At 37.1% G+C, this 144,179-nt stretch overlaps 8 protein-coding genes, 1 long non-coding RNA gene and 1 other non-coding gene across 12 annotated transcripts; 8 read left to right on the plus strand and 2 right to left on the minus strand.

Annotated features, from left to right (window-relative positions):
- The first annotated feature begins 18,301 nt into the window (after nucleotides 1–18,301).
- Nucleotides 18,302–27,113, plus strand: LOC114282942 (uncharacterized). Its single transcript, XM_028225741.2, has 2 exons — nucleotides 18,302–19,256; nucleotides 26,747–27,113. Exon 1 carries the CDS (start codon nucleotides 18,415–18,417, stop codon nucleotides 19,222–19,224), a length of 810 nt encoding a protein of 269 aa, XP_028081542.2. The 5' UTR covers nucleotides 18,302–18,414; the 3' UTR covers nucleotides 19,225–19,256; nucleotides 26,747–27,113.
- A 510-nt stretch (nucleotides 27,114–27,623) lies between these two features.
- Nucleotides 27,624–36,330, plus strand: THFS (10-formyltetrahydrofolate synthetase). Its single transcript, XM_082899818.1, has 6 exons — nucleotides 27,624–29,698; nucleotides 29,806–30,218; nucleotides 30,691–30,840; nucleotides 32,702–33,877; nucleotides 35,097–35,243; nucleotides 35,861–36,330. Exons 2-6 carry the CDS (start codon nucleotides 30,057–30,059, stop codon nucleotides 36,134–36,136), a joined length of 1,911 nt encoding a protein of 636 aa, XP_082755944.1. The 5' UTR covers nucleotides 27,624–29,698; nucleotides 29,806–30,056; the 3' UTR covers nucleotides 36,137–36,330.
- TRNAA-AGC (transfer RNA alanine (anticodon AGC)) lies at nucleotides 29,608–29,680 on the plus strand. Its single transcript has one exon. It is a non-coding gene; the product is annotated as a tRNA-Ala (tRNA).
- Nucleotides 36,331–48,980: 12,650 nt separating the features above from the next.
- LOC114282926 (protein trichome birefringence) lies at nucleotides 48,981–52,334 on the plus strand. Its single transcript, XM_028225721.2, has 6 exons — nucleotides 48,981–49,676; nucleotides 50,521–50,713; nucleotides 50,917–51,110; nucleotides 51,237–51,395; nucleotides 51,473–51,852; nucleotides 51,968–52,334. Exons 1-5 carry the CDS (start codon nucleotides 49,081–49,083, stop codon nucleotides 51,825–51,827), a joined length of 1,497 nt encoding a protein of 498 aa, XP_028081522.2. The 5' UTR covers nucleotides 48,981–49,080; the 3' UTR covers nucleotides 51,828–51,852; nucleotides 51,968–52,334.
- Nucleotides 52,335–54,127: 1,793 nt separating this feature from the next.
- Nucleotides 54,128–58,629, plus strand: LOC114282577 (uncharacterized). Its single transcript, XM_082897237.1, has 5 exons — nucleotides 54,128–54,464; nucleotides 54,603–54,942; nucleotides 57,949–58,036; nucleotides 58,142–58,372; nucleotides 58,477–58,629. Exons 1-5 carry the CDS (start codon nucleotides 54,128–54,130, stop codon nucleotides 58,627–58,629), a joined length of 1,149 nt encoding a protein of 382 aa, XP_082753363.1.
- Nucleotides 58,630–64,497: 5,868 nt separating this feature from the next.
- LOC114282351 (uncharacterized) lies at nucleotides 64,498–68,479 on the minus strand. The gene is made up of 4 exons (XM_082899819.1): nucleotides 66,364–68,479; nucleotides 65,425–66,273; nucleotides 64,907–65,332; nucleotides 64,498–64,821 (listed from the first exon to the last, which is right to left on the minus strand). Exons 1-2 carry the CDS (start codon nucleotides 66,670–66,672, stop codon nucleotides 66,088–66,090), a joined length of 495 nt encoding a protein of 164 aa, XP_082755945.1. The 5' UTR covers nucleotides 66,673–68,479; the 3' UTR covers nucleotides 64,498–64,821; nucleotides 64,907–65,332; nucleotides 65,425–66,087.
- A 5,956-nt stretch (nucleotides 68,480–74,435) lies between these two features.
- On the plus strand, nucleotides 74,436–81,226 carry LOC114299705 (uncharacterized). 3 transcript variants are annotated; one of them, XM_082899822.1, is made up of 11 exons: nucleotides 74,436–75,324; nucleotides 75,996–77,737; nucleotides 77,949–78,000; nucleotides 78,133–78,319; nucleotides 78,435–78,527; nucleotides 78,684–78,759; nucleotides 78,859–78,967; nucleotides 79,249–79,361; nucleotides 79,531–79,589; nucleotides 79,871–79,976; nucleotides 80,427–81,226. In XM_082899822.1, the coding sequence occupies exons 6-11, from the start codon at nucleotides 78,700–78,702 to the stop codon at nucleotides 80,430–80,432; spliced, it is 453 nt and encodes a 150-aa protein (XP_082755948.1). In that variant the 5' UTR covers nucleotides 74,436–75,324; nucleotides 75,996–77,737; nucleotides 77,949–78,000; nucleotides 78,133–78,319; nucleotides 78,435–78,527; nucleotides 78,684–78,699; the 3' UTR covers nucleotides 80,433–81,226. The 3 variants fall into 3 exon arrangements, with proteins under 3 accessions (XP_082755948.1, XP_082755949.1, XP_082755947.1); XM_082899823.1 differs by having other exon boundaries at nucleotides 75,996–78,000; nucleotides 78,863–78,967; XM_082899821.1 differs by lacking the exons at nucleotides 74,436–75,324; nucleotides 75,996–77,737; nucleotides 77,949–78,000; nucleotides 78,133–78,319; nucleotides 78,435–78,527 and having other exon boundaries at nucleotides 78,565–78,759.
- Nucleotides 81,227–92,792: 11,566 nt separating this feature from the next.
- Nucleotides 92,793–95,197, minus strand: LOC114282920 (uncharacterized). The gene has a single exon (XM_028225709.2). The coding sequence runs from the start codon at nucleotides 94,857–94,859 to the stop codon at nucleotides 93,372–93,374; it is 1,488 nt and encodes a 495-aa protein (XP_028081510.2). The 5' UTR covers nucleotides 94,860–95,197; the 3' UTR covers nucleotides 92,793–93,371.
- A 20,529-nt stretch (nucleotides 95,198–115,726) lies between these two features.
- LOC114286617 (zinc finger BED domain-containing protein RICESLEEPER 1-like) lies at nucleotides 115,727–118,080 on the plus strand. The gene is made up of 2 exons (XM_082897238.1): nucleotides 115,727–117,911; nucleotides 118,019–118,080. The coding sequence occupies exons 1-2, from the start codon at nucleotides 115,727–115,729 to the stop codon at nucleotides 118,078–118,080; spliced, it is 2,247 nt and encodes a 748-aa protein (XP_082753364.1).
- A 367-nt stretch (nucleotides 118,081–118,447) lies between these two features.
- On the plus strand, nucleotides 118,448–121,871 carry LOC145804765 (uncharacterized). The gene is made up of 2 exons (XR_014347144.1): nucleotides 118,448–119,769; nucleotides 121,613–121,871. It is a non-coding gene; the product is annotated as an uncharacterized LOC145804765 (long non-coding RNA).
- The last annotated feature ends 22,308 nt before the right edge of the window (nucleotides 121,872–144,179 follow it).

Below are 144,179 nucleotides of genomic sequence, written 5' to 3' on the forward strand. Positions count from 1 at the left end.
AGTTGCTGAAAATTAATAGAATAAAGCTCAGCAAAAAATAAATAGAATGAGTTTCAAACCTGAATGAAGATCGGATGCAAAGGTTCAAAAGATCGAAGATTCAAGATGAAATGAAGCTCTTGCTCCTACAGTGAAATGAATCTGCTGCAGTGAAAGCAAAATGGAAAAAGCTAAAAGAAAGATGAGAGGGTCAAAGATGTAATAAAGCTAGCCAATCCCATGGGATACATTATCCCATAGATTCTGTCCCAGGCCCCCCCAGGGATACAATAAACCAGTGAATTCCGGATTAATAGTCCGGAGGGATTATTAATCCAGACCAAAAAATCCATACCAAACAACGGACTATTAATCCCTTCGGATTAATAGTCCAATCCCATGAGTTATCTTTCAAAACAAACCAGCTGATATAGCACACCCTAAACAAGCTCTTAATTTAATAGGTACTTTGTTTGTATAATTTAAGTTGGTCAAATTATAATTTTTTTTTTCCCTTTGCATCAAAATAGTATTTAACAATTAATTGTACAATTATCTCTAATGGACCACAAGGATAGAAATCAAAAAAATTAAAAATAGCTTAGGGATGAGATTAAAAAAAAAAAGTAATAATTTTAAGAGATAAGAATGAAATAAACATTTTTTTTTTAAATGTACAAATTCCTCATATTAAGATTTATTGATTTCTTTTATTTAATGTTTGTAATTTGGGTATGAAAAGAGTTTATTGATTTTATTGAATTACGTTTGGTTATAATTAAATTTAGACAAAGGTTATTTCTTCTTTTTATTAGTTTTTTTTTTCTGTCTTTTTAAAATTTTAAAAAAAAATGATATATTTAATAATAATAATCATTATTTTTGTTTTACTTACTGTTACAGCCTATTTGGATTCAGATATTTGGAAAAAAAAAATAAAAGAATGCATTTATTTGAATCTATATCACTCGTCTGGATAAGTAAAGAGGAGTGAAATAGCAAGCAATTGTGAAAATCACTCAATCAACTATATTATGAAAGTGGAGAGATTGTGAGAGAAAAAAAAAAGAAAAAAAAAAAGAATGCTACTATTAACACTTCATTAATTATTTTGAATTCTTTATTTTTTAGCTTTTTTATTATAATAATTACCTCAAATGAAATTACCAAAAAAGACATTAAAAATTTTGAGACACTCTATCTCGTAATTAAGCCCACACACCTCCTATATCATGAGTTAGGGTTTATGAGACCATCTATCCCATCACCACCCATCTTATCTTTCCCAAATCCCACATTGAAAACATACCTACCCTCAAAACCTTAAAAACTCCTTTGGCGGCAATATTTCGACAGCAATAGTGGCAACCATGGTGGAGGTTTTTTTGGCAACCATAATTCCATGAGACGAAAGGAGTATAACAATAAAATCTCATAAAATATTCATAACTTTTATGGTGTTAGCTTAGAGGAGATTGCTCTTGTAAAGGTAAGTTTCTTGAAAAAAAATGACAAAAATAATAAAGATTATTCGTCATTTTTTCATAACTGAACTCCCAAAATTCTGGAACACAGGTTTGAACATTGTTTATATGTTCAGAAACAAGTAATCGAACATTTCTTATTTGTTCGGAAACAGATAATCGAAGCAGCAACAGAAGAAAACAAACAAAAAAGGTCGAACCACCCTTTGGTGGTCAACTAGCCGGTTAACCGAGGGGTCGACCGAAGGTGATATCCTGGCCAATTTTGCTTGCACAAAGAGCATACAAGTACAATGAAGCCATGGATGAATAACAGAAAACCAACTAGAAAAGCGTGAAAATGGATTTGTGTTGTGTGTGTGAAAAGAGGTAATTAAAAAAAAAAAAAAAAAAAAACAAACAAACAAACAGATTGATAAACCTCATACTAAAGCAGAGAAAAAACTTTTTAATCATCATAAATTTTTTTCACTGGTTTTGAGAGGTTCCATTGTAGTGGGTTTTGTTAGGGTTTTGGGAGAGAGGCTTTTTGAGATGTGAGGGTGTGCATTTGAATGGATAAAATATTTTTACAAGGATAATTTTAGTATTATTTGGCGGGAGAATTTTTTTTCAAGGATTTAGAATTTATAAGTAAGAGTCCAAAGAAATAAGAGGTCCAAAATAATTGATGGGGGTGCTAGTAGCAGCACTAAAAAAAAAAAAAAAAAAAACTAAATGTTCTTTTGCTATAATACTAAAATTACCCTTTAAAATATAGAAGATATAACAAGATTAACTATTAAAAAGGTTAATTTGATAATATAATATAATATGATATCATTTCATTTCATTTATCTCTCATTTATTATTTATTTAAACAAGAGTGAGATCAATCACAATTTTTTTCTCCTTAACTTACATAATCATTTCATTTGTAATCTAAGTTACCAAACATGGTCAGTACAACTTTTTAAAACTTTTTTTTTTTTGTTTATTTTTGAAATAAACAAAATAAAAAATAAAAACATTTTTGAAACTTGTGTGTTAAATATTTTATTTTGAAAGTAAATAGAAAGTGACTGAAAGTAGTAGCAAGCAAAGGTGGTTTCCGTTGTGAAGTGATGGTTAGAGGTAGTTTTTAATGAGTTCAGATCCCCTCCTTGCATATTCTCCTTGATTGCCTACTCAGGTGTTGCAGATCCAACGAATATTAAAAAAAAAAAATGAAATTGAAATTTCATTTTCCCGCCCAAAACAAAACACAGCTTATATAGATTTTGGTTTGGACTCATACTCACAAAAACACACACTCATTCCTTCTTCTCCATTGAACCCACCCTTACCGGCGATCCATTCTCGACGCCGTTGCAAATCCAACGACGGTGACCCACTCTCGACGCCGTTACAAATTCTGTCTACTTGGCAAACCAGAGTCGTCACGCTCTTCTCCTCCACCTCACCGAACCCGTCGCACCGGCAGACTCTCTCTGCAGCGACCCACTCCCCAAACTGAACCCATTGCTTTGCCCTCATTCTGTCTACCCTCACTTCACAAACCAGAGGTTAGTCTTCATTGTCTCTGTCTCTGTAATTGAATTGCATTTTGTGTGTTTGGAATTTTTTCAAACTAAAATTAGTCTTTAAGTTTATCTCTCTGGAATATTTTTTTGTCTCTCAATTTTTTTTTTTAATCTTTAAGCTTTAAGCTTTGTAAAGACATTGTTTTTTTACAATTTGTTATAATTGATGACTTTGTCGTGAGTCATGATTGTTAATTTAATTTGTTAGACATTGTTTTTTTACAATTTGTTAGAATTTGTTATAATTGTTACAATTTGGGTTTGACTAAAATTGAGGAAAATTCACCTTTTACAGCATCTCATGACTTTGTCTTGAGTCATGACTGTTGTGTTTTTTTTTTCCCCACTTCAAAAGTTATGCAATAAATTACTCGATAATTGAAGAATGCATGATGATGCTTGTTGATTTCACTCCCTTTACTTTTGAACTTTCAAGAATTCAAGTTTTCATGTGCTTTATGATTTTTCTAGTTTTTGTCTGTAGTGGGATGGGTCTTCTAAGACTTAATGTCTCTGTGTAGATGTCTTTATATAGATCTATCTGTAGTTGTGCATTAAGTTTGCAAATTTAGTGTATGGTACTTTTTTGTCTTGCTCTTGATTGTTAATATATGACAAGCACTTACTATTTGACGCCTTGTTCAAGTGTAGCTTGTTACTCTTGGAATCAGTCACATGGTTTGGTTAAAACATGCTTAATGTGACAGTTTTGTGTGTCGAAAGGTGAAATGTAAATTGACAGTGTTGTTTAGGGCAGTTAGATGCACCATTGCTTGATGTGAACATATAGAGAGATAAAAAAAAATTCATTTGTTAGAATTGACGATCAGGCTCTTAAAGTTCACAATTTGTATTTTTATCTTATTTCCTATCCGTTAAGCTAGAATACGCTTGCCAAACCCTGTGTAGTGACCTAACCCAAAACTAAATGACTCTTGTTGCCCATGAATCAGTGTTTCCAAAGGTACTTGGCTTGCATACCTTTTCTTAGACACTTTAAAGAGAACCAAGTAGTTGGAGTTTGGGATTACATAGTTTAATTGATTTATTATTTGATCTTAATTAGGTCTCACTCATTAGTTCTCATTTCTTGTTTCTTTATCCAAGTGTGACAGTGAGTTCTTTGATCATAGTGCAGATATTGTGTTTTTTTTTTTTGGTCTCTGAAATAAAGATTTTATTTATGTAGCTAAGATTTTATTTATATGGGTTTTTAGTTGCATTTTGATATGGATATGGAACTTGAGAATGATTGTGCTTGGAATCCAAAACAGGGAATGGCATTTGATTCTGAACAATGTGCATACGATTTTTATAATACATATGGAGGAATAATGAGGTTTAGCATAAGAAGGGATTATTGTAGGAAGAATAAGTTCACTAACCAACTTATTTGTAGACTTTTGATTTGCAACAAGGAGGGATTTCGGAAGGTTAACAAGCGAGACCCATTGGCAAAAAACCCTAGAGCTGAAACTAGAACTGGTTATGAGGCTTGACTTTATGTTAAATTAGATGAGGGTACTGGGAAATTTGTTATGACTGATTTCAAAGAAAAACACAACCATGATCTTGTATCACCCAAGTGTGCCCACATGTTGCCGTCACAAAAAAAGATATCGACTACCCAAGCAATTGAGTTAGATTTGGTGGCACAATCTGGTCTTCATTTAGGCCAGTCTTTTGAACTCATGGGTAGGGAAGCTGGTAGGAGGCAATGTCTTGGGTTTACAAAATTAGATTAAAAAAATTATTTGAGAACCAAAAGACAACAAAGTTTAGCATATGGGGAAGTAGGCAATGTTAATGTTAATGCCTTGTAGTTCCACGTTTTGTTAATGTTAATGGTTTGTATTTACACTTGGTGTTATCCTTTGTATGGTTTGTTTGTGTCACTGCTACACTTGATGTTATACTTCATTTTCTTCTGAGTGATTGTTTCAAAAAGAATAAATATACCAATGTGTGTTGAAATTTTTAGATTTTCTTTTGTGTGAAAGAACAAGGACACAGCATTTTCATTTGTTAGAAAAATTATGCCAAATTGGTGTCTTAATTTTTGAAGACCTACATGTGTATTCTCAAGTGCTCATTTCGATATTCTCACAATTTCTAAGTTCTTTAATCTTTCACAAGTGGTGGCTTTCTAAATTACTAAGTTCTTGAATTTTCCTTGAATCCATGTCAAAAATTAGTAAATATCAAAGATCAGTTGGTGTCTTTCTGTCATGTTGTTCAATTACACTAGTGGATTAGTGAATTTCAGCAACTTGTGAAAGGCACCAACTTGGATTAGTTCAATTACATAAGATCATCAACTTATTAAATTTTCACAAGTGGTGCCTTTCTGTCATGCTGTTCAATTACTAATATTAGTAAAAATTAGTGAATTTCAGTTGATGATCTTTTCTTTTCTTTTTTTAATTTCAGTTGATGCAATTTTGTTTAGATGCTTCTTTTTATACTTCTTTCTAAACTCCCCCATGAACACAGTAAAGGCAATAAATAGGTTTCCTTAACAATGGTGTCATTATTAGAATGGTTATGCTATTGCCATGTAAAAGGCAGTATTTTGAAGCACTTGAGTTATTTTTTTTCTTTTTTTTTTTAAATTCCTTCTTAGGAATTGTGTTTTATTGCTTATCTTACATATTCTCTTTCATAGGTGTTGCTTTCTCAAAACACATTGTTCAGATATATACTTATTAAGACAGCATTTGGAAGTAAGCTCTATTATATGTTCATTTTTTTTTCTAATAATGAGACCAATGTTCAAGTTCCTGATGACTTTTCCCTTGTTCTAGATTGATGCTCATGTTGGTGGAAACCAAAAATGGTAGAAATTTTTAATTTCATTCCATAAACATAAGTTACATCATGAAGTACAATACAACCCAAAATGGTCCGTTCAATTTCCCAAATCACAGTAAAGTACAAAAGTTACATTATAAAGTACAAAATGATAGAAAATACAATGAAATACACCATCGCTTTCAAATTATTTTTCATCCTTTCAAGCCTTCGACCATAGTCATTTTCCATGTCATCAAGCCTCGTCCTTACATCGTTAAAGTCTTCTACAGTTATAGCATCACAAGCTCTAGTGTTGGAACGGATTCTGGATGTAACGTCTTCATCATCTTCATCCACGAACTTGAAGTAATTGCAATGGGAAGTGAAAGTGTTACTCTACAATGTATGACAATCAGTTAGTTGAATAAGACAAATATTAATGTGACTACTAAACGATTAAACTTTCCAATACAGACTTACATATTTTGATGGGCAAACAAAAAACAAACGCCCTTGATTTCCATTCTCATTGGTTCTTACAATATATATGGCGACCGTTCTTCTACAATTGCACAGCCTCGGTTGTAATCTCATGTTACTGTTGTTAAAAGAATAAGCCATTTTTTAAATTTGCATACACGAGAAATTTGTAGTGCTGTGCTATGCTTGTGTTTGAAGCAGGATCAGCATTCATGAGAAAATAAATGATTTGTAAAGTCTCATAGACAAGGTCTAAATTAAATGATTTGTAATTACATACATATGGCAATTCCATAGAGTTATGCCCATAACAGAAGTAATGGCAGTTCTATAGAGGAGAGGGACAAAATGTCAGTCATTTTCTTCAGTTTCAAACATAGCATTTGTGATTAATTACACACATGTTACACACATAGTAGTTTCAAACTGAACAAACATGGCAGTTCTTCAATTTCTTCAGTTTTTCCAACATGTTAAGAAATTGAAAATCCCAAAACCATGTTTCTTTAGTTTCTTCAGTTTGGCCAAAATATTTGTTCAAACTGCCATGTTTGAGCTAAACTGAACAAACATAGCATTTGTACTACAAAACCAAGAAAGAAGGTACTGCTTGAATTAATCCCAAAACCAAGCATATGAACAGATATCCAGAAAAGAAAAAAGAAAAAAAGTAAATTTGCAAGCATATAAAAAGACATGCACCAACATTTTCAACTCACTGCAGCCACTGAAAGAAAGGCCACAATCCCATCCACCCAAGAATAAGCTTTTGGCAGAGTTGATCATCAATTATAACAAGTGAATTTTTTTTTATCTCTCTATATGTTCACATCAAGCAATGGTGCATCTAACTACCCTAAACAACACTGTCAATTTACATTTCATCTTTCGGCACACAAAACTGCCATATTAAACATGTTTTAACCAAGCAATGTGACTGATTCCAAGAGTAACAAGCTACACTTGAACAAAGTGCTTTTCATCTATTAACAATCAAGAGCAAGACAAAGAAAGTACCATACACTAAATTTGCAAGCTTAATGCACAACTATAGATAGATCTATATACAGACATCTACACAGAGACATTAAGTCTTAGAAAACCCATCCCACTGCAGACAAAAACCCAAATTGCCACAAAAACACACCCACTCTCAAAGCCCTAATTTTGAAATTTCAAAATGTATTTTCTTAATCTCAATCCCACAACCCTAACTTCTTAATTTCAACGTTTTGAAGACAAACCTAGTTCCTCTATGGCCTCAGAACCCACGTTCTCATCAAGAAATTTATTCGCTCAGCTGATGGTGGTGGTTGTAGCGATCTCGATTTTAACCCGTCTCTTGTGGTGTTCCGGGCTCGAGTTGGTATGGTTTTAAACGATGTTATGTATCTTAGTTTCCCTTGTATTCCCCTTATTTTTTGGTTATCAGGTTATAGTGGTGTGTTTGGAACAGGTAGTGTCTCCAAACCTTTAGATGCGAATCCAACCCGAATTGTGCCTTGCAGAGTTGTATCGGAAGTTAATTCTTTCATGTTTTGCCACTTCGCTGAGTATGTCGGGGGGCGAGCTGTCCGGTCAGCTCGCGGGGGTCGAGGGGGCAGCGCCTTGGCGGGGTTGAGGGGCAACGCCCCCGAAGCAAAAATGCAAAATGCATTTGAAGCTGCTTGAGCCGCACATGCGAGAAATAGGGGAGGGCTTGTTTGGCTACTACAATAAATGCAGGTGCATGAGTGCAAATGCGAGAGAAGCGCCGCACGTACGGTAGTAGGTGAGTCCGAAATTTTAGTCTTTTCTTTTCTTTAGGCTAAGTGTATCTCACACTTGTTAGGTCTCTCTTTCTCTAAAAACCTTTTTATCTCCCTTCTCTCTACATTTTCCTACGCCAAATTAGATCAAAACCTTGATTTCTCAAGATCCATTAGAGTTCTGCCATAGTTTTTTCATCAAAGTTGGTTAACTTCTCGAGGGCTTCGTTGTGAGCAATGAAGATCGAGTTTCGACACCGTTGATTTTAGGGGTTTCATCTCATTTCTTCTTCAAAACTTGAGGTAGAGATTTTCTTAGAGTTATATATATATATATATATATATTTTGCAAGATCTAAATAATTTTCGAAATCATCCTTCGATAGCTTTGAAAATTGATTGTTGATTCAAGAAGTTGAGCGATTTTGAAAGTAGGTTTGTCTCTTGTTCTTTTAAAATGATCTTATGGGTTTTGATCTTCGTTGATTGAAGAAAATATGATTTTGAAAAGTTTTCTTTCAAAAGATTTGAGTTGTACAGTTTTGGTGAGAAAACCTAGAAATTAAGGATTTTTAAAAGGGATTGAAATTCCATGAATGATATTGTTATATTTATTTTGTGTGTCAAAATAAATGGATGTTTGGAAAATTTCTTATTTATATTTATATAAATGAAGAATTTTCTAGAATATGAGAATTGTTGTTCATTTAGGAAATTATTGTTCAAAACATTGAAATAGTCTTGAAATGACTAATTGTTGAGGAAACTTGAGAAGAGGGAATTGTGTTATTCCTTGGATGATGAATTGGAATAAAAGTATTTATATTCATCTTGTGAAATTGGCATATCAATTCATTTGATTACATTAAACTTTGAAAGTTGATTTGAAAACTTGCATTGAGAAAAGAATGTTGAGAAACAAGTTTTCATGGAATGGTTTTGGGGTAAATACGGTGGTAAGTTTTGAAAGGTGGTGTAGATGATAGGTATTGAGCCTTCCAGTTAATACTGGTAAAAATGACAGATTGCAGGTGTCGAGCCTTCTAGTTAATACTGGTAAAAATGACAAATTGGTAGTACTTGTATAGTCTACTTGCAGACACTAGCTTAGGAATTACCAGAGTCGTATTTACCGCCTTTGAAATAAATTGTTAAGTTTTGAACAATTGAAATTGCACGACATCATTGAGTATGATGGTTTTCAAAAAATGAAAATGTGATTTACTTTCAAAAAAGAAACATAGCATGACATGTGCATTTCATCCTTTGAGACTTGTATAAAATATATATACTTTGTTAAGGATTTCCTACTAGGCTTTATACTCACCCTACAGGATTTTTGTACAGGAAAAGATGTGGTGATTCCGCCTAACTAAAGGCGGGAAAATATGTGTTAAGAGTACAAGGCTCTCATTTTGCTGTAACTCTGTTTGTAAGCCAACGACTGTATTTGTCTGGATTTGAATAACCATTTTGTGTAACCAGGTCTAAGCCTTGGAAACTTGTAAACCCTTGGGGGTATCTATTTGTTTATTTATTTGGCTTTGGATTAAATGTATAATCACATTGAGGAACTAATTGTATCATGCAATGCAAGTGTGGAGAATTATTTCTGTTTTCCTTTAAGGAGCCATGATGGTTGCGTTATCATTTGGGCATAGGAAATTGGGGCTTTACAACTTGATATCAGAGCTACCGGATTTGAATACTTAGAGCTCGTGGGAAGTGGTTGTTTAACCACAATGGGTTCATTTAGTATGCTTAGGAAGTGTTATGCATTTTGTGACTATGTGATAACATGCTTATGCGACTAAATGGGTATGGAATTGGACTTTTGGGATGTTGTTTGTGCCTGTTAAATTCATTGAGGTCTCATTAGAAGGTTACTTGATCAATACTCATTTTACTAAGAATTCTTGGTTTTTCGTTGGACCGATTTCATCGTAAAAGAATAGTCCGTATGTATTTACATGACTAAGTGCTTATGTGGAGTGAAATTGAATTGTGTATATGGTAGAGAAATATATGGAATTGTTGTAGTCGAACGCGTGAGTCAAGTTACGAGCACATATGAGTTAATGTGCTAAATTATTTCTCTTGTGTCCTTTATTAGGATGTCAGGAAGGGGTCAAGTCCGTGGTGGTAGAGACGGAAGACGTGGTAGGGCTCGCTGAGGTGTGCATGAGGTACCGGTTCATAGGGTTCTGGTGCAAGAAGAAAGGTTCGGCCAAGCTAATATGGCCGATAGGGGTGTGCATAATACCGCCAAAACCGCACCGAACCGCACCGCCAAGGCAAATTCATTATTATTTGTCAATCGAACCGCCGGTTTTTGGTAAGAAAAATGGCAAATTCTAGTGACATTTTTATCAATCCGCCGGTTTCTATTTTTCTTCCAAACCGCACCGACCCGCACCGCTATTAAATCATGTTTTATAGGATTCTAAAAATTCTTTTTTACTTAAGTTTGCTTGTTGTTCTATACCTTAGAATATAGTATTACAGGGAATTTTATGTATTGTATTTGATCATTGCAGCTTCTACAGATACTTGTAATGAACTGATGGCATAGTCGTTGATATTATCATGTTGTTGCTACACTTGCTGCATCAGAAGAAAGCTTCGCAAGATGCTTAACATCACGATGTCTCTCGTCTTTTTTTTACTCTTTGATTTAAGTTTTGTAATTTGAATTATATTTTTTATAAACCGCCAATCCGCCCGAACCGCCAAGGCAAATCCGCCATTATTTGCCAACCGAACCGCCGGTTTTTGATAAGGAAAATGGCAAATTCTAGTGACACTTTTATCAATCCGCCACCCGCCATACGGTTTCTATTTTTCTCTCAAACCGCACCGACCCGCACCGCGCACACCCCTAATGGCCGAGCAAACAGGACAAGCTAATGTGGCCGAGCAGGTGGGACAAGCGGGTCAAACCGCAATGGGAACCTTAGTTTGAGAATGGCGGGGGCTTTGAGGGAGTCTATGAACTTGTCGAGTTTTGATGTCATTTTAGGCATGGACTGGTTATTTTTGTACCGAGCGGTAATTGATTGTTACCATCAGAGAGTTACTGTATGTACCTCGGGTGGTGATTGTTTCTATTTTCTGGGGAACCGAGTTGATAGGACTTTGTCGTCAATTTTTGACCCTCGTAGTAGGAGCAAGCTTAGTGGCCTTCTTGCAACACTCTTGGATAGTGAGAGTGATGGGGCTCGTGTTGAGTTAGCAAGGGTAGTTTGTGAATACTCGGATGTCTTTCTCGAGGATCTTACTAGTTTGCCACCGCACTAGGAGATCGAGTTCTTCATTGAATTAGTACCTGGCACGGTACCGATTTTCATGTCACCGTATAGATTTGCACTCGCCGAATTGCATGAGTTGAAGATTCAACTCCAAGAGCTTTTAGATAAGGGCATCATTCGCCCTAGTACATCACCTTGGGGAGCACCAGCTCTCTTTGCGAAGAAGAAGGATGGATCGTTGCGATTGTGTATTGATTACCATAAGTTGAATCGAGTTACCATTAAGAACAAGTATCCTCTACTTAGAATAGATGATTCGTTTGACCAACTTAGAGGGTCTCGTTGCTTCTCAAAGATAGATTTGAGGTCGGGGTATCATCAGTTGAGAGTTCGGGAGGAGGACATTCAAAAAATGACCTTTCGTACACGTTATGGCCACTATGAATTCCTTGTAATGCCTTTTGGGTTGACTAATGCACCGGCTCCTTTATGGATTGATGAATTGAATCTTTCGAGAATACTTGGACCTTTTTGTGGTCGTCTTTGTGGACGACATCTTAATTCATTCAACCTCCGAGGAGGAACATGAGGCTCACTTACGGGTAGTGCTTGAATTGTTTAAAGAGCACCGTTTATATGCCAAATTTGATAAGTGTGAGTTTTGGCTCACCGAGGTGAAATTTTTGGGACACGTAGTGTCGAGTGAATGAGTGACTGTAGACTCCTCAAAGATAGACGTGGTACAGGATTGGGAACAACCCAAGAATGTTTTTGAGATTCGAAGTTTCTTGGGGTTAGTAGGGTACTATCGACACTTTGTAAGGGACTTCTCTAGACTAGCTGCATCTTTGACTAAGTTGACTAGGAAGGGTGTCAAGTTTGTGTGGAATGAGGCTTGTGAAAAGTCTTTCCAAGAACTTAAGACTAGATTGACTACAGCACCGGTCTTGATAATTCTGAAAAAAGGTTTGGATTACACCGTCTATTGTGATGCGTCCGGGGATGGACTTGGTTGTGTCTTAATGCAAGAGGGAAAAGTTGTGGCCTACGGATCACGACAATTGAAAACTCATGAGAAGAATTACCCCACCCATGATTTAGAATTAGCGGGGGTAATTTTTGCCTTGAAAATTTGGAGGCATTACTTGTATGGTGAGAAGTTTGAAGTCTTTTCTGATCATAAGAGTCTAAAATATTTGTTTTCTCAAAAAGACTTGAATTTACGCCAATGGAGGTGGATGGAATTTATGGAGGATTATGACTTTGAATTACACTATCATCTGGGGAAAACCAATGTGGTGGCCAATGCTTTGAGTCGGAAATCTGTGAGTAGTTTGGCAAGCGTGGCCATTTGAGAATGGGCTATGCTAGGTGAAATTGGCAAGTTTGATTTGCACTTGGGTAAGTCCAGCGAGAGTGCTACAGTGCTACCTTGTTTACTTTGACTGCTCAACCTACCTTGATTAGTAAGGTCATAGAGGCACAACAAGGTGACCGTGAAGTAGAGTCTATTCGGGTTAAAATTTCTAAATGGAAATGAAGAGAAAGGTTTGAACGTTCACTCAAATCTGAGTGTATGTTACCTAGATCGTTTGTGTTGTACCAGAATCTTGTAAAGAGGAAGTACTCTGGAAATTTCATCACTCACGCATTGCGGTACATCCGGGAGGTACCAAAATGTACCATGATATTAGTCGTCAGTTTTGGTGGAGGGGTATGAAGCGAGATGTCACTTTATTTGTATCGAAATGCCTTACTTGTCAACAAGTGAAGGCCGACCACCAAGAACCAGCGGGTTTATTACAACCCTTATCGATAGCCGAATGGAAATGGGAGCATGTTACCATGGATTTTGTAGTTGGGCTTCCTAGAACACAACGAGGCAATGACGCTGTTTAGGTGATTGTTGATAGGTTGACTAAGTCTACCCATTTCATTCTAATAAGCACCAGCGACTCAGTTGAACGTTTGGCAGAGTTGTACATTAGAGTGATAGTTCGACTTCATGGAGTCCCTGTGACTATTGTGTCGGATAGGGATTCTCGTTATATTGTCCGGTTATGGCAAAGCCTTCTAGAAGCGTTGGGAACTAAGTTGACTCTTAGCACCGCTTATCATCCTCAAATCGATGGATAGTCGGAAAGTACCATTCAGATTTTAGAGGACATGCTTAGAGCTTGTGTCCTTGATTTTAAGGGGCCTTGGAAAAGACACTTACCATTGATTAAGTTTGCTTACGACAATAGTTACCAAGCTAGTATTGGGATGACACCATTTGAGGCCATGTATGGCCGACCTTGTAGATCACCAGTTTGTTGGGCCGAAGTGGGTGATATACCGTTACTAGGTCTGGAAATTGTTAAAGAGACAATTGAGAAAGTTGTTCTCATTCGGAAGAGGTTAGCTACAGCCTAAAGCCGACAAAAGAGTTATGCCAATAAGTGGAGATGACCTTTATCTTTTGAAGTTGGTAACCATGTGTTTCTAAAAATCTCACCAAGGCGAGATTTGATGAGATTTAGTAAGAGTGGTAAATTATCTCCAAGGTTCATTGGGCTTTTTGAGATCTTAGAGCGAATTAGGGAAGTGGCATAACGGTTAGCTTTAGCGTCACAACTTTCGAGAGTTCACAACGTATTTCATGTATCTATACTTAGGAAGTATGAACCCAACCCTTCTCATGTGCTTGATTGGGTTGACCTGGAGGTAGATGGGGATGCCTCTTACGAAGAATGACCGGTTCAAATATTAGATACCTGGGAGCAAGTGCTACGGGGCAAAACTATACCGTTGGTAAAGGTGTTATGAAGACACCATGGGGTTAAAGAAGCGACGTGGGAACGGGAGACAGAAGTCCACTCTAAGTATCCAGATTTGTTTGAAAATGCTTAAGTTGTTTTTCCTTGTAATATTCCCTAGTGTTTGAGGGAAATGTGTTAAAATTGTTGACCACGTGTTGTTATGTTAAGCATGAAGTAGTTACAGATTGTCATTTCTTTGCTTTATGTTTAGGTTAATGTGAACGGTTGTTGTTGATGAGATAACCATGGTGAAAATGGCAAAAAAAATTGGTTGAGAGTTAATATTGTGATTTTAAAATGAAATAACGTGGTTTTGATCGCTAGAAACCCCATTTGTTTGGGTAGTTTGATTTGAAATTTCGGGGACAAAATTCTTTAAGGAAGGGAGGTTGTAGCGATCTCGGTTTTGACCCGTCTCTTGTGGTGTTCCGGGCACGGGTTGGTATGGTTTTGAACGGTGTTACGTATCTTAGTTTCCCTTGTATTCCCCTTATTTTTTGGTTATCAGGTTATAGTGGTGTGTTTGGACAGGTAATGTCTCCAAACCTTTAGATGCGAATCCAACCTGAATTGTGCCTTACAGAGTTGTATCGGAAGTTAATTTTTTCATGTTTTGCCACTTCACTGAGTATGTCGGGGGTCAAGCTGCCCGGTCAGCTCGTGGGGTTCTAGGGGGCAGCGCCTCTTGGCGGGTCCGAGGGCAACACCCTGATGGGGTCAAGGGGCAACGCCCCTGAAGCACAAATGCAAAATGCATTTGAAGTTGCTTGAGCCGCACATGCGGAAAATAGGGGAGGGCTTGTTTGGCTACTACAATAAATGCAGGTGCGGGAATGCAAGTGCTGGAGAAGCGCCGCATGTGCGATGGTAGGTGAGTCTGAAATTTTAGTCTTTTTTTCTCTTTAGGCTGAGTGTATCTCACTCTTGTTAGGTCTCTCTCTCTCTAAAAACCCATTCCTCTCTCTTCTCTCTACATTTCCCTATGCCAAATTGGATCAAAACCTTGATTTCTCAAGATCTATTAGAGTTCTGCCATAGTTTCTTCATCAAAGTTGGTTAACTTCTCGAGGGCTTCATTGTGTGCGGTGAAGATCGAGTTTTGACACCGTTGATTTTGGGGGTTTTATCTCATTTCTTCTTAAATACTTGAGGTAGGGATTTTCTTAGAGTTATATATATATATATATATATACAAGATCTAGATGATTTTCAAAATCATCTTTCGATAGCTTTGAAAATTGATTGTTGATTCAAGAAGTTGAACGATTTTGAAAGTGGGTTTGTCTCTTGTTCTTATAAAATGACCTTTTGGGTTTTGATCTTCGTTATTGAAGAAATGATGATTTTGGAAAGTTTTCTTTCAAAAGATTTGAGTTGTATAGTTTTGGTGAGAAAACCTAGAAATTAAGGATTTTTAAAAGGGATTGAAAATCCATGAATGATATTGTTATATTTATTTTGTGTGTCAAAATAAATGGATGTTTGGAAAATTTCTTATTTATATTTATATAAATGATGAATTTCCTAAAATATGAAAATTGTTGTTCATTTTGAAAATTATTGTTCAAAACATTGAAATAGTCTTGAAATGACTAATTGTTGAGGATATTTGAGAAGAGAGAATTGTGTTATTTCTTGGATAATGAATTAGAATAAAACTATTTATATTCATCTTGTGAAATTGGCATATCAATTCATTTGATTACATTAAACTTTGAAAGTTGATTTGAAAACTTGCATTGAGAAAAGAATGTTGAGAAACAAGTTTTCATGGAATGGTTTTGGGGTAAATACAGTGGTAAGTTTTGAAAGGTGGTGTAGATGATAGGTGTTGAGCCTTCCAGTTAATACTGGTAAAAATGACAGATTACAGGTGTTGAGCCTTCTAGTAAATACTGGTAAAAATGACAAATTGGTAGTACTTGTATAGTCTATTTGCAAACACTAGCCTAGGAATTACCAGAGTCGTATTTACCGCATTTGAAATAAATTGTTAAGTTTTGTACAATTGAAATTGCATGATATCATTGAGCATGATGGTTTTCAAAAAATGAAAATGTGATTTACTTTCAAAAAATGAACATAGCATGACATGTGCATTTCATCCTTTGAGACTTGTATAAATGTATATACTTTGTTAAAGATTTCCTACTAGGCTTTATGCTCACCCTACGGGATTTTTGTACAGGAAAATATGTGGTGATTCCGCCTAACTAAAGGCGAGGAAATATGTGTTGAGAGTATAAGGCTCTCATTTTGCTGTAACTCTGTTTGTAAGCCAACGGCTGCATTTGTGTGGATTTGAATAACCATTTTGTGTAACTAGGCCTAAGCCTTGGAAACTTGTAAACCCTTGGGGGTATCTATTTGTTTATTTATTTAGCTTTGGATTAAATGTATAATCACATTGAGGAAACTAATTGTATCATGCAATGCAAGTGTAGAGAATTATTTTTGTTTTCCTTTAAGGAGCCATGATGGTTGTGTTATCAGTTATCATTTGGGCATAGAAAATTGGGGCTTGTCAGTGATCGCGGTGGAGCTATGGTTCACGAAGCAGAGAATATCAGGCCTGGAGTGGGTCGCCGTCTGGGTCGTCGTCAGGACTGGTCGCTGGTGAAGGTGGGTTCGGTGGAGGAGGACGAGTGAGTGTGAGGCTGAGTGAAAGTGAGAGTGAGAGTGAAGTGAATGTATAACTATAGCAACGGGCGAGAATCTTTTGAAATTTCAATTTCATATTTATTTTTTATTTTTTTTATTAGCCGTTGGGTGTGCAATAGCTGATCTCAACCGTTGCAAGGAGGAGATGAAGTAAGATTGTCAGGGAAGGGATCTTGACTCGTTTTTAATGGGAGATAATAATCAGGGGTGGTCAAAATTAGTCGTCTTGTGAAAGGAAATTATTAGGCGATCAAATAATCATTAATCACAAAAAATAATGGTAAGAGTTAATTATCATTAGCAATAACTGAAGAAGGTAACTAATAACAATACTTATAGGCAGTGGAGGAGGAAAGTGAGGGAGGCCACGTGTCCCCCTTTGGATTTTTGATTTTTTTTTTTTCGGTGCAAAATAAAGAAAATATTTTAAATTAAAAAAATTTAAAAATATTATTAGAGTGAAATGTCAATGACATTTTTAAAAATTATGAGAACAATAATGATTATTTTGATTGAAAATAAAGAGACTATTATAAATCATATTATTTATGAAATTTTTTGAATGTAACAGTGATGTCATTATTATTAACATGCAAGTATAAGTAATCTCAGTATAAAGATATGAAATTTATTAGATTATTAGTTACATTTGACATGTGAGGTTCATTCTCTATGTGTTTATTTACTATTCGTTGGTGATATCATATATTAATGATGACGTGGTATTACCATTATATTAGATTTTTAATCAAATTTTATATAAAAAAATAATTTATCATTATATAATTTATTTTAAGACTTATATTTATATTTTTTTATATTATCCATGATACACTAGTTATAAATTATATTTTTTTTAATATTTCTTGAAATCAATCGAATTTTTTTTTCAATATTGTAATTAATAAATGTCTCTCTAATTTGATTTTCTAACTCCATCACTGCTTGTAGGTGGTAGTATTGTGCGATGGTGGTAGTAGATGGGAGGAGACAGGAGAGGAAAAATTTTAATAAATTCAGATATATATTTTTTGTAATTACCAAAAGGGTTGTTTGGGAAGTGGGTTTGGGTGGGTTTAAAGCTAAAATAGTCACAAAAAACAAAATAGGTTTTTTAATCCCAATAAGACAAAGTGTCACGTCCAACTCATAATCATTATATTATTTATCTTACAAAAAAATCAAAAAAGCCAAAAGTCCTTCCTAAACCAGATTTTTTAATCCTAGGCTAAAATAGTCAAAAAAAAAAATCAAAAAGCCAAAAAGTCAATCCGCTTCCTAAACCAAGCCAAAATCATATTAATTAATAATGATTCAAAGTATTTATAAATTTTATTAGTAATTAAAAAAAATTTAATATACACCCTTAAAAAAATAATTACATAATTATGATTAATTTTTTTATATAGTTATGATATTATTTTAATTATGATTTATAATTTTTTAAATTATATTTTATATTGTATTTAATTATGATATTTTATTTTAATTATGATTCAAAAAAATTAAAGTTATATTAAATTTTATTTTTTTTAATTATAAGGTGAATATTGAAGGGTGTACATTGTTTCCCAACTAACTACTAATCAAAAATACAATTGTGAAGTACAACTATGTAAAGCAAAACCCCGAAACCCTACCATCCCAGAAGAAGAAGAATGTCGTCGGATGCCACCATCGCCACCGCCGGCAACCCCAACGCCGCCACAAACCAATCGTTCCGGTGCCACAACTGCCGTATCGCCACCGCCGCTGCCGCCCGCTGTCCAGGCTGCCACCGCCTTTGCCCTAACCCTAATTACCCTTCCGTCTCCATCTACGGCCCTTTTACTCCTCCCCCGACCCAAACCCCACTTCACACCTCCGACTACATCGATTCCGACGACGAAGACCTCTTCAATTCCATCCTCGATCGCATCTCTACCCAAGCTCGACAGCCCAAGCATTTGTCCCATACCTCCAAATCCTTCATCAATTCACTTCCAATCTTGAAAATCACCGGGTCCCTATTATCCAAATCTTGCTCAATTTGCAAGGATGAGTTTGAGAAAAATGATCAAGTCAATCCATTGCCTTGTGATCATGTTTTTCATCACAATTGCATCCTTCCGTGGCTCAATCGCAGCAATTCGTGTCCCTTGTGTCGGTACAAGTTGCCCATGGAGAGGAGACCGAAGCCCTTGATGCTGTATGTGGTGAGGTTGGGGAATTTGTATGTGGAAGGATGGGGTGAAGATCATGAAAGTGGGTTTCGTGACGCCGTGCTGAGGAATGGACTGTTTGCTGTGTTGACTCAGCAGCAGTCTTCATCTTCCTCCACCGCAACGCGAATGGGGAGAGCAGAGAGGGGTTCAGCAGTGGGAACTGCTAGTAATGTGGATTGTGTTGTTGCTAGTGGATTGGCTACTGCTGGGGATGTAAATGTTATGCTTGACGAGGATGGTGATACTGTGATGCTTGATGCGTGATAAATATTCCGTGGGTTTTTTGTGTGTTCTTGGTATGTCTCTTGATCTCCAAGTACTCGATAATCATATTGATTCTTTACATGAATGCATATAGTGAAAAAATATGATATATGATTATATGAAACTTTGGAGATACTTACAGTATAAGTTGGCAATTGTAACTGAATTTGAATATAAGGAACTAAACGAGTATTGTTGCGACTTCTAAACTTCTAGGTGGTGGTTGGACATTGAAAGACAAGGATTAGTTGTCGAAAATATGGGAGAGGAGGGCATTGTAATTAGACAAATCCAAGGGGTTGGAGTGCGAAAGGAGAATAGGCAATGACAACTTTTAAAATTGGGAGGGGAAATAGCATTGGAAATTTGTCTTGCTTCCAATTCACAACACTGAAAAGAGAGTATGATAATTCATATGCAAGTTGTTAAAATAAAAATAATGGTAAGATATTGACAATTAGCCCATGGGTATTGTTATATATTAGCAATTAGGTCATTTTAGCATGTTCTGAGGATCTAAAGTAGTCAGTGTTTGCTATCAAAGAATGTCTCATCTTACATGTTATGTTTTTGGATAAATTTTATTACAATGTTGAGGATTGTGGTTGAGGAAAAGTGAGTAGCAATGTGATGTAATGTGGTAGCAGTAATGAGTACTTATGTTGCTTTCATTCGGAGAGAGGAATCAGTGTTGGCATTGGGGTTCTTTATCCATGAGTATGCACTTTTGTGTTAAATTCTCATAAATGGTATCCTCGACTTTCTACGGAAGGATTGTAGGCCAGTCTCGGGGAATTCTTATTGTGCTCGGCCATCCAATCAGTGTTGTCGACACGTCTAGGTGGTTTTGTTGGCAGTTGGATTGCCTTAGGAGAGGCCTAGCGTAGGTGACAAGGCTTGATTACTGTTGTTTCTGCATTCATTTTATACGTGTTTTAATGAAATCATCTCTTTTTTGCACTTTTTGGTATTGGTATATAAGAACCTTAGTTTTCCATGTTATGTCCATTCTTAAGCCAAGTCAATGTGCTTTCTGTTGCCAACATATTGCATTCCTGATTAGTGAATGGTCATTTTCCTTGATGACCTCTATACGGGGAGCAAATATTTGTCGTTGTCCGTATTTCTCGTGTCCAAGTTTCGCTTCGCTCCGAATAACCTGAGAATACAATGATGGTGAGCTGCCCAGCGGGTGTGCTGCCAGAAAACCCCTCCGACGGTCAAATTAGCACCCTCAGAGAGGAAGAAAAAAAGAGAGAGAGAGCTTTGGTAGCCAGAAATTTAGACCTGTTGTATGGAGGCGCTGCTCAGTCTATATAGTCTTTGCGTGTGCTACTCTGCTTGTCCTTTCCTGGACGCGTGGCTGTACTGTCCTCTCTATTCTTTACACGTGTACCCGTCAATACCACCAAACAACATTAGCCAAACTGCCAAACGGTATTGACGCACACCATTGGCGGGTTTCTCTTCTCGCACTCCAATTGGACCACCTGGCAATTTCCACCGAGCTAGGCATAGCCTGATCAGTTCTAGCCTCAATTCCGGCCGACCTTCGGGGTCAAGCTCAATAACTAGCTCAGTTTGCCCAACTACGTTCGTTGCCGTTGACCTTGCTCGGCCTTGGACCATTGTTTCACCTAGCTCGGCTTAGCCCGGTCCAACTTTTGGACCTTCAACTAACTCAGTCGCATGATCTAGAACCTTGGCCAAACTGCTCTCGGCTATGCCAACTCAGTCGTGTAATCCAGCGGCAAGGCCCAAGTCACAACTAGCTCGGCCCGTTTGCTTGGCGCAAACTCCTCTCTCAATTGCCCCTTAATTCCGTCCGCATTCCGCGTGGCCGAAATTACATTGCTAGGTCGGGCTAGACTCTTTGCTCAGTGATTCGCTTTAAATCCCTTATGTTGTAACATGAATGGGATTACTCAACTTCAACTCAGTTCGTCATCAAGCTTCGTGATAGCTCGATCAAGTTTTATCACTTGTTTTCGGGGCCCACGCTGCACTGCTGCACAAATCTTCATAGCTCCAATTTTTCAAAATGTTCTTCGGCTTTTGTGTTAACCATTTAACCAGCTCAGCTCGACGATTCACATCTCGGCGAGTAAAATCAGCGCAACTCCTTGGTAGCAAAATAAACTTAGCTCAACAATTTACTTCTCGGCGAGCAAAATTGGCTTGGTAACTTCCTTGGCGAGCAAAATCAGCTCGGCAAAGAACTCTAAAGTTTGCGAATAAGGTCAGCTCAGCAACTTGCATCTTGGCGAGCAAAAATTAGCTTGGCAATGAACTCCAAGATTGGCGAGTAAGGTCAACACAACGACTTACTTCTTGGCGAGCAAAATCAACTCAGCAAGGAACTCCAAAGTTGGCGAGCAAGGTCAGTTCCGCAACTTGCATCTTGGCGAGCAAAATCAGCTCGACAATGAACTCCAAGGCTGGCGAGCGAGGTCAGCTCGGCGACTTGCTTCTTGGCGAGCAAAATTCGTTCGGGCAAGGAACTTCAAAGTTGGCAAGCAGGGTCAGCTCGACAATTTGTTTCTTATCGAGCAAAATCAGCTCGGCAAGGAACTCTAAAGTTGGCAAGTAAGGTTAGCTAGGCAACTTGCTTCTTGGCGAGCAAAATCCACTTGGCAAGGAACTTCAAGGTTGGTAAGCAGCTCGACAACTTGCTTCTTGGCGAGCAAAATCTGCTCGGCAAGGAACTTCAAAGTTGTCGAGCAAGGTTAGCTCGGCGACTTGCTTCTTGGCGAGCAAAATCAGCTCGGTAAGGAATTTCAAGATTGGCGAGCAAAGTCAGTTCGACAACTTGTTTCCTGGTAAGCAAAATCTTCTCGACAAGGAACTTCAAAGATGCCAAGCAAGGGTTAGCTCGGCAACTTGCTTCTGGGCGAGCAAAACTAGCTCAGTAAATAACTTCAAAGTTGTCGAGCAATGTCAGCTTGGCGACTTGCTTCTTGGCGAGCAAAATCAGCTCGACAAGGAACTTCAAGGTTGGCGAGCAAGGTCAACTCAGTAACTTGTTTCTTGGCGAGCAAAATTCACTCGGCAAGGAACTTCAAAGTCAGCGAGCCAGGTCAGCTCGGTAACTTGCTTCATGGTGAGCAAAATCCGTTTTCCAAGGAACTTCAAAGTTGGCGAGTAAGGTCAGCTCGGCAACTCGCTTCTTGGCGAGCAAAATCAGCTCGGTAAGGAATTTCAAGGTTGGCGAGCAAGGTCAGCTCGGCGACTTGCTTCTTGGCAAGCAAAATCAGCTCAGCAAGAAACTTCAAAGTTGACGAGTAAGGTCAGCTCGGCAACTTGCTTCATGACGAGCAAAATTAGCTCGGCAAGGAACTCTAAAGTTGGCGAGCAAGGTCAGCTCGGTGACTTGCTTCTTGGCGAGCAAAATCAGCTCGGCAAGGAACTCCAAAGTTGGCAAGCAAGGTCAACTCGACGATTTGCTTCTTGGCAAGCAAAATCCGTTCGGCAAGGAACTCCAAAGTTGGCAAGCAAGGTCAGTTCGGCGACTTGTTTCTTGGTGAGCAAAATCAACACGGTAAGGAACTCTAAAGTTGGCGAGCAAAGTCAACTCGGCGACTTGCTTCTTGGCGAGCAAAATTAGCTCGGTAAGGAACTTCAAGATTGGGGAGCAAGGTCAGCTCGGCAACTTGCTTCTTGGCGAGCAAAATCAGCTCAGCAAAGAACTTTAAAGTTGCCAAGCAAGGGTCAGCTTGGCAACTTGTTTCTTGGCGATCAAAATCAGCTCGACAAGGAATACCAATGTTGGCGAGCAAGGATAGCTTGGTGACTTGCTTCTTGGAGAGCAAAATCAGCTCGGTGAGGAACTCTAAAGTTAATCAAAACCATCAACAAATCTCTTGCTGAGCAAAATCCGCCCGGCAAGAAATTTCAAAGTTGATTAAAACCATCAACAAACCTCTTGCTGAGCAAAATTCGCCTGGCAAGAAATTTTGATCTTTCCGTCAAAATGATCGTCAGTTGCCTCTTGGACCGCGCTAAATCTGCTTAGTGGGATAAAGATACAACACTTCTCAAAAAACGATCTACTTATTTCATTACGTCAATAGTAGAAAGGGTTACAAAAGTAAAACTAAGAATAAAACTTCATATTGGCAGTATTCGGCGTTCCGGAAATAGATCGGCCATTTATATTCTGCGAGTTTTATGCCCCTTTTCCTCGGCCTTTTTACTAACGTCTTCCAAAACCGAACTCTCCGTATCTCTTCCATGGTTGTTTGCACGACCATCCTCTTGTTCGACTACATTGACTTTTTCCACAATTCTTTTGTCCGCCACTACTGGATTTGTCTTCACAGTAGCCGCAACCATGTCATCTTCAACTTTGATGTGTTCGTTAATCTTTTGCATCACCAGCTCTATTGTTGTGGGTTGATTCATCGTGAGCGCATCCCTCTGCCCATGTCCGATTGGAAGACCGCGCTTATGCTGAGTAATTGCAAGGTTGGTTGGGCAATCGAGGATCTCGTTGAAAGTCTCCCAATACTTAGCGTCATACTCCTTCAAAGAGTCGCTGGGCTCCATCTTTACTCCCAAGAGATGGTCAATTTCCTTGAGTGTTTTGGCGTTTGTCTTAAATCTGGTGACAAATGCCTTTGCCAACTGTTGCCACCCATCGATGCTCTCCTCTGGTTGCCTCTCGAACCATTTTAGGCCTAACTTGCCAAAACTTGATGGAAAAACAAGGCACATGAGCGCATCGTTTCGCCTGTGCCCAGCTATAATCTGTCGGAAGTGGCTTGCGTGCATGTACAGATCAGTTTTTCCATCATAGGGCTTGAACTTTGGCTGATGGAACTAGGGGGAGAGCGGTGTGTTCTCTATCTCTACGAAAAAAGGAGTGGCGCACAGCCTTGCCAACTCTCTGTCTGGTGGCGCGCATGCTGCCAGGCGTGGTGGCGGCATGGCGACCTCTTCACTAGCTCGCTCTCTAAGGGCCAGCCGCTATAGTGCAGGCAGCCTCTTCGCATCTCGTCGGCAAGCGCACTCCTTCAATACATTCCTCAAGTCTTTCGAACGGTCGGAGCATGAATATCTCGCCTTCGTTGTCGGACGTGAGGGGTGGTAACTGTTGTCCTGCGTACGAGATGTCGCCGTCGACGCGACGTAGTCTCCAGCTTTAAAGCGTCTCGTGACGGAGAGTAAAGGGGTGCGACGCCTATTTTGACTGTCGGAACGGCGAGAATGGGTGTGCTCACTGTGGTTCCCCACTCCAGCGACACCCTTTCCCTTCATCTGGCGTTTCATGGCCTCCATCTCTGTCGCCATCTTCTTGATGATGGTATCTTGGTCTCTTAACTTGTCTTCTAGGTGCTGAGTGTGTGAGTCTTGTCGTCAGCGACGCTCTTCTAGATTGACAAAGTGCCCAGAACTCCTTGTGCGCTTGTCTCGCGCAGCTCTAGGAAGTCCTTGCGCAGAGGTCTCTAAACTAGCCATTGCCGGAATGGCGGGCGGGCCATCTCTGCGCCGAACAGACTCTAGCATGATGCCGTTGATGGCAGACAACGGAATGTCGTCGTTGTTCACCATAAAAGATGACCGGAAAAGCTTGGAGGACAAGGTTTTGTTTGTTGGATTCCCACAGACTGTGCCAATTGTATGGGGAGCAAATATTCGTCGTTGTTCGTACTCCTAGTGTCCAAGCTTCGCTTCGCTCCGAATAGCCTGAGAATACAATGACGGTGAGCTGCCCAGCGGGTGTTGCCGGAAAACCCCTCTGATGATCAAGTTAGCACCTTAGAGAGGAAGAAAAAAAGAAAGAGAGCACTTTGGTAGCTAGAAATTTAGACCTTGCTTAGTCTATATAGCCTCTGCGCGCTGCTCTGCTCGTCCTTTCCTAGATGCGTGGCTGTACTGTCCTCTTTATTCTTTACACGTGTACCCGTCAATACCGCCAAACAACATTGGCCAAACTGCCAAATGGTATTGACGCAAACCATTGGCGGGTTTCTCTTCTCGCATTCCAATTGGACCACCTGGCAATTTCCACTGAGCTAGGCATAGCCCGGTCAGTTCTAGCCTCAATTCCGACCGACCTTCAGGGTCAAGCTCAATAACTAGCTCGGTTTGCCCAACTCCGTTCGTTGCCGCTGACCTTGCTCGGTCTTGGACCATCGTTTCACCTAGCTCGGCTTAGCCCGGTCCAACTTCCGGACCTTCGGCTAACTCAGCCGCATGAGCTAGAACCTCGGCCAAACTGCCCTCGGCTATGCCAACTCGGTCGTGTAATTCAACGGCAAGGCCCAAGTTACAACTAGCTCGGCCTGTACGCTTGGTGCAAACTCCCCTCTCAACCTCTTTCAAATGTTTCCTTGCTCCCTTTGATGTAATCTCCGATTCAACTGTTTTTTTCTCTTATGATTAGGATTAGCATCTTTTTTGCCAAAGCTGATAATTCCAGAGCATTACTTTATTGAAGAGTACACGAGCAGGCCAATAGTGGGTAGATGTGTATTTGCTTCTCAAGTAAATTGGATCCTATTCTTGCATATATAACATTTTGAATATGTTTATAAGCTTTGGCTGACCCTTTTCTCTAATGCCACCATGCAAATTGTTTCCCTTCACTAAGTTGTGTATACATGCTTGTATTCTTTTCCCCAAATGAATAAATAGTGTTTAAATTCTCCGTGGTTCATGCATAACTAAGCTTTTGGAAATTTCACACCTTCCTTCATTGGTTGCCGTGGACAAAGGATAATTTTTGTTTTGAGTTGTAGTAGTGGTTGTTTCTGAAATTCTGATGTTTTTGGTTCAAATAACTAGAAAAAAATATTGGTTGATGACAATTCATCTGTCTCTCTCTCTGAGATTCTGTACCAGTGATACATCATATTAGGCTCACCCAGCGGGGGGACAAGAGCCTCACACTTAATGCCACCAGGTTTTCTTTTTCAAAGCATTAGGGCTTAGGCTTCTGGTGTAGGATCAAGAACGAAGAAGGACGAATAATCAGGAAGAAGAAGAATCGGGAATTTCTATCTCAAAGTACTCTCAAAATAAATTTAATATTCGGCTCTCAATATTCAAATACAATATTCAATCATCAAAGTCAGGATCAAAACATTACATAAACATATATATAAGCATCTTAGGAAACCCTAATTATCATTACCAAAAATAAAATCATACCATAATAGAACTCTATAATAAATTAAATAATAAAATCTTTAGTTGTTTTTCTTCATCCATTGCCTTTCTGATCACCATCAGCTTCATTTTTGAAATTGTGCATGTACCAATCATGTTGCCAAAATTTATCACATAATTTATTATGATTCTGTAATTTATACGTTTCATTAATTTTGCCATATTTCATCGAACATTTTCCTTGTGATCCTTCAAAAAAATTAACAAAAAGGTAAGCATATTGTTTTGGCTAGCATGTTGAACAGCTACTATCTTGTTATGTTCAACAATTTTGATATTTATTAGCATATGTGATTTATATAATTCATAATAGGTCTGACACTTATATTTCTCTGCAATATCTGGAATGCAGTTTATGTACATTTGTTCTTCAGCAAGTCTCTGGTTACACAACTTCTGCCCGCTTAAAAAGGTGCAAGTATGGACTCGAAAGATCACTCTTGACAGTTATGCAGATTGAAATGACCTGTAATGGTTACATTTTGGATGCCAAGTTATCCTTTTTGTTGTCTGTTTTTTTTTTTTTTTTAATTCTCTTTTTTCATGAAAAAAAAAAAAAATCCTGATTTCAGATATGATTAGGATGCTCAAAGTGACCTACTGTAAATAGTGCCTTCATATTAAATAGTTAATGTTGCTGGATTTGGCTGGTAGTTACGACCCTTTTGTATCCAAATATTGGTAGCATATGCATATTATGATGGTAAGCTTTGAATCAACTCTCGAGCACTTCCTTTATACTTTAATTTTTATTTTATTTTTGATCTCTATCTTGTTTTTTTCTTCATCGGTTAAATACCGCAGACTTGCATATGAGATTATTATCTCCACGGATACATACATGACCACCTGCAGAGGGTGGAGCTTCAACCGAAAGTGCCTTCACATGTTTTTTGCTGCCTAAAATACTGTTTTATGTGTATGGGGCAGTTTTTATTCTGTCAATTTTTGTAAAGTTCACAGGAGACTTGTTGGGATACCCACAGCCAGAGGTTTCAACTGATTTTGAATATGTGCCTAATTGGTTTGGTTGGCAATTTACCTAACCTTTTCCCAAAGATGAAAGCGTAGACGCCAGGCGGTATGCATGTTGTTTACGTTGCATCTTTTCAGGGGCAATGTGACTTTTGTCACCAAGGGGGATTTGGTTGGTAAGTGTTAGATATGTGCAACTTCACGCAACCCAGCCTAATCATATATGTTCTCCCTTGTCATTCACAAGCTAAGTGGTTTTTTTTTTTTTTTGTTTTAGAGGTTGTAGTTTGGGAGAATGAATTTTACTTGTATAAAACTTTAACTCTTGATTTTCTTCTAAGATGAAAGGGTTCTGACAATCTAAACTACTTTAAATTTGTTACAGGACAAAAAGGATTTTTATATGCAAGGGCGGAGTCACGTGAGGCTCAGAGGGGTCATGTGACGTCCTCAACTTTTGGAAAATTATTTTTTTGTCTCTAATAAAACTATATATTTCAATTTAATCCTTTTAAGTAATATCTTGAAATTTTTATATCACTATTTTCTTTACTTTTTTATATAAAAAAAAAAATGTTTAATTTATCACTTTAAATGTTTAATTATGCAAAAAAAAAAAAATCTTATAAATTTTATAGTAGAGAAATCTTATTTATCATTGATATTTTGTCACTGTTTTATATCACCTCTTATACGATAAATAATTATTACATAATTAATGACAACTAATAATATATTGTCATATAATTCGATTATTCAAAACGGTGAAAAAACAAGTAATATATAATAGGCTCTGTATATTATTTATTCATTTTTTTTTCATTTCTTTCTCTATCCTCACTATATCTCTTTGTGTGTGTGCATCTTAATATAATTTTATTATCATATTTTATGAGAGTATATGTAATTATTTTTTAAACCGTGATGATCATCATATATAAAATAAATTAATGACAATAAAGATAATAATTAGTTAACTTGACCTTATATTTAAATATAATTTTTGCATCGCACTAATTTGTAGTCCTACCATCAAATAAAAATTAAGTTAAATTATGATTTTTGTTAAAATTTCAATTCAAATGTGCCCCTTTTGAGTCAAAATCCTGACTCTGTCATTGTTTATACGTGTCAATGTATTTATTTTTTGTTTTTGAAAACAAGAATATTTAACAATCAACTTTCAACACGGGGATTAGATGTAGCTTTCTTTTTTTCTCACGGCCAACTTATTATTAGTGATGTGTGTTGGTAACTTTTTAAATACTTTTAATCAATAATAACTTTTATTTTAAACAAGATCTTCCAATTTGTAGGTCTCAAATTCATTATTGATTGTACAATTATGGCCAAGTTTGGCTAACTTAAAAAAGTGCACTTATTTTATCTTTTTATCTTTTTTGGGTCACATCAATCAACATCTCCTCTCTACTTTTTCTACACATAATATAAAAAAAAATCAAAAAGTACACTTATTTAATCTTTCCAAACTTGGCCTATGTTTCGAGATTATTGTATTTTAAAAGTTTCCTCATATAATGTAACGGAAAATACATTGAAATTGACTTTACAACTCTATAACCAACTTTTTGAAGGTACCTTCTCCATTACTCCCCTCCCTATATAAATGCCCATCCCTCTCTATACCATTTGCTTAAACTGCATTCATACATATATATTTTCCACTCCTTTTCTCTAGCATTTAACAGGTGATCCAACCATTGCAACATACAAACCACTCTTCTTTATAATTCAGTGATTTATTTTGTGTTCGTATATAAGCCGATTTGAGAAATGGCATTGGAGATATCATGGGAAAATACTTTGACGAAGGTGGCCATGTTTCTGCTTGTTCAAGCTCTGGTCTATCTCATTCTCTCCAATTCATCAAACATCTTCTCCAAGAGCAAGATGATGAGATCACTCAGCTTCAAATCGGCCAATTCCGGTAGCATTTACAATATATTGGCTCTGATCTCCGATATGCCACAAGGCGGCGAGGCATCACCTTTCCACAAATGTCTCACTAACGACGATGATTACGCAAAGCATAATTAATATTGAGATAATTGCCTCATTGCTATCTAGTGTTAATCAAGAGAGAGAGAGAGAGAGATAGTTTGAAGAACTGTAATTCTCTATAGTTACTATTGTTTATTTGTTTACTTTTTTTTTCATTATGTAAATGAGTTTTTTAAAATGAATAAGTTATAATTAACTTAAATCAGAGCCAAAGCAGGGGATGTAGCTCAGATGGTAGAGCGCTCGCTTAGCATGCGAGAGGTACGGGGATCGATACCCCGCATCTCCAATTCAAAAAATCTCAGTAGTATGTGTTTTTTTTGCCAAACACGGCCTTATGTCTCTCCGCCGTCTTTTGATTTTTTTTGAATTTGTTAGTAGGAAAATTAAATTATCCATGCAATTGTTGTACAGACACGTGTCATGCCACGATTGAGCGAACGAGTTTGCGCTGTTCATGAATCATCATAAACATCATCATCACATGCGAGTTCAGGTCCCACCTCACCAAGATAAACCTTCACAAACTCCGACGTACTATTCATTCAATCAAGTTTTGTTGCAAAACCAGATTTGTTCATGGAGTAGATGCATAGATTTGACTAGAATCGAAGAAAAAAGAGAGGAAAATCCAAGATTTTTTTCATCATAGAAAGCAAAAAAAGATGGGTTCATCAAACACAGTGAGAAAGCTACAAGTGGTTTCACCAGTACCAGCAGACATAGACATTGCGAACTCTGTTCAACCTCTCCACATCTCCGAGATTGCCCAAGAACTCAATCTCAGTCCCAACCACTACGACCTTTATGGCAAATACAAAGCCAAGGTAATAATAACATATTTTGGACATGTAATTTATGTATGTGCTTGTGTATCCCTCAATACGCATGTATGTTCATGTGTAAGTGATCTGTTGTTTCTTTGGGACTTTTGGAGATTTTGGTATCTGGGTTTTGTACATTTATGGTTTGGTATTGAGTATTTTTGTTTTGGGTATCGGGTATTGTACGTTAAGGTTTGGATTTGAGTATTTTTGTTTTGGATATGTGGGGTATTGTTTTGGAATTGAGTATTTTTGTTTTGGGCGTCTGGTTTTTGGATTGATTATTTTTGTTTTGGGTATCTGGGTATTGTTTTGGAATTGAGTATTTTTGTTGTTATTGTTTTGGAATTGAGTATTTGTCTTTTGGGTATCTGGGTATTGTTTTGGAATTGACTATTTTTGTTTTGGTTGTATGGGTATTGTACATTAAGGTTTGGAATTGAGTATTTTTGTGTTGCGTATGTGGGTATTGTAGGTGCTGTTATCAGTGCTTGATGAAGTCAAAGGAGGTGGAGATGGGTATTATGTGGTGGTTGGAGGAATTACTCCAACACCTCTCGGAGAAGGCAAGTCCACAACTACTGTTGGTCTCTGTCAGGCTTTGGGAGCTTTTCTTGATAAAAAGGTAGTTTTTGTACTGAATACATCTATCTCATTTTAATATCTTTCTATAATTCTGTAGATTTTACTACATTCATTGGTGAATTCTATTAATTTAGTTCTTGATGACCATTATTTACTTTCCCCGTTTTCATTTTTTATTATGAGGATGAAAAATTCTAATAGAACCCATTTCGGTTCCCAATTCAATTAAATTTTGAAAGTTTAGAATGGAATGCTAGTTATTTGGGTGACTATATTTAAATATTGCAGTCTCTTGATATTAACGGATATATGCTTTTACCAAGGATGTTAGTGCTATAGTTACCATGGAAGATAAAAGGGTATGATTCAAATTGCATGAGGTGAAAATAGAAAACAATTCCTGTTTGAGAGTGTGAAGTTATTGGAAATAAACATGTGTCCAACTTATTGGAAGGTGTTTTTTTGAGAAAATTGAAAGATTTTATTAGTCTCTTAAGCTTGTGATAGTTTATTTCTAAATATTTGGTGAACTTTCTTCGAGAAAAATGTTTCTTTATATAGTATTGCCCTGGCAAATACAACAGTCATTAGTTGGGTTTAATAATCATTCTCTGTCTCTCTCTCTCCGATTACAATGTATCACAGTACAATGAAAAGTACAATGAATTGGCAATTACAATGTAAATCATAATTGCATATAGACTCTCAAAGTGGCAGAGAGAGAACCCAAACAAATACAAGGAAATAAGTACACCCATGCACGTGGGGAGCCGAACTCTTGACCTCTTACTGAGGTGCAAGAGTTTTGGCTAACGATCATTAGTTTAGTGATGACCCACACGGAAGTTTGGAGTGAAGAGTATACAGCTGAAGATCAAATGATTCAAGGGTTGGTGAGGAAATACTCTTTCTGTTAGTGTATTATAGAGATATTGTATCACCACTGACATCTATATTGAGCTTGAGCATTGAAACGGTTGAGGTTAAGCCTTGGAAAAACCCATAGTAATAGTTGTAATTGAGGAAGAGGTTGTGGGTGATCCTTGAAACCCATTGTGAGTTGTTAATTGAGGAAGAGATTGTGGGCAATCATTGAAACCCCTTGTGAGTTTTTGGGTTGGTTATCCAAGTGGACAAAATCAACTAGTGGGTTCTAGTTGAACCTTTGGAGATAAAACCTATAACAAATCCTTGTGTTGTCGTTGAGGAGAAACATTATGTAGTTCAGTGGGTTGTAGGTGAGCCTAGTAGAAACCTTCATGATTCTTGGTAAAAAAATGTCATTTGCCAAGAGCCTTCATTAATATTATTTCACCTGCATATGTGATTAGGCTGGTTTCATTCTTGATTTGGTAAAGTGCATACTTTGATAATTGAACATCTTGCAAACTTGCTCAAACCTGGTTGACCAGCCAAGAGTTAGGTTTAAAATTGATTAAATTCAGTAGACAACATGGGCAGTCACAATTTTCTTTTTTTGTGCTAGCCTTTTCCAATGGATTGCAGAATTAACCTTTCAAATGCTTTTCACAGCTTTTTCTGCTACATGTAATTGTGTATTCATTCCAAATAATTTTTTTATAAAAATTTCTCTCTCTTGGTAAGGAAAGGATTTATTTGACAAAATGAGTTAAACTAGGAGCCCCACTGCAAACTTGGAGTTGGATGGATCATGCAAGTGGCATTCCACCCTACACCTGTACTCTGTATCAGGTTTAGATGATTTGGCAAACTCTTTAATAAGACAACAAAGACAACCATTATCTATTGATTTTAAGTTGTTGTATGAGCTGTCTGTCGATGTACAACTTACTTATGTAAATATCTACTTATTTATATTTCTTGGTTAAAATTTTTCCATGGATAACTCTCATTTGCTAATTTTTATCCGTTGATATTAGGTTGTCACTTGCCTTCGCCAACCTTCGCAAGGACCAACTTTTGGAATCAAAGGTGGTGCAGCTGGTGGTGGTTACAGCCAAGTGATCCCAATGGATGAGTTCAATCTTCATCTGACTGGTGATATCCATGCCATTACTGCTGCAAACAATCTTCTAGCTGCTGCAATAGATACACGAGTTTTCCATGAATCAACCCAAAGTGATAAGGCTCTTCTCAACCGGTTATGCCCTCCAAACAAAGAAGGCAAACGGAGCTTTAATGACATCATGTTTAGGCGCCTCAAAAAGCTTGGTATTTCTAAGACCAAGCCCGAGGATCTTACCCCACAAGAAGTCAAGAAGTTTGCTAGGCTTGATATAGATTCTGATTCCATCACGTGGAGGAGAGTTATGGATGTTAATGACCGGTTCTTGAGGAAGATAACCATCGGTCAAGGCCCTGAAGAAAAAGGGATGGTGAGAGAAACTGGATTTGATATCTCAGTTGCTAGTGAGATAATGGCAGTTTTGGCCCTTACAACTTCTCTAGCTGATATGAGAGAGAGACTAGGGAATATGGTGATTGGAAATAGCAAGGCTGGTGAGCCTATTACTGCAGATGATCTTGGAGTCGGGGGTGCTTTGACCGTGCTCATGAAAGACGCTATTAACCCCACTTTGATGCAGACTCTTGAGGGAACCCCAGTTCTTGTCCATGCAGGTCCTTTCGCCAATATTGCTCATGGTAATTCCTCTGTTGTGGCTGACAAGATTGCGCTAAAGCTGGTGGGACCGGGCGGTTTTGTTGTTACAGAAGCTGGCTTTGGTGCTGATATTGGGACTGAGAAGTTTATGAATATAAAGTGTAGATATAGCGGCTTGACGCCTCAGTGTGCTGTTATCGTGGCAACAATTAGGGCTCTGAAAATGCATGGTGGGGGGCCTGAAGTTGTAGCAGGGAAGCCTCTTGACCGTGCCTACTTAACTGAGAATGTGGCTCTGGTTGAAGCTGGTTGCGTGAATCTGGCTCGGCACATTTCTAACACAAAGGCTTATGGTGTCAGTGTTGTGGTTGCCATTAACATGTTCTCTACAGATTCGCAAGCAGAACTAAATGCTGTTAGAACAGCAGCAATTTCTGCTGGGGCCTTTGATGCTGTAATTTGTACTCATCATGCACACGGCGGAAAAGGAGCGGTTAGTAACTCATCCCAACTAATAGATTAGTTCTTTTAAAATATATGGAAAATGGCATTAATAAACTCTTGTTAAACAAGAAAGAAAGAAAATGCAAAAGTAAAATCAAATGATATAGCTGGATGGTGATAATTATCCACCCGGAAAATTCTGCATGGAGGTGGCATATATCAGCTAACATTCCTCTAGAAATTGATTTTTGTCTCTAGCTCTACTCAGTTTCTGATGGAGAGTTTCAATGAGAGAGGACAAGAGATAAGAAGTATTTTCCAAATCATGGAAAAATTGTCTTGGTAGCTTATATATATATTTACAAGAGTGTTAGAGCATACCCAGCAGTTTACTTAAATTTTACCCTAAAATATTATTAAAAAATTCATTCCCTATTTTAGGAATCACTTTTTCATCTACCTCCCCCAACAAACTCCCTATTCTTTCTCTATTTTATTAAAATAATATTTTTAATTATTATGAAAGCAAAGCAGTAGCACTTTCTCTGTTTTATTAAAATAATATTTTTAATTATTATGAAGGCAAAGCAAAGCAGCAGTAGCCCGGTCAGGCCAATTTTGTGTTTTCTTTTCTTCAACTACAGGGCAATCACAGGACATCTGGGCAGATGTCCGAAAAGATATCCCTTCATGCCTTTTATCAGATATAAGGGAGCTACAGTGACTTCTCACAAATAGGGAGTCACTGTAGCAACACTTATATTTGGGGGATTGTTTAGGGGAGCTGATGGAGGTGTATTTTGGGATTTCAATCCCTTAAACTAGGTAAGAGGTGGGTTTAGAGAGACTGCTAGGGATGCTCTTATAACAACTGCAGCAAAAAGATTTTTAAAAAATGGTAATTTAGTGGTGCATTATATGCCCAAGATCACTTATGCAAACTTTTAATGTGGGACAAGTCGTTACTTTTTACATTTGTTTTGAGCCCAAAATCACAGAAGTGCTAAGTCTTCCCACCCTTTTTCTCTTTCTGTTCACTTGGGTGTTTTTCTTGAACTTGAACTCCTTATCATGTATATATCAGACACTACATTATTTTGTTATCATTACTGTTTCATATTCGTGACCCAAGAGAAAGGGGAAAAAAATCAACCAAATTGGGCCTTATTGGATCTACTGGCAGAGGTCAAAATCCTTGTTTATGTGATGAATGATTTATACCTACTATTTTATCCTGAGATATGCTGAACTTGTCTTGCGAATTGTAGGTGGACCTTGGCATTGCAGTTCAAAAAGCATGTGAGAATGTCTCACAGCCCTTAAAATTTTTGTACCCTTTGGATATTAGCATCAAAGAGAAAATAGAGGCAATAGCAACGTCTTACGGTGCCAGTGGGGTTGAGTACTCAGAGCAGGTAACTGTTTACTTCTTTTTGTCAAACTAATCACATGTTTAACACTACTGAATCTGACGATGAAGGTTTTAATTTTTGTTTTAATGCCAAATTTAGTACTCGTTAAGTGAAAAAAGAAGTTGCCACATTTATATTTAAATCCTTCTTTTTTCTTTTCTTGACAAGTTAAAAAATTCAAGTTTAAGATGCAGTCTAGATTTTGTCAGGCATTTAAAACCGACCAAAAAAAAAAAAAAAAAATTTAAAAATTAGAAGAGATTTTCTTTCATTTGGAGGCTGGTATTTACATGTATGCTCATCTTGCATTGTATTATTAGAAAGCTATGCTTTTGAAGAATTCATTAAAGTTGTAGAGATTGGCATGCTAAATATAGTCTTTTTTCTTCTCCAAAACTAGATATGAAATCTTATCAACAATGTGTATCTGTTTTTTTGATGTTGAAAGCACAAAAGGATGAAAAGAATGATTCGGCTTACCAATGAATGAGGTAGAGGCCATGTATATATAATAAATTCATGATACAATTTAGGAAACGATACTATATGGATTTTCAAGCTCCATTTTCATATTTTCAAACCTTCCTATTGACACAAATTCTTTGTATCTTTTTTTTTAGGCTGAGAAACAGATAGAAATGTACAGCAAGCAAGGATTCTCTACTCTGCCGATCTGTATGGCAAAAACCCAATATTCATTCTCACACATTCCTTCCGAAAAAGGAGCCCCAAGCGGATTTGTCTTGCCAATCAGGGATGTAAGGGCAAGCATTGGAGCTGGCTTCATTTATCCTTTAGTTGGAACGATGAGCACAATGCCTGGGCTTCCTACAAGGCCTTGTTTCTATGATATTGATATTGATACCACCACTGGTAAGGTTATCGGTCTATCTTGAAGGTCATGTATGAGTCATTGAATTGAAGATGATAAATTTTACTGGCAATTCCTTAATGGGAATTTTATTGGATGGAGCTGGCTGATTTAGGTCCTCCTCACCACAGTTATTGCTTTTGGTGCTACACTTTGCCCATTGTGTGTTTTGTACAAGTGACATAACTTGAGAATAAAGATAAAATTCATGTTCTACCATTTCTGATATTGGTCTTTGTTTGATATTGTTTCTATAGATACCCAAGTTACCAAAAATTATTTAGTTCTTCAGGAACACTGCGTGCCTGTAATGCTCAAAATTTTCTAGTTTATACACCATCAATAGAGCCATGGAAGTTGTAGTCTTAGGCCGACTCTTCCTACATAAAGCAGTGGATAAGAGCCTTTTTTTTTTTTTTTTTTTTTGGGGGGGGGGGGGGGGTAGTAAGAGCCATTTGTTTAGACAGAGTAGACAGAGAATGTCATTTTTTTTTATTAGATTTATTTTTAATTTTTTTTTTATAATTATGTTTAGTTGTGATCTTGAAATTAATGTATTAGTGATTCCATTAGTGATAGTAGTGAAATGTGGCATTGGCTGGCGGCGTAGTGGTGGCATGGTAGAGGTGGTGGTGTAGTGGTGGCATGTATACTACACCAAAAAAAAAAAATGCTATTTTCACTACCATGTATGCTTTCTTTTCTATAATTACAAACACATTTCTTGATATTTATTTAAATTATAAATTATCTCTTGTGGTTTTAGGAATTATATTATGCTTCCCTAAAGTTTCTAATTTCATAACAAATAAATCTTTTTATTAATAAATTATCAAATTAATTAATAGTTTTTAATAATGTTAAAAATTTCTTTCAATTAATAATTTAGATAATTTTATTCTTGTATAGGTGAACAGTTAAAAATTTCATTTTTTCAATTAATTCTGTTAAATAAAAAATTATGATAGAGAGATATTGTAATTTTCCAAATTATAGGGGGCAATTAATAGTTTAAACAAATTTCAAGGAGTATTTGTAATTTATCCAAAATTAAATTTTCAAACACATTAATTTTTAAGATTCTATGGGAAAAAAAAAAAAAAAACTAACATTAAACAACTACTAATCGTTTTCTCAATAACTTATCCTATCTTCAATCTCATTTTGATGGATAATACACATATTTTGAATTTCATTGATTTAAAATAATAGAGCAAAATGATTCGATGAACAATATACATATTTGAATTTGATTGAAAATAATAGAACTGGATATGGGTAAGCCCATAAATATTATAGCCCACAATTTAGGGCCCAATACATAACTTAAATACTAAAGTCCAGCATTACTGAAGACTCATGTAACAATAAGAACCAATGGCAGCAAGACACATGGCAAGAGAAGGGCAAGCCACATAAGCAGACAAAGACCTGCAAAGTTATTGCCACTGCACATTGCCATTAATGAAACCCCTTATAACATTTATTGCGATAACCCTTCTCCGTCAAGATAGAACGCCTTCACCATAAACAAGGTAAACTAGAGCATAGACTTTCGGCCAAGGTGATAGGTCGGAAGGGATAACGAAATGATTACCGGAGGATATAAGCAGACGTCGAAGACAAGAAGAAGGTTAAGCTTTTCTATCTCTAATTCATCTCTACATTCCGTTTCTCTCTTTAACTTGCTCGTCGGAGGGTTCGCTGGAGGACTCCCCGTTCCCCGTTGAACTCTTGTGCAAGTCTTCTAGTGGGCTTGATCATTTGGACACCGGTTTGGGAAGCGTGGATCAGTCCGACCCATTCCATCTGGAACACGCCGTATCAACAGTTGGCGCCGCCTGTGGGAAAGGTTTTTGTTCCACACGCCAGTTGTGCTCATTGTCGCTGGAGACCCTCTCCCAATAACCTCCTCCTACCACTTGTGAAGGTGGATGGTCACAACTAAATCCATGGCTTCTCACCCCAATGTTCCCAATCATCAAGCCGACCTTCCCAATCCAAATAACCCACCACAGTATTTCACAGAGCTCACCAACAGCATTAACCGCTTGGCCGAGCAAAACCAAGCCCTGATTAATGCTCTACTCCAAAGAAACCTTCTTATGTCTCTTCCACCACCTCCAGATATTCCACCTAACCAAGAACGAGCCCCGAGCCATACTATCCTGCAACCTAACCCACCCAACTTGGAAGGCTTGCGAGCTCCCCTCCCGGATATAAACCTGCCACCTCGAGCCCCGTATCCATCGGCCCCGGTACCAACCCCCAAGGGAGAGGCCAGTAGCGTCCAGCCCCCCCTCCCCTCCGGTGGTGACAGCATTCCTCTCTGGGATGCAGAACTCCGAGCCATGAAGCTCCACCTCGAAGGAGTCATGCAAAACATACAGCATAAACCATCCACCACGGCCAACTCGCCGTTCGTTGTCTCCATCCGGGACAAACCTCTACCCCCTAAGTTCAAAATGCCCACCATCGACTCTTTCGACAGTACAACGAACCCAGTTGATCACTTGGAGACCTACAGAACCCTCATGATCCTCCATGCATTCCCCGACGAGATCATGTGTCGGGCTTTCCCCGTAACACTCAAGGGGTCGGCTCGACTCTGGTTTAGTCAACTACCAGCAGATTCTGTCTCCATTTTCCAGCACCTCAGTGACTCCTTCCTCAGCCATTTCATTAGAGCCCAACGCCAACAACGTCCAGCAACCCAACTCCTCAATATCCGTCAGACCAAAGGGGAGTCGCTGCGTAGTTTCGCTACCTGCTTCAACACCGAAGCCTTGCAAGTAGCGAAAAACAATGACAAGGTCATCCTTACGGCTTTCATGGCCGGTCTACGGTCATCTGATTTCCTTTTTTCCCTCTCAAAAAACCCCCCGACCTCTATGGCAACCCTACTCTCTAAAGCCCAAAAATACATGAATGCCAAAAATTCCCTAGCCGCCCGACAAGACCTAATAGCCAAAAACCCGACCTTCAGAGAGAAGAGAAATGACTCAGAAATCAGAAATACCCAGTACACTCACCAAACACCTCAGTATAATGACCGACCACCCCGAGCCGACCGGTTGGTACCAACCCGACCGCCCGGCCGGTTCGAGCGGTACACACCCCTCAATTCTCCCATGGAACAAGTCCTCAAACAGATCAAGCGGGACTACCCCGTAAAATGGCCCCAACCATCACGGACTCCTTCCAATCAGAGAGACTAGTCCAAATATTGCCGCTTTCACCAGGACCACGGCCATAATACCGAGGAGTGTGTTAACCTCAACGATCAGGTCGAGGGCTTGATTCGTCAAGGATGTCTCAGTCGATTCACAGATACTCGCCCTCAGCAGAGGCAACGGGCTGAACCCATCAGAAACACCCGCCGGCGCACCCCTCCCCGACAACCAGCACAACCTAACCAAGGTCATGATCGCCCTCCCCAACAACCTCGGGCACAAGGCAACCCCGCCCCACCTGTTGGAGAAATCAGAGTTATTTCCGGTGGGCTTGCTTGTGGAGGACTATCCCGCTCAGCTCAGCTGGCAGAACTCAGAAAAATAAGGCAGGGCTCAGACAAAGAAATTGCCACATTGGACCGAACCTCCAAACAACCCAGGGAATGGACCGAGCCTATCACCTTTACGGACGTCGACTGCACAGGCATCCATTACCCCTATGACGACTCTCTCGTCATTTCCGCCCTCCTCTCCAATTACAAGGTGAGACGAGTTCTCGTCAACAACAGTAGTTCTTCCGACATCATTTTCTTAAATTGATTCCGCCAGCTCAAGATCGGGGAAGAAAGTCTGTTCTCTCTCCAAACCCTATTGGTCGGCTTTACGGGTGATCGGGTGACCTCCATCGACTCCATCGATCTTCCCATCACAATCGGCGAATACCCGCGGCAGACCACAAAGTTACTCACCTTCCTTGTTGTCGACTGTCCCTCTGCCTACAATATCATCCTTGGCTGCACCGCCCTAAATGCCTTCCAAGCTATCACATCCACTTTCTATCTTGCCATCAAGTTCCCCACCGATCTTGGAGTCGGCACAGTGAGGGGAGAGCAGACCGTGGCCAGAGAGTGTTATGTTGCCTCACTTAAAGAAGTCAAGCTTAAGGAGGCCATGATCATTGAAGGACTCGACGTCAGAGACGAGGATGAGCTGGTCAGAAGGGAACCAGTGGAAGAGCTCGTCGAGGTCCTCATCGATCCCACCAACCCGGCAAAAACTGCCAAGACCGACCTCACCGCCCTCCTGATTGAACACAACGATGTATTTGCCTGGACCCACTCTGACATGCCAGGTATTGACCCCTCCTTCATCACCCACCGTCTCAGCATCAAGCCCCATTTCCGACCCATCCGCTAGAAATAGCGCATCTTTCACCCGGAGCGCAATAACCTTATTGCTTCTGAAGTAGATAAGCTTCTTGAGGCACAGTTTATCACAAATGTGGACTACCCCAGATGGCTGGCGACTCTGTGTCGACTACTCCGACCTCAACCGAGTTTGCCCTAAAGACAGCTACCCTTTTCCTCGCATAGATCTGCTGGTAGACGCCACGGCCGGCCATCAAATGCTCAGCTTCATGGATGCCTTCTCTGGGTACAACCAAATTTTGATGCACCCGTCTGACCAGGAACACACCTCCTTCATCACCGACCAGAGAACCTACCATTACCTTGTGATGCCATTTGGGTTGAAAAATGCTGGAGCCACTTACCAACGGTTGGTCAATGCCATCTTTCATCACCAGATAGGCCAGAACATGGAGGTATATATCGATGACATGCTAGTCAAAAGCAAGCTCTCCACTAATCATCTGGCCGACCTGCGGGAGACCTTCACTACCCTACGAAAGCATCAAATGAAGCTCAACCCGAAGAAATGCGCCTTCGGCGTAAGATCTGGAAAGTTCTTGGGTTTCATGGTCAGTCAATGGGGCATCGAAGCTAACCCCGAGAAGATCAAAGCCCTAATTGAAATGTAGTCACCCAGAACGGTTAAGGAGGTTCAGAGACTTACTAGCCGAGTTGCTGCCCTCAACCGCTTCATTTCCTGCGCAACGGACAAGTGCCTCCCCTTCGTCAAAGTTCTTTGGCAAGCTTTTGAGTGGACGGCAGAATCTGAAAAGGCCTTTCAGCAGTTGAAACAGTGCATGGCCAACCCTCCTTTACTTTCTCAAGCAATCACAGGCGAACCCCTCTTTCTCTATTTGGCCGTGTCAAACACCGCAGTTAGTGCAGCACTCATCAGGGAAGGCAGCTCTGTCCAACGACCGGTCTACTACATCAGTCGGGCTCTCAGGGAAGCAGAACAGAACTACCTAATGGTTGAAAAAATGGCCTTAGCCTTGGTCATAGCCTCAAGACGACTCCGACTTTACTTCCAGGCCCACTCCATTGTCATCCTCACCGACCAACCGTTGAAGAAAATCATGCAACAACCAGAGTTGTCTAGCCGACTTATGCAATGGTTAGTCGAACTTAGCCAGTTTGATATCTCCTACAGACCTCGAACGGCGATCAAAGGGCAGGCTATCGCCGATTTTATCCTAGAATTCACTAATCCCATTCCGACCACGGCCCCACCACCTCCTCAACCCTAGACTGAGGCAGAAGACCCCCATTCTTGGACCCTCAACGTCAACGGATCATCCCGCAAAGAAGGCAATGGGGCTAGTCTCATCCTCACCGCCCCCGAGGGCAGTTATTTCAAATGTGCTCTCCGGTTCTTGTTCGATGCAAGCAATAATAAGGCCGAATATGAGGCATTGATAGTAGGTCTCCGCCTAGCCAGAGACATCGGTGTCAGCCATATCCGGGTGTTCAGTGATTCCCAGCTTATTATCGGACAAATCACGGGGAAATTTGATGTCAAGGAAGACACAATGCGAGCTTACAGGGATATTGCACTCCCCCTTACTCGCCTCTTCAATACTTTCCATATCAAGCACATTCCCCGGGCAAAAAACTCCAAGGCAGATGAGATAGCTCAATTAGCTTCTGCAGACCAGTCAGACCTCAGCCATGGTGTCCGCCTCGAGTACCTGACCCACCCTACCATTTCCCCCAACTAACAAAAAGTCCACTTCCTCTAAAATGAACCTATCCCATGGGCGTCTGACATCTTTCTATTTTTGACAACAGGGGAATGCCAGATGACAAATAGCAGGCCGCCAAAGTTAGGGCCCGCTCGTCCAATTACATTCTTGTTAGAGGTCTCTTGTATAAACGTGGCTTTTCACGCCCATACCTGAGATGCCTCAACCCTACTTAAGCGACCTACGTGATGAGAAAAGTCCATGAGGGTGTATGTGGCAATCATTTGGGTGGCAGGTCCCTAGCCCACAAAATACTTCGCACTGATTACTTCTGGCCTACTCTCAATCAAGATGCGATAGACTTCGTGCTCAAATGTGATAAGTGCTAGCGTTTTGGAAACATCCCCCATGCTCCACCTACAGAATTGATCACACTTTGCAGTCCCTACCCATTCGCCAAATGGGGGATCGACCTAGTTGGCCCATTGCCCACTGGTCGAGGCCAAACCAAATTTGTCATTGTCGCCATTGATTACTTCACTAAATGGGTGGAGACAGAGCCCCTTGCCACAATTACCGAGCGAAACACAACCAGATTCATCTGGCAGTCGATCGTATGCAGATTTGGCATCCCTCAAGCCATCGTCTCCGATAACGGCAAACAATTCGAGAATGCCAAGTTCAGGAAATTCTGTGTAGAGCTTCAAATCCAGTCATGTTTCTTTTCCCCAGGTCATCCCCAAGCCAATGGCCAAGTTAAAGTCACCAACCGTTCTCTTCTGAAGATCATCAAAACCAAGTTGGAAGCTGCTAAGGGATTCTAGGCTGAAGAATTACCGAATGTACTCTGGGCCTACCGCACTACCGTACTACTGCTCGAACTCCCACTAGGGAGACCCCCTTTCGCTTAACAACGATGTTGAGGCGGTCATCCTAGTGGAAATCGGTTTTCCTACCCCAAGGGTTCTACATCCGAATCCAGAACTAACTGAAGAGCTGTGTCGGGCAGACCTAGACCTAATCGAAGAGCTCTGAGAAACCACAGCAGTCAGACGGGCCTTATACCAACAGAAAATGAGAATACACTATAACCACAAAGTCCGACCGAGGGAATTCGCAGTGAGGGACCTTGTTTTGCGAGAAGTAACTCTTGCCACCAAAAATCTAACTGAGGGTAAACAGGCAGCCAAGTGGGAATGACCTTACGTTGTGAAAGCCAGACCTCGTCCGACTATTTACCGACTTCAGGATATGGAAGGTCGAGACCTCCCCTATCCGTGGAACGCCAAACACTTGAAACGTTATTTTCAATAAATTCCTATGTCTGTTATTGATCAGTTCTTGTATTTTCTTTTTGGCAATCTACACACTTGAATGTTTTTCTTCTTCTCTCACATGATGTAAATTTCTGATCCAATGGGTTACACTTTACATGACAACAATCTTACATCTCAATTATCTGTGTGGTACCTCAATAACGTTCTGATTGCAGCACTCAACTACAAGCCTCAGCCAGACTGAGCATGACAAGCCTCAGCCAGTCCGAGCATGACAAGCCTCAGCTAGACTAAGCATGAAAAGCCTCAGCCAGACTGAGCATGACAAGCCTGAGCCAGTCTGAGCATGACAAGCCTGAGCCAGACTGAGCATGAAAAGACAAGCCTCAGCCAGACTGAGCATGACAAGCCTCAGCCAGACTGAGCATGAAAAGCCTCAGCCAGATTGAGCGTGAAGAGCTTAACCAGACTGAGTTACTTGAAGAGGCAGCCCGATCGATTTCATCATGGCTCAACCCGAACTGAGCAGGAATGAAGAGATCGGCCAAGGCCACTATTGCAACTTTATGATCGTGGCATAGTTTCCATACTTGGTCAAATTCCGTTCCAACGTTTTCCAAGTCAGACTGGCTCCTTGCTGGGTCATGATTCACAACTTCACTCTGCATTGAGGTTTTTTTACATTTTAAACTTCACTCTGTATTGAGGTTTTCTTATATTTTGAATTTCACTCTACATTGAGGTTTTCTTACATTTTAAACTTTGCAGTGACTTATACACAAGCCCTATGTAGACCACCACTTTCATTTTTTACAGATCCTCAAATAATAAAGACAATAGCATAAAAACACACACACAGCTCATAATTTTATTCATTCACAACTTATACATGAGTTTATTACAGCAACTCTAAAAAAAAAAAAAAACAAACAAACAACCAAAACTCTAAGTACAAATTTTGTTCACACCAACTATTCCTCTTCACTCGAAACGAGATCTTCTTCTTCAACACCCTCGTCTAAGGGGGTCTAGGCCACGTCGTCTTCATCAATCTTCACACTGCTGAAGTCTAAGCCTGGGAATAGCTCTTCTGCTTTACGCTTAAACATCTTCCAGCCGCTGTTCCAGAACTCAGCCATCTCGTGTTTGTAGAAGTCCGACCGCTGGAAGCTCTGGATTACTTCTTCTTCACTCCTACTCCCAGCGGTCGCTCCCGACAGGCCAGCCCCCCCAGACGCCTCCCTTGCCAAGTTACTGGCGATCGCGGCATTGATCGCCATCTGGAAGTCAGCAGACCCCTTGAACTGCTCTACTGCTGCAACACACAAGTCGGGGTATGCTGCCCTCTCAAAGGCTGACTTGGTCTTCTCTTCCTCCAACTCCTTCTCTAACCTCGTCTTCTCCTCCATCGACTTGGCCCGCTCGTCCGCCAACGTCCTTTCCAGCCCAGCAATCTTCAGATCCAACTCTTATTTTTCTTTGATTGACTAAACGCGAAGATCTTTGTTGCTGGACATGGCCTCCTCCCACCGTTCGTTGGCGACGGTGCAGGCTGCTTGGGCCTCTTCTAGCTTCTTCTGCTCGTTCCCCAATTGGAACTCGAGCGACACCACCTTGCGGCGTTCCGCCTCCAACTCTAACTTGGTCGCGAGCAGTTCAGCATTAGCTCGATCGGCTGAGTACCCCTACACCATCGCCAACACTTGCATCTTCTTGGCCTTTTGGGCCTCTTTCAACCCCCTAGCGCACACACTTCGCGCGGTCTTCCTCCATCCAGCAGTTTTTCTCCTCAAACTTTCAAGTTGGGCCTTTGCTTCTTCCAACTTTACCTTCAGTGGCCCCACTTCGCCTTTGGCAGCCGCCGCATTTCTCAATAGGGCTCCTGCTAAGGCAGTGGCCTCCATTTGGGAGAAACACAGACCCTTTAGCAGCTCAGCCTCAGTAAAATAGGCCACCGAGCTTACGGTCGCTTCTTCCACTACCCCCAAAAGGCGATCTACAGCTGTTCTGGCTGGGCCTCCTTCTCCCTCCAGTCGCCCAGACGCTACTGGCGCATGGTAGATGGCAATCTTCAGCCTGACCCCCTCTCCTTGGGGCGCAAGCACCCCCTTGGGCTACTGCTCCACCCCCTCCTCAAGGCCAGCTGACCGACTCTCTGCTTGCATCTTGGGGCCCATGGCACTCATGGGCTCTTCTCCTCCTTGGCCCCCTTGGCCAGTCGCCCCACTCTTCGTCCCCCTTGTTTCCCCCAACCCCACTTCGGGGGTCTCCTCCGTCGTCACCTCCTTCCTCCTCTTCAGGGCTAGCCCCTCCTCCCTCTCCCTTACCCTCCTCTTTTTCTTCGCCACAGCCTCCACCTCCTTCTTGGCCCTTTCCTTCAAAGGATCAATTAGGGGCAGTCGTGGCTCAAATTCACCCAAGTCCTTTTCCCCCAGCGGTTTGGGGCGCGGTCGGATCCTTTCCCTCATGATCGGCTTCGGTGGCCGGTCTGCCTATGACTCTTTGAATTTACTAGCCTTGGCGAGAATGGTTCTATCCTTCGCCTCTTGTATCTTCCTTCTTGCCTCTAATTCCACCGATTCCAGGTCTCCACCGGTCAGCTGAGGGCCCAACTTTGCGGCAAACAAGGCTGACGGCTGAACAAGCTCGTCCCATTTGGCGCCCTCTTTCTCCCTCCATACCTTCACCATCTTCACCCTCTTCTTAGCTGCTACCCCCAACTTTGGCTCCACAGACTTGGTGGGCACTCTCCATACTGTGGGCACTCTAACTCCTCCATTTGTGGACATGTAGAACCACCGCGGTCTCTACCCCTTTATTGATGACGGAAAACCTGCCACCAGGCCCCTCCCTGCCGCCGCCTGCAAAGTGACCCAAGTTTCTTGTTGCCTCAAGGCCTTGTAGCATGCAAAAAACTCGTCCACTATCATAGCCGCCCCCTCGTTCGCCCTGGGCCACGCGTTCGCATAGGCCAGTACAATCTTCCACGCGTTGGGCATTAGTTGACCTGGCGTCACTTCCAACCGGTTTAGGACATCCACTACCACCTGCGGAAACGGCAACCTCAACCCTCTATTCAACACCTCTTCGTAAAGGGCAAACTTCCCCGTCGGGCGTCAGATGGCCTCTCCTTCGTTGTCGGCAGCTTTAACTTTATTTCTGCGGGAATCTGGTATTTCTCGCGTATATCCACCAACTCCTCCGCGGTAATAGTCGACTTATCGGCTTTCGTATGCCAGTGATCTAGCTCAACCTGGCTGATTGGCTGCGTAGCCGTTATCATTGTGAATGAACGAGGTCGCCCCACCGACTCCCCCTCGCTTCCCACTCGCCTCTCCGTCCGGTATTGTTCTGCCAAATCCACCGCATCGTCGTCACCCAATGGATCGACCCTTGCGTTTGTTGCTTCCTCTTGGGCCATCTCTCTCGTATGTCTACGAATAGCTTCAGATGCTGGTGCGAGATAGTTCACGAAGTGTTGCAGGGGTGTATCACTAGCGACGAAGGAGTTTACACTTGGAATATTTTGGTTGTTTGCAAAAAGATACGTGAAACGGATAATACCAAAAGCCCAAGGTTTGTCTATATTCCAATGGTCACAATTAAATTTCGCCAGTTTGAAATTTTTAAAAAAAATTTGCCAAAACTGTCTTTTCGATACCCTGTAATGACCTATCATTTCACTTCTTGCCCAACGCCTAACCTTCCCCACTATAGGATCCTGCCACGTGTACGACCACCATTTACTGCCCCCCCCACCTACCCTGTCTTTTCCACTTCAAATCACCACGTGCCTCGCCGTCCCTCGAGCCCCGCGTACCACCACCCACCCTTTGCGGTCAGCCCTCTTTATGGTCGGTCCCTCCGCTCGGCCACCCTTCGCAGTCGGCCCTCCTCATGGTCAGTTCCTCCGCTCGGCCACCCTTCGCGGTCGGCCCTCCTCATGGCTGGTCCCTCCTCTCGGCCACCCTTCGCGGTCGGCCCTCCTCATGGTCGGTCCCTCCACTCGGCCACCCTTTGCAGTCGGCCCTCCTCATCGTCGGTCACTCCTTTCGGTCGGCCTTCACCTTGCTGGTCTGTCACAACCCTCATTTTCTTCATTATTCCCTTCGTTGGGTTAAAGTTGCACTTGGGAATGGGGGACTACTAACATGGGTAAGCCCATAAAGATTATAGCCCACCATTTAGGACCCAATACATAACTCAAATACTAAAGCCCAGCATTGCTGAAGCCCCACGTAGCAATAAGAACCAATGGCAGCAAGACACATGGCAAGAGAAGGGCAAGCCACATAAGCAGACAAAGATCTGCAAAGTTATTGCCACTACACATCGCCATTAATGAAGCCCCTTACAGCATTTATTGCGATATCCCCTCTCTGTCGAGACAGAACGCCTTCACCATGAACAAGGTAAACTAGAGCATAGACTTTCGGCTAAGGTGACAGGTCGGAAGGGATAACGAAATGATTACCGGAGGATATAAGCAGACGTCGAAGACAAGAAGAAGGTTAAGCTTTTCTATCTCTAATTTATCTCTACATTTCGTTTCTCTCTCTAACTTGCTCGTCGAAGGGTCCGCTGGGGGACTCCCCGTTTCCCGTTGAACTCGTGTGCAAGTTTTCTAGTGGGCTTGATCATTTGGACACCGGTTTGAAAAGCGTGGATCAACCCGATCCGTTCCATCTAGAACACGCTGTATCAACAGAACTTATCATTTTATGTGAGATCATTACAAGTGCACATATTAAGTTCATTTTCTTTCTGTGGATTCATCGTTACTATTTTATGTAGTATTTTTTTCATAATATATATAATTTATAAAGAAAATAGCACTTGATAGCTTTAAAATAATTATATTATATATGAGAATTTTCAAGTTTACGTACTCCGCACATTATAGGACTTGCTCCCATACAAGAGGACGGGTATCACATGAAAATGATATTATTTTACAATTGTCTAATTGATTTGTAATTTTCTTTTATATTATATATCACAAAAAAAAAGTTATTACATTACAATGAGGGCCAGTCTGAGATTGGACTAGAATGTGTTATTAGATTTGTGGAGATTTATCATAAATTTTGTTTTGATAACTTGAATCGTTTAATGTATAGAATTCGTTGAATAATTTATTTTTGTAAAAAATCATATTAATTGGATATCGATAGTTATTTAATCAGATCATATTTCTGTCAACGGTAAATATAATTTTTAAAATAAATTATTGATAAAAATCTAATTTAATAAAGTAACCATCGATATCCTATTAACGTAATTTTTTATAAAAATAAAATACTCAATGACTATCGATAATGTGATTTTTTATAAAAATAAAACACTCAATAAATTATATTTATTAAGTAATTTAAATTACCAAATTAAGAACTAGATTTTACAGCCTATTAACACTCTTTAATTCACAAAATAAATGGAAGACAGACCCCACTCTTACAATAATATGATGACTGGACCACATTAATCAAATATATTGATGAAAAAAAAAACTGATATAATTATTTGGTTAGTGGACAGTAGTATTAAATTAAATGCCCATTTATTCATTCCAACATCCCTTCCCTCAGTCTCGCTGTCAGTGCCACGGCCACGGTCACTACTCTCTCTCTCTCTGTCTCTCTCTGCCATGTCCATGGCTAAACCACCACCACCACCACCACCACCGACACCCACAACCGAAAAGCCAAGTCTGAAGAATGGTTCAACATCATCATCCTTGTCTTCCTTGATTCGAAGGTCCATAGCCTTCCCTTATGGCTTTGGCTTCGCTTTCGCCTTCCTCGCTTTCTCCATCTTCTCTCTCCTCAACAATTACTACGACTCTGCCATTTCCTTCAACAATCGATCTCACTTCTCCACCGTTTTCTCTCACTTCTTCTTCTTCCCTTCTTCTTCTCCCCAGCTTCCCATTACCAGATCCAACACCAATCCTCCCCGAGAAGATGATATAAAAGGGTTTCAGGAAGAGAAAACAGTGATGAATAATGATGGGCTTTTGTCGAATAAACAAGTGAAGCAACAAACTAAAGAGGAGTGGTTGGATTCGATCGATCATTGTAATCTGTACAATGGGTCATGGGTGAGGGATGATGATTCTTATCCTCTGTATGAAGCTGGGTCATGTCCTCATATCGACGAGCAATTCAATTGTTTTCTGAATGGAAGGCCAGATAACAAGTTTGAGAATTTCAGATGGCAACCCAATGGCTGCAACATTCCAAGGCAAGTTAACATATTACTACTACTTTGCCATTTTGGGTTTTCTATGTATATAGAATTTTGATGATTATTATGTTATGTATGTGTTTGTTAATATTTGGTTTTGTGGGTTGTTAGTTAGGAATCCCTAACACCTAACCCTCCTTGACAAACTACTACTTTGCAATTTTGGGTTTTGTTTTGTTTTGTTTATTTTATAAATGTGTATATATATATATATATAACTGATGAAGTTTTTGTTTTTTGTTAGTATTCTGTAATACCTAATCTGATTTGAGACATGAGAATAAATGCACATGTATTGTAAATTATACGCACGCACAAAGGATACAAGATTTGCATAGTTCACCTCAAAACTAGAGTTACTTTCACGGTCACTGTGATTCCACACTGAGAAAAAAAAAGGGTTACAGAAGAAATACAGAGATAGCTGCCCCCTTCAACGTATAAATATAGATATTAGGGCAACATGTCACAAGTAGAAAAATACCGAAAATTTACTCTTTACTCCAAATTGCACCAGTAAGGTTGGTTTTAGTTGCAAATGTTAAGCATGTTGAATGGCAAGTTTATGTTGGAATTATTGAGACAATCAGCGGCTGCAACATTCCAAGAAAAGTTACAAGAGTAGTAAATTTTTATTTTTATTTTGGGTTCTTCACTATTTTTTTCCTTCTTTATATAGCTGATTTCTATTTGTATGTGATTGTGAGTTCTGTTTTAGTTGGACTGGTTGTATTTGTATATGTTTTGCAGTTGCTCTTTGAATTGTTGATCTATGTTTTCTTAATATTAGTCTGTGGATTCTGCTTTTTGTGAGATTGGTTTAGTTGAACTTGTTTTGCAGATTGAATGGTAGAGAATTGTTGGAATTATTAAGAGGAAAGCGATTAGTGTATGTGGGTGATTCTCTGAATAGGAATATGTGGGAGTCGATGGTTTGTATTCTTAGAAATTCAGTAGAAGATAAGAGCAAAGTCTTTGAAGCTTCTGGTAAAAATGACTTTCGATCTGCGGGTTCATACTCTTTCATATTTGCAGTATGTGTTTCCTTTTCATCCTTAATCTTTCCCACAAATTAGTATTTTGAGCATTTGGAGACTTGTCTTGCTTTTATAAGAAAATATTACATTGAGTTTAGCTCTCAAGAGCAAAAATTACTAATGTCCTATTATTTTAATCGGTTTGCTTGCTTTTGTTAAACTAGAATTCTTGGCTAATTATGGGTTGCATAATTTAATAGGATTATAATTGCTCGGTGGAGTTCTTTCGGTCTTCATTTTTGGTTCAAGAATGGGAAATGGCTTACACGAACGGATTGAAAAGGGCAACACTTCGTCTTGATGTGATGGAAAGATCATCCGATAGATACAAAAGCGCAAATGTACTCATCTTTAACACTGGACACTGGTGGACTCGTGGGAGAACCGCGAGAGGGTATGCTTTGTCTCCTTTATAGCATTGATACAAGTGCATACCAATATTTAAAATTCCCTATACTAAGGAACTGATGCAAAAGAATAAAAGTAAAAACTAACAAAAAAGAAGAAAAAAACCTTGTAGGAAGGGTTACTTTCAAGAAGGTAGCCATATCTACAGTAAATTGAACCTTATAGAGGCATTTCGGAAAGCAATGATGACATGGGCAAGGTGGATTGATGCCAATATAGATCCAGTGAAGACGCTCGTGTTCTTTAGGGGCTACTCTGCTGCACATTTTAGGTACTTTAAACACAATTTTCTATACAGTTATCTACAGAGTTTAGTGTGAAAAAACTGAAAAAATATTTAATTGGCAGAGGTGGACAATGGAATTCTGGAGGGAAATGTGACAGTGAATCAGAGCCAATCAAGAATGCAACATATCTTTCTGAATATCCACAGAAAATGAGAGTGTTGGAGGGGTTGATGAAAGGGATGAAGACACCAGTCTTCTATCTGAACATCACAAGAATGACAGATTATCGCAAGGATGCACACCCATCAATTTACAGGAAGCTGAACTTCATGGAGGAGGAGAGACGATCACCATTGAGATTCCAAGATTGCAGCCATTGGTGCCTTCCTGGTGTACCTGACACGTGGAATGAACTCCTATATGTTCAACTCTGGACAAGATATATTAAGGAGCAACAACAACAACAACAGCACTGAGAACAGCAGCAGAAAAGACTGTCAAGTAAAACTAACAACACAGCTCATTAACACATTCATTGTTTAATTTCACACTAACGAGTATTTGTATCACTTTGGTTTTCCTTGATAAGCATGAAATATTTTATCTACTGAACCAGGTGATTCATGAATCGGGATCCTTATGCATATAGATACAAATGGTCCAATGGGAGCAAGAATTTATAGGAACATTAACAAATGGGGGGAAAATGAGACGTGACGAACTTGTCAGAGTAGATTTAATGGGAGAGAGAAGTGCTCATACAAACATGGATTTGGTGTAGTGTTTGCAGTTCTGATGAGGGCTTTCTCTCGCTTTAGAAAGATTATAACTTACTCATGAAGTTCATTAAAAAAAAACTGTCTGCCTTTGTTGACTGGATGGCCTTGTTCAGATTGATTCTTTCAATTGCAGTGTAATTTATGTAATTCAGCCAAGAATATGCAATTGTTTTATATTGGAGATGCTCTGTTTGATTGCTTTCATTGCTGCATATGACTGCTGATTGTTGGGTTCTATTTATGTATTTATCTTCTGCCTTTATGACTTACAGAACATTCATTTGATAACAAAACTATGATATTTTATTCCTTCAAAAAAAAAAAAAAAAAAAAAACTATGGTATTTATCCGTACAACTTTAACACTAGTAAGTAAACCCTTTCATTTATTTTCTTTATTTCTTTTATTTGCTTTAACATCAAGTACAAACTATGAATTAACCACCCCGCAGTTCTTCGGAATCTGTCCACTTGACCCTGTTAAAGGACTTATATTCCCCAGCTTGATCATGGAATTAGCAAAGTCATCAAGGAAAAGGTCGGGATTAGAGCAATAGGGCTTTACCAAACTTTAGTCTCGTTAGAGAAATAGGGTTTGGTCGCATTGAAGAAGACCCTCTCCGGTTCTGTATTGTTTCCATCTCCATCGACCGGGCATCTCTCTCTTAGTTCATACACAAAGGTGGGGTCCATTGTGCTGTCTGGGGCACCTGTGCCTGAGAAGTTGCACAACCTATTGCTACCCCAATGGCATGGGCACCTGCACATGAATTAACCCACATATGGGTTCACATAACACTTACCAAAATTCTTTGGATACTCTATTTTATAATTTTTTTTATTACAATTATACCATAAAGTAAAATTACATTAAAAGACATTATTAAATGGAACACCTACCTATCAATAAGAACTAATATTCTATAATATTGGACACCTACCCCCACTCCCACCTCTAATTCCAACTATACGTATTTCATGTTTGTAAACTCTAAACCTATTACTTTTTTTTCATAATCATCTTAAATCTTGAATGTGTCATCTTCATCACCATCATTAACGCTATTGAACTTGAAAGTTTTGCTTCAAGTGTAACGTATACTTCATCACTTATTTCACTGTGTAGAGTAATGGCGGACGAGGACAACAATTCTAGTGAGACCGATGTTCCATTAGTAAGTTTATCTGTCTTGTATTAACATTCTCGGTCCTTTTTGGTCGTTCTTGTTTCATTCGATCTGTTTGGTATTGGTTTGCTGACTGTTAGAATTATGTTCGGTAATACAGTACTGAACATAATCCTTTCGTCCAATACATAGATTCCGAACATTAATGCAGATAGTCAGTACTGTTGAACCGAATATCATCTTTATTTTCGTCACTGTTGAACTGAACAAAACCATTAGTTTCGAGACTGTTGAAATGAACATCATTTTTTCAATTTTGAAATTACATTCATACGTGTTTTCAGGGTGATGCTTCGACTAGAGGTAGTAAGGTTGATTCAGAACTTGTAATGGATTATAGTAATGAATTTGTTACTCATGAGGTGAGTCTTTGATTGTTTTACAAATAATGTACATTTTTTATGTGCAATAATTGGTTAGTTTAATTTACTTATTTTAGATATTCAAGAGTCGAGATGAGTTAATTCGATGGGCACGTCAAGTTGAAAGAAGAAATGGATTCGTTATTGTCGTGCAGAAATCAGATGGGGGTGATATTCGAGGTAGGAAGCCAAGACTTAGCTTAACTTGTGAGAGCAGTGGATCTTATAGGGACACTTGAAAAAACAGCAGGCCTAAGACAAAAAAAGCAAGATTGACTGGTATAAAAAAATGTGAATGTTCTTTTTTATTGAAGGGCAAAAAATTAGCCACAAATGATGATTGGATCTTGATAGTTGTTTGTGGTGTGCATAATTATCCTGCTGCATAATATCTTGAGGGTCATTCTTATGCTGGAAGGTTGTCACATGAGGAAACCTCTTTGGTAGACATGTCGAAGAGTATGGTACGACCGAGTGAGATATTGGTTACATTGAAACAACGTGATGATGCAAATGCTTCCACAATGAAGACAATTTACAACGCACGTCATAGGTATAAAGTTGCTGAGAACGCTGGAAGATCTCAAATGCAACAACTATTAGGTCAGTTAGCAATGAACAAGTACATTGAGTGGCATAGGAGCTGTGCAGATACTGAGACAGTGACTGATTTGTTCTTTGCACATCCTACTAGTTTGAAGTTATTACATGCATTTCTAAAAGTATTGTTGATGGATTGTACTTATAAGACTAATCGATATCGGTTTCCCCTTCTGCAGATTGTAGGTGTGACATCGATAAACACGACCTTTTTAGTTGCATTTGCATACCTCTAGTATAAGAAGGAGGATAACTATACATGGGCACTTGGTCTTTTGCGTAGTGTCATGGATGAAAATACTCTTCCTTCTGTTATTGTCACAGACAAAGAATTGGCCCTTATGAATGCCATATGTACGGTGTTTCCTGCAACTACAAATTTGTTGTATAGATGGCATATTAGAAAAAATGTGCTTGCTAATTGCAAAAAGATGTTTGAGACAAAGGATAAATGGGAAATGTTTATAATGAGTTGGAATATGTTGGTTATGTCATCGTCTGAAGAAGAATACATACAACGACTGTCTTTGTTATATAGTGAGTTCAGTACTTATCAAGATGCACTTCATTATGTTACCTTATCTTGGTTGGATCCATACAAGTCGAAATTTGTGGCTGCTTGGACTGACACATTTATGCACTTTGGAAATTCTACAACAAATAGGTAAATATGAACATTTAAATTTATAAGTTGTTTGATTTTTTATAACATTATTTTTATAACAGTTTATTTTCATATATAGGGTTGAGAGTTCACATGCAAAACTTAAAAGATATCTTAATCAAGTCAAGGAAATTTTGAGTCGAATTGGACAAGGATACACAATTTACTTAAGTTGCAACATAGTGAAATAAAATCATCATTTGAGAAAAGCAAGATAGTTGTGCAATATAATTTCAAACCTGCGCAGTTTAAGGAGCTTCGTTGTAATGTCTCAATTACTGCATTAGAGATCATATTGGCAGTGTGATAACCCTGTTCCGTACTATGCTAATTGGTCCTTATTATGAATATGATTATGTGTTTGATATGTTTATGTGTGCCATTTATGTGAAAATATGTGGTTTGAATTTCCATCTGTTCACCGTAGGAATATCTGTTTGATTATCTGCTTTGGAATTTAAATTGAAGGCTTTATCGGCCACAGAAACCAAAATTGATTGCGCCATTGTGATTGGCATAATTTTTAGAGCCTAAGGCGAAATTTAATTGAAAATTGATTCAGATCAGATTAATTAGATTAAATTAATGCTATAATGCCCAATTATTTAATATTGACAATTATAATTGAGGGAAATTATATAAGTGGGGCACTATACACCCAATTCTCTTTTTTAGCTTCATTTTGGCTGATTTTGAACTCAAGAAAAGAGAGAGGGCCGGCTAGAGAGAGAGAGAGGGAAACAATTGAAGATTTGCTCAAGAAGCTTGAATAAATTGAAGACTAACTCAAGATTTGACCATAAATTGAGAAGATTAAGCTTCTAGGTGAGCAATTGATTATGAAGTTATGAGTTTAATGTTGTAATTTGTGAATTCAAAGTTGAATGATGATAAAGAATATGAATTGAGTTAGTTTTGTTGAATTTGAAGTCAATAGACACATGCATGTAGGAAATTGCTATAAATTTCCATGTTTGAGCATAAAGTGTGTAATCCATGTTGAATGTGAATGAAGTTCATGTATTTGATCATCTCTTCACCAATTAAGTTGAGAATAATGAGTATCTCCTACATGCAAGTGCAAATCATGAAAGTGTGAGCTTTGAATGTTTGAATTTAGTGTGTTGGTGATGAGTTTGAGTCAATTTGGAACATGCATGTAAGTAATTCTTGGAATTGAGCTTCATAATGTTGTAATTTGGTGTTTGTACCATGTTAATACATGTATATGCAAAGTTTGAGCCAAAATCATGTGTTTAGAGCCTTTGAATGTCAGTTGAAGCTCAAGAACATGTTCTGGAAAATCCAAAAATTTTGATGTTCGCTCGAGCGGGGGATCCGCCGCTCGAGCGTAAAATACGAGCTCCTAGTATTTTCTACAGACATAATGTCCGCTTAAGCGGAGAGCTATGTAGACTGATCTTCAGCTCGAGCATCCGAGTTCGCGTTCGAGCGTGAAAATGTTGTATCTAGTACTTTTGCAAACCTCATGGGTCCGCTAGAGCGGGAAAGTTCACGCTCGAGCGGGGACCCCTATTTCTAGAATTTTGAGAATACGTTCTGTGTTTCGTTTTCCATTCCCTTTCACTTCTAAGTACTCTTAGGCATGCATTAAGTATTGAAAATGAGTTAAAAAGGATACGAATAAAGCCTAAAGAGGAATATGTGAATTAAGAACGGATTGAATCATTTGTGACCCATTTGTGTTATCTGATGTGTAGGGTCAAGCCCCAGGGCAAATCAACCAACCGATCACTGTGAGCAGTATCTTAATAAAGATATTTGAAATATGCTATTTATCCAATTGCTTAGCTTCTTACAAGTTTGTTAATTTGAATTATGGACAAACGTTTGCTATGCCCAAAGAGCAAATAGGCCAGAGGCCGTATGACATGAATGAATGGGCCAAAGGCCAATTTGACACGAATGAGAGAATGAATGGGCCAAAGACCAGTCTGACATGAATGAGAGAATGAATGGGCCAAAAGCCAGTCTGACATGAATGATAAAGTGAATAGGCCAAAGGCCAGTTTGACACGAATGAGAGAATGAATGGGGCAAAGGCCAATCTGACATGAATGAGAGAATGAATAGGCCAAAGATCAGTCTGACATGAATAAGAGAATGAATGGGCCAAAGGCCAGTCTGACATGAATGATAGTCTGACATGAATAATGATCTGACGTGAATGAATGGGCCAGAGGCCGTTGGATATGAATGAATGTGCCAGAGGCCAGTTTGACATGAAAGATAGAATGAATGGGCCAAGGGCCAATTTGACACTAATGAACACTAATGAAAGTATGAATGGGCCAAAGGCCAGTTTGACAAGAATGGATTGGGCCCGAGGCCGTCTGATATGTTTGGAACTGCAGTTACCTACCCTATGTATACATATATATATATTAGATAGAATATGAATTGGGCCCAAGGTCGTTTGTCGTATGTTGTTCTAATGTATCTTCTTTATTCGATATTGTTTACTGAGCTTTCGCTCACGCTCATTCATGTGTATGTAGGTGAGCCAAGAGCGATCCAAATCCAGCCTCAGTGAAGTCTGTGTAGAACAACCAAGGTTTTGAGGAGCCAGCCCTTGTGTCTCACGCACGAGACACGTCTTCGCCCTTTTGCTATCTTGTGTCATTTTGTCATGTTGGCGAGGACTTTGGATACGTTTGTATATAGTTTTGATTGGCTGACCTAGACTTGAATGATCCTGTCTGTACAGAACTTTATGCTACTGTATTGTCTGATGTGAGTTATTAATATCTTTATGTATGGTTTGTTATGACGTGCCATGTAAGCACAGCTCTATGGACAAAGTTTTAAATTCTGCTTCCGTTTGGCCCCTTTACTCTGATGAGTTATGTCTGATTTGGTTTGAGGCCGTAGGTAATTTTAGGATTACCGGCCGGTTATGTCCTTAACCCATGGGGGCGGGTTCGGGTCATGACAGGCAGAGTCTAAATGAGCATCTTCTGTTAGTGTTAATATTACTGCATGTAGATGTGTTGTTCGACGTACTCATGGTTTGCCATATGCACATGAGATAGCAAATTACATGAGGGAAAATCGGCCAATTCCCCTCACTTCGGTTTATTCATATTGGACTAAGCTTGATATGTTAAGTACCCCACACATTGTAAGTGAAGAGTAGACTTGTACACCTGAATTAGAATTGTTTGCCAAATGATTCGAGGAAGTGGATCCAGATATGAAGAGGTTTTTGTTACAAAAATTGAGGAAGTTAGCCAAACCTGATTGTACATTTTTGATTGAGCCAGAAGTGAAGTCTAATCCACGGGGTCGACCAAAATTGAAGATTGAGACCTCCACTCGTCGTGAGCCATCTGTGTTTGAAATAGTTGCTTCAGCACAAGATAGTTATTCACCTGGAGTCATTGCCAAGACGAGTGTAACAACAAAAAAGGTGAAAACAAAGAAGAAAGAAAAGGTACATGGTTTACTAGTGAGGTATGTAATTGTGTTATGTTGTCTACTTTATTGTCTAACATTGGCATTGGCCTGTGATAGGTTCACCGGCTTCAATCATTGAATCCAAATTGCTTTTTAAAGGCATTCCCTTCTGAATTGAGACGATATATTAAATACGTTGAGGATGTTGCAGCAGATGGCAATAGTGGGTTTCAAGCTATTGCTGGTTTGATGGGTTTTGGAGAAGAATGATGGTTACAAGTGAGAAAAGATTTACTTAAAGAGTTGCATACGCATAGTGACTACTACAGGAAATTATTTGGATCACAAGAGAGAATCGATGACCTTACCAACATCTTGGCATATTTCGAACCAAACCCTGGGTTGGACTAGTGGATGACGATGCCTGACATGGGTCATCTTATGTCGTCTTTCTACCAAGTCGTTTTGGTCCACTTGTCTATGCAACAATGTCTGACATTCCTCTCTCTTAGGTCAATACCGACGTCTGTTGCCTCTCGCAAGGAGATATGTATTGGCTTTGTCAACAACAACCATTTTGTTCAAGTATTGGTTTCTAATATTTTTGTACATTCTAGTACATTATAACGACAAATTTCTTAATAATGATAACATTTTTGTACATTCTAATATATATATATATATATATATATTTTGTAGCTCATTTTGGAGCTTGGTTATCCTATTCCACCCATAGTAACTAACTAGCGGAGGTACCATAACCCTTGTGCAGTAGGCTGGGAGGTTGCATACAGTTCCAGAGTGCAACATTTCAAATCACTCATTAGTCTAGACATAGCCACAATCGAAACAATAGACCTGGATGAGGACTAATGTCATACGAGTGAGCTAGGAAATAGAATTAGAATGGATTTCAGTTATGTAATTTTCTTTGTTAAACTAACTTGGAATGAAAAAGAGTGAATTAGAATGGATTTAAGTTATGTGTTTTGAATGGATTTGATTCATGTTATTTTCTTTGTTCTAATGAATTGGAATGGTAAACAGTGAATTGAAATGAATGTTATTTTCTGTGTTATACTGAATTGAAGTTAATGAAAAAAGTGAATTGGAATGAATTCAAGTTACATAGTGATGAACAAATTTTGTTCGGACATACAGTGCTGACAAGATCATTATTGTTTGACAAAACAGTTCTGAACAAAATACATTTTTTCAGCAATACAGTGGTGAAGAAAATGTTTTTATTCGGTTCAATAGTGCTGAAATGAGTAGACCAGCAACTGTGAAAGGGCTAGCAAGCATTTATGTTCGGCACTACAGTACTAAAAAAACCATATATGTTCGGCATTACAGTGCTAAACGAAGACTACCTGTTCGGCATTACAATGTTGAGTGAGTCAGTTTGATTCGATTTTATAGTGCTAAACGAGGTGGATTTGTTCAGTTAGTTAGTGATGAATAGAAAATTCATGTTTGTTCATTAATCCAGATTTGTTTATTCAATGATGACCATAAAACAATAAACAAACCAATATTTCAAACAAAAAAACTATCAAACCAATTCAAACCATCAAACTAATTCCAAACCATCAAACCAATTCTAAACCATCAAAATAATTTATTGAGTACCCAAAAAGGTATGGTAAAGTCATATACAAGCCTAGCTCATACTTGTGTCATTTACAAACCACCTGTAGACGTCCTCCGAACGCCCCGGGAGGGTGAGCTCCCGTTCTGTTCATTTGGGGTCACCACAGCTCAGGACTCTCAAATTTGTCACGGTTCTAAGTCTGAACCAAAGAGTCCAAATCCGGCAAATCGTTTTGAGAAAACAGATTTTGAAAGAAGTGCCAAACATGGACTGCTTTGCTAGATACAGAGTCGCCACCTAAATGTTTTTTTAATAGGAAATTTAGGAAACCCTGACTCGGTGCCAAAGGCCACGTGTCCGTCATCACCAAAGTTGCCTCGGCTCGGGAACTTGGGTATGATTGGGGAAGGTCACTTCGTGAGCACCCCCGCTTGCCCGATCAAAGATCGGCCTCTACTAACCATGATATCTATTTTTGAAAACTTTGTGTGTCCTTATTCCGGTTATTAGCCTAGGTTACTATGTGATGCACACAGCATATAAGTATAGACTGGGTCGCCCGAATTGGAACAAAACATTTCATGCTTGTTTATTTGAAAGATGGTTTGCTACTCGCAAGTAGGCTTAAAATGTAGATTTTGCCACCCGCAGGTGGGCTTAGAAAAGATGGTTTTGCCACTATCTAGTGGGCTTAAAACAAACAGTTGATGATTTATTCCAATCCAAGTAACCCAACCTTCACCCACAGGCATTCAGGCAGTTATATCACATAAGCATATAGCCTCATGGTAAGTATGTTATTCATGGCAGTCACTCACACGCATGCAAGGATGCTAAAGCATAAAACTCACCGAGTACTCCAAGCCAAAACAAAAACTCATTAGAAATCATGCATGAATCCTAAGTATACAGAAATGCCTAATGCAACACATGCAAGAATGCAAACTATAGCAGGCTCGGCTATTCTAAACATGGCATATGGAATGCTACAGCTAACATGTATTCAACTTGAAATTGAAATACAAATGCAGTTAGTATGATGCACCGAGCCCAGTGCATGCAAAACAGATGAATGATGCAAACATGCTGTCACACTGTATGCGAATTGAAATATGCCCTAATCTAACCATCATAAGCAGGTAAATAAAATGGAAGAAAGACGTGGGGTTGGAAGACATACATCACACTCACGCACACTTATTACAATTATGCCCTCGCACAGAGGGTCTGAATAAATATACAGTCCCGAATAAAAGAATATTACAGTCCAAATAATGTACAAATTCCTAATTAATTAACAAATTAACTAAGAAAATAAATAAACTGGCATGCAAGCCAGGGACTGCCTTGATTCCATTCCGGATGATGAATGATGTATGCCCGGGTTGCCTTTGCGCGGAAATCCATGACGATGCCCCAATTAGCCTCTGTTTACACCTTTTCTTGAAATGTGCGCCAAGCTCCAAAAAGTTGTTGATTCTTCATTTTGCTGCAACAGAGAGCAGGAAAGGGGCATGGCAATGTATTTTCACAGATATATGCATGCCTCGATCCTCGTGCCACCAATCACGCATATCGATGCATGATGACCGAGGAGTCGAAATGTGCAACTCAATATAGAATGAATGCACGTGTAAACACAACTAAAACCTAACTCCATCATGGATAATCTGGAATGTCGGTGACTTGGAATTGAGACACGTTCCGTCACTCGGAGTACGAAACGTACCTCGTTTCCCGTGCCCAGGCTAACTCCTATCCCGAACACGATGCAATATGCATGACATGCATGAAATGCAACTAAGATACAATCCTAACATACACAATATTATGGAATGGCATACACGCTGCACGAGGTAATACACAACCGAGCGTACACAATGCTACGGATGAAATGGCATACGCAATGCAATAATGGGCTTACACCAACATAAGAGAGCCTCAGCCACACTCACATAGGAGGCCATCAGATGAAAATAAGACAACTCAAAATGCGTGCACGCGTTCACGCAAACCGAGGACCGACCCTCAGGCACCGAAATGCCACTCTAATGAGACATGGCAAAGACATGGAATATGATATGCAAACATGCAAAAATCAGTAGCAAAACGAGGGGGAAAACAGCCCCGAAACAAAGCAAAATGATACCCGATGCATGGAACAAGTCCCGAAACATGGATTTTGGCGCATGAAATGGCCTATAGCTATGCAATGCATGCACAATTTGAACATGAGATGAAAAGACAGAAGCAAGGCAGCCCCTAGATAAGCATTTTCACAGTTCAAATCATGGCCAAACAGCAAACACGAATAGGGCAAAAATAGCATGCAAAAATGGCCCTAAATGTGAGATAATGAAACAACTCACAGCTGCTGACCCCAAACAGATTAAGGCCCTTCAACAAAGTTGAAGAGGGGCCCAAAATATGATCTTTTACAGTTTATGGAAAACCACAAAAACCAGCACAGGTATGGATAAACTCTCATGCAAGAAATGGGCCAAAAGATGGCCAAAGAAGCAAGTAGTGGTTGCTGGCCTTAAACACAAAGGAGACCTTCAACAATGTTGAAGAGGGGCCAAAAATAAATCATTTTACAGTTGATGGCCGGACCCAAAACAGTATGCAAACATGTCCAAAATGCTATACAAAATGAGGCCCAAAAGAGAGATATAACATGAAGTGTATAAAAGATGCCTCAAACCATGAAAGGCCCTTAATGAAACATGAATAATGGGCCAAAATAAGACTATTTTCAGTTCTGAAAAGAACCCAAAAATAGAAGCACAATGGGCTGCCAAATCATGCAAAAATGGGGACCAAAGAGGGGTATAATGGCAAGTGGCACATGGGGGTCCCAAACAGTGATGAACCCTTCTTCAATGTTGAAGAGGGACTCAAAATAAGCTCACTTACAGTTTACATCATGCTCCAAAACAGATCACACACAGGCCAAAAATACATTGCAAGATTACGGTATATAAGAGGGATAATGAAGCAAGTGCAAGATGGGAACCTCAAATGACAAAAGTCCCTTAATGAAACATGAAATATAGCTCAAATAAAGGGTACTTTCAGTTTTGGCTGGAGCTCAAAACAGCAAGCAAACTAGCTAGAAAAATGTTGCAAAATTAAGCTCAAAAAGAGGGAATTGATGTTTACCCTTGAAGACCAACCCTTGATTGCTTCTTGGCTTGAGAAGTGATACTTCCTAGCTGCTAGAAAGCTCCCCAAGTTGCTGGAAATGGAGTAGTGGTGGTGATGCTAGATAGTGGTGTGAAAATGGGGTAGGGTTTGGGTGTTTTTTGAAGGAAATGGATGAGATGGAGGGAGATATGCATGCAAGAGCCTAAGGCAATTTTTTCCAACCTCAAAACCAGAGCTGGAGGCTCTGTTATATAGGCAAAAGGAGGGGAAAAGGGGGGGGGGGGAAAATTAGGGGGGAAAATGGATCAAGTTTCCCCCCAAAAATTTGGCCCTCCGAATACAGAATCTGGGGGGTCAAAGAGGTCAGTTCTGAACTAAGCAGGGGGCAAGGATCAAGGCCGGCCAGTTATCTCAGTTTCAGGTGGCCGGCCGGCCACCCCCCATGGCCGGCTGGCCAAGGGTCAAAAGGGCCAAGTTAAATTAGTGGCCGGCCACTTCACATTGGTGTCCTCCTAGGTGCCGTTAACACAACCCTATGGTTCAAAATTGCAAACTGTAAAACAGGAGAGAGAATAGGCTATTTTTAGGAGGGGTTCAAAAGGGTCAAGCAACATTAGTGGCCGGCCACCAACTTTTAGGGTCTTCCCATGTGTGTACAACACAAATATGTGGTTAGAAGTTCAAGAAGATAGTCCAAGGGTGGTCAACATTGGCTCGGAATTGAGAAAAACGGGCGTCGGAGGGCGCCGGAGGATATATAACTGGTTGCTGAAATAATTGCTGGCCTCCCACCCTTCTACGACCTTCCTGGTGATGAAACAGAGGTACCTGCCAAAAATGAACGAAAACCGATGCAAAACGAATGTTCGGGAGCCAAAACGAGCAGTTCGGGGCCCCGAAAACTGCCTGTTAAGCACCGAAAGTGGTACTCGACCACGAAGTGGGTCTCTCAGACCTCAGTGTCCCTCAAAAGGGAGTAAACAAGAAGTATGCCAAAAACCGGGGCAATAGGAGATGGTTAAGCGGTCCCGAACCGAGGCACACGGCTTGACGGCTCCGAAAACCGGGAACCGGGCTCTGAAATGGGCAAAATGGCCTACAGCCACAAAATGTAGCCCACGGCCACTGAGAGATGGTCTACGGGACCTCTCCCTCCCCTCAGGAAAAGAAACAGAGAAAATCGAGTCTGGTTCGCAAACCGAGACAAGGCACAGAAGAGGGTTCGGAAATCCGGAGGCAGGGCTCACGGCCGCAACTCTGAGACTTCTAAACGAGCATAAAATGCAGTATCACCGAGCGCTCAACTGGTGATGTCTGAGTCTTAAGGTCGGTCAAAAATGGGGTGTCTACACCACCATCAAAATGTATGCCAAAAATTTTTCTCAGACAAACTAACATGTACTAAAGTGTTATCTGACCTTTGTTATACTTGTGTCTAACACCATCAAAAAGTCTAACATACGTTTGAGACTAAGATTTCAAAATACATATTTAAAACATTTGAACCCAACAAATACTAAAGTCTAAGACGTTGCTCCATGCTTTCTGCGACGAGTGTACACCAAGTTCTCTGATGGTGTATGTTCTTCAGTGAACTGTTGGCCCTCCAAGACTTGTGTTATCTTCTTCATAGCATTGCGTAACATATCTCAGGTGGGAGCTGCTTCATTGTATCCGATTTTGAACATTGAACGTGAAATGCATAAGGCACTGTGAATGCGCTGCAAACAATAAAATAAAACTTAACAATTGTCTTAAACAAAATATATATGAAAATGAAAATGAAAATGGTAAAAATTAACATACGAATTGAAGTTGACGATAATTAGCTGATGTCTTAGTGCGTGGGTTATGCTTAGAACGATGTGTCGGATTTTGAACTTGCACATGTGAAATGGAAGTAAACCAGTCCAAGTAACCCGGCACACAATCCCATGGATGCAAGACTAGAACACTACGAGCTATTTCAGACAAGAAGTGATTTTCCCAACTCTCTCAAATCGTATCCAAGTATTTATAGGCAATGATGTACTGTTTTGCAGTGGATCCTCTAGAGGCTCGAACTGGAGCAAGCGGAGGTGAGGGAATAATTTGCACTCTACCAAACTGTCTCAGTACCCTATCTGGATGGTATAGTTCAACAATGTGCATACATTTTAAGCATTCACTATAGTAAGCAACATCAGAAAAATGATGCTCAATACGCTTATCATGGTATGGATCCCAAATAACCTACAATAGTAAAAATTTTATATGTAAGTTATGAATTAGATTAAATAATAGCAAGTAATATGTACATACATTGACATAAAATTGACACTTACGTCATGGGCCTCTAATCTGTCGAGGTCCTCTTGCAACCTTTGTAAAATAGACGTTGACGAACCAGATTAGGTGCGAGAAATCCAACAAAAGACACAAGGCTGATCTTCTTTATAGTCCAAATTGGGGTGGGGTCTAGCACCAACAAAATGCTCGTAAATCCAAGCTTCCAGCAATGTCATGTATCCCGCCATCTGTTTTACGGCATACCTTATGGTAGTACCCAATTGCCGGTATAAAAAAGCCAATACGGCTGCACCCCAAGCATAAAAAGCAACCGATCGCAAATCCGTAAGAAAAGACAAATACACTACCGGAACACGTGTGCCTGTCTTGTTTGCAAATAAGGTACAACCTAACAAATATAACAAATATGCTCTAGCTGTACACTCAATGGTATTATCATTGTCCGCATCAGACATTGACCCAAACCATTGTCTCAACCATTCTACCTTGATAGACTAGCCTCGTGCTACCTTCAATGCTACATTTGCCTCATTTATTGTTACTCCCAAAGCCTCAACTAGCAGATTTGCAGCGTCAACATTTGATAACTTCTTGCAAGAGACTGATTTACCAATCACTAGAATCCCTAGGATTACACTAACATCATCTAAGGTTGGTGACATCTCACCAAATGATAGATGAAACGTGTTTGTCTCTGGCTACCATCTTTCCACAAAGGCCGAAATTACAACTTTGTTTACAAATTTATGGGAGCAACTCACTAAAGAAATCAACCCCAAATCCATAATTAAACCATGAAATTTGGACTGTTCATTATCTTCCAAGTTGAATGACCATTCTCCAACTTTAAGACCATCATTTAAGCATTTAAGTATTCCACGTTCCTGCAGCATAGAAAAAAAAAAAAAAAAAAAAGAATTAGTAAACTTGAAACAAAATTTAAAACATTAAATTAATGTAAGACAATGACTTACATCATTATGCCAAATTTTGGCTGCTACGTGACAATGAAAACTCTTCAAAATTGAAGGATCATATGGCCCTCCAGGAAAAGGTCCAGTAAGATTTTCATTAACTTTTTCAGTTGTATCTGCTGGTTGGTCTTCATAGTCACCCATGTCTATTGGTTCATCATCCAGATCATCACCTATGTGTGTTGGTTCGTCACCCATATCTATTGGTTCATCACCCAAATCATCACTCATGTCACTCATATTCAATTGATTGCCCCCATCATTTTCAACCTCAATCGTTTTTGCTAGAGCAGCACCTATGTCATTCATGTTATGTTCATTAACTCCACTACCTTGATCCTTAGTCTTACGAGTGCGTCGAAGTCTCTTAGCCACTTTTTGAGAAAGTACAGCATTACGTCTCCTAAACGTTGTTGGGCGATCTCAAGCAGTTTCCACCATAGCTATCCACCAAGTAGAATTAGATGTGTCATTGAAACCTATCTTAAATAGGTGTGTCATGACCAATTCAAATAGGAAACAACAAACTAAGATAGTTTCTTACCAAACACAAAGTAAATAAACGATAAAAAGAAACTACTAAAAATAAGATATTTGTGTTGGATCAAAATTTGAGAATTGTGATGCATTAGAAGCATGCCAAGAGCACGGCCATCAAAAACAAAAAATCCTATCTCTTGTTAAGTACTTAAAGAAAAGTGAATTTTCTGAAAAGCTGTTGAATTATCCTACCTCTTGTGAAGATATCCTACCTTTTGAATTATCCTACCTCTTATGAAAATACACAAGAGGTAGGATAAGTTGTTGAATTCAAGAGGTATGATATAATATAATATAATATAATTCAAGAGGTAGGATAAGCTGTTGAATTATCCTACCTCTTGTTAAGTATTACATGCTGTGTATTTTCACAAGAGGTAGCAAAAGCTGTGAATTTTCTCTAAGTGCTAATAAGTTGCAATATAATAAGTTGCAACACTGGCCCAAAGCCTATAGTTGCAATATAATCACATGCACCTGCAAGTTGATATAATGTGCTAAAATTAGCACTGTTTTCAAACACCCCACCTACCTCTTGTTAGTTTTATGATGTGTATTGTGCTAATTAGAGTTAGTTTATGTGGAAGACAATAATCTGGCTAGTTGCTATCCTGAATTAAAATTCATATGTAATAGAAGTCTAAATTTTCATTTTCTTACTTCTTACTCACCAAACAAATATAAACTTGGAATTTATAAGGTACAATATTACATAAAAAAGAACATAACTTTTTTAGCTCAAATATGATACAATATTACAGAGTCAAGTGCCCTTTTCTTTATTGACAATTTCTGATTTGTCATTTACAACAAACAATGTATAACAAAAACTAGCCTAACCTCACTACTAGTTAATGTTTAAGTAATAAAAGTAACACAAAAGAAAAAAAAAAAAAAACAAAACAAAACAAAATTTAAAAAAAAATAATTATGAAATGAAAGTACTTCAAAACAGAGGCAAAACCAATAATGGCAATGCCTTACAACAACAGAAAATGGACAATTTTATTGTATATGTACAATACAGACATAAAAATCTCACACTTAAAAAAGCAACTGGTCCCAATACTCCAAGACAAAGGATCAGCCAAACAAATTTTGTTTTCTTTATGCACAAAAAAAACACAACCAAAATACCCAACAATTCAAGACAAAGGACCAGCCAGACATATTTTCTAAAAGACAAAAAGTTCTAATATTTTTTTTTTTAATTTTATTTCTAGTTGGTATGTAAAATTCTATTACATTATACTATTCAAGTCATCCATTAGATTATAATATTCAGACCTTTATTCCCCAAAAAAAAAAATTGAATTTCAGGCCATCCATTACATTATAATATTCTCCCACAATTAGGATTTTGTGTGGTTGTGATTTTGGTTCGTAAAGGATTTTTTGTTTGTGTGGTTATGATTGATTGAAGAGAAAAGATAAATAAATTATACCTTTGATGGTAGATGAAAAAGTCTACATGTGTTGAATTTCTGAAAGTGTTGAATTTTCGAAAAATTACAGCATCACTTGATTCGAAAGTGTTGAAGCACTTGTAAGAAAAAAAGAAAAAAAAGAAAAAAAAGTAATGTCCCAAGCACTTCAGCAACAAAATGGATTCAATCGGTGTGGAGAAGATGAATACAGTAGAGCGACGGTCAAGGAAGGAGAGGTATGAAAAATTAGGTGGGTGTGCATTTGATTGTGAAAATATTATGAATATGGGTAGATTTGGTAACAAGTAAGGTGTCCAAAAAAATATTATTAAAATTTAGGGTTTAGGGTTGAGGTCCAAAGAAATGGGGGGTCCAAAGAATTTTGGTAGGTGCTAAGAGCAACACTCTTCACATAATTGGCAAAAAATGAATTTCATTGTTTCAATTACACTTTCACCCCTAAAGAATGAGTCATTTTTCATTTTGGTCCTTAATGAAAAGGTTCACCTAATTTGTTCCAATTACTTTCTGTCACGGTTTATAATTTCAAAAATTAACTTTCTTGTTTTGATCCTTTAAAAAATTAAGTCCTCTTTGGTCCGAAAATAAATCATCCCAAACCCATTCAATCTCAAAACAACTTCCCCCCTATTGGTTGAAAATGAAATTACAGCGGGTATGTGCTGTTGAAGATGCTTCAAATCAATGTCTGGGGCTGGTGGAGATCAAGTGTAAAACAAGGATGGAAGATTGTGGCCCTTTAAAAAAACAGATTTGTTATTGTTCAGTCAAATAAAAACATGCTGTTGATTTCATGAATTTTGGTTAGGTAAAATAATAAAAATACCCTAGCATGTAAATCAGCTTGCAAGGAGAGAATGCTCAAGAGACTTTATATTTACATGATCACTCTCATTTGAGAATCTTGAAATGCAAAAATCTCAAAAATGATGTAATTGTTAGGATCAAGGCACACCAGAAATCAATCACACAGAAAAGAGAAAAGAAATTTACGTGGTTCGGCAATTGCCTACATCCACAGGAGAGATATTCACTATAGAATTTTTTCCCGGAAGGAGTTTACAACACGCACACTTCACTCTCTCTATAGCACTCTCACTCTCTTACACAGATTATACACTATGTGTTTGTTGTCTCTGTTTGTATTGTTTCATCTCTTCTTCATCACCTCAATTTATATACAAATGAGAGAATACAAAGTCAAAAAACAAAGTTATTAGGTTGCCAACTACCAACTACCATCTTCCTTCTTGACTTGGAGAGCCAACCAGAACCTCCAACTACTCTTCCATGTGGGCTGGAGTTAACAATTCTCTCCCTCCACGCCCATATGGATAACTGGCTTCTTACTTAAAGTCCATCCCGGTCAGATTCTTGCAAACTTCCAGTTTGTCTCTGGTGACAACCTTGGTCATCATGTCAGAAGGATTCTTGTCCGTGTGAATCTTCATTAGCTTCATCATGTGCTTTTCCATCACTTCTCGTATCCAATGATACCGGACATTAATGTTCTTTGTACGTGAATAGTACATGGAATTCTTGTTCAGATCAATCGCACTCTGACTATCACAATGTACCTTGTACTATTCCTGTTGTAGACCCAATTCTTGGAGAAATCGCTTTAACCACAACATTTCCTTTCCAGCATCTACGACAACAATGTATTCTGCCTCTGTTGTAGATAAAGCAACACACTTTTGTAGTTTGGACTGCCATGAAACAGCTTCCTCTGCAAAGGTGAATAAAAATCCTGATGTAGACTTTCTACCATCAAGATCACCTGCCATATCAGCATCTATAAAACCCTCCAAAATTGGTTTAGCTCCCCCAAAACATAGACACATCTTTGAAATTCGCTTCAAGTACCGAAGAATCCATTTGACAACCTCCCAATGCTCCTTTTCTGGATTAGCGAGGAATCTGCTCATAATGCCAATTGCGTGAGCTATATCTGGCCAAGTATACACCATTGCATACATTAAACTTCCTATTGCAAAGGAATAGGGGATTGCCTCCACTTCTTTCCTTTCAGAGCTGGTCGTGGGACACGAACACTTTGTCACCTTGAACTTTGTCACCTTGAAATGGTTAGCCAGTGGTGTGCTGACTGGCTTGGCATCTTTGATGTTGAACCTTTCAATCACCTGTTCAACATATTTCTCCTGTGACAGCCATATCTTCTTGACTTTCCTGTCATAAACAATCTTCATACCCAAAATCTGCTATGCTAGGCTAAAATCTTCGTGTCAAAATACTGCGACAAGTCCTTTTTCAACTTGTTGATCATAGCAATATCTTGTCCGATGATCAACATATCATTGACACACAACAATAGGATGATGAAGTTTCTATCCAAAAACATTTGGAAGTATACACACTGGTTTGTTATTGTTTTTTTGTACTCGTGATTCACCATGAATGAATCAAACTTCTTGTATCATTGTCTCGGCTCCTGCTTCAGGCCATAGAGACTCCTCTTCAGTTTACAAACTAGATTTTGTTTCCCTTTAACTTCAAATCCTTCTGGTTGCTCCATATAGATCTCTTTCTCCAAATCACCATGGAGAAAGGCAGTCTTGACATCCATCTGTTCTACCTCCAGATTCAAGCAAGCTGCTAATCCCAGAGCAATTCGAATGGAAGTCATCTTCACAATTGGGAAGAAGATCTCATCAAAATCAATTCATTTTTTCTGCCCAAAACCTTTGACCACTAAGCGAGCTTTATGCTGTATTATTTTACCGTTGCCATCTTTCTTTAATTTGTACACCCATTTGTTTTTCAATGCCTTCCTGTCCTTTGGAAGTGAAACAAGCTCATAAGCGTGGTTCTTCTGCAAAGGACTCATCCCCTGCTTCATGGCTTGTATCCATCAATCTTTCTCTGCATGACTCTTTGCTTCCGAAAAACTCTCGAGTTCTCCCTCATCAGTAATCAAAATATACTAAGAAACAAGATACACTACAAGAATTTACACATTTGCCGACCAAAAAATTTTTGGTCGCAAAAAAATGACATTTGGCGACCAAATATTAATTAGTCGCAAATGATCAAATGTCATTTGGCAAAAGTGGTCGGCAAAAGTGGTCGGCAAATTTGTACTTTTAGCGACTAATATTTTAGTCGCCGTTGATTGAGATTTAGCGACTAAAAAAATTTGTTGCCGAAGGTACCTGTTTTGCGACTAATATGGTGTTTTAGTCGCCAAAAGTGTTTGGGAGGGAAATTTCAAACAGGGAGGGGGGAAATGAAATATTTTGGCGACAAAAAAAATTTGGTCGCCAAAGTAAAAACGACGTCGTTTTGTACCTGGCAAACAAAAAAAAAATTAAAAAAAGGCCCTGATCTCCTCTTTCTCTCCAACTCTCCCTCTCTCTGTGTTCTCTCTCTCAATCGGCTTGCAACTGCTCAAGAATGGCAGCCAATTCCAGTCCAGAATCCAACATTTCTTCCTCAATCTTCTCTCTCGTCTCCTGATCCTCAGCCCTGGCTAGACGAGCACACCACACAATCTTCAATCGGTTCTGCAGCAAACACTTAACAAGGCTGAAATTATCGAATTGGAGATGACCCAAAAGCTTGGTCTCAACTTTAAGATCATCATCATCAAAACCATTCTGTTCTTCTTCCTCGTCAAACACAACAGTAAAACCCACATTATCATCAATCATAACATTGTCTTCTTCTTCTTGGAAATCAGTGATTAGGTTCCCAAAGGAAACCATCTGATCGAAAACATGATTCGACATAGGGTTCAACAATTTCTCAATCTCCTCCCTCTTATTGGGGTTATTGTTCTTCAAAACACCCAAAACCTCATCAGTGGCGGCGGCGACTGTTCCGGGAGGCTGACCACCGCCCAATTGCTGCTGTACGAGGCTAAGCATGGCCTCATAGGGAACCCTAGTTTTCTTCGTCTTGGGCTCGTAAAAAAAGGCCCAAATTTGATTCTACTGATTATGGCTCTGCAATAATACCATGGGTTTCCTAGTCTTTTCCTTCTAAATTCTACCATGCGTGTATGCTATCATGGTTCTCGGACCCTTGGTTCTCTTGTTTCTTTCTACGATGATGTTACTGGTAAGGCCTTAGCCTGGAACTTTTCTGGTCATTGTTTAAAGGAAACTCACTTGAAGATCTTACAGGGTTCACTACTTTGGGCATAATTAGGCGTGTGGATGCGAAGAATGTCACTATTCTTGATCAGTCGCCGCATCAGCTTACGAAAGCAAAGCAGAAAGAGGCATTAAAGGAATGCAAAATTGTCGAAGGAGACGCGGAGGATCTCCCATTCGGTACTGATTATGCCGATAGATATGTATCTGCTGGGAGGTATGTAGTGCCCTGTTCAAACCTTTTTATTTGATTTTTTTTGTGTCTTTTATTTTATTCATTTCACGTGCAGTATGATTTTGTGGTTTCAGTTACTGTTCTTGAGCTTGGTTTGATTCATGTTGGTTTATTTGAGTTAGTTTATAGGAGATTTCATTGAATCCATTTGGAATTGAATTAGTCTAAACATTCTACTATTTTTGTGGTGTATATATTGTGAAATGGAAATATTAGACATCATGCAATGTGTGTTGTGCAAATATATTGGGTTTTTATACATGGCCAAAATATAAGGGCATTTAAGAGTTTATAAAGGAGCAAATCTTTTATTCCAATGTATAATTGGATAAACTTAGAAGTGTAAACAGAAATAACATTGTATGCCAACTTTAGTCCCCATTAGATGGGAATGTGAGAGGGGTAGATTGGATACTAATAACAAGGTAGATTTGCAAAATGAAATTGATTAGTCCTTTATGTCCAATTTGAAAATGAATTAGAGAGAGGAAGAGGGATTTTACTTCGTTAGTGGTCTCTCTTACAAGAATTTCATGTTTGCATTTTCTCAGTATAGAATATTGGCCAGACCCACAACGTGGCATCAAGGAAGCCTACAGGGTGTTGAAACTTGGAGGGAAGGCATGCCTAATTGGTCCTGTGTACCCAACATTTTCGCTGTCTCGATTTTTTGCAGATGTGTGGATGCTCTTCCCAAAAGAGGAAGAGTACATTGAGTGGTTTGAGAAGGCTGGATTTAAGGATGTTCAACTGAAGAGGATTGGCCCAAAATGGTACCGTGGTGTTCGTCGTCATGGACTGATCATGGGATGTTCTGTTACAGGTGTCGAATCTGCTTCTGGGGATTCTCCTTTGCAGGTGAGATTAAGGGAACATGGGTTAAACTCTATGCATACCCAAATGGGAATTATCAATTTTCTTTAACATCTTTTCGTTCAATGTTATAGTTTCATGTGCTCGAAATCCATTTTATCACTATGATTCTTCTGCTTGTCTATCTTGATTTGTTTTGGGTTTAGATGAGCAGTTTATATATTTTTTGACTGTTGATTTTGGATGTCATTTTATTAGCCTGCGAACTTCTAACCTCTTGCTTCAAGCTTGAATGTAAGGTTACATCTCAGTTTCATAATAAAGAGGATTGGTGTTGTAAAATTACATCAACCACTGTACATCAAGAATAGTGACATTCTTTACATCCACTCACCCTGTTCCTTTGATTGTGAGTAATGAGCATAGTTGGAGATAGAATAAATTTGTTTTTTGGACTAGAATATATATTTTTTGTTAAATATTAGGCAATTAAAACTTTATCTACGACGACCTCATCCTACAAGAAGATCATCGATATCTACGACGACCTCATCCTTCAGGTACATACACTACCCCTCCTTCTATTCCATGATTGATCTCTCTTCTTATCAAACCCTAATCCTACGACGGTTCTCCTGCCTCTTATCTCTCTCTCTCTGTGCCTAATCTCTACGCCGTCTCAAAGCTTCAAGTAGTTCGATTTCGTCTAAAGGTTCGATCAATTTCAATTTCTCTTTTCTCTATTTCAATCTGTGTGTTGTTTGTATTGGTTTAGCTTTAATAAAACTGATCTGATTTGGCGTATGAAAGCAAGTCCTTCCATTTTATAATCTAGCTAAAAACTCTAGTTCCCAAACAAGGTCTAAATCTAGTTTCCATGGTTCTCAAAAAGCACATCAAAATGAAATTACATTAGTTTATTTATATGTAAGTGGCATAATAGTTTTGGGATTTGTTGCTATGCTAGTTGCAACAGTATGGTTCTTGAACTATCGTTTGTTGGCCCTTTCTTCCCTGTATCACATGCTTGCTTTTTAAGCTGGAAAAATTATGTGTTGAATTTCCTTTCCTATTTCTCCTTAGCACATGGTTTCTCATTTTTAAGTAGGTTGGTTTCTTTTTCAGGGATCCATACTCGAAGGGAATTGATCCTGATGCATTGAAAACTTCTCTAGCTGCTGCATGTGGTATCTAAATTCTAAAATAATTCCTAAAAGCATAACAATTGCCATTCTATCTTTTAGTGTTTCTTTGAAAATGTTATATGCGTTTTGATGAGCTTTACACTTAGTTATTTGATTTGGTTGGTTGGTCTTAGTCGCGGAAGGCCCAAGTCATATTCCTGGATTTAATAGTTGTCTTGTTGGCTGAGAATGCACGTGATCACTTGATGTTGCACAGGTCTTTCAAAATTGTTATTTATTTTTTGCCTTTTTATATAATCTCAAGTGGTATGGTTAAAAAAATAATGGTTGCCAATGAAGAAGTGGCAGTTGCTTCTTATCCTTGCTCCTATATGCCCCTGTATTTATTTCTTAATTCTTGTCAATACATCTGTGCACCTAGTAGACTAGTGTGATAGATAGATTGGGTGCTCTAGCATTCTCCAATAGCATGCCATCTGAAACAGAACCAGACCAACTTGCTGAGGATGTTAAGTCGGCTCCTTCTCCAGATGGGGAAGTGGGAACTGGAGGACAAACAAATGGAAAAAAGACTTTAATAGATGCAGTGAAGCCCAAGCATAAGAGAAAAAAGAAGTCATCCTCCAACGTTGATGCAAGTTAGCTGAATGAAAAAATATATCTAGGTATGATACTGACTTTTTTATTTGTGCTAAAAATAATTTTCTTGCCATGCATCTCATAAGTGGATGAATCAACTGGTGAATCTCTGGAAACTGCTATTGATTGGTTGAACTAGTTCTTAATATAGGCTAATAGCCAATATAATTCTGATAACTATGGTGTTAAAAAGGAAGGGTATTTTCAAATTCTAAGACTAAACAAACATGGGACTTATTTTATGTGCAATCTGTTTATGTTTTATTGAGGTATTTTTGTCTTCGTCCGTATATTTTCTCAAGTCATCTTTAAGTGAGTCACGTGACAAACTGCTATGTTTTCGATGTACGTGAAGCTACCGAGAAATAGTTTGACTTGTGTACTATAAGTGACAAACTAATAGGAGATTAGTCATTGCTTGGTTAGAAACATTCATGGGCTTGCAAGTTAATTCAGTTGTTATTGTGGAGTATGCATGATTGACGTGGTTGAATTTGGATTGTAAACGAAACGGGTAGTGGGCTACTCAAGCATGACTTGTTTTTAGTATAATCATTGTATAACCATTGACTTTGCAGACCTCTTTGGCCTAAGAAGACCTCTTTGGCCTGGGGACCTTAGATGTGGATATAAAAACCACCTTCTATTTAAATCTTATGTGGAATGCTGTGCTGAGTGCTGGACTATTCTGATGCAGATGGTGGCAACAATGACATCCAGTGGGAAATCTCTTTGCTACAATCTGCCAGTACTAGAAGTATTGTCCCAGAATTTGTTAGCGTGTGCTCTGTACCTCTTTCCGACAAAGGTTCACAGGAATAGATCTCATGCGTTAATTTTATTGTATTATTCTTGGTGATGTGCCTTGGTTCTACTAAATAAAATTGAATTACAAAATGCCTTGGTTCTACACCTTTGCCTTTGTATCTATGAATGTAATGGTAGAAGGTCGTATCCAGTGCACAAAGCTCCTGTTTACATTTGGGTCTGAGGGATGGTAAATAGATTTCCCTCCACTTTATTACTATTTTTTTCCTAATGGAGAGGCTGATTCCCACGACTTAAATATCTTCAATCAATCAATTATTGGGCTTTTATATGTATGGATAGATTTTAGTCACGGTTTCCGAATGTTTCCATCTATTTCCAAGTTCCTTTTTTCGTTTCTTTCTATAGTCTTTTTGAAACATTAATGTTTCCATGCATACTGACATGACACTGGGTTGGAATTTTGATCCTTGCTGATTAGTTAGAAGGGAAGTTTCCCTTGGAACTTGCTTTATAGATTAATGATGTAAACTTTGTAGGTTAACACTTTCAGAGGATCCTGCTTTGGCGATGGCATTTTCAGTTGCACGGAGAGCTGTAGCTGTTCCCCTATTGCTTGTTAATGGAACATATATGAAAACTGTTCGTACTGCTCAAATTGTTTATTTTATTTATTTTTTCCATTTCCCTACATATCACAGGTATGTTTTTTTCGTACTGTTTTTGTGTTATTTCTTTTTCTAAGGGGTAAGGGTAGGGTTTCGTAAATTAGTGGTTACATTTAATGGTTGCTGGGTTGCTCGCATAACAAATTTAGTCTTAAATGTGACCTTCTAAGTTAGTGGACCTCTGACTTAGTGAAGTCATTTTGCTTCTTATCTCTCCCCTATTGCCCTGACGTTTCTCAACACCTGAGTACACTACTAGCAATAGATCAGGTGGTATGCTGTTCTCACATCCCTTGAATGTATAGTTTTCTTTTTAACTTATTAAAAAAAAAAAAAAAAGAAGCATTTTAGGATGTGGGCAAGTAATTTTGGTCCACAATTTTGTCCGAAGTTGCACCTGGTTCTAGGTCTCTACAAAACCTAACCAGGGATCAGTATAAAGTAATGAAATGAGAAGGAAGAAAAAAACTTGGATTTCACCCAACTTACCAGAAGCCTTTTGGTTTATACTAGTCTCCAAAAAAAAAAAAAAAAGTATTCCATTAATCAAAATTTCATTTGGAACATCTACTTCAGAGCAGAATTCTGCAGACAAAATATTTTATAAATTAAGTAATAAATTGTCAATGCTTACAAGTTGAAGTCATGATCAATATATAGGTTTTCCCCAACTCTTTGAGCTTCCCTTCTGTTATTTTTAACTTAGTTTGTATCTTGAAAAAGAAATAGTGCGTGGAGGTTTTGATTGCAACAACTTATTGAGTTCTGGCTTAACCTAGCACAATATCAAAGTCAATCTGTTGATTTGAATTTTCACAATTCTAGACACAGTGGTAATTCCATTAGTAAACAATTGCAAATTATTCGTTAATTTTTAAATCCATCCCAGCTAAAATCTTGAGTATCCTTTCTTTTAGATTGAAGATGATCACGAGCATTCTTTGAGGCAGAATCCCGCTACTTATACACAAGTAGTCAACTCTGCAGCAAGAGGGTGGTACTGGTTTGTTCTCAACTTGACTATGTTGAATCGCTCAGGTGTGATTTAAAATATGGCCAAGAATGTGTCTGGCCCAAAGGCCAGTATTTCCTTATTAAAATACACGTAGCCCCAACTTGGACTACTTCCTAAGAGCATGACAAGTTATTGCTGTGCGGAAAACTTGCTGTCAATTTTACTTCTCTTGATATTTGCTTTCACTTCTACTTTCCAGTCAAAGTATTGGATTTTGCAACCCAGGCATGTATAAGACTGCGCCTTCTAATGTAATTTTTTTTTCCTTTCTATGATTTCATCTCGACTTAAAAGAGCCCCATTTCGCTTAAGTAAATAATTGTCTCCTTGCAAAAAATATGTACTTCCAAATTGAACTCCATTTTTTGGTTACTTGGTTTCAGGATGGGAACTATATTCAGTCATCTTGCAATGCCTCTGTCAATGGTCCTAAAGCAGATGATCCCATCTATGCACTGCTGGGGGTTTTTTGGCCAATGCTTGAAAATCTTTTTAGGGCAGAACACATGATAAATGGAAGTTTATCAATGGCAGCTTGTAGGGCTCTTTCGCAAGCAATTCATTCCTTGGGTATTGGTGCTTCTATTTTCTAATTTCTTTTTAATATTAAGGGTTGATTTCTTGCTAAACCTGTAACGTGTTGAGCACTTCCTTTTCATGCAATTTGAATTTGTCTTATTTGCAGGCCAACACTTTGTAACACTATTGCCCAAAGTATTAGAATGCCTCTCCACAAATTTTGTGTCATTCCAAAGTCATGATTGCTACATTAGAACAGGTGAGCTGTTTTCATCAAACAGAGGACCATGTGATGGGAATCGGTGGTAGTGGTATCTTTAGTTTTAATCAATGTTTTTAGATGTTATCATCATACTTGTTTATCATTTATGTTTTTGGAATATGAATCATTCTTAGGACCTAGTTTTCTTTATAGGCATGGCACAAGTTATATGGATAAATTGGGATTTGCAAGCTTAACTGTCTGGAACATGAAAACATGGAAGGCTATGGTATGCCCTTGTTTGTCCCACAAATTGTACATTACTGTAGGAAGTCAATTTGTCTGACTGACAGCTATTATGTCTTAATATTTCTCAACTTTATTGAAGACAGTCCTTCCCCTTGGTGAAGATCCTCCGGCAATTACTTCCTTATGCTTCAACCATAACGGGAAGATTTTAGCAACTGCTGCAACTGATGGAATGATTCATATGTTCGGTATCCTTATAGTATTTTATGTTTATGTATGAATGGTTATTATATTTCTAAAATTAAGTGTTACACATTTTGCTTTTGAGGCTCAAACGTGTTGCTTTTACTTCTTTGGTACACCAAGTAAAAAAACATGAAAATGGAATCATTTTCTTTCTTTTTGGGGCTTCAGAGCTGGGGGGAGGGAGGGGGGATTAAACATTTCTACTTTGAAAGGAAACTTGTCCCCAATCTCATGCTGCACACAAGACATGCGCAACAAATGTATACATCTTAATTTGGCAAAGATATGTCTGCCGGACTACAAATTACTGGGTGGCCGGCTCATGATTCTGCTATTAGCTCTGTTCTTTTTGGGCCTGATGAGACGAGTATTTTTAGCTTGGGGATAGATGGAAAGGCAAGTGCCTCTGTTTCCTCTGATTTTTAGCTTGAGTTAGGGTCATGCATAAAAAGCACTTTCTACCTTATTCTTTTAAATTTTGTTATTTGTTTTAGCTAGCTTGTTGGATTATATTCTTATGCTTAGCCATATATGTGTAATCTCACCAAATTAGCTTCTACTTCAGATATTTGAATGGAGCTTGCAAAACCAAGGTAAAATTCTTTGGTCAAGAAATTGCAGCAGGTACTTGAATTGCTTAACCCTTCAATGTTATGGTAACCTTATCGTTTATTTGGGCTTACTATTAGTTGAAATTTTAATAGAGTCAAGATTGATGGAAGGTGTGGTTTTAATTCTTAAGTGAAGCCCATTGTCAAATCTGTACCTTTTGTTTTTTGGGACAGTCATATTGTGAAAGTACAGAAACAACCCTGCCACTTATATCTTGCTGCATGTGACTCTTTCAATACATATATGAGTATGAATAGGGAGCTATGGTAACCTGAGTCTATTCCATTATGTAGGTTCTGTAATCGTGATAACTCTGAACATAGACATGAAATGGCTTTAGATGCTAATGGGAAGAGACTGCTAGCAACATCTGGTTCAGTGAGAGCACCCATCTATCAGGTAAATCTTGATTTCCCATTACATCTCTCTCTCCTATCTCTAAAATCAATGGTTGTTAGAATCTTGCGATTCACAATTCGATTTATACAATTCGATACGAGTTTTATCCAAAACAATCCGATTTGAGTTGTTGAATCTCAAATTAAGTAAATCATACGATTTCATTGGTGCGGTTACACAACGGCCACATTAGTCAATCGTGACAGAATATCTACGAAGGTAAAGACATTTTTTAGTTCCTAATGCATTGTCCCGCAGTCTTCATGGCTGTGCCACTGCCATCCTTCTCACATGGGTTGATACTGCAACGAGAGAGGGGTTGCTGGACGCGGTCAAAATTGTTGTGAATTTAGCAATTTGCTTCCTGAATTATTTTATTATTTGAACTACTTCTATCTAAAGCAAGTAATGGAAGGCTAACTTTGCACAAATCCTGATTTTGTGGAACAGGGGTAGTCTATACCGCCTCATCCATAGGGCAGATGCTGGTGAAGTTTACCTTGTTGACGCGTACGACAAAGAGAGATTTACAGAGACCAGAAAGGAGTTGGATGCCGTACATAAAAAAGAACAACAATACTCAACCTTGTTAACACCAGATGTTCTTTTTTTTTTAAATTGATGCTGATTATGTTAAATTTTTGTTGGAATGAATTGTTTTTTGGTTTTTGGGGTTTAGAATAGGGTTTTGTGAATCGTTCCTTGTTTTTGGAATCAATGTTGCTGCTACTGAGTTATGTGTTGAAACTTGGATATAAAAATTTTTATAATAAAACCTGTTTTGATTATGAATTTGTCCTATTTTGATTATGAATTCGCTAAATATACAGGTGTATTATTTTCTTGCTTTGGCGACCAATTTATTAGTCGCGGCATCCAAAATAAATTTTTTTCACAAAAAATGATAATTGCCAACCAAGAGTTTTGGTCGCAAAAAATACATCTATTGCCGACCAAAACAGCTCTTGGTCGTGGAAACTCACTTTTGCCGACCAAAAGTTTTGGTCGCGAAAAGTAACAAATGGCGACCAAATTTTTTGGTCGCGAAATGTGATAATTGGCGACCAAAAAATTTGGTCGTGAAATGTGATAATTGGCGACCAAACTTTTTGGTCGCGAAATGTGACAATTGGCGACTAAGAAATTTGGTCGGGAAAATATCACTTTCCGCGACCAAAGTGTTTTAGCGACAAAATAAATTAGTCGCGGTAATTAAATATTTAGCGACCAAAAATTTAGTCGGCAAATCCAACTTTTGCCGACCAACGAAAATTTTGGTTGCGAATTACTTTTGCCGACCCTCAATTGGCGACCAAACTAGCGACCAAAAATTTTGGTCGCGAATAACTTTTGCCGACCAAAAATAGACTTTTAGCGACCAATTTTTTTGTTGCTAAAAGTGTTAATTCTTGTAGTGATATTTGGTTGATGGCACGACAGCTTTTCCAGATCTCCGCAACTAAGGCCTAGTTGCCTCTGATTGAGGGGATTGCTCCCCCTACTCAACACCCTCTTTATCTGGGTTTCATCTCTTTCCTCATGATCCTCAATTTCTGGCATAGGATCCTGCAACTCTGGCACTTTTTGTTGCACATCTCACATCTAGTATTTTGTCATGGCTCAAGAGATGGGAACAAGTCTGAAGTGATGACAGCTCTAGACTTTGCAGACTTCTCAAAATCTGCTACTATCTGGTCTTCTTGGAACACAACATCTCTGCTCCTGAACATCTTTTTATTCATTGGGTCCCACAACTTGTACGCAAATGTTGCATCTGAATAGCCCACAAATATGCATGGAGTGGACTTGTCATCAAGCTTCTGTTTGTTTTCCTTGGAGATGTGTGCGAACGCCTTACACCCGAAGACTCTTAAGTGAGAACATGATACCTTTCTTCTAGACCAGACTTCCTCAGGTATCGCAAAGTTCAACGGGACTAAAGGCAACCTATTGATGAGATAACAGGCTGTACGGGCGGCTTCAGCCCAGAATGACTTTGGCAACTTTGTCATTCTGAGCATACATCTAACTCTTTCAATAATAGTGCGGTTCATCCTCTCTGCCACACCATTATGTTGTGGGGTACCGAGAAATGTTGTCTCATGCCAGATACCTCTGCTGGCAAAATATGCTTCAAAAGCATTGGAAGTGTACTTGCCATCATTGTCGGTGCGAAGAGACTTCAACTTTTTTTCGGCATCTCTTTCTACCATTGCATGAAACTCCTGAAAGTGCTGGAATACCTTATCCTTCGTCTTCAGGAAATACACCCACAACATCCTTAATGCATCATCAATGAAGGTCAGAAAAAACTTGCAATCGCCAAGTGACTCCACTTCGATTGGGCCACAAACATCCGAGTATACGATACTGAGCACTTCTGTTTTCCTCTTGCTCGTTGAATTGAATGATACTCGATGCTGCTTGCCATAAAGGCAATGATCACACAGCTTTAAGGCACTCCCTTTGGATAAGGGTATCTTGGATTGCTTTGCCAACAGATGTAATCCCTTCTCACTCATGTGAGTCAGTCTTCTGTGCCATAAGTCTAGTGATTCCTTGTCTTCTGCTGCATTAAGACTTCCCAAACAAATCTTCGTTTGAGTCTTGTACAGTGTTGAAGACATCTTTCCTTTAGTGATTGTCAAAGCTTCTCCTGTCAGCTTCCAACGGCCATTTCTGAATGTACTTGTATAGCTCTGTCGATCTAGGGCACTTCCAGAGATAACATTGAGGCGCAAATCTAGAACATGCCTCACATCTTTGAGAACCAACTTGTGTCCGACATTAGTCTGAATACTAATGTCTCCAATACTCACAATCTTCGAATAACTAGAATTCCCCATTCGAACAGTGCCAAAATCTCCAGCGTTGTATACGAGCTAAAGAGTTCTCTATGGGAAGCGGTGTGATAGGATGCAGCTGTGTCTATCACCCACGTTGTACAGCTGTGGTCAGCCACGTGAAAGCAATCCTCATCTTCACCAACTGCAAGAAGTATTTCATCAGTTGTTGTGGCTGTCGTGTTCTCATCTCCCTTTGAGTTACTACTTTGGCCTTTATCTTTCCGGCTTGGACAGTTCTTCTTTATGTGACCTTCCTGGCCATAGTGAAAGCAAGTGAAGCTAGAGTTACCTTAACTTTTACTGTCTCTGGATTTACTCTTCTTGTTCCACCTGCCTCTACTCTTGCTTCTTCCTCTGCCTCTGCCTCTACCTCTGTCACTGCCTCTATCTTCTATAACAAGAGCATGGGACTGATTACCTCCCATGTCTTTCCTCCTTGTCTCTTCATTATACATGGCGTCTATAACCATGTTCATGGTCAGCTTCCCATCTAGTGCAGAGTTACTGAGAGAAACCACTGTCTTCCAATTGTCCGGTAAAGAACTGAGCAGTAGAACGGCTTGCATTTCATCATCCAAGGGCATCTTGATGGTTGCAAGTTGATTCACCAAATTCTTGAATTCACTGGTGTGCTCGGTGACAAAACACATCATTCTTCAACTTCAAATTTACAAGCCTTCTCATCACCAAGGCTTTGTTTCGTGCAATCTTTGACTGGTACATTCCTTTTAACATTGTCCAAAGGACATATGCATCTTTCTCCTAGGCGGCATAGTGGAACACACTGTGGTCTATTCATTGTCTGATACAACCGACAATCTTTCGGTTCATCTTTATCCAGTCTTCATCCTTCACTTCTTCCGATTTAACCCCTTTTAGAGCAATAGGGTCAAACAGATCTTTATAATATAGGATTTCTTCCATATGCGACTTCTAGATTGCATAATTAGAAGGATTCAATTTGATCATAGATCATGAAGTTGACGTGGATTCCTCCATCGTCTTCTTACTTTTCACAAAAACTCTAATTCAAAAATCTGACCATACAAATCTCTCCGAAATACTCCAAATAGTTGGAAACCACTATTGGATCACTAAAATTGGACTTCAAATGGCTCAGATCTCGCCAAAATAAGTTCGACGGTTCAGATCTGCAGATGTACTGTAGCCACGTAGCATCGAATAACTCCTCCGTCTCTGGGTCGGGTCGGGTCAACCCGACTAGTTGACTGGTCAACAACGGCTGACATGGACGACACATGGCAGACACATGTCAGACAAGTAGCGAACACAAGCACTGACGTGGCACCAACATGGATCTGACGTGTCGCTGACGTGGTAGTGACGTGGCGCTAACTTTGCGCTAACGTCGCTATCACGCGTAAAAGACTCCTTTTTCCTTCCGCCGCGCGTCTGGCACGTGTCTAATACTCAGATGACGTGGTGGTGCACTAAACGGCACGTATGGCGCGTGTTTGAGACTAGTCATCACGCGGCTTTTTCAGGTGGCGCATGAGAGCCCGTGGAACCTCGTCTGGAGCTTTGCTTTGTAGTTCTGGACTCCTCTCGTCGAGAGCTTCCTCACAGTATGCTCAAACGTGAATTTCGAGCAACTTGATTTCTGGCAGTTTCAAAACACACCCTGTTTTTTCAAAAATCGACCAACGCGGCTCTGATACCACTTGTTAAGATCAAGGCACACCAGAAATCAATCACACACAGAAAATAGACAAGAAATTTACGTAGTTCAGCAATTGCCTACATCCACGAAAAAGATATCCACGATAGAATTTTTTTTCCGGAGGAAGTTTACAACACTCACCTCACTCTCTCTCTCTCTCTATAGCACTCTCACTCTCTTACACAGATTATACACTCTGTGTTTGTTGCCTCTGTCTGTGTTGTTTCATCTCTTCCTCATCACCTTAATTTATACACAAATGAGGGAATACAAAGTCAAAAAAACAAAGTTATTGGGCTGCCAACTATCAACTGCCATCTTCCCTCTTCTTTCTTGACTTGGAGAGCCAATCATCCAACCTCTAACTACTCCTCCATGTGGGTTGGAGTTAATAGTAATAATTGTAGATATTTTAGAATAGAAAACAAAAAGATTTCGAGACAGAAAATTATTGACATTACTTGCTAAGACGACAACATCTCGGGCAACTATGGCTAGAATGTCAGCACAGGACACAACTCCATTGTATTCACTCCCGATGGCAATTTTGATAGTGTTAACTAATTCGAATCCTCTCGCTGAGTTCAGGTTTGAGATTTTGCATACTTCTCGCTCTCGCGTCCATCCAGCAGGATTGATCCATCACAACCCTAACAAGATTATATACATACACATATGCAACGGTGTAGCAATGTTAAAATAGCACATTACAGTAAAAAATACACACCAACAATATATTGTTTTATTTTATGCCAGTATAATTGAGCAAAGGTTTCTCTACTATATTTCTTGGGTAAATTACACTAGACGAAAATATGACAAGTTTTAATAGTTTTGGCATAATTACACTAATTTTTGTTTTTAGTGAGGTTAAAAAGACCAAAACTAAAGCAAATTGTGTGAAATATACATACATTTCAATATAAAAATCTGAGTTTCAATTTTCATAAAATTTTCTTTATGAAGAAGAGACTCACTCACACTGACAATGCGATCAAGGAAGTGAAGCCTAAGCAAAGAAGCAGCGACTCCAATTCCAACCTTCACAAAATGTTTATCCATATATATCTTCCAACTTGTATATGGACGGAGGCAATCTCTCCACTCGAAGGCAACCCATACCCTGTAACCTCTGAAAGTGGTGTTAACATCAATGAACTTGAACTACTACTATAATAAGCACATAATAATAATAAGCAAAGCATAACCACTAAACTTGCTTGGCCTCTTCATGCTCTTATTGAACAAAGCTAGACACAAACACACACACACACACACACACACACACACACACACAAAGGGAGGCATGATAGATACGCTTTTAGGATTATGCAGCTGAACTAGGCAAGCTTTTAATTTATATAACCAGACATTGTGTTGTGGGCTAATAATAACAAATAATTAATATAAATAGCAGAGTATAAAAATTTCCATCACTATAAATAAATGCATCTTCATACTTCCAAGCTAGTGTAACCACCTAACTGAGACTCACTCATCTTGCAGTATTTTTTGACTTAAAACACAAATTAATACAAAGAGTAATGCTAGTGTACTATATTTGGATATCATTTACTTTACAAGTTTTTTAAGATAAATTATTTTATAGTTCATTAATAATATAGCAACAAAATTATTAAGTAAACTTTCATAATTTCCTAAAACCCTAAACTAGACCTAGTATAAGCACCAAACTTTTTTAGAAGCCCTTTCAACAAAACCCTACGCAATTATTTTATAGTTCATTAATAATATAGCAACAAAATTATTAAGTAAACTTTCATAATTTCCTAAACCCTAAATTAGACCTAGTATAAGCACCAAACTTTTTTAGAAGCCCTTTCAACAAAACCCTACGCAGCGGGCGGTGACCTTGCCCGCCCACCTATGCCTATGAACGGCCAGTCTGCCCTAGGACTTACAAGGCTTGGTCTTATGAGCATGCATCAACTGTTCAATCTCATCTCATCCCTGAAACATTCAATTGACAACCAATACCTCGAAATATAAAAATAAAAATTTTGATAGTAATGAAATTCTTAATCCACAATGCATATCAACAAATTCATAAGAACTATCAATCAAATCCAAAAGAAATATATGTATTACAGAATTCTTATACGGAGTTTCACAAATCTCAACTCTTCTCATAATTCAGTAAATACAAATAAACTAAGTTCAATCTACATAGTAGTCCAAGTCTCAGACAACTAAAACACAAATGTTTTAATGATCCGAACCGTTTATTTTGTAAGGTTCTCTATATATGATCAATGAAAAAAATTACATCAATCCGATAATAATACCATTTTCATTTTATCATATTAGTTAACGAAAAATGAACAAAATTATGTAAACAAAAAGGACAAAATGAAATGACTATGATTATCAGATTAACCTAATTTTTTTTTCATGAACGATCTTACAAAATAAATAGCTCGGATCATCGAAACAGAATCCGTAGTAGGCCCACCCAAATAAGCCCGACCCTTCACAAAAGGGTAGCTCTTCATGGAACATTGTGGATCTGACTTTTTAAATGTCATGGGTGCTATATATACACAAGATATTTATTACATTTAAATAAATCCGAAAATAAATCATATTTCTCTTTATATTATCAACATTCTATCCCAAGACAACCGGCATAGTTACTCCTTTAAATCTGTAATACAAGAGAAAAATCAGCCAAACAGTTCAGTAAGTAATCTACCACAGCAATTTCGCTCTCTAGTATATGAAAAATAAATTATTCCAATCAGTAAAAGTTTAACCGCGGAGATTTTAATAAATCTTTTGATAGAGAAATACACTTGATTCAAGAATACAGAGAAGATCATGCACATCAATTGTCATTTAAAGTATAACCATTCCAATGAATTAAGTTCAATATAACCATACCAATTTTAAAACTCAAAAGGATTCATTGTTCAATGTTTCAACAAATTCAATATTTCGCTCAATTCAAAACAAATAATCCCATAATCAATGGGGTTCAATACACAGATTCAGTTATTGCGACTACAACCACACTCTATTGGACAATCCTTTACCCAAGATCTCAATCTTAGTCACACTAGAACCATCATGCTCTTGATGAAATAAATGAATCCAAAATGAGTTTTCAAAATAATTTGATATTAGTAAAACAAACATTCACAAATGAATTTTGATCCTTAGCATAAGCATAAGAGAGTATTAAAACATTTTTCAAAGTGGGTATATTTCATAACTCAATATTTAAAACATTCTGCAAACGGAATATGCAGTTTATAAACACTACCAGCTAGATGTGGTTGAAGGTCGTTTACCTCTCACACAATATCCAGATTTGAACTCCATAGTATCAAACTTGACCACAATCTGCACACCAAATAATCCAAAACAAGACAAAAAAAAAACACCCAAACAAGAAATCAAATAAAAATATTATAAAAACGGCTCTCAAACCAAAATTAAAAAAACTAGCCTATATTGATGGTTGACTTTAACAGTATTGTCCTCTTCAATTCCCGTATTCACCAGCTCACACCTCACAATAAGTTTTGAAGTTGTGCTCTGGATAAATTCAATTATAAGTACTTGGAAATATAGATATACTCGTACACATCTTATAAGTGCTCTGGACTTGGTTAATTTCAAAATAGACTATTGCTTAAAATAAGGTCCTGTCCATAATCAATGACCCATCTTATAAAATATTAAGGTTATAAATCTCTAATTGTTGGCCATAATATTTCAAGTGTACACACGCTCTACAGATGTTTCTGCTCTCGAGGTACTTTTACAAAGGAGGTTGATATAGGACGAGTATGGATTACTTTCCTACAAGTAGTGAGCCCGGTTTAGGAATACTGGCAGCAGCAACAATAGACTTATAGGGCTGGATTTGGTTGGATTTTGTGGCTGTATTTAAAAAATAGGAGTATAAGGGTTTGTAAAAAAGTAGGGCTTTGGGAACGAAAATACAAGTGTTTAGGGGCTGTCGAGTGGCTGTTCTAAGCACTGTGAACAATGACATGAACAGTAATCTTACCCTCACAAGGCATAGGCCAATCACACACATACAATCTCAAATTTTCATAATAATAACTCTTCTATTGAATCATTGAGATTACACATATATTTATAGGCTAAAGACTCTCCTAATTCTATAAGGACTAGGAAAATGAGTGAAAGCACTAATTAGTGCCATCACTAATAATGTGACAGTGGATCTCACCCACTGCCACAGTGTGTGTTGTGTCTGTGTTTTTTTTTTTTTCCCTTTTCCACCTCATTAGTAGTGGTTAAAGCCACCAAATTAGAGGTCTCTAACATGACTGTAAGGACTACTACTCAAATTTAGAAACTAAAAATATTTAGCAACTACTAATATTCTAGATCAACTATGACTTCTAATTCTACTTTAATCATAATAGAAAACTTTAATGACTTCTAATTCTACTTCAATATCAAAATAAGAAATTTAGACTTTTTGCCACTAAGATTATTTTAGACATAATAAAACCCATATATAATAACTTATTTAATAACTTGACCCAAAATAAAACACACGAATGACCCCTACAACCCATGTCCAACAATTATTGGATTTACCATTGTACCCTTAATTACTAAAACCTACTATAATGACATGAAGACTCAAAATTATTCCTAAATCTTTAATTCTTGATGCCTTAAATGTGCTTTACGTGAAATTCCAGATTTGCTCTTTTTCCTCTTTCCATGATCTTCATCAGAGGCTCTCACTCGTGTTCACTCTCTGCAAATTGGTTGGTTATTGTATAAATGTCGTATACAGTGCATAAGGCTCCCACTTATAGCAAGGTCGGGAAATGTAGTAAGTGGGCTATCTTACTGCCACTTTTTTATGTAATGTATATTTGTGATAGTTTGATAACTAGTTATCAAACATGATTTGGTACCATATAAAAAAGAAAAGGGTAAATTACACAGACCTCCCTTCACAATTACAAGGACCTCTCTTAAGTCATGGCAAACCATTTCACAACCATGAATCTTTGCAGCGAATCCAACAATTTGAGGCCAAGCCATATTTACATCTAAATGCTCCAAGTACTTTGAAGCCACTTGGTCTGCATTACTCTCTTCCTAAAGATATTTACTTGATCGAATTATTTGATTGAAATTTTGATTCCCCTGAAACCAAAGTAAATTCATAAGCATTGTTTGTACCGCTTTTGTGAGGCCACAAGAAAAAAAAGTTAGGAATGAAAGAAAGTGAGGCCAAGTAAAACAAAACAGTCACATTGACCTTATTCTCTGGAATTACGTAGAAAGCATAGGGGCATTTTTTTCTTTTTGGTTCACTGGGTGTTGGAACAGCTACAGTAGAGGGCTAGATGCTTCCCTGGAACTTTGCCCTCTTCTTCAAAGTATATTGAATCTCCCAAACTTGGGAGTTCTACTCAATTCCTAAAGAGGCCAGGAAAAATTAACCATCACATTGATAGAACACCAAGAAAAAGGAATAATCAGCCACAAGTACACTTTAGCAATTGTGTAAAGGTAGAAGAACAGCAAGCTCATTTAAAGTTTCAAGACCACAATTAAAGAAAGAAAATCTTGTTACACATGTAAAAGGTGAGCAGTCTAATCAAATGTTCTCAATCAAAACTTCACAGTAATAAGATAACAAATCATCCGTTATACGATGCATAAAAGGGCTACTGAATTCTACATGTCAAGAAAATGAAAATTCTAAACTGGAACAGCCAATTTTAAAAATGCCTAAGTTTCATTAAGAAGAGATTTCTGTAGAGAAGTTAAAAATGATAAAAATTTGGTTTTCTTATAAATAAAATTAAAATTAAAAAAACAGAAGAAAAAGAAAAGATGTTTACAAAGAAGTATTGAGGTTTCAAGCTCACCTGTCCCATAGCAGCATCAAGAAGAATTGAACTTTGTTCCCTGTCCATGGCAGCCTTGGCCCTTAGAAATCTCCATGGCATTTGGCTCCAGACTACCATTTGTGATGGTTCTCTCATTATAGTCCATGTATGCTATTTCTTTGGTCAAACTAAACAAACCTACAATAAAGCACGTCAATGCATGCTTGATTACACAGGGACACAGAATTAGAAAATAATATGGAAATTTTAGGGTCACTTCCAGATAGAAAGTATCCAACCAACCACTACAGGTTAGCTTCAAGAATAATAAAAATCTAATGAAGTGTTGCAGTAATATAGACATGCATTTATTTTTCTACTACTAGATTATGCACGGAAGTGTTAGATAGCTTAATATACATTGTTGGGCCCATTTCTTAACAGTTTAGGCTTTAGGGAAAATTGGTGACTAAATAGAAACACACAATTACTTGGAACTCTTCCAGTTCACCAACTTGTGCCAGTGTAGCATGTATTCTCCTGAAACCCTAGATTAACACGGCCCTTACATTTCCCATAATTTCTTCGAATATGTACATTGAAAGATCATCAAAATTATTTCCACATCATCTCCTTTCAGTTCTTCAGCAAATAAATCTTGTGTTTATACTAACCCCTCAAAAAAATCTTGTGTTTATGATGTCCTCACTTTATTACCTTCTTATGTCATATTTTACTTTCCCGTAATTCAAATTGCTTTTGACATCATAATTCTCTCAAATGCAATATTAATATATATATATATATATATATATAAGGATATTAATAGAACTTGGGAACCAAGCTTAGCTCATCTGGTTATGGATAACTCATCAATCAGAGATATTTCTGTACAAGCAAGATAATTGGGAACTGGAAGAAGCATGCATATATCACATGATATTGAGAAATTAAATTCACAAGGGGAATGAAAGAATCTAAAAAGGTATATGCCAATGAAATTCAGTAAATGAGTAATCAATCAAAATTAGACAACTGTACTGGACTTCACAAATACATCATTGTTACCTCTACATATATGTGAATTATAATTCAACTTTTTCCCAGGTTCTCTGAGAAATATCTTCAAACACCTCACGTGCAACATTTTGTTATTTGCGGTCACAAATAAGAAAAGGAGGAACAATGAGTTCGAGGGGAAATGTTTATCAGCTGTATCAGTGGAAGTTAAAAGTGAAATGACTGAATCTAAAAACTAAGATAAGTATGGTTTTGCACAGAGGGGTAAAAAATAAAAAATACTACCAATGAAATTAGAATAATGACAAGAAACAATAAATAAATAAATAAAATAAACAGGGGAAGGATAGGTGTACGGACCTAAGGATGTTTCAAGCAAAACAAGCCAAGTGCCCCTTTTCCTTCGTAGTTGGGCGAATAAGTCTTCTCTCTCGCTCATATCATCATCCTTATATCGATATTTCATCGATTGGTGATCACAAACCAGTAGAACTATCGAAACACCTTTTTTTTCCCTGTTGATTTAAAATGAATGGTAGATTGTGCTTGGATTAGAAGGGTTTGGAATAAACTGAAGTTTCCAGTCTAGAGAGAATACAATACCTCTCACAGCGGCCAGTTGTTTTTGGGAAGCAACCAAGGAAGACTCTAATTACTACAGAGCTGGATGCTGGGATGTGTGGAAATTTTTTCACATCCACAGTTGTCTCTCTGTATTTGATCTTCAATTGATAAGGAGAGCATACAAGTCTCTCATGTTGCACAGAATGAATGCCACCAACTGCATTTGGCAAGACCATGTGGCTCCAGGAATGCATTAAAACAACTGGAAAAGGTTGTGTGGTGGACTAGGTAATTTGTGTCAAAATTCAATTTCAAAATAATAAAAATAAAAATATTTAGTTGCTAAAATCACGGCATCATCTCTACTATTGACTCCATATTGTGACAACATTTTGAGAGGCAGTTTCCCCTTATTGCAAACAAAACAGTGAGGAAGGAAAGCACATAGTGACTCGATCACACTGCTTCAATCCCAACCCATCCAACATTTATTGACTCATAGTGATAAATGATTTACTTGTGAATCACATCAAACAGCTAAACCCTTAGAGCCGAGGAAATTGGAAAACCAAACATCCTTGATCTAATTAAAACATTCAGACTTGAGATAAATTCCAGAAAGGACCCAACAGCCAAACATACTGACATTGAAAATGGCATAAAGATCCTGGTACCCAGATAGACAGCCAGTTATACAACCAATATGACTAAATAAAAACAACAATATAGTTAACAACCAGGAAACCAATGGCAGAGAAAAAAAAGCAATTGCCTTCCCTCTGACATAAATCAAGATATTTCGAGCATTATGGAAGATTTACATAAGCTGATCATTCACGAAATTACCAAATATCACAATCGGAAAATATTTCATAAATTTATTTGAAGGAAGGGCTTGTACATAAAAGCAATTAAGCATAAATTTCAAATTCAGAGGTTCATTCAACATTGTGCTAAAGATTACAACTATATCTCGAAAATGAACCCTCCAACCAGCACCTACAAATCCACCTACTCACCCACCCCACCTAAAAATATCAAAAGAAAAGAAGGAAAAAGATGAAAGAAACGAAAAGAAAACATGAGGACCCATCTCACTACATAAAAGATGACGAACAAAACCAGTCCTCTTCTTTCCCCATTAGATCAACAAAACAAGAAAACAAAAAGGTAAACAACAATGATTTAGACCACTAAAAAATACATCACTAATAGCACTAATGCATTGGGAATGGTAAAAAAAAAGAAACAAGGCATAGAAAGTGGGCAGGGCCCACTGCCACATCATTAATGTTCTCCCTTTTTAGTGCTCTCAAGCATTTTTCAAAGGTAAATCTACTTAATGAGCACATATAGAAATTCTGCACAAAAGGATGGCATGGCACTAAGGGAATCTATCATGAGTAATCTATCTGTTCAGAGAAGAGATTTACATTAATGCGGGACGATTAGATAAGTCACCGTCACCAATGCTCTTCTCCGAGCATCCACTTCCCACTCCATCCTTAGTCTGATCCTCTGCAGTTACTTCACACTGCGCATGTGCAAATTCTTCCCCCATATGAACATCATCACTGCCACCAATGTTCTTCTCTGAGCAACCATTTCCCACTCCTCCAAACTCCGACTGCTTCTCGGGTATCATCACTTCATGCTTTGCATATACAAATTTCTCCATGCAAACATCCCTTGCACACTCACTCTCCGATATTGCCCCATTATCCTCCGCCTTCCCATCAATCTCCCCACCTTCTTCGTTGTTCTCTTCCACCACCTCCTCATTATTCCCCCCTGTTGAGAAGAGAAACTCTCTCTCTTCACTTTCATTTTCAGAAACATTCTCTACCACCTCCTCATTAATTTCTCCCACTGCTTGGTTCTTCCTCTCAAGATATTGCATCCTTCTCCTCAACTCACCCAACTCCCTCTCCATCAAGAAAAGCCGCTCCTTTAATATCAGGTTCTCTTCTTCCAATTGAGCTATATGTGTATCTTGATCTTCCACCCGATTCTCCAAAACATTGTTATAATCCACACCATAGTTGGGATAAATCATCTCGAAACGGCTCAAATCATGATCCAATCTCCTCTCCACCTCTACATGCTCTTCGACATCACTCTCGCTTGATCCCCCCTCATCTTCTTCCTCATCCTCGTGTGCATCAGCATCATTCCCAGGTGATCTAAGCCTAATTAGCCCCTTCATGGATCCATACCCATCAACCCCCCACTCCTCCTTCGCCATGTCCCCCAAAACCTCTCTGGACGGCGAAAACATGGGAGTGGGAAGTACCGCCGGCGTTACAGGGCAAGGCGAAACCAGTGACGCAATCCCACCCGATTTCTTTGCACGAATAATAAACGAAGTGGTGTTTCTAGGAGCATATGGGGCAAATCTGTTATTAAACTTCTTCTTTGGGAAAAACCTCCGAGCCTTCAACCGATTCTGATGCTGCAACTCATTAAGCATTGGAGGCTTGTAACCCCCACCACCACCGCCGATTCCGACTCCTCCACCCACACCAACCCCACCACCACCACTGTTGCCGCTACCGGCAATCGCGGGCTTTTCCTTCCTCCTTCCATCTTTCCTCATATCGTTCCCCTTCTTCCCCCCCTTCCAATTGCGTGGATTCTTGAAACCTTGCTGCTGCTGCTGCTTCTGCTTCATAGGGTTTGGATACTTGTTCATCATGTCCATGGAAGACTGAGGCGGTGGTGGTGGAGGCCACATTCCGTAACTCCAATTCATCATCTGCGACTGGGCGCCCATCCCACCCTGAGTCGATTGGTTCATCATCAATTGAGACTGACTCATCTTCTGGTTCATCAACTGAGGAGGCAGAGGAGGCTGACTCAAAATCTGTACCTGTGGAGGCTGATTCAAGATTTGTGGCTGTTTCATCTGATCGTTCATTGGTATATCCCAAATCAAAACAATATAAAAACCAAAAACAAAACCCTAATTAATAACCCAACAACTTACTCAGTTACCGATTGAAACCCTTTATTCGATTCAAATTTTCAAAGAAAATTTATAGATTGATTAGTTTGGCAAACAAACAGATTGATCATCGATCGATCGATTCAATCTAATAAACGCCCACGAACCAAGGCGATTGTCGATTCTCTCTCTAAAACTCTCTCTCTCTCTCTAGAAATCTCGATTTCTCCAGAAAAATCGAATCTGTACGCTTGCGTATTCTGCTGTGGGGGCGGTTGATGTGCCCCCAATGCCTCCTTTTATAGTCGGCGAGAATGCAATGGACGGTGGGATCTTAAAGTTTGATATAGACGGCTGGGATTTAGGATAATGTCTTTTACACACGTCGCTCAGATCGGCATAGGATTGGGAATGGCGTGAAGGGTAACTGCCCAACATTCCCAGTTTAATTACATACCTGACCCCAGTAAAGAAATAACTTTAGCTCATAAAGTGAATTGGATCATATTATTGATCCGTGAAATCTATCATTGATTTCATTTTTGATAATTAGGAGTTGTTTGAGTTGTTTAAGTAAGTATATTTTTTGATTCTTTATAAAATACAAATTAGATTTAGGAATAGTTTGGGAAGTTGGTTTTGGTGGGTTAGGAGTTAAAATAGTCACAAAAAAAATAAAATAGACTATTTTAGTCACAAAAATAAAACGTTAAATTTAACCCATAATCATTACACTCCTCTCTCACAAAAAAAGTCAGAAAATCTAAAAAGTCAAAAAGCCCTTCTTAAACTAGGCTTTTTAACCCCAAGCTAAAATAACTAAAAAGTCAAAAAGTCAACCCACTTCCCAAATGGAGGCTTAAAGTGATGTAGCCGAAAAGTCAATCCACTTCTCAAATGGAGGCTGGAAGTGATGTGATAGAGAAGTGATGTGACTTAAATAAGATGATGTAACTTAAATAGGATAATGACTTTTTAACTTTTTGTCTTTTTTAATATATGTCAAACAAAGCCTTACAATAATTTAATATATAAAATTCGTCGAGTATTTTATTTTATAAAAAATTATGTTAATCAGATATTAATAGTTTCTTGATCGAATATATTTTTATCAATGATAAATATGATTTTAAAAATAAATTATTAATAAAAATATATTTTAATCAAATAGTTATCAATATTCGATTAATATAATTTTTTTTACAAAAATAAATTACTCGATTAATTTTATACAGTAAACAATTTCAATTATCAATACAAAATACGTGATGGGTTTCACAAACATAACAGTACGACCCAATTTAAAGAAAAGTCTATCTCTAAAAAAAATCTCTATAATAAAATGTGATAAAATCTTAATAGATATTAGTTAATGAATGATGACTCAAAAACCTCATTTATGTGCAAGTTGCAAATTATTGCTATGTAAGAGTTGCTTAAGGATAATTTTTAGAATTTTGACTATTTAAGATCTAGCCTCAAAGTCTCCATTAGGTTCCCTTTATTTTTATTTTTATTTTTATTATGGCTCAAAAATCTATCTTATCGAATTTTTTTGCCCGAACGATCAAAATATTTGACGATCTTGTTAATTTGGTATTGAAAAAAATAAAATAAAATAAAAATGTCCAAGACATTTATATTTACAAGATTAAGAGTTATTTTGGGAACTAATTTTTTTATAATACATATATATATATATATGCAAAAAAAAAAAAAAGAATAGTACTTTTTTGCATTGGCTTTTGATTTTTTTTACTAAAACTTTAAATTTTCAAAATAGGGCTAAGTCTTTTACATTACATTGTCATTGACCTTTAATTACAAGTATTTGCCTCCTGCTTACTTCATTCAACACATCTGCTTTGTTTGGCACATAGAGTTTGAGCTAAAATAATTACAAAAAGACAAAATAGACTTTTTAGTCTAATAAGACAAAATATTACATCCAAACTATAATCATTTCATTTTTTCTCTCACAAAAGTAAAAAAAGTCAAAAAGTCTATCTCAAATGAGGCTTTCTAATCACAGGTTAAAATAGTCAAAAAGTTAAAAAACCAACTCACATTCCAAACGAAGGCCTTGGTAAGTTTTTTGTTTGGAGGTTTGAGGGCTTTGTTATTTATTTATTTTTCTTTCTTTCTTTTTATAAGCTATGTACTTTTATTTTAAATTGAAGTGGTAGCCCACACAATGCGTGCACATATGATATTTTGTTTTAAAACATAAGATTGTAAATTGTATGAATTCAAAATCTAAAGAGTAAAATGAATTTGAAATAATCAAAAGTTGAGATACTTGGGGAAAAAAATTAGGTATTTTAGGAAAACAAAAAATATGAAATATAAAGTCCATGAGAAGCCTTCTCTTTATAATATATATATATATATATATATATATATAGAAGATATATAAAAAAAATACTTGAAACATCTAATTTATCATTCTTAAAAATCACCCTCAATGATATGTCTTACCAATATCAAATTTTGATTTGTCAAATATTTTATCATGTAGGATCTAACATTAGCGAAAGTCTATAGTACATTTTGTTTAAAAAATGTATGATACATCGAAAATCAATGGCTCAGATTGAGCCACATCATTGAAAGTGACCTAGTAAGCAAGTCACTTTTTATAGTTATGAACCAAAATCATATTTGTTCATAACTAGAATCAAATTAATCATAACTTAATTATGAGCTCTCATCACTTATCTCATAACCATATCTCATAACCAACTCCATTTTGTTGATAACCAAATCACATATTTCATAACTACAATCACATATCTCATAACTATATCTCATAACCAATATCTTTTAGCTCATAATCACACCACTCTGATCATAACCACTATCACATATCTCATAACTATTAATCACATATCTCATAACTACTATTCATATAGCTCATAACCACATCTTATAACCAATCCCCATAGCTCATAACCACATCTTATAACCAATCCCCCTTTGACTCATAACCAACATTACATATCTCATAATCAACACCCTTTTGCTCATAACCACATCACTTTGATCATAACCAATATCACATGTCTTATAACTAATAACCACATATCTCATAACCAAACACCCTTTTGACTCATAACTATATCACTTTGCTCATAACCAAAATCACATATCTCATAATCAACAATCAGATATCTCATAACCATTACCCACATATCTCATAACCAACACTCTTTGGCTCATAACTAACATCACATATATCATAACTACTAATCACATATCTCATAACACCATTTGGCTCATAGTCACACCACTTTGATCATAATTAACATCACATGTCTCATAACCATTAGTCATATATCTCATAATCAATACTCTTTGGCTCATAACCATACCACTTTACTTATAACCACTAATCACATATCTCATAACCAACATTCTTTGGCTCATAACCACACCACTTTACTCATAACCGCTAATCACATATCTCGTAACCACATCTCATAACCAATACCTTTTGGCTCGTAACCATACCATTTTGATCATAACCACCATCACATATCTCATAACCACATCTTATAACTAACATCATTTTCACCCATGACCCCTAACTTTGATCATAACCAACTCAAAACCACTAACCACATATCTCTATTTTAGATTTATTTACTAAATACAATAAAAAGGGTAATATACAAACAATATACATTTTAAAATATTTATATACACATAGAGATACATATAAATAAGTTGACTAAATTTTAATAAAAAATGTGTTGAAAAATTTTATCTACGATTCACTACAAGAAAAGTGGGCTTATGAGACAAAACTTTTTGCGACGGCACAACTTGCCGTCTCAAAAAATGTGACTTTTTGAGACGGCATAACTTGCTGTCGCAAAAAAATGTAACTTTTTGAGATGGCACAACTTGTCGTCGCAAAAAATAGAGTATTTGTGACGGCAAAAATTGTTGTCGTAAAAAAAAATAGAGTATTTGCGATGGCAGAGATTGTTGTCGCAAAAAAAAATAAAGTTTTTGCGACGGTACCAGCTGCAGTCGCAAAAAAAAAGAAGAGTTTTTTGCGATTGTAATACATACCGTTGCAAAAAAAAATTAAAAAATTAAAAAAATATATATATATATATTGTGGCTTTGAGACGACTTCATATATATATAGTCATAAAATGGTTTAAATAAATGCAACGGTATTTTTCTGTTACAAAAATAAATAAAAACGACGTCGTCTTACTCTTTTGAACATTTCTCTTTTCACCCATTTTTTCATCTTTCTATCTCTCTTCTCTCTATCTCTCTCACTCATCACTCTTCTCTGTCTGTCTATGTCTCTGTCTCTCTTCTCTTTCTCTCTCTCACTCATCACTCTTCTCTTTCTCTCTCTCACTCATCACTCTTCTCTATCTGTCTGTCTCTCTTTCTCTCTGTGTCTCTCGTCCATCTTTCTTCTCTTTATCTCTCTCATCTCTCTTCTCTCTCTGTCTCTTCTCTTTATCTCTCTCACTCATCTCTCTCTGTCTCTCTCTCGTTTATCTCTCTCTCTCTCTCTCTCTCTTTGTCTATATCTTTTCATCCATTTTTTCATCTCCATCTCTCTCTTCTCTTTCTCTCTCTCTCTTACTCATTACTCTTCTCTCTCTATTTGTCTGTCTATTTGTCTCTCTCTCTCTGTGTCTCTCACACATCTATCTCTTCTCTCATCTCTTTTCTCTCTCTGTCTCTTTCGTTCATCTCTCTTCTCTTTATCTCTCTCGCCCATCTTTCTTCTCTCTCTCTCTCTCTCACTTCTCATCTCTCATCTCTCATCTTTCTCTATCTCTCTTGCTCATCTCTCTATCTTTCTCTCTGTCTCTCTATCTTTCTCAGTGTCTCCCTCGTTCATCTCTCTTCTCTCTATCTCTCTCGTCCATCTCTCTTCTCTCTCTGTCTCTTTTCTGTCTCTCACTCTCTATCTCTATCTCTATCTCTTTCTCTTTTTCTCTCTCTTTCTTTCCCACTATGTTTGTGTTGCTCACTCTCTCCCTCCCGTCTTCTCTATTTACTAAGCTCCCTCTCGATTTATCGATCCACTACAAGAAAATACACTTTTAACGACCACTTTGTCTCTCTCTCGCTCATCACTCTGTCTCTCTTTCTCTCTCTCTCTCATTTATCTGTCTCTCACTCATCTCTCTCTCACCACCTATCTCCTCTACCACCTTCACCACTACTGCAAACGCCATTCCACCACCACCACTACTTCCACTGTCGCCACTTCACCTCTATGACTACCATGACTACTACCATTGCCACCACTCCACTACCACCACTACTACTACTACTATTACCTCTCATCCACCGCTGTCACTTCATCTCCTATACCACCACCACAACTTCATCACTAATCTCCTTCACCATCAGCACCACCACCATCATCTCTTATCCATCACTTTCACTACTACTGTCGCTTCATTTCCTCTACTACAAAAAATTTGTTTGGTTGTGATTTTTTAATAGAGTGTTGAATTGAGTTTTGAATTGTATGTGAAATTGAGTTTTGAAAGTTTGATGTGACATGTGAAATAAAAAAATTTGTTTAGTGATGAGTTTTCAAAATAGTTTTCAAAACTTAATTCAACATATAATTGATAATCAAACACATAACTCATAACTCGATATCCGTATTTTTGATCAACAGTCGTAACCAAACTATTTTTAAAACACTCAAATAAAAAAATGTTTTTTTTTTCAATTAATTGTTTTTAAGTAATTTTTTTGAATGTTTTTTTTTTCAAATCATTTTTTTTTTCAAACAACTTCTATGTCAATTATTTTCTGTCAATTAATTTTTTTGTGAATTAATTTTTTAAGCCTGTATAAACATTAAAAATATTTAGAAAATTAAAATATTAAAAATATTTAAAAAATTAAATATTAAGAATATTAAAAATATTCCGAAAATTTAAACCTAACAAAACCTCAATTTCCCCCCTGTTTTTTCCCAGTCTTTCCCCCCTTTTTTTTTCATTTCCTTTCAGGTTTGTAGAGCCCATGTTTCGGAGCCCAAACTTTCGAAACAACACACTCTCTCTCTCTCTCTCTCTCTCTCTCTCTCTCTCTCTCTCTCTCACACACACAGAGGCGACGACGAGCGGCGATAGTGGTAGTTAACGACGATCGGTGATTGGCGACAATGGCGGCGAGCAACGATCGAATCATTGATTCGAAGGTATTCTTCTCTTCTCTTCTATTCTCTTCTTCTCTGCTCTTCTCTTCTTCTCTGCTCTTCTCTTCTCTTCTCTTCATTACTCTATGAGATTTGGACCTCTCTCTCTCTGTTTTTGATCTGGACCTCTCTTCTCTTCTCTTCATTGCTCTATGACATTGGGAAGTGAAGGTGAAGAAGATGTGAGATGGCTTGACAGTGGTCTGCAGGAGGCTATGGATAATTTATTAAAAGGGCGTTCTGCTGGGCAATTTGATACATTTTATTTTCCAGATGATGATAATGTGTACATTTCAGAAATTAGAGAACTTTTAAGCAGGTTTGGATCTGATTATTGAAGGCATTAGGCATTTTGGTACTTTGTAACGATGACTTTTATAAGAGGTTTTGTTCACGTTGTAGGAGAAGGGTCTCTAATCTTCTTCGAAGTGATTTTCGTGAGAGCCTAGACCAATTGATACAATCATATGTGGAAAGTCAAGTTTATGCTTCGGTTGACTGGGAATTGGATGAAACTTCACCACCCTCTCCAAACTCTCCAGCATTGGTGGTGGAAGATGTGCAGCAGAGTGGAGATCAGAACCAGGGTCAGTTGGATGATGTGGGAGGTCTACTTGTTCTTCCTTCAATGCCCTTTCAGGACCAGGAGTTGCAAGATGATAACTGGCCTCGAAACAACTTGCATCAATGCTCGGGCATTGTGAGTTTATCCCAAATCAAGTATTACTATTTTTTTTTTCACGGATTTTCTCAATAACTTCAATTAGCCTTAAAAAATGAAAACTTATCTTGGCGCATAAAGGGTGAAATTTTGTATGTGAAAAGCTCTAGCTTTCTTCATGGTTAAATTCTGATTTTAGCCATCCAATTGATGAATTTTTGAATTGGACCTACCTATCTAAAAGTTGAGTATTATTTGGTTGAAGTTTTTCATTTGAACAAGTCTCGTTTGTTGTTTGTTTGTTTAGTTTCTTTTGCATCTCCCCACTTAACTAATTTTTAGTTTGACTAGTTTACATCTCTATTCTCTGTGTATTCATTTCTACACTTCCTAAGTTTGAAATGAGTGTTGTTGTTAATTGGAGCAGGATTGGGAGATCATTAATGATTTGAGGATCGACATGGCTAGGCTTCAGCAGTGGATGAGTGACATGCAGAGGATGCTGGAAACCTGCATGTATATGCAGCTTGAATTGCAGCGTTCAATACAACAAGAGGTTTCTGCTGCTCTGAATAGGTCAGCTGGTCCAACAAGTTTGTCTACAATTTTAAAACAGCTGCTTGTGTGCATTTATTCTTTTTGCTTGATTCTTACTTTTCTTGTTTTTTTTTTTTTTTTTTTTGGTTTCCCCTTCATTTGATTAAATTCGCATATGCAACTCTAGTTGGTCTGTTGGGTGTTCTTGTTTATATTTTGAACGGCTTTTTCTTGCAAATTCAAGAATTGATTGCTGACACATTATTAATATGCTGTAGAGGACGATCACAATCTGCCAACGGCTGAATCCAATTGGGATTTTGTGAGGAAAGGAATTTGTTGTTTATGTTGCGATAACAGTATAGATTCTTTACTGTACAGGTATAAAATTAGCAAAGCTATACGACTTCTTGATATAGATTAGAGGCATACTGGATAAAATTCTACGTAACTCTCTCTTCTGTGTACCATATTGTCACAGATGTGGGCACATGTGCACGTGTTCAAAATGCACAGACAATCTGGTCCAAGGAAGAGGAAAGTGTCCAATGTGCCTAGCACCTGTAATTGAGACGATACGTGCCTATTCTATCCAATAATAATAACCAAGAAAATAATATGATATGTGTCTATCCTTATTAGTTGCTCCCCAACTCTATCCAGGCAATATAAATAAATTTTACCTTTTTTTTTTTATTTGTTTTACAATAAGTACATGTGATTTGCTTAATTTATGACTGGAATACCAGATGGCATACCGGAATACCAGATGACTGGAATACCAGATGACAATAAGTACTTGACAGCATTTGCAATGTACTATAATTGTGTTTTGGGGAATGTGGATCATCTAAAATAGGTGACTTTTATTCTTTTTCTTTTCAACCTACATCTCACTAAGTCACAACTTTTGGGTTTTGTCTTTTGTAGGAAATTCCAATTCAGAATCCTATATATCTCATGTTAGGTGGATCTTTTGGTTCAGCAGCAAAAAGAACTGGGCTCAAGGCTCTTGAGTTTGCTCTCTCCATTTGTGACACTGTTAACATGTATGATTTCGTAGTGGCTAGTTGTGCGATTATTTTGTATCTGTTTTTGGTCAGGTTCAATGAAAATATTATCACTGACCCAGGTTATGTGGATGTATTTCCGGCATCACATATCCCAAAACAGTTGCACCATCTTGTTAAGCCAATTTATCGTTCCACACCCAGTGCATCTAGGGAATCATTAAATTCAAAGGCGCTAACATGAAGGAAAAAGGATTCCGGATACTAACGGAGCCAAGTAATTTGTCCTCTGTTCTACAGTGGGCATCAGATTCTGAGGTAGCTTTATTAGCTCTCTTTTTGATTATTTTTATTTTTATTTTTTAATGAAACTACTCATCACTACATTAGCAAAGCCTGGACTCTGCAATTCCATGAATTGAGCGACTGAGAGTTAAGTGGAGCTGTTGGTGGATAATATATTGTGGATTCTTTGAAGAACCACTGAAAAATTCAATTGGCATTTAACTGCTATATCGTATGGATGAAGTTCCCTTCTTATTCCAAATTTCATTAAATTTTCATTAAAATGTATATAGAAGTTCCCTTCTTATTCCCAATTTCACTTTTCATCAAATTTGATGAAAAAAAAATCACTTCCAATGTTTCATCTTTTTAATTTTTTTATCAAATTCAAATTTGATGAAGGATTTTATGAATTCTCAATTTGATGAAAAAATGAGTCTCTATTGATTTGATGAGAGGAATGGATGTTATTTTTCAGCAATTTTTCATCAAATGAAAGAAATGGTGAATGATTGGATATGCTCTAATTTTACAATTTTTTTCTGATAACCATAAGAAAAGCATTTGCTTTTGTAGAAGTTAATCTGCCAGAAGATGCAACTCATGCACCTTTTGATTCTGTCACTTTGCCAAAACGTTCAAATTTGATGCCTTGAATTTGGATGATGACTTCTCTTATGACGGGTAATTTTCTGGCTACGTATTGCACTTCCGCCTTTCTTTGAATCTATAGATAACACTCGATTTTTAATTCTCAGGACTCAAGATAATCATCTCCGGAGCGAGGAGGAGATAACACTTACATGTGGTAGTATTTCATGTGCTTCCTTGAATTCATATTTTGTAAACTATTGCACTCTAGTTTATGATTTTTTTAGTTCAATAACACTTACTGGTGGTAGCATTACATGTGCTTATATGCATTCATATTTTGATTTGATAGTTCAAATGGTAATTGATTGAACTGGAATTATCATAGTGTAGATCAAATTTTGATTTGAAGAGACCTGTACATTGCCGTTACTTTTGATCAGGTAACCTGATTACCTCAGTCATATTTAATTTTTGAAGTGGGAGGTATCTCAGTTACAATATCACATAACAAAGATGTCTGTTGTTGTAGGACATTTTGAGGGATTCAATCGGTTTGAAAGATGCTTTTGTATCGGGAGTCAGTCCAATGAATGAAGAGTATGTTTCTGATAAAAAATAAATAAAAGCCTCGTTCTTTTTCCTGTCCCTTGAGGAATTAATGAGTTTCTTTCTTTTGTTAATTATAGTCCCCGTCCTGCACTTCCAGTGGACCCAACTGTAGGTTTTCAAGATCCTGGTCCAAAAGAGACTGAAATGACAAAAGATTATAATAACCAATATGTCAAAATTCAATTTGTTATGATTTGAATCATAGATTTCAAGTGAACAAACCTTAACGACAATATAATTTGTTTTTGCAGGTGTTGCTGTGGGTAATAGTTGACATGATCGAGCGGGTGATATTGGGAGCTAAACTAAGATTTTTTTTTTAAAAAAAATTGAGGACTTAAATCTGTTAGTATTTTGTATAAATACTCTTAAATGATGGTTGATGGATATTTGTTTTGCTGTATGGAAGTTTATATTTTGTATGCGCACTTCTTTTTTTTCTTGAAGAAATAATTTTGTTAAGGGAAGAGATGGAAAATAATGCATGACTGATTTTGTAAGGAATTATCATTCACCAAACGAGGTTGTAAGAAATCCTACACTACCTTGCAGTAGTAACTCGCTTTTCAATATTGTTGATCTTCCGTCCAGGTTCATCAAAAGACACTTCAAGATGTATATATGTGTGGTTTTAATATCATTGATGGATCAATTCTTTAAGATGTATATATGTGTGAGGTTTTAATATAAATTTTAGACCACAGTTGCACTAGCAATGGCTATGAAGCCATTTTGTTTAGTGTTTTTGCTCATTTTCGAAGCAAATGCGCAACAAGTGCATATAGAAAATTGAATGCCATTATTCGATCGTTTTTTCCCATAAAATACTCTTGAAAATGGCCAAATTGTCATTTTAGCCACCGCAACCATTATGGTAATGCCACAAAGTGGCTACTGAATAATTTTTGCCTTCTATCCTACATTGATGATATGTAAAGTGAAGTGAAGAATTACTAAATGTTTAGAAAGTGGCCTTATTTTATAGCAATGAAAAGGATAAAGAAATGTGACAGGCCCTCTTTCTTTTCTTTATTTCTTTCATCTTTTTTTGGGCTTTGGATGGGCAGACAGAAGCCCTTTTTTAGGCCAAGATTGTGACCAATGCCATCACGTGATGCCTTGCAGTTTTTCTCAGTGGGGTGGTGGTGGAGGCTTGGACAGTATTTTGGTGCAATGACCAACTTTATTCACCCACGCAAACAACCCTCTCCCACCTAAGTTGAATAAATTTATATTTTTATTATAAAAACATGACACATGTATTCATTTTCTATCAAAACAAATTAAAAATTATAATCAATTGGATCAAATTAAAATAAAATTATAAATTTATGGTCAAAATCTATCCAATTGAAATTATGGTTAAAATCAGCCATTTATCTGCTATGGCCATATGCAGGCGATAGTCAAAACCAATGCCACCATCTTGAACAGGAATACCAAACGTTGGCATTCCACTAACCTGTAAAGCAATAAACATGTCTTAATGAAGAAAATGGTCAATACAAGCACAGCTCTTTTATCCCATAAATAGTGGTTGCCACTATCTTAATAAAATGACCAACAAAGTCAGTATGAAGTTGGTAATGATGTATTGATAATGCCTCTGTCCATTCCAAACATCAATAAGATCTGAAAAACTCATGCTAGTTTAAGTATTTCAAAACAGACATACCATCATAGGTCTTACTAACAAAATCTAATTTCCAGCCCATGTTAGCCAGTATATATGCTATTCAGTAAAGTTAACGTGCTATTCATAGAGAGGGTGATGGGAGTTGAAAGGATGAAAAAAGGAATCTGTTTCATTCGAATGAGCTCCTATTTCAATGGTAGCAACTCATCTTTGTTCGCTCCCACAACCTTATCCACTATCTTTCCTTCTTTCAGGATCACAAAAGTCGTATAGCCTCTACTTCTGTTTCAATTCACCCTTAACTCTGAGTTCTACACAAGATAGCACACTTGAGAATATAATTTTATAACAAAGGTTGAGTTATAAACTCAAAGTTCACGAGTTTAAGAAATGCGATAAAGTCATTGATTGTACGAACTTATGAAAAATAAAAAAGAATAGAGCATCACCAGCTTTATATTGCGTGATATCAGCAACAATAGCAGTTGAATTATGCTTGTATATCACAAGATCAAGTAACAAGCGAGCTGTATGCAAATAGTCAAACTACATGCCAAAAGTAGTGAGTTTGAACACTAGAGAATGGCAAGTTATAGTGAAGGATCGACTTCAACATGGTCAATTTGAACACTGGAGAATCGACTTCAACATGGTCAATTTGAACACTAGAGAATGGCAAGTTATAGTGAAGGATCCTCTACCATAGATCTCTGCAATAGTGTTTCTGTGATAATATAACAGTCTTTAAGTTTAAAGTTGAGACTAAACGACATAGTTTAAGAATATGTAGTTTATATTATTTTGCTTTAACTTTCAACTTTGACCATTGGATTATGTCCATTAATCATGTGTCATGCTATTGTAAAAACCACAGCAAGATTATTGCAAAGAAACAATGGCATAGAATCCAAATCCAAGATATCCATGCCGTAGATGGTAAATAGAAGCCTCAAACAAGCCAAACCATTATTTTCGAATTATTTTCGCAAGTAGATCCATGGATTCAAAGGAAAAAAAAGGTTGGCCAGTTCTATAATACTCCCTCTGTTCCACATTGTTAGTCTCTCCATTTTTTCCCCCTCTAAATTTGGGATTTCCCAGATATATACGTTCTATCTAAAAGGTGAAAACATAAAACTTTACATTTTTTGTAATAATATCTCTCCTAACAGTGAGTTGTCTTTTTAGTCCCTCAATACTGGTCTAAGGGTTTCTCTCGCCTAATAAATCACTTACGAATATATTTAAAAGTAGGAATGCATTTTCATAGATTTTATTTCAGTAGTTGTTTAATAGTTAATAGAAAATCAACCACACATTTAGAAGTACCTCACAATTTTTAAAATTGTCATGTCCATGTCATGTCGAGTGTTTGTGTTTGTGTTTGTGTTTGTGTCCTTCTTAGATCAAAAGTACTAGTATAGTCTATGTACAAAAGAAAAGAAAACATGAACTATAAGTTGGATGCTTAGTTAAACCTGCATGTGAAAGCCGCTCTGCTTCAGATTCAGCACAATGTATAAATCCTACTTTGTCACCTCGAACATATTGCTGAAGCAAATCTCTCAGTTTTCTAGCAAGCTTTTCTTCTCGTTCTTTTTGAACAGCCTTCATCACATAGTTCGATCATAGATTAATGGTGGAAGATAAAATGAAATATTGGTGTGCATGGAAGAAAGGAATTAGAATAAAGGAAAGCATCGAGAATGATAAGAACAATTTCTAGGACCTTCTGCAAATGTACAATATAGGAAATCAATTATGCAAAACTCTACATCTATCATTCAAAGGTATCATCCTAATATAGTCCTTATATTTAGTTCACCAAAAACATTCCATTGACAATATGGTAAAGCGTAGTGGTAGTGCAACTTCCCAAGTTTTGGACCAAAGTATTAATGTAATGCATTCTGAGTTTGACGTACCACTGACGAAGGAGAACCCTAAATGGACTGCCTACTTCCAGAGAACACAATTTAACCCATGAAAGAGGGGGGGGGGAACAATTTCTATACATGATGAATATGGAACATACTTGCCTTTAACTTTTCATGTAATGATTCAGGATTGTCGCATTCACTAGCTAACTCGGAGGAAGCCATTGATGCCACAACTAGATGTCCAATATAGTCCTCAAACAGTTAACTTCCAAAAAAAAGAGCAAAAACAGCAGTGGGGTCAAGCATGGTGTCTCTGGAAAACAAAAAATAAAAAACAAAAACAAAAATTAAGACATTAGATATGTGTCCAGAAAATATAACCATGAACAAATGAGAGGTCATCTGAAAGATGATTTTATGGAAGAACACTCCGACAACTGAGGTTGGTTTGATCCCTTACGGGTAACAAGAAATTTTCAACTGAGTATCAACTCTATTTTAAAAAGGTTACAAAGAAAGTTCCTTTTGAATGAAACCTTTGTGGTTTAGCATGTGCAGAGTTACATATTAAGAAATTATTGTCTCATTTTCCTCCCTTTCTTCCTCTAGCATTTGTAGTGCTTGAGAGAAGATTGAAATATTTAACCCATTAATGCTTCCAAGGAAAGCCTCAAATTGTTTGTGTCTGCAGGTCTACATTTAGGAGTGGTCAATTAATTAACAAATAAATAAGACAATAAAAGTAAGTGATATTGGAGCTTCTTCTTCTTATTTTTGATACTTTGTTCACAAAAGAGCGATCTAGGTGGGGAGACATAGGAATTTACAAAGAAATGATTCCACCGATGACAGAACCAATTTTAAGTCACCGCAGCCTTGTATATGTATTTATGTGTGTGTAAATGTCTGTTTTCATGTAACCAAAACCAATAGACGTACCTAGATATGCAATACTTTCCATTTCGATCATATATATCCCTTTGACCTGGATCACTTAAGACCTGATAAGCTTTGCCCAGTACCTATTGACATTGAGAATCACTTAATCATAAAGGACAGTGTTGTAAAATGGAAACATGATAGACCAAAACGTCAATGAAGACACCTCATCTCTATTTTTCCACTCATTCATGAGAAAGAAAATTAAAAAATAAGTAAAAATTCTCATTATTTGTTTAGTTTCTAATTCAAGACCAAACACTTTTTCAAGAAATTTGTAGGAGAATGAAAATGAGAGAAAGATGAATAAGAAATAATGGACTTGCCTGAAATCTTTCCGCAGCTTGAGGGTCATTAGGATTTTTATCAGGATGAACTTGCTTGGCCTGTATCATTAATAAATAAATAAAAAAGGTTTCCATAACATTTTTACCACGATTTTAAATCATAACACTTCAAGAGCATGTGCATAAGACCTGTAGACAATGACTATTAATCCCCATAACTAGTAGATTAACAAGATCTTATTCAACTTAAATGCGAGTTAAATTCTGTTTCACTCTCACTGTTGGTTGTAGATGTTTTAAACTTTCATAGAAGGTAGCCCAATATAACAATCAATAAGGATGCACATATGTATATATCTAGCTCAAATATAGGAGAAGGCTTAAGTAAGAATTTCAACAAACACAGTATGTGCCAGTCCTTTTCAGAGTTTCAGTTTTAGTTGACATCCCCTAAAATTTAAAAAAAAAAAAAATATATATATATATATATATAAGTAGTTTGATAATTTTGAGACTAAAAGAATTAAAAGCAAATAATCTTTGGACTTCATGCTAAATCACTTTTTGTATAAACTTAATCTAAATCAGTTTCTCTATTGTTGTTTCATTTTCTTTTAGAATTTTTAATAATCTTTGGACTTCATGCTGTGTTGTTCTATCTGGGGCATATAATCAATATAGACATGTCCTATTAATAAATCAAACCAAGATTGAAGCAATTGATTGTAAAACTCCATTTCCCCAAGGAAAATAAAGGGAGAAAAAATTCTCCCAGAAAAAAAAACATGTACGGGTGCTGTTTGTGTGTTGGGTTGTTCTTGAAATGAGACACCAGACATGGAATGTGTACAGGTGATAGCAGTATAGCTTTGGATATGCTGACAAGAAAAATTCTTGAAATGGGCATGGAATCAAAGAGAGGATGATTTGGGAATGTGATCAAAGAAACAGAGGCTGATTTGGGAATGCCATCAATGACATTGCTGATTCTAGATAGAATCAAAGAGAGATAGAGAAAGAGCCAATAGTTGGATTACAAATTTTGAACTTTTTCAAAGGAAAAAGCTGATAAAATAAAAATTAATATCAGATATTCATTCTTCACAGTTAGAGTTTTGAAATCAAAGTGGCACAGCTATTGGATACAGATGTTAATTTTCATTGAGAACCAAACTTAATATCAGATATTCAATAAGGGTTAGGGTTTTCAAATCAAAAGCCCTAATGTAAATGAAGTTTAGAGTTAGAAACAAACCTGAGCTACAGAAAATATCTCTTGGAAATATTCGATTAGAATGGAAGCAACTAGTTCTTGACATCGAGAGAGTGAGAGGTTATGAAGAAAGATGTCTACACTGAGAGAATGGTGGCCTCGACGCTGACGGGGCTGGTGGTCTTCGGCAATGGCTGAAGCTTCGGCTACGGTGGAAGAGAGGAGGGAGGAGAAGAGAAGAGCAAGAGCACGAGCCAGAGCCAGAGCAAGAGAGGGAGGCCAACTGACTTGCGACTGTTGGACTACTCTGATACTTTGCTGTGTTTGGTAACCGGTTACACTGGTTGCCTATTTGAGAGTTAAATTATTTAAATAATTTAGTTATGACCTGGTTATGAAGTAATATGGTATAAGTAAATAATTAAATATAACTAAGTTATGAATTAATATGGTAATAGTTATAACTAATATGGCATTGGTTATGATATAAAATCATATAAGTTCATAACTAAATGTATGGTACATCTAAATGTACCATAGCATCACCCCTAACATTAATATCACATCATTAGAAATCATTTAAAAATGATAAATTAAAGAATATAACATTATTGAAGATACGTAGATAGATAGACAGATAAATAAAATTACATTATATTTTTTCTCAAAAAATACATCTTAATCTAGCTATAAGTCACTCTCTCTGCAACTCAATTCTTTATTGACATTTATTTGATCTCATATTCTCGCAAGTACATCTAATCTATACTCTCTCTTTTTTTACATGATAAAATATCAACAAATTTGTAAGTCAAATTACAAGAAAAAAAACCACAATCACTTTATTAACTCAAACCTTCTCACTTAAATTTCTGGTTGCCTCCTCCCATATTTGATACCTTCCCCTATCTTTTGTTAATTTGGCACTATAGAGAGAGAGATGCTTGACCAAGAAGTCCCACAGCCCAAAATCAAATGGTTGAGTTGATCTCAAATGGTTGTATAGAATATATTTGATACCTTCCCAGATCTTGTTCATCTCTAGGTGCTCCCAAGACGTTTCCCCCAATGTTATCCAAAATTTATGAGATTTTTTTTTCTAAGAAAACTACCTGCCAAGAAAAACAATTAAAAATTTAATCCATCATTCTTATAAACAAAAGTATTTTAATTATTAAACTCAATGTAATTTAGTTTAATGATAAAAATATCATTTTTTTCTATCAATTTTTTCTAACAAAAATATATAATGGTTCAAGTTAAAAAAAAATAAACAAATTAAAGTTTAAATTAACAAAATTAAAAATTAAAAATCATTTTATTATGACAATCAAACCTCGCAAAAAAAAATTAAAGTTTAAATTGATAAAATTAAAAATTAAGATTTATTTTACTATGAAAATCCATCCCCCCCCCCAAAAAAAAAAAAAAAAAAAAGAGAAAGACAAGTATAGAGCATCCATCAAAAAAACGATCCCAATCTTTCTCAAAGTAAATTCTCCTCTTAAACCACCCCCTTCTTTTTTTTTTTTTTTTTTTGGTGGAGGATTTCACTCAGTGAAATCAGACACAAACTTATTCTTTCTTTTTCAAAAAGCAGCCACTACCTTATATTAATAAGAACAAATTTTATTTTTATTCTTATACTTTGTCTCAATTTTTAATTACACTTTAGAATTTGAATAATTTCAATTTTACCTTTAAAATTTTTGAAATCATATCAATTTTGCCCTTACCGTCACATTTGAAATGGAAAAAGTTCAAAAAATTACATTTAGGTTCCAAATTTCAAAAAAAATATGCAAACACACCCTCTCTTACCCAAACTCACCCTCTTTCCTCTTCCTTCAATTTTCCAACCCAACTTTGCTCAAACCCAAATTGACTCACTCAATTCTACATCCGATTGTACACCACTGATCATTTCATGTTATTATATACATGCACTGTAAATACAAATAGACATCATTAAGGCTTGTGGATTACTTAAAAGTGAATAAATTATTGAGAAAACAGAGCAACAACTGGGTTTTGAAGAGAGAGAAATTTCCAAGATTACTAGTGTGTTTATGAAATACTTGGCTTTCCCATAAACTTCAACCCCAAAAACACATAATCAAAAAAATAGGATAGTGCAACTGCCTATTTTTAAACTTCAAAATTTTGAGAAGATTTGAAGTACCCACAAGCAAATACAATGAAATATGAAATGAAATCACCAAAGTAACATCTGATTGTCCATAATATAGGAACCATTTTAGAAAGGGAGACAGTTTGGCACAGATCCAACAAACAAAACACTTACAATTTGTCTATATATATATATATATATATACATATACATAACTTTGATGATTCTGTTAATATACTCACAGACTGTGACATTATACGTTCCATTATGAACTGAGAAGTCTCAGAAGAAACAAACGAGAAAGGATTGCCGGAGACAGTGGTTGCCTCATTCACTTCTTTGGCAATGTCCTTCAGGATAACTTCACCACCACTTCCGCCACAGCCTTGAAGTCCAGCGCTGAAGGTCTTGGATAACATCTAAGCAGAAGAGAGAGCTTTGGAGACTTCCACAGTAGGCACACTCCAAGAACTAGGGCTGTGCAGCGGATCCACCGACCCGCCACACCCGCCCGACCCGACCCGACCCGACTAACAACGGATGGATGCGTGCCACGTGGCGGACGGGTGCGGGCCTAAATTATTATTTTTCCCGGGTTCGGGTCGGGTGGCGGGTGATCCGCCATTTTAGTCGGCAGACCCGACCCGACCACAATGGCTTTTTTTTTTTTTTTTGGCTGATATATCGTATATACCTCATTTCCCCCCCTTTTTCGTTTCTGATAGACAGACTGATATGCATAGCTCTCTCTCATTTTGCCCTAATTTCAACATTCTCATTCTCTCTCTCTCTCTCTCTCTCTCTACCCTACACATCGTCGGACGATCTATACATACACAGCGTCAGCGATCTACACGGCGTACACGGCGTCGGCGATCGATCTACACGGCATACACGGCGTCGGCGATCGATCTACACAGTCACTGAGGTATCTCTCTCTCTCTCTCTCTCTCTCTCTCTCTGCTTTCCTCTTCTTCTCATCTTCTTTTGCTTTCCTCTTCTTCTCTTCTTCTGATGATCTGAGAGTCTAATCTGTTTTTTTTTTTTTTTTTGTTCCAGTTCTAAAACAAAATAAATGGTTAGATCGATCTACAGTCTACTAGTCTACACTCACCGACTGTAACTGAGGTACCTCTCTCTCTCTCTCTCACCTTCTTCTTCTTCTTCTTAACTGGTTTTTTTTTTTTTTTTTTTGTTCTAAACTTCTAAATGTAATCTGTTAGAGTCTAATCTATTATTATTATTTTGTTTTGTTCCAGTTCTAAAACTAGAGACGTGGTTAGATTGATTGACACAGTCACACAGTGTTAACTGTTAAGGGTTCTACACACAGAGAAAGGAATATAGAGAGAAAACCACAGAGGTTTGGTTTATTTTTTTTGATTCAGAATCTGTTGTAATCTGTTGTTCACAATCTGGAATTATTTTGGAGTATTTAATTTCCTTTGAATGTCAAACAATTATACTTACTGGAATGTGTTTACCAAAATGCACTTGCTAAAACATAACATGCTTCCTTTTCTTTCCTATTTCCTGTTGTAATGTTTTTTCCATCAATAAAACATTACTTGTTTTTTGAAAGAAAGAAATGAGTCCAATAGCTGGAAGCATATGTACCCAGGAAAATAATCTAAAGAGAATATCTAAGCAAAAGCAACATTGTTAATGTATGTATGATGGCTTAGCTTGAAATCTATAGAATATGGATATGCCAAGTATGACTTATAAAATAATTATAGAATATGGATATGCCAAGTATAACTTATAATATAATTTGAGTTTGAGTTTTTTGGTCTCACATCTAATGTTTGGCTTATAACTTATAAATATGATGTGAGGATATGGTTTATAACCTATAAATATGATGTGTTTGTTTACAAATATGATATGGCTTATGTAAACTCAAATTTTGATGGAGAACTTATAAACATATCACATCATATTTATAAACATATTTATAAACTCAAATATGATTGCTGCAAATCATATTTATAAACATATCATATAAAATATGTTTGGCTTATAACTTATAAATATGATGTGCAGCAAATCTGTCATTCATCTTCACTTGCCATTCATCTTCACATGTGATGTGAGACCAGAAAACATTAGATGGAGAATATGGTTGGCTTATAACTTATAAATATGGATATGCCAAGAAAACATTATAGAATATGGATATGCCAAGTATAACTTATATTATAACTTATAACTTAGAATATAAGCTAAAGCATTAGCCGTTATTAAATTTGAGTTTTTTCTTCTTCCATTATCATACATACATAATGAATTGGCTTGTAGAATATGGATATGCCAAGTACTTGGGTCAAACAGATATTCCAAACCCAATACACATGACATGAGTATGGAGTCCATTCCTGGAGTCCATTTAACAAGTGATGTGAGAACATAACTTCAGGAAGTTATCCTAGAGAATAAGACTGATGTACTTTGGAAAACTAATGGTACTATGACATATGTTCCTTAATTTGTAATTTAGTCAGTGAACTAAATTTGTTTTTATATTATGAATCAAATTATGATCATATATTACTTAGTTTGTTTAAAGATTAAACTTTAATCTATTATTATTATGAATCAAATTATGATAATATATTATTAGTTCTGTTCTGTAATTCAGTCAGTGAACTAAATTTGTTTAAAGATTAAACTTTGATTCATAATACATTAGTCAATGAACTAATCTTACTTAGTGAACATTAGTCAGTTTAAACTTTAAACTTACTGATTCATCTTACTTAGTTTAAACTTATCTCATTAATCAGTGAACATTAAACACTGTCCATTCTTTTATCTTCATATGCCATTTAACATGTTCAAACATAGACAAAGAGTCTGATGGTTGTTTTTCAAAAAGAGCATGGATTTGAGAAGCATATTTTGAATGATTTTTTATTGGTTGTTGGCAGTTTATTTGATAATCTTTTGGTCATGGATCCTCCAAGTGAAGAAACTTTTTTTGTGAGTCCTAATGTTGAGCCCGAATCATCTGCTATTGACCCCTCTACCCAATCTAATGCTCCCCCTCGTAGACCACCCTTGGCCAAAACTAGTAGTAGTGGGAGAACAACATCAAAGGCTTGGGATCATTTTGAAAAGATTAAGGGTATTGATGGGAAAGATAGGGCTATGTGCAAGTATTGTAAGAAAGAATATATGGCAGGCTCTAAGAGTCACGGAACAAGTAATTTGTTAAGTCATTTGAAAAATTGTACAAAGTATCCATATAGGGACACTCATGGGCAACAAACATTGGGATTTCAACCTGGAGAAGTTGGCAGTGATGGTGAGGGTGTTGTTGATGTTGTGGTTACGCCATTTTCCGTAGAAGTTGCTAGGAGGCATCTTGCCGAGATGATAGTAATTGATGAATTGCCCTTTAGATTTGTGGATGGGGTTGGTTTTAAGAGGTTTTGTAATGTCATGCAACCTAAGTTCAAGATCCCATCTCGATATACTGTTGCTAGGGACATTGTAGACATATACACTAATGAAAGAGAGAAGTTGAAGAAAATTGTGAAGGGGCGTAGAATTTGCTTTACCACAGACACATGGACTTCCATACAAAATTTGTGTTATATGTGTCTAACTGCACATTTCATTGATGATGATTGGAAGTTACAAAAGAGAATTATAAATTTTTGTCAAGTCGAAGACCACAAAGGAGAAACACTTGGTAAAAAAATTGAGGCACTCTTAAAAGAGTGGGACATTGATGGCCTTTTCACCTTAACTGTTGATAATGCGAGTTCCAATAATCTAACCATTAGATTCTTGAAACGAACCACAAAATTATGGAAGGGAACTGTCTTGGGCCATGAATTTTTGCATATGCGTTGTTGTGCGCATATTCTGAATCTCATTGTTAGTGATGGATTGAAGGATCTCGAGTCTTGTATAGCGAATGTGAGGCATGCAGTGAGGTATGTGAGGTCTTCTCCAAACCGCCTTGACTCTTTTAAGAAGTATGTGGAAAGTTTGAAAATTGAGAGTAAGAGTCTCTTGTGCCTAGATGTGCCAACACGGTGGAATTCTACATATCTTATGTTGGAGGCAGCAGAAAAATTTGAAAGTGCTTTTCAAAGAATGGGTGAGGAGGACTACAATTATAAACACTACTTTTTGGATAATGAAGGGGGTGAGAGGAGTGAGATGCCTACCGCCGAGGATTGGGATAATTGTAGGGTGTTTTTGAAATTTCTTAGAATGTTTTATAATGCAACAAAGAGGTTTTCTGGCTCATTATTTGTTACTTCAAATACATTCTACACTGAAATTTTTGTCATTGAAAATATGATTGGACAATTAATCAAAAACAATGATCCTATTTTGTCTTCAATGGCAAAAAAAATGAAAGAGAAGTTTGACAAGTATTGGGGAAATGGGGATAAAATCAATCTCCTTTTGTACATTGCGGTTGTTCTTGACCCTCGAAGAAAAATGACATACTTGCAATTTTGTTTTTCAACAATTTTTGGTGGAGATGTTGTGAAAGTGAAAGAAATGTTGGAGAAGGTGAAAAATTGTTTGAGTAAATTGTATGATCATTATGCCGCGCTCGATTCAACAAATGTGCATGCCTCCAATATAAATGAAACAATAGATATGGTGATAGATGAAAATGATCCACATTCTCTTGTTAACTCTCAATTTAACTCATTTTTTGAGGGGCAATTTTCTAGTAGTGGGAGTATGTCAGAATTGGACAAGTACTTGGGTGATATTGAGAAAGGTGGGAAGAATGCTCAATTTGACATCTTGGAGTGGTGGAAGGTTAATGCAACAAAGTATAGAGTATTATCACTCATAGCACGAGATGTGTTGGCAATGCCTGTTTCCACTGTTGCTTCTGAGTCAGCTTTTAGTACAGGAGGTCGTATACTTGATCCATTTCGGAGTTCACTTGCTCCAAAGATGGTGGAGGTTCTTGTTTGTGCACAAAATTGGCTCCGAAGTAACATTCCAATATCCCTTCGACAAGCAATGAATGATATTGAAGATTTTGAACAACAATATGATTCGGGTAATACATTCAATGATTTATTTTGTTTTAAATTTCATTTATTTTGTATTATCAAAATTCATTATTTTCACTTTACATGTTTTTCTTGTGTTATGCTTTATGTGTAGTTGTTTCAGAATCAAGTTCTTGTTCAAGCCCAAGTCCGGAACCTAATTTTATTGAAGTTTAATATCATGGTAAAATACCCCTCCCCCTTGCTAAATGTTGTTAACATATGTTTATTTGTTTTAAGTTTAAGACTTTTTAGTGTTTTCCTTATTAAATAATTTCATTTTTTTTGTTATGCAGGTTTAGATGGTTCATGGTTTGGCTCAAGGAAATTAATGACTTTTTGCTTCTTTTTGGATGACTGTATTATTGTTTGGATGACTGTATTTGTGAAAACCCGTATTTTTATATAATAAAAATAATATGTATATTTTTAATTTTCTTAAATAATTATTCACAATATTTTGAATTTAATAGTCTGTATATTTTTATACTGAAAATTTATTCAAAATAAAATAAAATAAAATATTTTTGACTTTATATTATTACTCAATATTAATTTCTGAACCGTATGATATTTTTATTATATTTTTCTCTATATTTTTTTGGTAATCAAATTACACTGAAACCATATATTTGCTGTACTAAAACCCAATCAAAAACCATGGGTTGCTACCCCAGGTTTTCTTGCATTCCACCTGCAACGTGGTGAGCATGCTGATGCCATGCCACCAAGTGTTCTATTTTTTTTTTTTTTTTTTTTTTTTTTTTTTTTTTTTTTTTCATCTTCCTCACTTTGCTTCTCTTCTAATTTGATATCTCTCTTTCTCTCGGTTCTCCCTCTCCCTCTACCTCTCATTCTCAAAACTCTCTTTCTCCTTTATCTATGTTTTTCCTCCTTCCCCAACCTCCATAGCCATGGCCTCAACCCACACTATCGCCAACCCGCAAATTTCACCACCATTGGCGCACCGTCGGACCGGCACCACCACCATCACCTATTTCTATTATCATCTAGAACCACCATCCACAAAGTGTTGTAGGTGAAGAAAGAGAAGAAGAAAGAAGATGGAGGAGAAAGAAGCAAAGTTAGAGAAATTTATTTTGAATTTCAAAAGTTGGTTTTCGGCTTACTTTCGGCATGCCAAAACCATCCATTCCGGGAAGAATTGAGAAAAATGGATCATGTAAGATGAAGTACGGAGTAAGTTGAAGAGATTGGCGAAAGAATGAAGTAAAACCGTTAAGAATTAAGAAAGTTATGGAGTCCGAAAGATGGTTCGAAGAAATGTCCGAGACGGTAGGAAAATAATCTTATTTTTGGTCAAATTTTGGAGGTCCGACGGCATGCAAAAAGAGACGGAACGAGGCGTGTGAGTAGTGAACCAAAAACTAGGCCGTGAGGTGAATCCAATGACAGAAAAATAAGATAAAACGGAGTTACGATGAAGAAGATACAAGTATTTGAACTGGGGACATTGAAACCAAATTTCTGGGTCTCTTCTGTTCGTGCATGCTACGGCTTTGGAGAAGATGAGCTTAAATTTTATCCTATGTTTCTCGGTCCATGTTGCTACGGTGCACCCTAGTACCTTTAGGTTAATCGAGTGGTCCTATGACTTTGGGGATGACCACCCTTAGGTTTTTCGACGTGTAGAATCCATTTTTGGGGTTAGATCTTGCAAATTTTGAGTCTAAGATGATGATCAACAACTAAAAGTTCTAAGAGAATCCAATGGCAGATCAACGGTGAGATCGCGTCCGATTGATGTGAAATTTTAGCAAGACGATCATGGAGCCAGGACAATCATATCTTATGATCAGAATCATAAATCAAATTCGGACGATAAATCGTTAACAACCTAACATAGTAAGAAAACTCTCATAACCGTCTCATTCTTTTTAATTGTTAAATATTTAGATTTGTGTTCATATGTTAACATAGCTAAAACTTTAGATAAAATTCTGTTTATAGTTATATGTGAATTTGTGATTGGTATGTTAAATATTTGAAGGTCATTTCTTTATTAGTAGCCTTAAAATCATGATATAATCTTGGATTTAGACTTGCATGTGTAATTTGTGCCATTAAAGAGATGATTAAAGATTTTATTTGGTTTGATTATATAACTCTTCAATCTGCTAGAAACTTGTACGAATTTTTAGACAATTTTATGCTCAAAATTTTGAAATGATTTCTTCTACAAAGTTGTTGAGAATGATGTCTAGTTCACCCAGGAATTTTCTTAACAATTATTGAGCTTGGTACGAATTTATACAAATTTATAATTAAATCTGCTACTGTAAGACAGATTTTAGTATATGTTTAAAAGCTTATTAAAAATTCCATATTAATCCAAATCTGGAAATTTCTAACTAAAATATGAAATTTGAGAAGTCTAATTTCATACTAAATTTTGAGATTGTGGGTTTGATTTATAAATTTAAGTATGGAATTAATTTAAGAAAATGTGATAAATCTGTGTCATAAAATTTCTTAGAATTTTACAGAATTATTTATAACTTATTTTTGGGAATTTATTCCTGAAAAATGACCCAAACATATTTATTGAATATTCTGTACATTTCCACGAATTTTAGAACTGCATAAATAATTTATTTATAATTTTTATTACCTAAGGTATAACCTGAAAATTTCCAGACAGGTTTAAGATCATGACTTTAATTACTTATTCGGATAAAAATCAGTTATTGTGTTGGTCCAATTCATCAAATATAGTAAATTAGTAATCCATGTATGGGTGTATTGTGGTTTATTTAATATTGTGGTAGTCTAATCTTGTAAATTAAAGATCCATGCACGTGTGTGACTTTGGTTTACTTTCTCTGTATCTAAACTATTATTTCATACCATGGTTTAAATAAATTGTTTATTTAAATGCTGTACATTTATTTATTATTGTGTGACATGTGCAATATTTTATGTTGGGAATTTTAATGAGTTGATATAACATCAATTGTGATTAAAATTTAAAATTATTTGTGAGTACTATTAAAATTAACTGAAATGATTAACGGCATATACAAAGTTAACAATTGACGGTTAATACCAGTTGTTCAGAGTGAGTCTGGGTTTTAAAGAGTATACGAAATTAAGGGTTGACGGTAAATACCGGTTATTCAGGGTGAGTCCTGATTTTAAAGAGTGTATGAAATCAAGGGATTGACGGTTAATACCGGTTGTTCAGGGTGAGCCCTGGTTTTGAGAATTCTCACGTAAATTGTGTTGCGAAACTCTAAGATGGCACGGGACTTATTTGAACCCTTTTCGGTATTTGGTTTTGGAATAAGGGTGGATGTGCTGGTGGCACACAGGGAGGTTACGTACCCCTGGCAGACCGTTTCCTTGGGGCAGACCACGGATGCCACTACTTGGGTATATCACTCCGGACGTGGGCATCCCTGGTAGTTACGGTTGGTAACACTTGAATATTTGACCAAGGGAGGGTTTCAAATTAACCGTTGCCATGCTTAGTGGTTGGTAAGTTAAATCTCTTTGGTGAGATTTCGAGTGTCACCTAATTTATTAAAATTATTTTAATGGTTGTAATTTATGCTTACAATTATATTGTTACCTCGTGTTTATAATCTCATTATTTTTCTCTTAAAAAGAATGGTAGGTTGGTTATGTTTTCTTACTGTGTTGCAAAACTCATGGCATATATTTTTGTTGCCCTGGCGTTTTATGCCAGGTCTTGGCGAGAAAATAACTGAAGCTGAAATGGAGTCGACGCTAACGTAGAGCCCTGGCTGACCTGAAACCCCGAGTAGAGCCGAATAAATTATATTATTTTATATAATAGCTATTAAGGACTTTATAATTTCATTGATGTTGTATTTGGAAAATTTTAAGTTTTTATCTATTGTTATTTGGACGTTTGGTTATGTACGAGGGTTGGATTACCCTATTAAGATGTCAACTTTTTAGTTTATTAAGTCATTTTGTTTATTTAATTTCCCTTGATGTTCGAAAAAAAATTTGGGGCGTCACAGTATTATTTTTTCTTTTTTTAAACTTTGGATGATTGTCAACTTTAACTTTGGATGACTGTAATGAATTATGTTTTTGTATTGCCCACTAGAAACATTGAACTTTGGATGCCCAGGAGAAGCTAATGGAAAGAAAGGAGAAGATAATGGAAAGAAAAAAATATATGTTTGGAAATGTTTTTCTTGTTTCCTTATTGTAATTTGTTTTGGGGAATTTTATAAAGAATAATACATGGTTTTTACCAAATAGTTCTAGGCCTGAGTGAATTTCTAATATTGATCATTTGCTTATTAACTCTGCTTCTTTGTCCTGCAGCAATTACTTGCCCTTGAGACAAATTTATTCCTTGGTGGCCTTTGGTTTCTATGATCAACATAGAGATATGAGACTGGACATTGATAACATGTCATATGAGGTTTGTTAAGTTGATGCTTTTTGGAATTGTTGAAGTTGTCTTTGTGCTTATGGTTTTATTTTTGTGCTTATGGTTTTATTTTTTAACAGGAATTATTAGCTCTAGAAGAGAAGATGGGTACTGTGAGGAAGGAGCCATGAGATGCAGTGGGCATGAAGATATCAAATGAAGTATTTGTCAGGTTTGTTCCTATGAATATAGACTACTATGCTTTCTCATTCTCAATTGATTCTGTCCCTAATTTATCTGCAATTTTCACTAGAATTTGCAATTAGGTTTGTGTTTAGCTCGTGTTTGTGTCAGGTCTATAAACACAGCAAGTTCTAGTTTCTTTCCAAATAATTTTGTCCAAGTGGATTGCATCGAATGTTAGAAAAGTTGGGTAATTTGGCTACTGTTCTCATAATCAAACACAATCTTCCCAAATAGCTTTTGCAATTTCAGCGTATTAACCGTTAGGAAAATTGTGTTATTTGCCTAGTCTTCTCATAAGGCAATACAATCTTATCTCTATTCATTATTTGTCATCACACAGCGAATGCAATGTCCTAGCAAAACTCAGTTTGAATCATCAAGTTCCATTTACGTGAATCCTTTAGGCAAACTCAGTTTTTTCTTCTCTCTCTCTCTCTCTCTCTCTCTCTGAGATTCTTTTTATTTTATTAATTTGTGGGTCTTGTTAACACTGGATTTAATTATTGAGATTTATGAGACATGTTGTATGTTATTGCAGGAAGAGTATGGCATCGGAGATGAGGTGGGAAGGTTGAAGTGCAAGCACGGGTATCATATGGTATGTATAGCGTAGTGGCTGTAGTTGAAGAATTGGTGCCCAATCTGCAAGGCTTCAGCAGTGTCATCACGGTCATCATCTTCACCACCTCTCTAGTTGAGTTGAGATTGAGATTATGTGCCAAATCTGAAAATGACCATTTTATTTCAGTACATATCATGTGGCTCTCTCTTCATTTCTCTTTTTCTTTATTTTCTTTTGACTATGTAAATAGAAAGTCCATTTCTTAATGTAAAACAATAAGCCCAGGCTCTTTTGCTTTGTGGTGGGAACTCCAAATTTAACTTCAACACAACTTCAAATGAAAAGATTCTCAAATTTCTGCTGTTTACTATTGGAACAAAGTTCATTCAGGGTTTTTGTTTCTTATTTTTATTTTTTGGTTGGTTGATAGTTTCATTGTCCTATACAGGTTGAATCACGGATGTGTTGGTGGATTGTATGTGTGAGCAGATATATATACATATCATTATTATCATTTTTGACTTCATGTCTTTGTAACTAGGACCTCCTCATTCACTTAAATACCTCATATGAAATTTGACTCTTAAGACATTTGAAAATATATGAGTTTGGACTTCACAGTAGTAAAAATAGTCATGAATGAAGAGGATTTGTTTGAAATATGCAGAGAGCTTAAATACTTCTGATATTGACTGCCTTGGAAATTAACTTCAGTTTTCCCATGCTGCACGCCAACCTAGTTTATGGCATTTTTCGGGTTCAGGTGGGGTGGCGGGTTTTTTTTTTTTTTTTTGGTTGAAAATTTGTAAAATTTCAAACCGCCAAACCGATTCGTATCAATCCGCCAAATCCGCATCCGCCGGATTGGCGGACGGATGCGGATTGATTTTCTCCAATCTGCCAATCTGGCGGACGGATGACGGATTGGAGGTTTCGTGGCCGCAACCGATCCGCGCCCACCCCTACCAAGAACAAGACAGAAACTTAGAGGAGAGAGATCGAGTAATCTCCATTTCTGGGTTTTTTGGGTCAATGTCAGAGGTGGATGATAAAGGTCTAGAAAATGATAACAAAAATGGTAGAGAGAGAAAGTAGGTGATGAAGTGGTTGTGGTGGTGGTGGGGTGGTTATGGAGGAGAGAGAAATAAAGGTTTGAAAAGAGAGAAAGAGAGGTGAGGATGTGTTGGAACAATCTGTTGTGTATAAGAAAATAATTTGAAACAAATCAAACAAATAAAAATAAATTATTTGCAGAATTTATTTATCGAAATGAATAAGTACAAAAAAAAATGATCAAGTCGAGTGTGTGACACTCTGTCCTTAAGTCATATTCGCCCCGCTCAGGTGCTTACTGAATAATAGCGTCTATCTCCCAGACTACAATGATATTTCACAGTTGTAGTAGTACTCCAAACAATCTGTACGGCGAACTAGAACATGTGTTCTTTGCTCTTAGAATTTTTGTCTAAAACTAATATGAAGAAAATATCTATGCAAGAGAGAAAAATGGAAGGCACGCATAGAATTTCAGATTTTAAAAAAGTTGCTAGAAGAGGGTCTGCTTTTATTGGCAAAGTGGTGACCCTTTAAAAGAACTGAACATATATTATTTCAAACTAAACAGGTCTTAACGTGACAGAACATGTGCAAACTGTTTGGAACAATTTTGAATCTGTTTGGGAAGAAATAAATTTGTCCGGTGCAAACTGTTTAAACAAGTTGAAAATTTTGTTTAAATCTACTGGAAAATGGGCTGGAAGAGAGACTATTTGTACAGAAAATTTGAATCCAAATTTAGCGCAAAAGTTTGAATTATGCAAGAATTTGAAAAAATTCAAATAAATTTTGTCCAAAAAATTAATGTTAGGACCTAACCCACAATCAGACCCGACCTTGCTCGGCTGAACGAACGGCAGAGGCGACACGTGCGTATGGTGGTTTGAGTCAAAGCTCACTTTGTCTATAACTCCTCCCTTCTACAAACTTGGGGTGCCCCTTAGGGCACAACCCAAGTATGTCCACCTAGAGTTTATATACACACACAAGCTTTCTTAAAATCTCAATGTGGGACAACCATTTTAAGGTAACCCACATTTGACTCTTTAATTTCCTATTTCACGAACCCGAAAACGATGTCAAGTTCTCATTCACTCATAAATGATTTTGACGAACCGTCTTCACCGTGTGACTTACCATGTAGCAAGGAACACATCATTTCTTTGGACCCACCCCAAAAGACGTGTGGACCACACTCAAATTTAGGCTCAAAGTTGGCCCAAAATAAGCCTATAAAAATCATAATTTCCAACAATCCCTCACATGAATGGAGTTTGACAAAGAGAAAATGCGACAACATGATCTTATTACAGAGAGTACAGAAATCGGGAATATTCTACAAAGGATAGGTAACTTTTGGCTTTGAACATTTCCTTGTGAGACACTATCAGATTTACTAGCTAACCAATGAACATGATGTCTTGAACTGTTCAGTCATTTGTATAAACCAAGACAATAGAACTCATACAGTATATTACTAAACACAATTTAGTTCTCACTATTGTGTTCATTTTGGCCCTGAGTGCTTTAGAGAATTGATGCCTTTCACAAATTTCATAGAACCGACCCAGTTCACACTTATATAGGTGATTCTTATGAAGAGTATCTTGCCATACTCCACTACGTATTCCTAGATATAAGATCATTAAAAGTATTACTTAACCTAAAACGCTGCTGACATCACTATTTCATCATAGAAATGGGTAGGAGTTTAACTCCCCAGTGATCCTTTCGAGTCATACACAACTCGGTTGTCCCTTTGAACCTAGATCTTGGGATCTCCAGTTGTCACGACCCAAACTCACCCCTATAGGTTTAGCTTCGTAACTAGCCAATAATCATGAGATTACTGAAGGCCTCTGAAATAGATTAACATAATATTAGGGGCTAACAAAAGCAAATAACAAATATACAATGTCTATTAAGCTATGCAGACATATATGGGATAGAAAAATTTAAAACTTTATATATATACATATTATCACATCATTCATACATCATCATACATGTACAGATGAGAGAAAATGGGACTTAGCCCTACTTACAAAGTAAACAAAGATTGGTTTAACCAAACAAGAAAACAAAACTTAAATTTTAATCACATAGCCATAACCACTTGACATATCCAAAACCTCCACGGGAGGCACATAAGTTGGCCAACAAAAATAGATTCCAAGCAAACACTTCTAAGCTTGGTCACGCACTTGATCACCTACATACATAAACAATACAGTGAGTTGGAGCCCAGTGAATAATAACAAAGTAAAGGGTTTTAATGAATGATGTCCATCACGAAGTCATAAATCAGAATTTATATCAGAAACAGATTCTTATCAAAAACAGAGTCTTATGTATATTTAGATTTCAAATCAAAAACAGATTCATATCCATATTTGTATTCAGAAATCAGAGTTCATAAATAACCATAAATGGTACATCCATTAGCGCTAGCAAATTCGATGACTCATAATTGGGACGACCATAAAGGCAATCCGATGACTCATGTGCACAGAAACGTTTCCGATAACCCATAAAGGGACAGCTATAAAGGCATTCCGATGACCCATAATGGGACGCATATCATATAACGCTAAGGATGCCACGAATATATTTCAGAAATTTGGACAATCATTCATTCATACAAACATAACATTTCAGACAACTGTTCATTTTATATCATCAAAAAATAATTAAAGTCAAACATAGCTTTACAGAGTTATTACTCACAGATAGCTTCAGAAGCAGATCAGACAGATTTGACAAATCAGATAGATCAGGCAAACGATAGCGCGTGACCTACACAAACAGATAACATATACACATTGAAACACAATATCACTTCCTTAATCAAACTAGACTTCTCTTGTATTTTTCTATCTGAGTAATCCGAAATTCTACTACATGTATTCTTTCTTATTCAAATGAACCGGATTCTTATTCCACATACTCTTTCATTACCAAATCTCTTTTTTTCCAAATAAACCGATTTCTTACTTGGCTTCTTAATCAATTATTACTAAATCAGTGATTTATTCCTTAACCAACTAATTTATGTTAATTGTTAGTTTATTAATCTTGTTATGTCATAATTATTGCCTATGAATGCTTGGAAAGAGATGAAATTGAAAATATGAACTAAATGTCATTTTCCAAAATGTGCTGAAAAAGGGTTGTTCGCTTGAGCGAACTTTTGATCGCTCGAGCGACCTGTAAAAACTGCAAAAGTATTGGAAGCCTTCAATGTGCGCTCGAGTGGTCTGTAAAATTTCAGAGTTCTGAATTTCTAAAAAATGGCTTCCAAATGCATTTTTAATCTTTAAACCCATACTAATCTTGATCAAAACTTTGAAAATACTTTAGAAAACATAAACACATATTTATTTATAAATTATTTGCTCAAAATCTTAAAACACAATATTTAAATCAAAACCTTACTTAATTTCAAAATCAAAACCAATGAACTCATGGTTCTAAAATTCTTTTTCAAAATCAAATGCACAATAAAATTGCATGCAATTTATGGAGCTTAATTTAATTACAACTTTCAAAATCAAATCCAAAATAATTAATTTCTAAATTAACTTTCATAACTTGAGCTTATCTCCAATTCTTTATTTTCATGTCAATTTCTTTTGTTTTTAATCACATAAATTGATTTCAAACCCTTTTCCCATTTTCCTTCAAACATGGAATCAAAGTTGTAAACTCCTTAGAAAATCATTTGCATGTATGAATTTGACATTAAAATAAACTAATTTTATGTTTTTATTAATTTTCTTCGTATTTATCCCAAATTTAAACTTATAAGTCTTTCACACATAAATTAAGGCCTAAAACCTTAAAATTCCAACATGCATGTAAGGATGAGTTTCAAATTTATGAAGAATAACAAAAATCACACTCAAACTAATTAATTTCCAAATTTATTTTCATAATCTTACACTTAATTTTTCTTCATCTTCTTGCTAATTTTTTTTAATTACATGATATTGATTCCAATTTCATCTTTAATTTCAAGTGTAATGTAATGATTCTACACAAATTAAACATAAATTTCATACCTTGAGTTTTCGTTTCAGAATATTTAATTGAATCCCTTCTAATTCCTCTTAGGTTTCTTCAAAAACTTGAGCTTTCCTTTCAATGTTTCTTCTCCTCTTTTGTTTCCTTTGTTCCAGCAACTCTCTTTTCTTCTTTTCTCTCTCTCTCTCTCTCTCTCGGTTTCCTTCTCTCTCTCTCTCTTTTTTTTTTTTTTTTTTTTTTTTGGAGCTTCTCAACAGAATGAAAAATGAGTTCAACCTCAATTCTCTCATTTACATATAACACATATACACACACAACTCTCACTCCAACACATGCACACACACCTCACATATTGAGGCTCCATCATAACATTAGGCACTATAATAATATGTTAGCACGCTCCCACAAGAATTATAATCCACTACACACAACTTCACAATTAATCACACCACATGGGTAAATTTAGCTTGTCTCTTGATCACACAAGTAACTCAACTAAGCTGTATTTTGTCTTAATTAATTTTGATTAGTACATAACTTAATTAATCATACTAATCACAAACCCACATAATTTAATTAGTCTAATTGACATCCATTAGAGCACAATTAATTATATTTAATTTTTTTTCAATCTGAATTAGATTTTCAATCAAACTCTCAAAATGCTCCAAATATCAAATTGAACTTATCACTATCCTCAATTTTGGTTTCTCACATTATTAAGGCCTTTAATTTCATATCAAATTCAAAATTTTCGTCAATAAATTACATACTCAATTGAATATCTCATAAATAAATATAATTCATAATACTCTTAATTCTCAATTCTCATAACTTAATTAACTCCAATTCGGACCCAATTAATCAAATCTCAATTTTACAAATCCGAATCGAATATTTAATTAAACTCCCATATAGTCCGATACTCAAAATTAAAATAATTCAATTCACCAATTATACTCTCTTAAGCCATTTAGGCTTTCAATTTCTAATTCCAAAATAAATTCTCAATAGAATCATATACGAATCAGACTGAATAATTCTTATAAACCCCAAATTAAATTAGAATAATGAGCAATTAAAATTCAAATCTCCTTAATTAATTAAACACTAATTACTATACGTGGTAGGGTCATTACACCAGTCAACTAGGTTGGGTTGCCATTGTGGTAACTTTTTATTTAATAGGCTTAAGTCTCATTCCCCTCAATGAATTCTCAACTAACTCTCTTGCTAAACCTTTAGTTAGTGGATCCGCTATGTTGTCTTTAGATTTCACATATTCAATGGAAATAATTCCATTAAAGATATGAAAAATCTAAGTTATTCGTGAATAGATCAAGATTAATTGTACCAATTCCCAAACGATTAAGACTAACAATTTAAATTATTTAGCACTTACGAAAGTGATTTAGATTGTTACTTCAAAAATAATAAATCAATACAAACAATTTTTACGTGGAAAAATCACAATTGGAGCACCTCCAATTGTGATTAAAAAACCACAGGCAAAATTGCTACAAATTAATCCACTATTAAAGGAAGAAAGAATACAAATTTACCAAACAAATTACTCAAACACTGTCAATTTGTCTTTAACAATATGTATATCTTTTACTGCAACCTTCGTCTCAGAATTGATCAGACTGATGTTGAATCCACAACATCCATTGTCGAATTAACAACTGCGCACAGCATCAAACTCCTTCGAATACTCCATGCATGAATCTTCAGATTCCACCAAAGAAGAACACTCTTAAAGATGAACACACTACAAGAAAATGGGGTAAAAAACACGGAAGCATTAGCGACGGCGCTTGTCTCGTCGCAAAAAATAGTTTTTTGCGACAGCAGCTTAAACCGTCGCAGATGAAGGCTTTAGCGACGGCGTTGTCCCCGTCGGTAATAAAAAATGCGTGGATAGGGTAATAAATGCATCAGTATTAGCGACGGATGTTTTTACCGTCGCCAAAAAAAATGTTTTGAGATAGCATACGTTTGCTGTCGCAAATAGTTTACATATTGCGACAGCAAATGTCCGTCACAAAAAAGTCTAATTTAAACGGCGTCGTTTTATGAACAAAATACTTGCTATTTGCGACGGTGTAAAACCTACCGTCGAAAAAAGTGAAAAAATATTTTGCCCCCGCTCTTCCCTATTCATCTTGCCGCTCGATCAAAACATAATCCAAATCCCTAAATGTTTGAAACAAATTTTTTTCCCCCAAATCCCTACGAAGCCGAACGGCTGTATTGATCATTTCAACCAAATCCCTACGAACGGCGAACTGTGGTGCTGCGGCGAGGACGACAAGTACCGGCGGCGAGGACGACAAGTCTTCTTTCTGCGTATGCTCTCTCTCTCTCTCTCTCTCTCTCTCTCTCTCTCTCTCTCTCTGTATATATATACAGATCTGTAGATCATCTGCGAATGTATACGATATATCTGTATCATCTATATATATATATTGATATATATATATATATATATATAAATATGTAAATTATATATAAATATATATATACATTATAATTCTAATTACATTGATATTATTCTCAACTTAAAACTAAAATCTGTTTTCATTGTTTTCCAATCATTTTATTTTTTTGAAAATAAATAATAACACCTAATTTGTATATTTAAATAAATAATAATAACATTTATGGAAACACTCATTATTTCCAATCATTTTATTTTTTTGAAAAATAATAAACTTTTAAAAATTCACAACCTATTTTTAGATATTTAAAAAAAAAAATTTGTTAACGGGTCTCTTATTTGTGGCCACTTGCTAAAAATGTTGGAAATGAAAATATACATGACTTATAAAAGTGAATGATGTATAATCATTTTTAGCCTGATTAATCAATTGTTTTAGTAGGGGTGTTTACATACTAGTTTAATTTGTTTATGAGATGATCCAAGTACTAAACCTATCCTTAGAGAAATTTTGGAATCATAAATCGTGAAATTTTAAAAATCGAACCAAAACCAAACTGCAAAATTTGTTCAAATCCAGTTTAGTTCCACGATTGAAGAGTTTCAAAAAACTTCATTGGTATACTTCAAATTCATAATATAATCCAACAAATTTCTCATATTATATACACTAGTTAATCACTAAAGTAATGCAATTCTCAATAATATAAGAAGTGTCCAATAAAAAATAATATGAAAAATTACAAAAAAAAAATTGAAAGTTTAAGTCTTATAATAAAATAAATCATGAGTTTAATTTTGCTGATATTGTTATTGATGTACCTATCATTTGTTCTGTTTTTCTTCTAGACAACTGTGTCGAAAAGTAGTCTTTTTGATCATTTGATAAACTTTTGAGAATTTAGGCCGGGACTTGATCCAGGAACTTGAAGCCTTTATTTTTTGGTGGATTTTAAGTTCCAGTCACCACTCTATTGACAGGTAATGGTTCTGTGCTTAATTTGGTTGGACTGTACATCTATCTAGTCTGTGAACTTCATAACCATAGCTAATGCAGTTCTGCTATCATTTCATTATATGTAGTTTTTGCATTTTCTTTCAAGGAGAGCATATCTTACAATGTTCCCAACATGTAGCGTGCAAGGCATTTAAGTATTTACGTTACCTGGTTGATCTTTGCTAGTGTGTTTGTGGAAGTAATTTGTAGTATGGAAAGTAATTGGGCCTCCATATATATAGATAGAAAAGAAACTCGGACTGGGCTTTCTTATTCTACTTTGTTACATAAGATTATGTATGTGATGTTCAAAATTATAATATACAGAATAATGATCCATCTTTGTTAAATAATTTTTGAGACAAATTAGTGTGTTTTTGTATAACTCATCTATCAAGTTTATAAATAATGCCGCATAGTATTATGGAATACTAATAATTTGGAGAATTCTACCATACACATCCATTTATCATATGCATCATTAGTTATGTCATTTTTTTTTCTTTAGTTATGATGAATTATCTTCGTTAATTATGATATTATTTTAGTTAAGACTTATAAGATCTTTGGTTGTGCCTCCTGCGGTGTTTGGTTATGATTTATTTATTTTTTAAGTTATGACTCAGAAAGTATGAAATTATATCATTTTTTTCTTCAATTAATTGATTTCACGTGTTGTTGTATAAGTATTTCATTTTTTATGTTCTCCTATTAAATCGGTAAATAACTAACTAGGATAAGACTACCTACCTATTCGAGGAGTTAATGTCCCAAAATCACCAAACGGCGTCGCTTTAACACAAAACTTGGCACACACGACCGCCTAGGCATGAGAGACTTATGGGAGAAGACGGGGCTCGAATCGGGTTCCTGGTTTGGGAGTTAGAGTCGGATTTCACTTTAGGCAAATTAGTTCCTTAAGAAACTTGAATTCGAGGTGTTAATGCCCCAAAATCACCAAACGGCGTCGATTTAGCACGAAACTTAGCACACACGACCGCCTAGGCATGAGAGACTTGTGGGAGAAGACGGGGCTCGAATCGGGTTCCCGGTTTGGGAGTTAGAGCCGGATTTCACTTTAGGCAAACTAGTTCCTTAAGAAACTTAAATTCGAGGTGTTAACGCCCCAAAATCACCAAACGGCGTCGGTTTAGCACGAAACTTGGCACACACGACCGCTTAGGCACGAGAGACTTGTGGGAGAAAACGGGGCTCGAATCGGGTTTCCGGTTTGGGAGTTAGAGCCGGATTTCACTTTAGACAAATTACTTCCTTAAGAAACTTGAATTCGAGACGTTAATGCCCCAAAATCACCAAACGACGTCGGTTTAGCACGAAACTTGGCACACACGACCGCTTAGGCACGATAGACTTGTGGGAGAAGACGGGGCTCGAATCGGGTTCCCGATTTGAGAGCTAGAGTCAGATTTCGGTCTAGTCAAAATTATTTACTAAACTATCTTTCTAATTATATAATAGTCAATTTTTTTTATATTTTTCTGTAATTAAAATATTAACACCATTATATGGTTATTAATTATTTTTATCTTGTTTTTTTCAGATATTTCCTGAGTAGCAGTTTGCTTCTTGTGGAATGCGGGCGTATAAAGATTATGACCAACTTTTGTTTTTGTAACCCACGAAAGAATCAAGACGAAAACTTTTGGTTTTGATTTTGATTTTGATTTATGTTATTTAAATTTGTGAACAACATTATATATGTATTATGCGACATTATGTAGTGGCATAATTTTTATTGTTATGAATTTTTATTTATGTATTGTTATGAATGGAACAACATTATGAATTTTCATTATTTGTCAACTTTTGTTTATGTATGTATTTATATTATTATGTAATTTTTGGATTTTTTTATAGGTATTTTTCATTTAATACAGGTTATTTTAATTTTTTTAATAATTTCCCAACAGGTTTTTTTTTTTTTTTTTTTTTGAGACAGCATACCACCCGTCGCAAAAAAAATTGTACGAGGCTTTTGCGACGGCACCCATACTGTCGCAAAAGCTATGGAATGTAACTGAAAAATAAACCTTTAGCGACGGCTCAGATTGTCGTCGCCAATAGTTATCAGCTACGACTCTTTTAGCGACGGTATTCTTGCCGTCTCAAAAAACCCATTTTAGCGATGGAAATACTGTATCGTCGCAAAAACTCAGATTTTCTTCACTTATTGGCGACAGAAAATTGCCGTCGCAAAAAAAGGCACTCTCCGTCGCAAAAAACAATGGCGACGGCACTTACTGTCGCTAAAGCCCTTTTGCAACCCTCTTTGTTGCGACCCCCACTTGCCGTCGCAAAAAAACCAAATTATCGTCGCAAAAGTATTAGCGACGGCATATGGGGCATTTGCGACGGCATTTTGCCGTCGCAAAAAACACTTTTTTTTGTAGTGACAATCAAACTCTTTGATGTGTGCTTGTCAAAACATGAGTTTAATACTCAATCAAACATCAAAGAAAACTAGAAAAATAGCCCCAGAAGAAAAGCCTAGAGCCCTCAAAACAGATCTGGAAGCATTAACCCTAAAACAGACTGAAACAAATATTTATAGAAAATAGGGGTCGCGAAGGTCGCTCAAACGAAGACTCTCTCGCTCGAGCGATGAACCAATCACGCGTGTATTCCTTAAGTGGCGTCACTCGAGCCAAGCTTCCTTCGCTCGAGCGCACAATCTTCATTCCCAGTATATTTGCAGACATGGAAAACTTCTAGGAGCACAACTTCTTCGCTCGAGCGAGCAAGGCAAAACAACCAAAAAACTTACAACTCAATAAACGATGTTTGTTCGTAGGATTGACAAAACAAAGGGACCTAACAATCTCCTTCTTTGTCAATTCACGGACAAAACATTCTAACACAGTTTCCTGCGATAAACCAATTACGCGTATATTCCTTAAGTGGCGTCGCTCGAGCCAAGCTTCCTTTGCTCGAGCGCACAATCTTCTTTCCCAGTATATTTGCAAACAATGAAAACTTCTAGGAGCACAACTTTTTCGCTCAAGCGAGCAAGGCAGAACAACCAGGAAACTTACAACTCGATAAACGATGTTTGTTCGTAGGATTGACAAAACTAAGGGATCTAACAATCTCCCCCTTTGTCAATTCCCGAACAAAACATTCTAACACAGCTTCCTAACAAACACGCACTAACTAAACAATCAACCAAAAAACAACTCATCTAAAACAACAGCCTTGACGAAATATCCTACAAAAATATATAAACGAAACCTATGGGAATAGATAGAGTAATTAATCAAAATCAAAAATCATAGATAGAGTGATTAATCCAAAACAAATTATATCATGACATAATGAATCCAAATTGAATCAAAATCCCAAAAATTGATTAGTCCATTATCAAAATCTAATATCCCAATAATCAAAACGGTATCCCCCAAGACTATATACCCCAACCAACTAGATAAACGCTAAACCCCAACCATCATGCAAACAGATATACTTCTCTTTTTTGTTTGGAGAGACAAAAGAAAAAGAATATACAGCCTAAACACAATAAAAACTGTCTAAAAAACACAGAAAAAAAAATCACTGCGAGTCTGGTGGAGACTACTGCTGCATCTGTAACAGAATCTGAGTAAGCATCACAGTCTGCTGATCAAGGCGGCCATCAGGTGTATCGAGTTAGGCATTCAGTTGATCAAGGTGACGTGTGACAGACTGCTCAAACTGCTGCAGCTGACCAGGAAAGGAGCGAGGACGTATCTCGGGTGCACCGGTAGCGACTGCATCAAGCTCGGCCTCCTCAGTAAGTGGATTATCACCGCATCAGACACCCCGACTCCTGACGAACTCCCCTTGACATGGACTTGACTCTGTGAGCAGGTCAATTTGGTGACAGGTTTAATGGGAGAAACAAACTCGTCATCATCAAAGGTGGGGACACCAAGAGATGTAAGAAACCGATTGAGGAAACACCCATAAGGGAGACCCAAAGACTTGCGACCCTCACACATACATTCATTATGTGAGCTTTCATGGTTGTCTTTGAGTTGTGTATTCTCATGTCGCTTGTGCTCATTGATTAATGTTTACTTGATTTGCTCATGAATATTGTGCGTCATATTGTCAAAATTACGAGTTTGTAGGCTTTATGGTTTGTGGATTATCTCATCTTAGTATTACATTCTTTCTATTTTGCTAACCTCCTTTTGTTCCAAGTTCCACTTGACAGTGTGAGTGTCTTTATTCTGCTCAGGATGGTGTTTTTTTTTTTTTTTTTGAAGCCTTGTTTTTTTTTATTCGCTCGAGCCAGGGAGTTTTTGCTCGAGCAACAAATTCTTCAATCCAGTACTTTTGAGCAGAGACCGGATCAGAATAGACTCAATGGCACTAGGATAGACATTACATTTTAAGTGAACTTTCCGAGAAATATAGAAATCTCGATAAAGGTTCGATTTTTCCCTGGATTGGAATTTGTCGGTATTAAAAGTGAGGCGAGACACAGTGGTTTTACGACGTTTAGAGGACACAACGATGACTGACCGACAATAAGGAAAGACCATCACAACACCCCAACCCATCAAGATAGAACCAAGGAACACCCAATGCCCAATAGTAACCCCAAAAGTAAATATAAGAACAAAACACAAACCATTAGTGTAACGGGGTTAGAAAAACTAAAATTCACAAAACCAAAGCATTGCATCAAATACTGTTAAGATGAGGGAAAGTATAGATACAATTCTAGGTCAAGTCCCAAAACCAAATAAGTGCAATAGTAGAAAATAAATGTTGTAGCACGATGAGAGATATGAAGACAGTAGAATAAGGAAACCAACAGCAACACAATTCACTAAAAAAATCATAAAGCAGTAATTGAAACTCATGGCAAAACAAGGGTAAGTCAAAAATTAAAGCCCTAAAAAAAAAACCCTAACATTACACATAAACCCTAGCAATGATGCACCAAACTTCTAAACAAAATTAAATAAAGACATAGCAAAACCATAAGGTCATAAACGAACCCAAGCAAACACACAGGACAATATTGTAAAACCCTAGATATATGAGGATACAAGCGGAAAAAAAAAAAAACAAACAAACAAACAAACACAAAATAATAGAGACAAAATAAAACAAACAAAACTCTAATGTTGGAGTGAAGAACCCAAAAATCAGCATTCGAGAAAGAGAAAGAGAACAAGGGAAACCACAAAAAAAAAAAACAAAAACAAACAAACAAAAACAAAAATAGAAGTGGAATCTCACCAGAAAATGGAGAAGGAGAAGCTTGATGGAGGAAAGGAATCTTCAAATCCAAGGGTCACCAAGGGACGAGCAGCAATGGGAAGGAAAATGCCCTAAGAGAGAGAATTTAAACGAGAATTTAAAAATCTAAGTGATTCGTGATTAGATCAAGTACTAATTTCTAAACGATTAAAACTAACAATTTAAATCATCCAGCACTTCCGAAAGTGATTTAGATTGTTGCTTCAAAAATAATAAATCAACACAAATGATTTTTACATGGAAAAATCATAATTGGAGCATCTCCAATTGTGATTAAAAAATCACGGGCGAAACCGCCACAAATTAATCCACTATTAAAGGAAGAAAGAATACAAATTTACCAAACAAATTACCCAAACGTTGTCAATTTGTCTTCAATAATCTGTATATCTTTTACTGCAACCTTCGTCTCAGAATTGACCAAACTGGTGTTGAATCTACAACATCCATTGTCGAATTAACGACTGCGTACAGCATCAAACTCCTTGGAATACTCCATGCTTGAATCTTCGGATTCCACTAAAAAAGAACACTCTTAAAGATGAACAATCAAACTCTTTAATATGTGCTTGTCAAAACATGAGTTTAATACTCAATCAAACATCAAAGAAAACTAGAAAAATAGCCCCAGAAGAAAACCCTAGAGCCCTTAAAACAGATCTAGAAGCATTAACCCTAAAACGGACTGAAACAAATATTTATAGAAAACAGGGGTCGCGAAGGTTGCTTGAGCGAAGACTCTCTCACTCGAGCGATGAACCAATTACACGTGTATTCCTTAAGTGGCATTACTCAAGCCAAGCTTTCTTCGCTCGAGCGCACAATCTTCCTTCCTATTATATTTGTAGACATAGAAAACTTCTGGGAGCATAACTTCTTCGCTCGAGCCAGGACTTCTTCGCTCGAGCGAGCAAGGCAAAACAACCAGAAAACTTACAACTCGATAAACGATGTTTGTTCGTAGGATTGACAAAACTAAGGGACCTAACAGAGTAGTTGTCTCACGGTGTTATGTCGACAACGAATGTGTCGTGACTTACCGTTATACATATGACTTTGTGCTTTACCTATTGCTAATTGACTATCACAATGTATGCATATAGCAAGCACCGATTTTGGCTACATTGGAATATCTTCAAGGAAGTGACGAAGTCATTCTGCTTCTTCCCCAACTTTATCTAAAACTATAAATTATGATTCCATAGTAGACCTAGCAATGCAAGTCTGTTTGAAATATTTCCAAGATACAATCACCCCACCAAGAGTAAAGACAAACCCACTGGTGGATTTTGAGTCTCTAGTATCCGATATCTAGCTTGCATCATAGTATCCTTCAAATACTGCTGGATATCTAGTACAATTTAGTCCAATATTACGAGTAAATTGGAGATATCTTAGAACCCTTGTAATAGCTTTCCAGTGTTCTACTCCTGGAATACTTATATATCTACTTAATTTACTTACTGCATAAGTTATATCTGGGCGAGTGCAGTTCATCAAGTACAATAAGCTTCTAATAATTTGGGCATACTCTAATTGAGAAATACTTTCTTGTACATTCTTAGAAAGAAACAAATTAGCATCCACAGGTGTTCTAGCAAGATGATCATTATCTTTGTTAAATTTGTCAAGTATTTTCTCAATATAATGTGCTTATGGCAAAGCATAACCTTATGATGTTTTGGTAATTTTCATACCAAGTATTACATCAGCAATCCCCATGTCTTTCATGTCAAAATGTTTTTTCAATATTTTCTTAGTAGTTTTAATCATGTCATTATTACTATCTATGATGAGCATATCATCTATATAAAGACATACTATAACATAATATTTATTTGTGTTTTTAATATAAACACATTTGTCACATTCATTCATTTTAAATCCATTTAACATGATCGTCTTGTCAAATTTTTTATGCCACTGCTTTGGCGCTTGTTTTAAACCATATAATGATTTAACTAATTTACACACTTTCTTTTTCTTTTTATTTTCCTGGAACAAAAAATCCTTTTGATTTTTCCATGTAAATTTCTTCATTTAACTCACCATTTAAGAAAACTATTTTCACATCTATTTGATGAATTTCTAGATTGTTCAAAGATGTAATGGCAATTAGTATTCTAATGGATGTTATTCCAGTAACTGGTGAGTATGTGTCAAAGTAATCAAGACCTTCTTTTTGTCTATATCATTTAACCACAAGTCTTACCTTGTATTTTTCAATTGATCCATCTGCTTTTATTTTTCTTTTGAAAATCCACTTGTACCCAAGAGGTTTACAACCTGGTGGCAAGTCCACCGATTCCCAAGTGTAATTTTGCAAAATGGATTCAACTTCGCTATTTACAGCCTCTTTCTATAAAGGAGCCTCAGAACTAGTCATAACTTCTTTGAAAGTTAAAGGGTCGTTTTCTAACAAAAAAGTTAGAAATTTTGGACTAAAAGATTTTGAGGTTCTAGCACGTTTACTACGCTTAGGTTCCTCTTCTTCATTTTGATCTAACTTTTGTTCTTGTTCTTGCTTATGACTAGTAATGGCATCCTAAGATCTTTTGTTAGTACTAGTCTCTTGTCCAGTCTTATTTGGAAATATATGTTCAAAAAATGATGCATTCTGAGATTCAATAATAGTATTCACATGCATTTCGAAATGTTCTAACTTATGAATCAAAAACCGATATGCACTACAATTCTTGACATAACTAATGAATATGCAATCAATAGTTTTAGGGCCTATTTTAGTCTTTTTAGAACTAGGAATAGCTACTTTAGCTAAATATCCCTACGCTTTTAAGTATTTATAGGATGGTACTCTCCTATGCCACATTTCATAGGGTGTTTGATTCAGTTTCTTTTAGGATACTTTATTAAAAATATAATTTACAGAAAGTATGGCTTCCCCCCACAAGGTCTGAGATAATCCAGAACTTATCAACATAGCATTCATTATTTCTTTTAAAGTCCTATTTTTCCTTTCAACAATTCCATTTTGCTAAGGTGAATAAGGAGCGGTAGTTTGATGAATTATTTCATGTTCTTTACAAAACTCACCAAAGGTGACTCATATTCATCACCTCTATCACTTCTTAGTTTTTAAATTTTCTTACCAAGTTGATTTTCAACTTCATTCTTATATTAAATGAAAGTTTCCAAAGTTTCATCCTTGATTCGAATTAAATAAACATAAATATATTTAGTATAGTCATCTATGAAAGTGATAAAATATTTTTTCTCGTCTCTAGTTTGAATTGATTTAAAATCACAAATGTCACTATGAATTAATTCAAATGGTTCCGTACTTCTTTCAATTTAATGAAAAGGAGTTTTGGTTGATTTTGCCTCAATACAAATTTTACATTTATGATTTGGATCAATTTCAAATTTAGATAAACATTCCATATTAATTAATCTACGCAAAAATCCATAATTAATATGTCCTAGTCTACCATGCCACAAATTTGAAGACTCAAGCAAGTAAGAAGAAAATGTACTTATATTAATAACAGAGGGTACAACAATGATTACATTTATTTTAAAAAGGCCATCGAACATGTAACATTTTCCTACATACATCTCATTTTTGGTAAGTACAAATTTATCACTTTGAAAAACTAACCTGAACCCATTTTTACTCAACAGACATCCGGAGACAAGATTCTTGCAAATGTCTGATACATGCAATACATTGTTGAAAGTGAGTTTCTTTCTAGATGTCATCTTCAGAATAATATTTCATTGTCCTTCAACTTTGAAAGTTGAGGAGTTACCCATAAAAAGTTATTCGCCATTGTTTACCACAGAATAAGATGTGAACATCTTTTTGTCGGCTCAGATGTAGCGAGCATGTAAAACCCAAGTTGTGTGTATGATTATTTTATTGGATAGATTAGTAATTAAATTAATTTATATGGGTCATTTATTAATATCAAAGAATTAGTTATGAGATGGCATTATATTTCCTTTTACTTGGATGGGTAATTTTGTAACTATGAGAAATTAGTTTAATAAGCCCACCTATTGTGGCTTTAAGGCTTGGAAAACAAACAAAACAGAGGCTGGAAATTGCTCCATATGCGGCTAGGGTTTGAGAAGGTAAAAGAAAAAAGAAAAGAAAAAGAGAAGAGAGGTTCAAGTGAGGTTGCAATAGGGATTGGAGGCAGCACGTTGGTGATTTTGGGACACCCATTGATTAAGGTAAAATCTGTCTTTACTATTAATTATTAAGTTTATGTTGAGGAATTTAACAATCAATGCATTAAAGGGATTTGGAAGATCTATAGGTGCCTACTTAGGTTTTGAGAATTGGGTGCAATGTGTAAGTGTAACTTTGGGTGAGTAATAGAAACAATGGAGTTTTGTATCATGGGTAAGGGTGTGTTTTGACTTTTGGGTTTTGTACATTGGGTAAGGTGTGTTTGGCTATTGAATTGGGGGGATTGATTTGGTGTCTCTTGGATTTTAAGCATATATATATATATATATAATGGGTTCTTGTTGATGTGTGAAAGACATCAAAATATTAATTTATTTGAGGTTCTATTTATTAGGTTTGTGTGATTGAATTGGTGGAACTGGGTGTTTGGAGTTAGTGTGGTGGAATATTATTTTAACTGTTTGAGGTAAGTAATCCTCTATCACTGTTGGTACATTTTTATTCCTCTTGAATCGTTTAAAATTATAAGTATTTATTTATAGCCTTCATGTTCTCTTAAAATAAAATATGAGTCAATTATAAAACAGCATCGAATATTATTATGAAAATTACTTGACTATTTTGTGGAACTATTCTGAAAATTGTACTGAACGTTTATTCTGAAAATATCAAATATTTTATTTAAAATTTGTGTATTATTTGAATTTTGAACATTACTCTAGTCTGACTATGATTTGGACCCTAGCCAATGAGGGTTATTTATTGGCACAGAAACTAGTTTCTTTTGGGGCTTTACCACCGACCTATGTGTGGTTCTGGGCCTTATCACGGGCTAAGTGACCGTAGTCATTAAGACTTGGGTTTTGTAAATCAAATCATTGAACCATCTGAATATCGAACCATCGATTTGAACAACGAATTACTTTGAATTATCTTGTTGTCTTTTCCTTTAAAATGTATTGTACATTGTTTATTTTTAGCTATGAAACCATCTTACAAATAATTGTTCATTTATTGAACAGTAGAAAAATTTATATTTATTGGTTATCGATTTATTTATTTATTTATTTATTTTTATACTTGATCCAGCTAGCAGTGATGGTTGGTTATTTACTGAGCTATCTAACTTTTATTTTTTTTTTCAGATTCTAAAGAGTAGAGCTACGCGGGATTTTTACATGTGGGAGTACTGAGAGTAGGACTATGATTTAAGTACATGGATTATTGTTTTGTTAATGGATTTTATTAGTGGACTTGGTGGATAATTATCATAATGTGCCGAGAGTAGGACTATGATTTAAGTACTTGGATTAATGTTTTGTTAATGGATTTTATTAGTGGACTTGGTGGATAATTTCATACGATAAGAATAATCAATTTTTATGGATTTTAGCATTATGATAATTAAGGATTTAATTGGAGTATTTTACATTGTTGGTTATGTGTTGGACTCTTAGCCTTGCATGCTCACTTAAATGAGTGTGCAGCGTTGTCACGGAGCTTGGGGCGTGACAATTTTGTGGTATCAGAGCCAGGTTGTAATTTTAAAGACTGGTATAGAATAGTGGTGAGATTGGGTAGATGTAGGATTAGGAACGCTTATAATTTGGTATAATGTTAATTTTAATTACATGTTATAGGGACTTGAAAATAGAATAAGATGAGGTTTTATTATTGATGCATATAGGTTGCAATGGAATATTAGGAGACATTGGCAAATCTCGTGTGGTTAGTATAGATAGCAGGAGATTGCTTGTAGACTTTACTGTTTTAGATATTTGGGACTTTGACATAATTCTTGGAATGGATTGGTTAGAAACCAATTATGCTTCTGTTGATTGCCGAGGCAAAAAGGTAGTATTTCAGTTTCCTGATCAACTAGAATTTTGTTTTGTGGGTAGTGGACTTAACACTCCTCCTTTGGTAGTCTTAGCTTTGCAAGCTAGACAATTGTTGAGGAATGGTTACGAGGCTTATTTAGCTTCTGTGAGAGATATTCGTGAGACTGGATTGAAGTCAGAGGATATCCTAGTTGTAAAGGAATTTCCCGATGTTTTTCCTGACGACTTACCGGGGTTGCCACCAGATAAAGAGATTGAGTTTGTCATCGAATTGATACCCAGCACGGGTCCTATCTCTAGGGCTCCGTATCAAATGGCACCAGCAGAGTTGAAAGAGTTGAAGGAACAATTACAAGAGTTACTAGATAAAGACTTTATTAGGCCTAGTGTTTCTTCTTGGGGTGCGCCCGTTTTATTTGTGAAAAAGAATAATGGTAGTTTTCGCCTTTGCTTTGATTATCGAGAGTTAAACAAGGTGACAATTCGAAATAAATATCCTTCACCTAGGATAAATGACCTATTTGATCAATTGCAAGGAGCACAAGTCTTTTCTAAGATTGACCTTCGTTCTGGCTATCACCAGTTGAAGGTTAAGGCGAAAGATATACCTAAGACAGCCTTCCGAACTAGGTTTGGGCATTATGAATTTTTAGTGATGCCGTTTGGGTTGACCAATGCGTCTGCAGCTTTTATGGATTTAATGAACAGAGTATTTAAACCCTTCTTAGATCAGTTTGTGGTAGTTTTTATTGATGACATTCTTGTGTACTCGAAGAGTAAAGAGCAGCACGAAGAACATCTGAGAATAGTGTTGCAGATATTAAGGGAGAAGAAATTATTTGCTAAATTAAAGAAGTGTGAATTTTGGCTGGAGAGTGTATCATTTTTGGGTCATGTGATATCTAGAAATGGAGTATCTGTTGACCCCAAGAAAGTGGAGGCGGTGGTAGAGTGGAATAGGCCTACTAGTGTCACTGAAATTCGTAGCTTCTTGGGTTTAGTAGGTTATTGTAAAAGGTTTGTTGAGGGATTTTCTCGAATTTCTATGCCTTTGACTCGTTTAACACAAAAAGGGGTTAAATTTGAATGGTCTGATGATTGTGAGAAAAGTTTCCAGGATCTAAAGAGTCGATTGGTGTCTGTTCCAGTACTTGTAGTTCCGTCCGGAGATGAGGTTTTACTATCTATAGTGATGCATCGAAGATGGGTTTGGGTTGTGTCCTGATGCAGAATGATAAGGTAGTGGCATATGCGTCTAGGCAATTGAAGCCATATAAGCAGAATTATCCTACGCATGCTTTGGAGTTAGCTG

Source organism: Camellia sinensis, chromosome 12 (assembly GCF_055761805.1).
Source record: "Camellia sinensis isolate YWXY chromosome 12, ASM5576180v1, whole genome shotgun sequence".
NCBI lineage: Eukaryota > Viridiplantae > Streptophyta > Magnoliopsida > Ericales > Theaceae > Camellia > Camellia sinensis.

What these genes read in the sequence shown, in the direction of transcription:
- LOC114282942 (XM_028225741.2), top strand. Translation starts at nt 18,415, where the DNA reads ATGTCGTCGGATGCCACCATCGCCACCGCCGGCAACCCCAACGCCGCC.
- THFS (XM_082899818.1), top strand. Translation starts at nt 30,057, where the DNA reads ATGGGTTCATCAAACACAGTGAGAAAGCTACAAGTGGTTTCACCAGTA. An exon ending in GAGCTTTTCTTGATAAAAAG is followed by an intron (nt 30,841 to 32,701) that starts GTAGTTTTTGTA and finishes CGTTGATATTAG; the next exon opens with GTTGTCACTTGCCTTCGCCA. An exon ending in GGGTTGAGTACTCAGAGCAG is followed by an intron (nt 35,244 to 35,860) that starts GTAACTGTTTAC and finishes CTTTTTTTTTAG; the next exon opens with GCTGAGAAACAGATAGAAAT.
- LOC114282926 (XM_028225721.2), top strand. Translation starts at nt 49,081, where the DNA reads ATGTCCATGGCTAAACCACCACCACCACCACCACCACCGACACCCACA. An exon ending in CATACTCTTTCATATTTGCA is followed by an intron (nt 50,714 to 50,916) that starts GTATGTGTTTCC and finishes ATAATTTAATAG; the next exon opens with GATTATAATTGCTCGGTGGA. An exon ending in TACTCTGCTGCACATTTTAG is followed by an intron (nt 51,396 to 51,472) that starts GTACTTTAAACA and finishes TTTAATTGGCAG; the next exon opens with AGGTGGACAATGGAATTCTG.
- LOC114282577 (XM_082897237.1), top strand. Translation starts at nt 54,128, where the DNA reads ATGTCGAAGAGTATGGTACGACCGAGTGAGATATTGGTTACATTGAAA. An exon ending in GGAAATTCTACAACAAATAG is followed by an intron (nt 54,943 to 57,948) that starts GTAAATATGAAC and finishes TACTGCATGTAG; the next exon opens with ATGTGTTGTTCGACGTACTC. An exon ending in GGCCAATTCCCCTCACTTCG is followed by an intron (nt 58,037 to 58,141) that starts GTTTATTCATAT and finishes AAATGATTCGAG; the next exon opens with GAAGTGGATCCAGATATGAA.
- LOC114282351 (XM_082899819.1), bottom strand. Translation starts at nt 66,672, where the DNA reads ATGAATGACATAGGTGCTGCTCTAGCAAAAACGATTGAGGTTGAAAAT. An exon ending in CCAAAATTTGGCATAATGAT is followed by an intron (nt 66,274 to 66,363) that starts GTAAGTCATTGT and finishes TCTATGCTGCAG; the next exon opens with GAACGTGGAATACTTAAATG.
- LOC114299705 (XM_082899821.1), top strand. Translation starts at nt 78,637, where the DNA reads ATGTTTTTGGAATATGAATCATTCTTAGGACCTAGTTTTCTTTATAGG. An exon ending in TGGAATGATTCATATGTTCG is followed by an intron (nt 78,968 to 79,248) that starts GTATCCTTATAG and finishes AATTTGGCAAAG; the next exon opens with ATATGTCTGCCGGACTACAA. An exon ending in TGGTCAAGAAATTGCAGCAG is followed by an intron (nt 79,590 to 79,870) that starts GTACTTGAATTG and finishes TCCATTATGTAG; the next exon opens with GTTCTGTAATCGTGATAACT.
- LOC114282920 (XM_028225709.2), bottom strand. Translation starts at nt 94,859, where the DNA reads ATGAACGATCAGATGAAACAGCCACAAATCTTGAATCAGCCTCCACAG.
- LOC114286617 (XM_082897238.1), top strand. Translation starts at nt 115,727, where the DNA reads ATGGTTGTTTTTCAAAAAGAGCATGGATTTGAGAAGCATATTTTGAAT. An exon ending in TGAACAACAATATGATTCGG is followed by an intron (nt 117,912 to 118,018) that starts GTAATACATTCA and finishes CTTTATGTGTAG; the next exon opens with TTGTTTCAGAATCAAGTTCT.